The 144,179-nt window shown below is 41.5% G+C and overlaps 1 protein-coding gene across 2 annotated transcripts; it reads left to right on the top strand.

Annotated features, from left to right (window-relative positions):
• Nucleotides 1–42,960: 42,960 nt before the first annotated feature.
• LPAR1 (lysophosphatidic acid receptor 1) lies at nt 42,961–115,768 on the top strand. 2 transcript variants are annotated; one of them, XM_054652720.2, is made up of 4 exons: nt 42,961–43,211; nt 67,502–67,672; nt 79,077–79,824; nt 110,015–115,768. In XM_054652720.2, exons 2-4 carry the CDS (start codon nt 67,613–67,615, stop codon nt 110,314–110,316), a joined length of 1,110 nt encoding a protein of 369 aa, XP_054508695.1. In that variant the 5' UTR covers nt 42,961–43,211; nt 67,502–67,612; the 3' UTR covers nt 110,317–115,768. The 2 variants fall into 2 exon arrangements, with proteins under 2 accessions (XP_054508695.1, XP_077027637.1); XM_077171522.1 differs by lacking the exon at nt 42,961–43,211 and adding an exon at nt 43,693–43,817.
• Nucleotides 115,769–144,179: the final 28,411 nt, after the last annotated feature.

Genomic DNA, 144,179 nt, shown 5'->3' with positions numbered 1-144,179 from the left:
AAGATCTCTGTCTATATGTCTTACTGTCATGTATGTCTTTGCTGTTGCTCAGAACAAAAACCTGACTACATGCATGTAAAACATACGAATACAGAAATATTTAATCCTATTTCATTGTGAAATAATAGGAAGCATGCCACTCTTGTCCTTGGCAAGATGGTCAAACCTGCTGCCAGGAAGAGGAAATGCTTTATGTCTAGAAAGTGTAAGATATACTTAGGAGTAAATCTTGTAAGTCTGGGTGTATCTGAAATATGCACATTTCCAGGCAGATTTTGCTGTCACTGTGAACAGTAATAAAAGTTCTGTTAATAGGAACAGGAACAGGATCAGACAAACAGTGATATCTTAGTATTTTGAGATTTACAGTGTACAGGGTCTGAAAGAAAATAACTCTTCATTACTGCTGAGAATTTGTATATCATGCAGGTAACAAAGGCTGGAAAATACCTCTTGTGCCATCCTTTCATGTTCAAACACCGGTCAGAGGCTGTCACTCCAGACAAAATGCAGCCCTTTTAGGATAAGATTGGAGGGAATGGTTGTATTTAAAATTTGTCCTCTGGTCCCCAGAGGATTATTCTTAGAATGATTATGAACTTCAGGGTCTCCCAAAACTATCCAGAGAAAAGCTGATCATCACTTGCTTGGATCTGATAGCATTTGTTTGACACTGTATAAATTCTTGGGCAGCTGATAAAATGCCTGGCTCAAAATAGAAATCTGGCAGTCCAATGAGATGGTGTGTTCCCCTTAAGTTATTTTACAGGATAGTTCATGGGAACCACTGAGAAACCCACTGAAACCAATTAGTTGAACTGTGTACCCCTCCTAGAAACAGTGTACATTTATGACTCTGGGACATATTCAAATCACAATTCTCTTAGTAGGATGGCTACAAAACCAGAAAAACTGTCTTTGGAGAGATTCACATGACTTTCCAAGCCAGGTTTTCTGAAAATGCAGAATGATAATGCATGAAATATGCCTGTCCATTACTAAGCTCGTGTGTGACCTTTGATGTCCTCCAAAGGGAGAGCTGGATGTGGGTGTGTTTGCAGAGCTCAAACTGATCCATGCTCTGGGAAGGCTGTCAGGAGCCTCCCAAGGCATCTGGATCTTCCAGAAGGAAAATATCAAAGTTTTGTAAAGGATTTCTCAGCTGTTCTTTAGCTGATATGTGATCTTATAGCTTATTTATCACCTCCAAAGACAGAAATCTTTTTTTCCTGATTTTCTTATCTTAAAAATTCTCCTGCTATTTTTTCTCCTGTGTCACTTGGCAGTTTTTATGCCTGCAGGTAATTAAAATTTGTACATATGCACTTCTGTTCTGAAAATGAGAAATAATACTGGAAAAATGAACATGTAATGTAAAATAGCCATTACATTTTTTTCCATTTTTCAAATGATCTCTAAGGGAATTTTTAAACTCATCCAGTTTTGAATAAGTATTCCCTTTTCCTCTTCTTGTGGAATTGGAGAGCCTCCCTCTCCAAATTCAAACAAACCATTCATAATGTACCTTATATATGAAAGATCTTCATTTCCACATGTAAGGCAAAAGAAAATTACCACTCTTCCTTCTGGTTGTTCAGTACATTCCCACATATATTAAACATGTGTGGCATGTCCCACCAGCCAGCTGTCTTTCACATAATTGTGTGTGTGCTTGGAGACACTGCTGCTAAGTGGCTATGTGTTGTGCTATGTGTTATCTCTGTGGTATGTGTTACCTCTGTGCTATGTGTTACCTATGTGTTACCTCAGTGTTACCTCAGTGTTACCTCAGTGTTACCTCAGTGTGACTTTACTGATGGCTGTCAGTGCAAGGTTTACTGGGAGGGATGGCACCTCTTATTAGACAAGCACATCCACTACTGACCAAAAACCAGACCAGGTGACAGGCACACAAGCTTTCTCTATATGTCTGAAACCAAAACAACAGACTAGAAGCTAAACATGTGTGGAAATTAATGTTCCATTTTCATAATTAAAGACATTTTGTGTCTCTGGCACAGGGTAATGTCAACAAGGTTATAGAACTCTTAATGCCTGGGAGGGGACACAGAAAGAGAAGGGATTCATTGCCACCTCTAGGGAGTCATTTATGAAGTGGAGAAGAATGTAATTTTTTTATATTTTTAATACAGATTGGGGAAGGCTATAGAGGTGTAGCATACATTCTCCCTGAGTCAGTCCAGTGCCTTCTGTGCTCTGGAACACATTTTTTCAGACGGGAAGCTGAAACAGCACGAGCCGATCAGATAGTGTCTCCAGATAGATCATGTACATAGGAAATGGGCCATTAGTCACTATTATTCAATGATTTTTGCAGGAGACTCCTTTCTCTTCTTCACTAAGGCTCCAGGTTTTGTACAGCACATTCACTTCTGCACCATCCCGAGGTCGACATTCCTGCAGGGTAATTGGAACCAGCTGCTTACCTACAAAAAAGGCAGAAGGGAGAGGTCACAAAAGTTGAATTTTTCTAGCCAGAGACATCCCTTTGGAGATAAGGATGTCTTTGACGGTGATATTTACTGTCTATTTGTCATTATAACTACTGCATCATTTTCTTTTCCTGGACACCTACAAGGTCTAGTGGCCCTATTTCTGTGAAGAGTGAGTGCATTTAAACTCTGTTTGGGAAACTGCAATGACTTTTTTCCTCTCCATAAAAGCAAACCTGTGCAACTGCACTGTCAGTGCAGTTAAATGATTATATATGCAAGCATTTTCAGGAGAGGTTTAGAAGGTGTTAACAGTGAAAGAAGACACTTCAAACTAAAGAGATTCAGCTGGGGCACAAATCCCTTAAATTACTTGAAGCTCAGGAAGCCTTGGCAGGAATGTGCTTCCTCACTTTCTGACAGACAGAGACAAAGAAAAGCCACAAGAAAGTTTGAAAAACATTACCTGGCTTCTCCTGCAGATAATTAAGAGTGCTTAATTTAGAGAAGGTGCATTTGCACATAAACCTTCAAACAGGTTACAAATTATACAAACATCTGTTATTTTGTGCATGTGTTAATGAGCTGGGAAGAAATAATTTTCATTTTCATCCAAAACTGAGACATGAAGCCTGCCTAGGAGGTGGAAGAGGGGACCTAGCAAAGCTGATGGAATGGCTTTGAGAGGCATAGGAAGGAAATTGTGGTTTCATTGCTTTGTAGGGAAGCAACTGCAATGCCACTGCAGTATTTTCCCCCAGTGACTCCTTGGAAGTTGCAGGGTCTGCCACAAAGGGCCAGGATGTTTAGAGTGAGTGAAAGTGCAGTTAGCTGGGCTGAAACCTCCCATCTCAAAAAGCTGGGGAAAGATGTAGGATCTGAGTGAGGGGGGAAGAAATACCTGAGAGTGGATGAAATCTGAGCTGCAGCAGTAAAGCAAGAGAGGAGAGAGCTGTAGCCAATATTGTCTTGTTTGTACAGAGGAGTGCACAATGAGCCTCAAGCAGCTCTCAAACTCTGGGTTGGATCACTGTTGGTCAGGACTAGACTAGGAACCTATAGGCTCTCTCAGAGCTAGGAGTGGCGCTGGTCTACCTCTGAAGCAATGAAGTTTTGGTTAGCATCATGAAATGTATGCAGACGTCCACAGCATAAATCTGGAGGTTTTCCAGAGTTGGAGTGTTGCTGGGTTCCATCCTGTCAGGCACTCTGTGAAAGTGACTAGTCTCTTCAATCACCATGGTGGCATCCTTTTTATTTTAGCAGCTTACCTTATGTCCCTAAAGGGGACAAAACATTCCATGTTTTAATGAAGAAGAACCAGTAGTGTGCAGATTTCTTTAAAATTATATGATATTATCAGAGTCCTCAATGTTATGATATTTGTTCAGAAATCTCAGGAAACTTCTAGACAGAATTCAGTCATGAGGAATTATGATGTAACTGAATGCTGCTAAGAATGTCAAGAATCTCTGTCCTTGGCATTTTCAGCAAATTACAATCAGCAATTACTTCAGCCTTACAACCCTTACCTAGCCAGGATTTCTGAGATTCTCTGCAAACTCAGCTTTAGACAAGCAAAAAGTTCTATGGGAAAGTCAAGGAACCACCAAGCTTAACTTATTGTTTCTTCATCACAGCAATGCAAGCAACAACTTATGCTTTGAAAAGAGCATGAACTATGTCTCTAACAACAGGTCTGTGTTTGATCCACTTCAGATACTGCTTCTGAACTTCAGCAAAATATTCATCCATTTTTGATTTTGTGGTAGCTCAAACACAGGGTATTTTTGTATCTTCTCTACTTTTTTTCTTAAGCATTTCTTACTTAGCCAAACTTCATGTATCGGTATCACTCTGTAAATGAATTCTGCAATGTTTTAGAACCACTCTGTTGCCTTTGTGTGTTTTGCATGGAGAAACAACAACTGCACATGCCTTGGACCAAATAGTTCATATGTACGAAAAAGGCAGAAGATTATTCTGGTACAGAAGGGCAGAGGCCTGCAAATATTATCTGCAATCCAAGCAAGAAGTGAATCAAACCAAATACAACAGTTTATAGATATCCCAAGTATCTTTTCAGTATCACTGAGGTCTGCCCATAGCTGGCCTGCAACAGGTGATGAAACCATAGGCAATGACATGGAACTGGAGCAGACTTTGTAAAGCACTTACCTGTCAGGAGTGGGTTATTGGAAACAGAGGTCAATATGCCAAGGGATGCTGACACAGAACTTACATGTAATTACTGAGTTCATGATATTTTCCAGAAATGGAAGAGTAGACATGAGTAATGCCCACTGAAATCACTTAGAATAACTGTCAGGCTGACTGATGCAGGCTGTATCAATATATTTTCCGGGGTGCCTTGTAGCATGTCTCTTTCTTCGGAGAAAAATATGGGGATTGTGTGTTGACCTAAATGATCTATGCCAGAAGCATTTTGATACCGTATGTGTATGTTAATGAGAGGAAAAGTCTTCAGCCTGGTCTCAGCTCGATGACACATCCCAACATGGCAGATCCCTCGGGCACTTGCTGGTACTGCAGGTGTGCCCCAGCACAAGGACAGAACAAGCATGCTAACACACTCTCCTACCTTGAGAAATACCAAGACATTTTATTTACAGCAACTTCTAACTTAAAAGCCTGCCTGATAGCACTTGAGGAAGGAAACAATTAAATAAATAGTGTAAAATATTCAAAAGGGAAAGCACTAGACAGGAACTTCAGAAGTGGTTTAAAGCATTTTCCAGTTACAATGGAAGTTTTAGAAGGAAGTGAATGAAAATAACTACTCTAGCATTCTTTAGATAGTCTGCATTATTTAGAAAAAAAATACATTGAGCTATTTGTTTTATTTAAAAATAATAAGATTCCAGGGAAAGGAAAACCAAAACCAGTAGCATCAGCAAAGAAAAAAAAAAAAAAACAAACCAAAAAAAAACCAAGGAGCTGGATGTAAGCCTAGCTGAAGTTAAATAAACAGTATAACCTAGGCTTTGTTTGCAATCCTGGAAGACTGAACATAAGATAATGCAATGTGTGTAATAATCGTTAAAGAGTTTCGTAAAATAATGGGTTTGGAATAAAAAGATAATATAAGGGTAGAAGTATGATAAACCCATGGAGATCAATTAGCTCTGCACTTGAACTTTTGAATGCAATGAATACTTTATCAAATTTGGGACTGCACTGGATAACTCAAAATATTCCATATGTATTCATATGGAATACATATTCCATATGTATTCATATGTATTCCATATGTCTCTGTGCTATGTCATACTCCAAAAATCATTACTGTCTCTTTAAGGCCTGTCGGCTGGAAAGGGAATTGTGGCACTCGGAAATGCCAGGACCTTTTTTAAGGTCAGGGTAGCTCAGGCAGGAGCTCTCTTGCCTTTATCTTTCATTCTTGTCGGGAAGCTGGGATGGTGCAAGGCACAAGCCTGTTTTTCCTCCTTCTGGGCTCCCGAGCAGATTGCTTCGGGCAGATCTCCAAGCAGCAGCCCAAGAGGCCGAACTTTGCAATCCTGAACTCCTGAATCAGGCAGATTCCACAATCCCTGTCCACAGCCAGGAGCTGGGGCTGTTCGGGGCCAGGCCATCGTCCCTCAGTGCTCGGTGGGACCATTCCATTCCCCTGCAGAACACCAGCAGCTCGGAATCACTGCCAGCCAAGGAAGAGGCCTCAGAGAGGCTTGAACTGCACATTGGATGAGTTCTTCTGTTCCTGACTTCAAGACGTCAGAGCCTCTCTGTCAGTTCATCAACAGAGAGACTGGCAGACAACAGCCACCACCAGAGAGACTGAGGGGGCATTTCCCTGGTTTTGGACTCCAGCTTTTCTTTTTGTTTGGTCCTGGTTCCCTCTTGTTTGGGGGAAGTGGGAGTTTTTGTCATCACAGTGGTCTCTCCTTATTGGTAAAAAAGGGAATGGTTAAAAATAAAAGGGATGGTAACTCATTTTGGAGTGTCTTCCCCTTAAATTGTGTTAAACCCAGACAGGCATCCACTGTACCCTAAGAGCCCAGAAATATTTAACATATTTTCCATATTATTACCCACTTGAATCCCTGCAATGCTTTGTGGTGTTGTGTATGTTGGATGTTTAGACCATTGCTGCTGCTTCCTTGTGACTGGCAGAGAGGTCACTTCCAGATCCACAGGTGACACAGCTTCCACTTGCTCATCACCTTCTTGGAGGCAACATTTCATAAATGGATAATGGGGTGGTGGTTGTCTTCAGGGTTGGATCATGATCCTTACAAAGCCAACAGATGCTACACCACCCACCTGGGTATGAGATGTGATTTTGGGCTGTGTCTTGTACGTGAAACATCTGACAGTGGTTTTTTACATGGGTATTGGTAAATCCAGTGCAAAGAGAGAGGCTTTCTGCACTACATCACACAGAAGCCTTTGGTGTTTCTGGGGTTGCTTTTACTTTTCTGGCAAGCAGTGATACCAGTTGTGGGATCAGACTCCCCTGTGCTCAATTTCCTACTCAAGCAAAGACATTTTTGGCACTCTGACCAAAGGAAAGTCCCAGCCTGGGAGTACACACAACCAGAGATGGAAATGGAACAAGTCCTTGGCAAATTATGTTACCCATCTTGAAAAAACTAGGAATAAAAAAACCAACAAAACCAAAACTCCCCAAGAAGTCAACAGTTGCAACAGTTTCCAAGAAGCTGTGCCTCATTACTGCAGACAAGTGCTGGATCCTGAGGCTGTCAATCACATACTTTTTCTTGCAAAAGTCACTGCCATCAAGGCATGTTACCTGTTGTGGTGTCAGCATGACATCAGTCCAACACCACCACCATGGCCCCAAGTGCTAATGGTTACACCAATATTACGCCATTACTAATTAAATTGTGCAACAGGCCAGGAGCACACGCCTCACATCCTTCAAGAGAGGCTCATGTGGATGGGTGCCCTCCAGCCATTTCTGTACTGGAAGGGAATCAGTGGCCTCATGCAAAGGACTCTGTTGAGTGGCTACAGTCAGGGACACTAGAAGGCAAGTAAAGCAGATGCCAGTTGATCTGTTCCTTTGGTCTCCCCAGATCTTTCAGCTGTCACTCTATCCAACCTGCTGCAGCAGACATTATTCCAAAACACAAAATCCTGAAAAAAAAGCCTCAGGACACCTAGATTAGAAGAAAACATCCTCAACAACTTTTGGTACTATGTAGTGACTTCCCTTCTCTTTATTTTACAGTTGCTAACCCTGCAGCAATTGCTTTATTCACATTTTTAAGCTTTTTTTTTTACCACTGTGAATAGTGGAAACCTTGTAAAAAGGCATTTCCTGGGGCTTCATTCATGTTCGTTCATTCAGTGTAGCCTCAAGCAAACAGCTGCATGAGACAGAGGACAAACAAGGGAAATACAACTCAATTTGATTAAAAAAAACACACAGGAAAAAACCCAACAGTAATATAAAATACTTATTTTTCTTCTCATTTTCAATTTGAATTTTGGAGTACATTTATTAACCACTTTTTCCCACTGCTGCATATCGTTATGAAGGCTACAATGGCAGCAGCAATGCATAGTCTGTGAAGTTCAAGAAACAACTTCATGAGCAGAGATGGGCTCAGAGCTGTGTACAGTGCTCGAGAAAAGGTGCAAAATTTACCATTTGTGATGATGGGCAGTCAGCTCAGGATCATAGTACCACAGAGTTAGTCTGGTGAAATTACATCAATCTAACCAAATCCATTTCTTACTGTGTCAAAAGAGATATAACACCTTTGTCAGATATTTAACTTTTCTAAATGGATTTGGATCTAAAACAAGCCCTAAAAGACATGTAGTGTCAGTGGGGATTCTTTTTTTTTTTTTTATGTGATCTAGGAATTGCTGAATTTTCTGAAAATATTTCTTACCAACTCTGTAGAGTTTTTACCAAAAGCTGCAGGACTGAGATGACACTGACGTCTCCTGATTTTTAGGTGCCCCTATTAGTTTGTATTCAGTGTGAGACAGTCAGGATGTGAATCAATGAAGTGGTGTAGTTGCACTTGTGAAAAAAAGGACATTTTTTGAAATGTTGAATTTGGTGGTAAATTTTTCTAAAAGCTTAGGCTTACACAAGGACTGTCATGATTGTTTTATTACTCAATGCCAGGTTTGCTATTCCCTTTGTCCATTTGATCTTAATGAGACACACATTGCAAAACCTTCGTGCTGTCTCTAGGGAATACATACAACCTTGCATGTTTATTTAATGTCAGTTACTTCAAGACCACTTAGGATGAGGGGAAAGAAGAAGGCTTGATTCCTGCATGTGCAAAAGTAAAGGCATATACAAGCTGTGTTATGAGATTAAGGGAATACTTGGAATTAATTACTTTCTGCCTTACTTTGAGAATATTATATGCTGGTCTTGAGGAGTGCTGCTGATGTCATCTGCCATGAAAGCACAGCTGGAGCACAGCGTGAAGGCAGCAAATCCCTGAGACAGAATCACACTCTTGGTATTTCAGACACGGCCACGTGTGGTTTTCTGGCAACTGGGCTGTCTTACAGAAAGGAAGTTTGTTTGGAAGCAGAAACACAGATCTGCCTGTACAGGTAGGAGAGATTCCTGCCCAAAGGCAGGGTGGCCCTCAGAGCCAACGTGGCACAGCCATGCACTGGCTCTCACGCACTCAGTCAAGCCATGGCCTTTGGGGTCTGTCTGCACCTGCACGCTGACTGCAGCATAAAAAACAATGAACATTTCTCACTTCTGTGCTACAGAGATGTCTCTGTACCCAAGCAGGACAGAGGTACCAACATAGAACAATAGATTGAGAGCAGCAAAGAGGTGAGGAATGATGGTCCCAGTTTAGCAACAGGAAGGAAAGGTTTGGGCTGAAATGATATCACTCCAAGTCCTGCATGTTGCCTTGAACCTCAGGCTAGGAATCTGAGCTCTGAATGATGGTAAATTCCCCCCTTGGCATGTAAATCCTAAACCAAGAACCCTCTGTGCCAGGGTAGATCCTAACAAAGGCGTAGAGAGAAATACCTTGTTGAAATGAGGGCTAGCTGTACTCTGAATTTTCATGGTTTAAAACTTGGAAAAGGAAAGTCAGGCAGAGCTTAGTATAAATCAGAATGAATTAGGCTGTACATTTAATCAGGGCAAAATTACAAGTGTAAGTGCACAGCAGTTTTCTACAGTGCTGCCTCACATCTTGTTGATGAGCAGCATACACCCTTCCACTAGCTCCCTTTTCTTATGACACTGCTGTATCCTGAGTCACTGTCTTGAGTCCCATCTTCTTAAGACTGGACTTCCTCTAACCTCAGTGCAATAAAGAAACCTTTGCCTAGGAGTCTATTAGTAATGTAGCAGTCTTTTCAGAAGTGGAGGCCATTTCCTCCTGCTTCAGCCCTTTATCTTCTAGATCTTGGGCAAAGCATTCTCTATACTGTAATGTGAAATGCTGTTAAATTAATGATATTGCAGATATCTTTACTCATTTTGATAGAGTTATGCTTTCTCTTTCCCCATTACTTCATAAAAGAGCAGCATATCATCTGTATTGACAGCTCAGTAAAGGCAATGTCATCTTTCAATTGATATTTGGCTGCACTGTGAATTGTTCTGCTCTTTTCTCTTTCTTTTCCTGCACAGCTGGAAATTAATTCCTCTTCAGTCCTTTTTGGGATGAGGTGAAGAGTGGAGAGAGAAAAAAAAAACAAAACTGGCAAGGACAGCACTTGTTCTAGATAAAGTGGAATAAGCTGAAGTTAAACAAGGCAGTGTCTCCTCCTCAGGGTTAAGCTGACAGTTGGGTCAATGCTGGATTTGTGGAGCAGCAGATAAAGTGTGGGGAGCATAAACTAGAAATGTTCAGCAGTTTGGTGAGAAGGGGGTTGGCTGCTGACCAAAGGTTTGGGCATAGGGCTGTGAAGTGCCCACACGCCCTCCTTGGCCTAAAATGGAGGACAGAGAGAAACACCCTGGTGCTTCACACAAGCTGTGGCTGACCCCTCGTTTGCACTCACTGGAGGTGGTGAAGCCTGGGTGTAGTAATGCAGCCACCTCCCTCCCTCCCTCCCTGGGAACAGGGTAAAAATTACAGCTCGTAAAAGGCATTCGACACAACTGCAAAGGATGAGAACACAGACTTGAAGCGGAGCTGAGATGCACAGGGCTCCTCCTGAAGCACAGCTTGATGCGGCAGAGGAGCTCCGAGCGTGACTCAGAGCCGGCTCCTCCCCGTCAGGGCTGCGGGACGGCTCGGCAGGCCGCGATCGGCTGAGTCACCAGCTCCCCTGCCTTCATGAAGCTCCGAGGGGAAGAAATTATATCAGACCACGAATCCAGTGAGGTTTTATTGGGGTTTTGCTTTTGGAAAGTATGCTGTGGGTTTCTGTTGGGCCTGAAGTTTTTCCACAAGCCATCTCAGCAGCTTCCCTGCCTACCTCTCCAGCCCACTCATTCACATATACTAACTTGAATGTGTATTCTGCTACCAGCTCAGAAAACATAAAGCTTCCAATTAAGATTTTAAACTTACAAGCAGCAGAAGCAAAACCAGAAAAACAGAAGTACTGGCTTAATTACCCTGAAGCTATTTAGAGTAATGTTAAGTGACACCAGTTGTGAAGATTCCCAAAGGTTAACCACACACCTCCTAATTGCTTTGAAATTCTCCGCTGTTCTTGCAAGAGAATTCACAACTGCGAGGGCTGGTACAGAGAAGTCTGAGGAGCCACAAAGAATGAAAGGCAGGCTAACAAAATGGGGAAAACCTGTAGCTTGTTCAAGGCGGGACATAGTTATTAACAGGAAATCCCTAAGGTTCCATAAAACCCAAAAAATACTAACTCAAACTTTCAAATTAAAACCAATGCAATGTTTTCTTCCATTTGGCAGCATACAACATGCTAATTAGGACACATCCTCCTACATGTAAATACTCATAATATTCATTAGAAGTTAATAGGAAAATGCATTACAGCTCTTTGTTCTTTCAGCAGCTCCTTACATTGGGAGCATTTCATTGCAGTGAGTACTTGTTCTTGAATGCCAGTCTTGGTCTGTGTATGATGCTTCCTTAGGCTGATGTGTAGAAATGGCACAAAAAGAAAAGAAAAATAGCAGAATGTAAGCAAGACTCAAACACAGAGGCTGGGTTTTGCCCCATCTGCCCTGTCTGGGCTATTCCAAGCAGTGAAAGGAGAACTAGAAAGCTTAGAAGTAATACATTGTCCATTCTTCTTATTTACAGGGGTTCTATATTGATTTAATTGTTTAGGTATAAATACCCTCCAAGCAACACTGGCCCAGCATTCCACGTGGACAAAACATACAGAAAAGAGGGAGAAAGAGCCAGAAGTTACAGCTGCTAGTCTTTAGACTCACTTCAATGGTCAAAGAGAAGGGGTTGTCAGTGAAATCTTGAAAGGGACTGAGATTCTCACTTGAGTTGAACATATTGTACCATACAATGCTTTCTTGTCCTTTGATACAAGTTTTTTCTCTTTGTAATAGCTCCATTCATTCATATTTAACTTTACCATGTCATTCATAATTTCATCTATATTCTCACAATTGCTTTTTCCTGAACATGCTTACTTGCCCTTTTTTCCCAGAGCTCTCCAACAAGCCGCTGTCTTTCAAGCAGAACAACATATCAACAAGCCAATACAGCCATAAAATGATAGCCATAACTTAGAAGAAATCTGGCAGTCACTATTAAGCCTCTGATAGCTGTCCCCTAAATGTCAGTCTAGTAGGAAAGGATAGGTATTTGCTTCTGTGACCCATGCGTGACTGCCACATCACTTATTTAGGGCGTAAAGAAGAATATTGGCACTGCACTACTGAATGTAAAAATTACACAATGTGATGTTTTGGGTTTTTTTATTCTTCAAATCTTAAAATCCTCTCTGCATTTGCAAAAGTGCTTTGGACCTATGATTCCACAGCTATTTCAGTTCCTGTATCATCATCCAAAGTAGCAGTTTAACAGGTTAAACTGTTCAGCTGTCACAAAGCATAAAAAAGTGGCATCACCCATGTGTGTGTGCAAGAATATATTTTTCTATCACCAATGACATTTCCAGTTTGCTGTCACTGTGTGAGTGCCTCTGGATTCACTCCCAGTAGAGGGCAGAAATCAACATGAGGTTCACCAGGCACAAATTTGATATTATCAGGTTTTACCAGAGATGCTCAGCAGAGATGTGCCCAGCCCAAAATTTCGCATCCAAAGGAGATTTGAGAGAGTTTGGTGTCGCATGTGGTGCTAAATTCAATATTCACTGAAGTGGCAGTGCTCTCATGAAAAGTTCTTCATCCAAACATCACCAGCTTTTGAGCATTGTAGTTTGAACTTGATTCCTGTCATTCAGGTCTCTCTCAGCTGTAGAGTTCCTTGTTTCCAGAGAAGTGAAAAGCCTTTTTTTTTTAAGCACTTTTTGCAGGTAATGTATTTTTAAGCTCTTAGACATAATGCCATTATATGGTCCGTATAGCATACTGTTCAATGCTTCCTTTCAGGAGTATGGTACTTGTAGCATCTAGATCCTAACAAGTCAGAAAACAAAGAGGGAGTTACATTTCAGAAAATAGTGTCTGTGCAAAGCAAGTACTGCAGGGGCCCAAGCCTTTTTCATTCAAACTATACTTCCAGAAAGCAAAGTTAAAATACATATGTGAGAAACTCCAGATTGGGAATGACCTGTATTTCGAAGCCATTCTTCTTCCTTTCCTTTTCCCATGAGAACCATTCCCCATATATCTTGCTTTCATCTCCTGCCTACTGGTGGTGACCCTGTCACTCTTGCACCAGAAAAATATAAAAGGCCCTCAGAAGGTGTTATTTCTACCTCTGAGGACTACTGATGATCTCAGAGAGGCCCAAGATCCTCACAAGGCAGCAAATTCTCTCACCCTGTTCCCTGAAACATATTTCTTCTTTAATCTCGTTTAAAAATATGCACAAAAGGTAACACATAACTTGTATCCCCTCAAAAAAACCTGAGTCTGTAAGTAAATTATATTTCTAAAAATTATCACAATTTTCTAAATGTTTGGTTGTTATCCTTAATATTGCATAAAATCTAGAAAATCACTGTGGCTCTTGGTTTTACCTTTCTGTGATCTCAGTCTTGCAGGCTTCATTTCACAAGAACGCTCTCTTGTTTAGGCTTGGCAAAATATGAGATGAAAAATTAACCTCTGCATTTGCTCTGCAACACTAATTTGGTGAAATTCTTAACTGCATCTCTTTACCTGTGGTAATGGTGGCTGACGAAGAATACCAATAGCTGAATACCTTCAGCAGCTGAGGTAAGGAATGGTCTTCAAACAGGAAGGAAAAGAAAAAAAAAACCCCTAAAACATGTCTAAACTAAGAAGAGAAATGAACATTTTTCTGTTCTATATGATAAACTGGGTTCCTCAGTTAAAATGAGGAATAAAACACCCTTCAATAAAAATTCTTACTTCTTTATATTTTGCAATAGTTTTTTCTTATTTGCATGCAGCTAGTCACTCTGTATCAGATCAGCAGTCACAATCCTCACCTGTAAACTGTGCTTCAACAAGACATTTTGGAAGGAAAACAGGGAGAGAGGTTCTTCTTCAGTTCTGTTTCTATGTCTAAAAGCTTATTTCTGACAAGCTTGATTGGCAGTGGTGTTCAAGCTGAGAACTGACTCTTCTGAAATACTTTGCAGATGTGTTTCTGGGGGCAGCTGCCGTTTGGAAAGAGAGGCAGGGAAGTCACTGCTTGCTCACACCACACACCCTCCACCCTTATCAGTGTCTTATAGATCTCGGTGACTGTGTCTTCCAATTTTACCAGGAAAACCATAGTCAGAGGTGAGTGTGGAAGAACACTTTGCCCACATTGGCTCACCTGGTTTAGCCTGCCTGTCTGCACAGTTGAGAGCAAGGGTCCAAGGCTGCAGCTGAAAACATCTCTGCCCTGATATTAAAGGCCACAGAAACCTCACTGGCAGAGGAACTGATACCTAATGTGAGCTGAGCTGTTGATGTCTTAGATACACAAGACTTCCTTTTGTGGTGCAAAGACTCATGCTGCAATGCAGCTCTGTGTGTAGGGAGTGCACTGTGGCCCTGTAATTACCATAAGCAATTGCTTGGTCATACATCATTTTGCAAATAAAAGCCATTTTTGTTCTCCAGTGGCAGTAAGTTAATGAGATGGCAGGTGATTTACCAGATGATGCTATCGCATTTGGAAACTTGAAATGTCTTACAGAATCAGAGAAAATTTACCAGTTTCATGGAATGGTGCTGAAGGAGGGAGTTGTATGACATTATGTGTCTCTGTCCCTTCCTTCCTTCCTTCCTTCCTTCCTTCCTTCCTTCCTTCCTGCCTTCCTGCCTTCCTGCCTTCCTTCCTTCCGCCACTTCCGCCACTTTCTTCCGCCACTTCCTTCCTTCTGCCACTTTCTTCCGCCACTTCCTTCCGCCACTGCCTTCCACCACTTCCACCACTTCCTTCCTCTTGTTTAATATATGAGGTTTTATGTGCTTAATATTCTGCATAATTAAACTGGTCTGTCCAAACCCGCATGAGTTCTGCTGCCTGCTCCTCTTGCTTCTCTGCTCCTTCTGATGTATTTCACCCTTTAGGCTTTTTTCTGAACACAGGGCTGGACCCAAGGCAGCCTCCACTCAAGCAGGACTGCCTGCCAGGCTCTGGGAGCCTTCCATCAGGGGTTATTTGCAAAGGAGCAGCCTTTGTTCCATGGTGGAGGAGCAAGAGAGTGCCTGCCTCCTCAGGCAATCAGCATGGCAGTAATGACAGTTGTAAGAGTGAGCTTTTTACAGGGCTACAGAGATTTTTAGTAGGGACAGGCCTGATGACAGCAACCTCAAGATGTCTGAAATACCACAGGGATCCTCTAATGGGATACAGGAATGCCTTTATCCTCATTGACTGGCTACAACTGGAAAGACATATGATTTTAATTTTAGCTAGCTCTGCACCATTTCAGAGAGATATTTACAAGAGTATAAATAGACAGAATAGCTCTGCAGGCCAGCTCATTGAAGCACCCCAGAGCATAACCCCCTGCCCCCAGTGCCACAATACAGGACCTACAATAACACCTGATGGAATAGACAAAAACAACCACTGAATGGTTTCATGCTTAATACATGCAATTTCATTTATTTTTTCCTGTCTGAGTACATTTGTGCCCCTCCGCTGCACAGACAGGGGAAGATAAATGCTGGACTAGTCATCCACAAGGGGTCTTTTATTACAAAAGCATGTAAGCTGCCTTCCCCTCTAATAATTTTGTTGTATTCTATAATGGATATTTTGTTTGGTGGGGTTTTTTGTTTGTTTGTTTAATTATATATATATTTTTTAGCAGGTGTTCTTTTAGGGTTGGTATGGAATTGGAACACCATGATTATACTGAAGGAGATAGCTGAAAAGTATTCATGTTTCACGTGACAAAAAAATGATAGACTGTTTTGAGGAAGGTGGCCCTACTAGTGCAAACCTGAAGGTTTCTGAGTACAGTAATGACAGAAGAGAAACAGAAAGTAAGTCAGTAGCATTAAAAGGATCCAATTAGGAGCAGATTAGTCTTATTGCATTAGCAGAACAACTACAGAAGAGTGTCTGAAGGTCTAGAAAACCCCCCAGGGATAGTTTGTCATTGGTGTACCTCCTGATGTCCAGAGCAGAAAGGATGCCTTATGCTTTGTGAACTAGTCCTGCTAGCGAGAATCAAGGCACAGAAGGCAAAGCATCTAAGTCCCATGAGACATTTTTCAGACTTTTAAAAATTTTATTTTTTTAACTGGCTGTGTTTTGTCTATGTAGCTGAAATCTACAAAACCAATAAATACCATTTTTAAATAACATGTTGAAAGCACTGGTCAGCTCCCTCACTGTAGGACTTTCCGGTTTTTCAGTCATGGCTGATACATCTGATAGTGTAAATATGATATGACTTTCTTGATAGAAACTAAACACTCTTAAAAAAAAAAAAAAAAACAACTTTTTTTTTAAAATCTGACACTGGAGAAACCCAGAGCTTCGGGGAGAAGACAAGGCTCAGTCTGAAAGCTCACATTGGAGCTGGACACTAGGGAACTTTGCCTCTGGCTGATATGTTGCTGTTTGGAACGACATTTAATTGTCCTTAAATTTTATTATGAAAAATATCTTGAAACTGTGAGGGCAGAAAAAGAGCACAGCAGGAGGACATGTGGCTCATACATCCTCTCAGTAGTCTGGCGTTCTGCAAAAAAATGCAAGCAAACAAGGGATAAGAGGATTTTACTGGTCTTGAATTGCAAAGATCTCCTTTTATATCCCCCTAACCAGACTTGCCAGCACACTGTTCTACCTTTCCTTATCCTTCTTTTACTCCTTGTCTCTGGAAAGAAGAGTAAAAGAACCATCTATCAACCCTTTGATGCTTTTTCAGCAAAATGCCACCCCATCCCCAAGTTGGCCACTGCAGCAAAACTTGTCCTAATGCTGTTGGTCACTGCTTTCTGTTATATGAGGAGGTCCTGAGTCTCCATGCAGTACCTAGAGAGCATGACATGAAGATTGTACCTACTTTGCGGTCTTGTCTGGCAGGGCTCTTACCATCCAACATTCCCACTTTTGGTGGTGCAAGAGGGGCAGTTGTGCTGCTCCAGTGCAGGCAGGGTTGTGAGTTGAGTGACATTACAGGCATAAAAGTTCTCAGGCCCTGCAGTGAGAGAGGTCACAGTGCTTCAGACAGGTCAGCTAAGTTTAAAACCCTAAGGGAAATCTTACCTTGTAGAGACTGAGAGGGATAAATAATGAATGGCTGTAACTTACCTAGATACAGGTAGTGTGTAGTGTCATATCTGTCTGAACAAAGCAGGGAACAATACTTGTATTTATATATACTTGAACAATACAAAGCAGCAACATACTCTTTGGCATGTGATGTCATGTCTTAACTCAGAGTTGTAACCCTGTGGGAAGGATCTCTGTGGGAAGTTTGGTTATGCTTTTGTTTTGTTTGAACCTGGAGATTGTGCATGTGCTGCCTTGTGCACACTGGTACATATGTGTGCATTCAGAAGCACACTTGTGTTCCCAGGAATGCTGTAACTTGTCCACTAGAGCTGGGGAATCCCAGGCCACTCCCAGTAACCCCATTCAGCAGGCAACAAGTAAGTGCCCAAGTGATACCAGAGAATTTGCTTCCTGGAAGTACTGGGTTATTTTCACTTCACAACTAGTCAAATTTACCTTCCTGAAGCCCTACTGGAAAAGTCAACAGAGTGTCAGGGCTTTGTTAGCTTGCATTCTTCCAAAGGATTATTTGGCAAAGCACAGCACCAAGCTGGTAGCTGCCTCCCTGAGCCCATCAATATGGAATATCAAACAGGAAAAGATAACTGAGGTTGACTCAACACAGTGTTCTATTTGCCATATTAGTAATACTATAGTGAAGACAATATTCTGTCTCAACTGTTAAATTGCTTTATTATCTGAACACCAACCACTGCTAAAAACCCAATGACAAAGTCACTTTTGGCGTTGACCACTCAAAACTGTCAACTTTAGCCACTGCACTCCCATACAAAGGACACCCAGAAATAAGGTACAATCATCAAGATATCCAGAGAATATCTTTGCCTTTGTATCAGGTAATGGTTCCCTGGGTCCTGCAGAGTCCTGCAGTATTTAATGGTGGATTGCCAGAGGAAAGCACTGGGTAAAGAGCAACAAAATTATGAGGAGAAGTTGCTTTTGCATGATCCTTCCTCAGTGCCTGATCACAAAGCTACAGGGCCCTCAGAGTCCCTTCTGATGGCCATCCCTGAAAGCCATTCAAAGGAATTTAATTGTCCAAGACAGGAAGCACACAGATCTTGAAGACAGAGAACAATTACTTGCACTGGCAAAAATCTCCATTGAAACCATTGAAAAGTAACTCAGGAGTCAACACAGTGGTGCAGGGTCTCATAAGAATGTAAGAGAATAAACTCACCAGATAGTCAGGTGCTGAAGCAGTGGAAGCACAAAGAGGAGACCAGGAACAGCCATCACCCATGAGAACAATGCCACCAAAGTATGGCAGGTCTGGGTCAAAGCAAGGGGGGCAGCAGTAAATCCCAGTGTGGTTTTGGACACAGTAATTCCTGAAGATATTAAGAAGGAAAACCTGCTGTAGGGATGTACTATCTACACAAGAGCATTGTTTATAAATAAACAAGATATTTGCAGCTTAGTGAAGTAGAAGCTGTACAGTGAAAATTGGACTTCAGTTAGATAAGAGACCTTAGATGCACTGAGCACTGTACCCATGAGGTTTCTTAGGGAGAAAATGGGATTATTTTTTTCCATGGGCTATGTAGATAGCACCTAGTAGGCTGAGGCTTGGTGACAGAGCAACAAGAAGAGCTGCCCAGCTACCCAACTGACTACAGAATAAAACCATATTGGTGAGGATTAGCACAAACCAAAAACTGGGATAAACACAAACAGATTCTTCCTAGGAAAAAAAAAAAAGAGGAACTTATTAAATACAGTCACTTCTGACAACACAGATCAATAATAATAATGATGAGACAATGAAAAACCTCCTCTCATCTGGAAAAAATGTTCTTCTGACCTTAGGTTCACTGCATGCTGAACTTCTCACCAGTGGGTACACTGAGACCCCTGCTCCCCTTCAGAAAAAGAAAAAGATGCAATGGTAAATAGAATAGTCATCTTTCTTCATATTTTGAAGTTTCTAGGAATTTAATTACTAAGTTTCAAATCCTTTTGTATGTAAAATTGTATTTCCTGGCTATTTTTTCATTAAATATTAGTATTCAACAACTGTAATCATTCTGTTCTGTTCTCCAATTATCTTTTCCAGTAAAGATGTTTCAAAGTCAATTCCTTAGAAATTAATCATAGAGTATTTCTGGGACAACCAAAATTAGGTTTATCAGTGAAATAACAAAAGTGTCACTGCTTAAATTATGGCTGAAATTAAGATTAATTTGCAAGTTGTGAAGGTCAGGGCTGTACAGCAAAATTAAGCGTGCCACTGCAAAGCAGATCCACATTAAGTTTACAAGAGCAGACTTTTAGTCTTAGATTTTGCAATGAAAAATTAAAGATTTTGTATCTCTGTCTCTAGAGAAAGCATAAATTTAGGAAGAGAGTTCAGGCAGAAGCACTCAGCATGCCAGTCAATAGACTTCACAGAACAAGATCTTAGGTCTTACCATAACAAAATTAGGAACTAGAATAAGAACTCCATTTGAAAGGTATAGCATTAAGTTTATAGAAGAAGAGAGCCTGCCAAATAAACATAGTACAAAGCTGCATCATCTTAAGAGAAGAACTGCAGAAAATGAAGCAACCTATAAAGCAAATAGTAATATTTAAAGCAGAAAAGGCAAGGCAAGGGAAAGCAAAAAGAAAAAAAAGAAGAGAAGAGAAAAGAGAAGAGAAGAGAAGAGAAGAGAAGAGAAGAGAAGAGAAGAGAAGAGAAGAGAAGAGAAGAGAAGAGAAGAAGGAAAAAAAAAGAAGAAAAAGGAAGAAAAAGGAAAAAAGAAAAAAAGGGGGGGCAGGGGCTGGGGAGGGAGAAAAGCTTACAACCAGGCAGAGAGCTTTTAAAAAATAAGGAGTTAGAAGCCAAAGTAAAATCTGTACCATTGCTCCAAAATAAAACAAAGCAAAATAAACCCTTCATCGTTCACAGTCTGTAAGAGTTAAAAAGCTTTCAAAAGGAACACATTGCATTTAAAAAATGGAAAGGTTACTCAAGTGAAAACAACAGGAAAGTTTTGAAAAGGGATTGGGGCAAATTGACAAGTGACAAGTCTTTCAGTTGGCTCTATAGTGCATATGGAGGTGCTCCAGAACATCCCTACAAAAAGCAGATATGTTCCCACTCCTCTCCTCAAAAAATTTAGGACAGTAGATTTTTCCTCTAGCATCTCTGAGAAACTTCTCAGTCCTCTGTTTTTCAATCACATAAGGGTTAAGATAAAGGTTCTATTCAGTGAAGCTGAAGTAAAGGGATATTCATTCATGAAATCATTGTATTCTGCTCTGTCCTAACTCTCTCTACCCTTGTAAAAGCCCCTCTCCCTGTGTTTTATTGCCCCCTTTAAGTACTGGAAGGTGCTATAAGGTCTTCCTGGAGCCTTCTCATCTCCAGGCTAAACATCACTGACCCTCTGAATCTCTCCTCATAGCAGAGGTCCTCCATTTCTCTACTAACCTTGGTGACCTCCACTGAGCTCACTCAAACAGATCCATGTCCTCCCTGTGCTGGGACCCCAGAGCTGGATTCCAGGTGGGCTCTCACCAGAGCAGAGCAGAGCAGAGGGGCAAAATCCCCTCCCTCCCCTGCTGCCCACACTGCTCTGGATGCAGCCCAGGACACATTTGGCTTTCTGGGCTGGGAGTGCCCATGGCTGGGTCATGTCCAGCCTCTCATTCACAAGAATCCCCAAATGTTTCTTCACAGGGCTGCTCTCAATGAATTCTTGTCCTAGTTTGTACTTATGTCTCGGATTACCCTGAAGACAATCCTTCAAGTAGAAGAGGTAGAAACTTCATTCTACAGGATGCCACTTCAATTAATGCAATACTTAGCTTAAGATTTATTTTTTAATTTACTAGAGTGATATTAAAAGAACAATGGCAGCAATAAGGAGCAAGCAGGAAATCCATGACAGTAGATTCTGCTTCCAAAAGACAGAAATACAAATTTCATTAGGCATCACTGTGTTATGTCTGAGTCTATGTCTACTGTTAGTCCAGATACATTAAAGAACAATCAGAATTGCAACAGTAAAGATATCACGGGAAGCCAGCATCACAGGTTAAAAGTTTGGGCTGAACTGTATAAGTGATCTATAGAAAAAACTATGCCGAGCTCCTTTTGTTGACTAGTCCTCAAAGCACATTAAGATTAAATTGTTTTTTAGTATCATATGTTTAAATTTGCATTTCCATTTGAGTTATATAAAACAAAGAAGTTCTAAGAAAGCTACAAAAGTTAAGGTGTGGCAGTTTCCAAGATAGTGAATTTATGTCTGAGAAAGAGCTGTTTGCCATGTGAAATCCAGGAAAGTAAAAACTCACAAAGTGACAAAACTCTCTTTTTAAAACATATCTGGGACACATGGATTATTCCCATGGATTACTGTGGAGCACCAAATGGGAACACTGTGTGCTCCCCATAAAGAACTCCCTACACCACCTCTCTAGATCTTAAAGCAGTACTGCAGTCAGATGGCAATGTCTGCCTCAGTAAGGAGACAAAACTTGCTCTTGGTGAAGTATATCCTCAGTAGCAGAAAAAGCTACACAGCTTAATAATCAAAAAAAAGGGGAAAAATTCCCCAATGGGCTGGATCTAATGTTTGCCTCATGTTTCCTAAAGCTGTCTTCCGACTCCAAAGCAAACATGATTAAGATGGCTATGATGTGTCTGCATGCAATTGCAGAGCAAACTGCTCTTAGTTTGTTCTCTGCCAATCTGTGACTTCCAAAGGTTACCTTACATTATATTTAGCTAAGACATGGAAGCTCTGTTGCAACAGGATTTACATACTCTCAATGACTCTGCAAGCAATTATGTTCTTTGCCATGTGACACAGTAGGTTAAAAGCACAGGTTTTTCTTATTCCTGAAGCCCATTTTTTTCTCTCATAGCAAAAGGAAAAATTTTAACTCTTTATCAATTGAAGCTGATCCTTATTATATAACTAATGCCTTTATTAAGAAAAATACTTTTTTTTTTGTTAGTGTTGTTTATTCCCCTCTTAACATAGGAAATGTGGATTGAATCTTCAGAGTAATTTTTTCTGATACTGAGGGAAAACTTCCATCTAGGGATTAGAATGGAAGGGCTGTATATCCAATTTCATGCAGAGACCACTATTACAGTTTGCATCTAGTATCTGCTTGAGTCCAGACAACAACAAAAGGGGGTTTTTGCTGTAGAAGCTATTTCTGTTGAAAAGGTTTGTGCCATACACACAGGGAAGAGAATTTGGATGGAACATATTTTTATTTTCTGAAAACTACCACCCTTTTTCTTTTTTTCTTTTTTCTTTCACAAAAGCAACCACCCTTTTTTTTTTCTTTTTTCTTTCACAAAAGCATCCCATGTGACTGGAACTCTGGTTATGAGCTTTTAGGACTAAATGGGAAGCGGAGATATAGTCTAGAATATATTAGTCATGAAGCTGCTCAATTGTGGATTGTGAGTATTGCTGAAGTTGTTATTTCCATACTAACAGTCTTCTCAGCACTCTTTCTCTAAAGCATTTCTTAGATATAGGCTGCAGTTCTAAGGTACCTCAGACTGGGCAAGACTTTAAATTAATATTGGATGAAGAGGACACAGGGAGCTAGGGGGATTTGGACTTCTAACAGGAAGAAGAAACTAAATTTACTCAGAAACTTCCCATGTTGAAATTCTGGAATTCTCCTACAGTTTTCTTTATCTTTTGAGTGACTTCAAGATGGCGATATGAAGATAGAGAAGGGAATTGTTTCCATTAGACAGGAACAATTTGTGCTTCCAGACAGTTTAGTCTTATAGAAAAGCCCAATAAGGAAGGATTTGTTTTGTCCTAGCCCAATTGCAGAGACTAAGAGATTCTGTTAGGCATCCGTTTATTTAACTGCTTTTCCAAACAGATCTCAAATGTATTAAGGCTGCAGATTACTCCAGACCATATACAAATAGCTGCTGAAGTCAGATGGAAACTTGCTGCATTCACATGTTTGCAACTGCTCCATGTCCTCATGGAATGATGAAGCAGCAGGACATTAAATGGCATGAAAAGTATTTGTGGAACTGTGATTTGTTACACTTGTTACCTCTGACCTCCTCATAATTCATGCTGAAGGCACAGACCTCACTCTTACCCATGACCCTTTCCTGTGGTAAGAGTCTTTAACCTGTGTTGCACTTGGATGCATGACTTATTTTCCCAGTACATCAAAAATATTGTTGACCAGATGCAAAATATTGGAATATCACAGTTCCTGAACAGCATCACATCCTTTACTGAGGAATCTCTAATCCAGAGATTATGCCATTCTTTCCTTGCTTGGAATGTGTCTTTGCTCTGGAACATGAAAGAATGTCATCTCCATTCCTCCCTGCTGTATTCCTGGTCTGAATTTAGGCTCATGTCAGGATGCTTTAGTGTCAAAATTATTATTTTTCATTGGCTTTCATTCTATCCAGCACTCACAAGCCACCCAGGGTAACTGAGAAGGAGCTACCTTCTATTATTTTTTCTACTTTGCTGCACAATAGGTGCTCTGAGGAACATGCTGTTATTCTTAGTGCTGTGCAGGACTAAGAGTTGGGCCTGATGATCCTTGTGGGTCCCTTCCAATTCATGTTGGAATATATTCCAACATATTCTGTGACATTGTGATTTTGTTGCTTTGTTCATTAAATCAATCAAATTAATACCAAAGTGGCTGTATCATTGAGACAAACAATATCCAGAGACACAGACTTCTAAGTTCTTTGTGTGTGAAAGAGTTTGGGCTTGTTTTCATGTTACTGGTTCTGAGAATACTGAGAAAACTTTTGCTGATGCACATGCTCTAAAGATACTTACCATCTTAGCTGATGAAAGGAAAAAAAAGATGACTTCTTTGCTGGAGGAAAATTACTTATGTCGTAAAGGACATACAGCATTCTGCTGAGTGAAAAGCTTCTTTGTGCTAACAACTGGCAGCCTCTTCCTAACCTTCCCAGTCTTTGATCAACTAAAGAAAGTATTGCTAAGGCACATGAGCAGTTTTCATATTTTCCTAGTGTCTTGGAATCCTCTTTTAATTCATTGGTGGCACAAAGTTTCCTTGCAAATCTGTTGTGCAGAAGCTGCTGAGGTCATGCCAGTACATCAGAAACAGTTCTGCGTGCATGCAATAGGCAGAGCTTGGCTCTTTGGGCTGAAGATTGAGGCAGAAAGGAAGGAATGGCTTGTTTCTTCATGGGATGAGCCAGAGACATAAAATTACCCTGTGTACACATTATATTCAGTGCAGGGCCATGAGTGACAAAGAGGGGGCTCTTGTGGTGTTATTTGAATGAAGAACAAGCAGAAGGCTTCTTTATACGCATTCTGTTTTCAAACCATAAGGAGATTTTCCTTTAAGAATCTGGGTTCTGGAAGATACAAGCAGAGGCCGAAAAATTCAGACTATTTTCTGTTCTAAACAAGAGTTTCCTTCCGCTACTGACTGATTAAATACAATGGCAAAATACAGCAACCCAGCTGTTTGGAGTTCTAAGGATTGGAAGGATTTAATTAATTTTGGGATAGTCAGTTATACAAGTGCAACGTATAAGTGATAATTAGTTGGTGAAGCAGTGAAGCAAAGCAGGAGGAGTTGCCTTTCTTTCTCTCTCTGCTGATAATCTTCCACAAAATGAAAAGATTCAAGGCTGAGGAAATGTCCATTACAGAATGTGCTCACCTTTCCTTGCAATACTGTGTCCCACTAAAGCCAATTGGTGGTTTGGCAGTGTTTAAGTGTTGGAAATACAAATGCTTGCAATGGCAGCTCTGCCTGTTGCTTCAGCACAAGCAGAGCTTTCAGTCCTAGGTGCGACCCCATTTTTCCCTCAGGGTCTGCTGTCTGTATTACAAGCTGACAGAGGAAAAATATCCATCAAGCAGAACCACCTCCCACAGAAGTCCACATGTTCACCACATGTTTTCCTGCCTCACCCTTTGAAGACTCTGCTGGGAGCATCTGTAAATGTTTCCTCTCCATATCGGAGGAGGCAGTGAATTCTCACTTCCTTGAGTCAAACCCTGCAAACTCTGCAAGAATTTCAACCTGCTACTGACTTAGACCTCCAGTGTTAAGCAGCACCAGTGGAAGGGCTGTGATAACCTTTCTCCAAAACTATGGACCTTGTTACAAATACTAGTGTGTTAGTAAGGAGTTAGCTGACCTGGTGCACTGAAGTGATCACAAGATGAATATGAGAAGCTGACCATCATATCCTACACACGTTCACCTGTTCTGTGAATTTACAAAAAAACTGCTCAGAAATGCCACATTGCAAAATGGATGGGAAAAGGAGTGGGATGGATACAAAAGAGCTGCATCCATGACAAGAGTGCTCTATAGCCTAGCTGGCTGAAAGTCAGTGGAGGAGAGCCTTAGGAGCCGTCATGAAGTTATAGCAGCTCACCTGTCAGTGACTTGTGGCAAAGAAATCAGGAAGTGCATTTATGACAGTGTCCTCCAGGAGAATAAGCACTCTTCCATTGATTCCGGCAGAGGAATGCAGACAACATAGTCAACTAACTATAGCTGCAATTTAAGTCTTACTTGGATCTGATACTATTTTATAACCAGAAAATGAGTCTGTCATGTGAATGAGGAGGAGTTACAGGACTCCCCACAGTGACAGTAAATTGATGTGTGCTGCTGCCACAAGACAAATATTTCAGCCTACTGTCAGGTGCATAGATAAGAAGAGGACCTGAAGAAGTAGCTTGCATGTGTTATTCTGATGGTTGTCTGCCCTTTAGCTTTTCCCAGAGGCCCTTGAAAGCATTCAGGATCTTAGCTCTGGGTATGTGTAGCTCAGGCAACTTGAGGATGCATGAGGACCCCTTCAAGAAACTACTAGATGCTGACCACATGAAAAAGGTATGATCACAGGTCACAGCCATGGTATAACATCTGCCTTCCATCACTTGGCCAGAAACACTGGCAATTTGAGGGTGGTTAGTTTTGCATATATCCTACCAAAGAAACATCTATGTGGAATGCATGCACACAGGCAGCCATACAAACACAGGCTGCTGAGACCAGCTGAATGAATGAGTTCAACAAGGCCGAGTGCCAAGTCCTGGTCTTGGGTCACAACAACCCCCTACAGTGCTACAGGCTGGGGAAAGATTGGCTGGAAAGTGGCTCAGCAGAGGAGGACCAGGGGCTCCTGGTTGGCACATGAGCCAGCAGTGTGCCCAGGAGGCCAAGAAGGACAATGGCATCCTGGCCTGTACCAAGAACAGTGTGGCCAGCAGGAGCAGGGCAGTGACTGTCCCTCTGTAATTGACACCAGTGAGGTCACACCTTAAGTCTTGTCACCAGTTTTGGGCCCCTCACTACTGAAAAGACACTGAGGTGCTGGAGTGTGTCCAGTGAAGAGCAATGGAGATAAGAAAGGGTCTGGAGCACAGGTCTGATGAGAAGTGGCTGAGGGAGTTGGGGCTGTTTAACTTGGAGAAAAAGATGCTTGAAAGAGACCTTATCACCCTCTACAACCACCTGAACGGAGCACATCACCAGGTTGGTCTCTTCTCCCAGGTAACAAGTGACAGTGCAAGAGGAAATGGCTTCAAGTTACACCACATTTAGAATGGATGTTAGGAAAAATTTCTTCACTGAAAGAGTTGCAAGGCACCAGGTTGCCCAGGAAAATGGTGAAGTCACCATCCCTGGAAGTGTTTAAAAATGTGTGGTAATGGTGCTTGAGGACATGGTTTAGTGGTGAACATGATGGTGGTTCTACCTTTACAGCTGGATGATTTTAGAGATCTTTTCTCACCTTAATGATTCTATGACCTAGCCCTTCTTTTATGACCATTCCTGCAAAGTTGGGCACTGTGACACAATGTGACAATGAGTTGTACCTAGGGACATTTGTGCTGTCAAAAGTGCAGAGGCAGTTTCCATACTTACACAGGATTAGTATTGTCAGTGCACACTGACACTGTCCATCCATGACAGCAGGCAAACTTCTCTAGGACCAAAAGAGCCAATAACAAAGATTTCTTCAAGCTATTTTGGAAGCTTTGAAAGCCAGTGATTTGTTTTGCATGTATCTAAAGTGAGCTAAGTGGATGTATCTAGTCTGTACAGGGCTAAGCCTATATCCAAACTGTTCACAAAACTTTCCATCCATTGCTCCTTTTACTTCATGGAGTGCAGCATTTGCAGAAAACTTTTCAGATTAGATACAGTTCACGACTTGTTTCCAGACATCATGGTTCTTGCAATCCAAGTTTGGAGCATTTTGACAGTAATTTTATGTTTTCAGTATGTTAGAGGGATGTCTTTTTTTCCCTCAGGCATCATTGCTGAGCTCTGCCATAGTTTCTTTTAAGTTGTGGATGTCACATATCCTTAGCATTAGTGCTACAACTTTTTTGACTGCTGCTCTGTTGTTTTTCATCTTCTCAATGCAGCTTGTATTGCTGACATTTCTATTAGAGTGATATTAATGATATCTTGGCTAAGTTCCCACATTTCACTGGAAATTGTATTAAGGTGGAACTAACTCTGTTTGGAAGTCCCATGTCTTTTATTTTATTTTTTTTATGTGTTGTTCCACCTAAATCTGAAGATGTTTGCTTTCAGTTCAGCCATTTCTTCTCTTGCAGATTGTCACTTGGGAGAAGGCTCTGCATTTACCCACTTCACTGTAGTTTCTGCTTCAATCATTAGTTCTTCACTTACTTCTTTTGCTTTGCATTTGCCTTCTCTGTCTGCTTCCTCAGGCACCTCACTCCCCCACCTGGAATTTTCCAGTGAGCTTTGCAAGAGTTTTCATTGTGGTTTTTTTCTTTCCTGAGAAATTCTCCACATCTCTCTGTTTCTCCAGTTCTTGCTCACTAGATTGATATCCAGTTGTTCCACATACAGTTTGATGTCTGCTGTATCTGGATAATGTCAATTATTCTTCCAGTGTGCCTTTTCTCCTTTCTCTCAATCCATTCCTCAGTAAAGAAGGAGCTTCTTGCAGCACTGTCTTTCTTTTCCAGTACATGTTCTGTCTTATATTACTGCATCTACTCTGCATTTTCCATGATCTGACTTTTCTTTGCAGGAGCCTAGCTGCAGTGTTAGCTCAGCTCTCTCTAACATGCAACACTCCTTAAAATAAAATCATGTATTTCTGAGAACGGACTGTTCCTCTTACTGTGACTGTAGGAACAAAAGTGCAACATGATCTTCTTCGTCACAGAAATTATAATGCTTTCTGGCTGAAGGACAGGAGTTCTGTTTCTGCTTTGTGGGTCCTCCTGCCAGTGTTATTTGTGCTGAGTAGTGTCTTGCTCAGCTGATTCTGTTCTTGAAATCAAAACAGGAACCTCAGAATGAGGAAGAGCGAAGAGATTGGTCCTAGTGTTATACATTTATTACTAAAGATTTTGCTTGAAGTGCTGGACAATCTTCACAAACTTCAAAAAAAAAAAAAAAGACCAAAAACACTACCCCAGAACCAGAGCATTAGGAAACCGTTCCATTAGGAACTCAGCAGGAAGGTGAAAAGTTTAAACAAGTGAAAAACAGGGTAATAGACAGCCGTTGGAGATTGTGGTGTAGATGCATTTGTACAAAAATATTAATGAAGTACGTTGTCAAAGACATAATACCTCTAACTCAGCCATATGTAAACAGGCACAATTTCAGATGAGTAAACCAAACTTCACCCACTTAAACTCTGACTTCTTCCTCGTATGTGTCTGTACACAGAATCTGCATTTGAGAAAGGAGGGGTTTTACTGGTGCATGTTTTGATACATATCAATCATTTTTAAAGCAATTTTTATTTTCTGTAATCAGAGCTGGGCAAATTTTGGACAAGTCTAGTTTCTTCTTTCTGGCACTTGGGAGCTCCCCAAGTTTTCAATTGCTAACTCTGACAGCAATTACATGGACAGCTTTGAGCAAATCACTATATCCCTCATTCCTTAATGGATAATGCACCTCTTCCCTGTCTCCCACTCGCTGCTTATTTAGAGTGAAAGCTTTAGAAAGTATGAATATCTGTTCATATCTGGCACAAACAGCCCTGATCCCCTCGGGTGGAGCCTCAGAGGCAGGAGAGATGCTGCTGCAGTAGAAAGAGTTTCCAGATGCACCAGCAAAGGACTAAGATGCAGTGAAAGGTAAGCAAGCAGGTGAGCAAGAAACACAAGCACTTTAGTAGCCATGACTCACAGGAGCTTTCATGCTCACTCTTGCTCGCTAACAGCACAAGGCAAGAGCTACTCAGTCTAAGATTAAACAGAAGAGCTGAGATGTGTAATTCTTGGTAGGTTTGGGTTTTTGTTTTTTTCAACATAGACACAAGCTTTTTAACACTGCTATGGTTTGGTCTTGTTTACGTGTTTATAGCTATGGCTCCCCCACTCCTAATGATAAATGATCCCTTCTCCCAAGGTCAGTACTAGTGGCTTTTGTCAGAGCACACCTCTCAAAGACACAAGAAGGTGGTATTGTGTGTAAACAACACTGGAGGACTTTTATTACAAGAGATATTCAGCATGACAGAGGTGTTTATTAGACCTTACTTAGAAGTCTCTTTCATAGTAAACTGACTGGCAATTTGAAGTAGATGCAGATAAAGGGGGTCAGTGTACTTTGAAAGAAAAAGACCCAAATGAGAAGGAGGAATGTGTGTCCTTTGGCATGTACATTTCTGCTTCCAGCAGTTACCTCAGCCCTTGAAAGGCAGCCTACCTCTTCTCACTGAAATGTTCAGATACACAAACCATGTATTGATCAAATCTTAACATGAAATCTAAAATCAGTCATGCCTATAGGGCAAAACAAGTCTTTTACTGCTGGCAGGAGAGATTTATGGCATCACCAATGACTCCAGTTTTAACAAAAATGAAAGAGAAATATGCTTGCTTTTAAAACATTCTTCTTAGGTGAGGTGTTCAGATATGGTCTAAACTTATTTTTTAAAAAAGCACAAGTTATATGTTTTTCCCCCACACTGCTGTAGCATATAGATGACTGGAGAGCACCACAATTCTTGGACTAAATGGAAATTTTGATTGATAATGTTGTTTGCAAAAGGAAACAATAAAACATATGGGATAATATTGAAGACAAAAGGCATTTTACAGTTTATTATTATTATTATTATTATTATTATTATTATGCTATACATTTGGTTTTGCCAACTTCAGTTTTCTTGCTTTTTAATAAATTTTTGCTCTAGAATCTCAGAACATTACACAGCCTTCCAACATTTCTGCTCTATACCCAGTCTTTTTACTCCATGTGATTCAACAAAAGGCATCTCCTTAACACAGTTTTCCTTAATGGCAGCAGCACACTGGCAGTGGTGGAGTTAAAGAGGGTTTGATAGCCATGTTTGCATCTTTGGTGTTGTCCCCAGCACCAAGCTATCCATATGCCAAGTGCTTCATGGACCAGAGCAGGAGGAATGTTCAGAGTTAGCCTGCTTTCAGATTTGCTGCACAGTGGAAGGGGAACTTTATGGGTCACAGCTGTGCTTATTTGATGGTTTCCTGGCTTTTTATAGTTCTGCCACCTGTAAGCCACCAAGTCTGCCATTGCACAGTGGTGGGTGAAGCTTCTACAGAGTGGCTCCAAGCTGTGACATGAGCATTTTAAAATCCCAGCACAGGATTTGTTTTGCTCTTGGAGATCGGCTGGCTTTTGTCATGGAGGCCCCTGTTTTTCCCCCATGTTCTGTGTCCCTGCACCACACGTCCTGTGTTCTGTATCGCTGAGAGTCAGGCCTGCCATTTCCACTGCCAGCTGGCAAAGCAGGGCAGTCTGGTGGCTGTGATGTCATCAAGGAGCTCCAGTTCATGTCCCTTTTGTCATCATGGCAGTTTGCACAGAGCTGGAAGTGGGCAGCACAGACTGAGACCAGGACAATGTCCGTGTCAGTAAGAATGCGTAGCAAGACGTGGTAAGTAGTAAGACACTCTATGCCAATGTATCTTTTATGTTATTTAGAACTCCAAGCCAGGAGTCACATGCTTTCAACAGCTAAAGATGTATGGAGTGGCTGTGTACCAACTGCATTTTTGTTGTTTGCTTTAAACTATAGTACTTGTGGGTTCCACTTAAATTGATGTTTCACTCTTCTGGAGACTGTCAAAGCCGGGTTTCTGCCTTAAGGAGTTTACAAATCCCTAGAGTTACTTTGACCAAGTTTTGCATTGATGCATTTAAATGGAACATTTGAAATGAGAATATGTATTTTTTGACTGGAGTTACTAATTTCAGAGTTTTCAAGGCTCCCCTCTTTATTCCATATTCTGAGGGACTGCCCTCTTGAAACCTCTGACCCTGGCATGCTCCAAAAATCCTGGGAGCTGTTTAGGACTGCAGTAGGTGCCCAGCTTACAGATGGGTCCCAGAGCTGCACATGCCACCCTTCTCCTCCCTTCTCCTCTCTCCAGCCTAACCTCCACTACTCCATGTGGATGAGAATTTCTCAGGATGATGACGTTTTAGGAAACAGATATTTTTTTACAGGCAGCGATTCCCTATCCACCTCCAGATAAAATAATCCTCCTCCAGATAAAATCCATATGTGGGTAGAAGAGAAGCAGATTCACTGCTCTTGGTAGACTCTTGGAGGCAGAGTGGAAACTAGAATGGGATGGTACAGACACAGAGAGTTATGTTCTCATCATGCCAAGGATGCTGAAAGGAGCTTTTCCTGCTCTGCACAGGCAGCATATTTACTATGAGAGATAACCTATTTCTTGTACTCAGAGAGTATTTTGTACTTCCAGCAATGTAAAGCCAATAAATTTTTGGCGTAACAAAGCCCAAGCTCCTGACTCAGTAGGGAGCAGAACAGGGAAGTCCTGCTGCCTTTTATTCTCAGGCTTCATCCCAGGGAGCACGAGTATTTGTTCTGCTGAATGGGCAGTGTGAGGAGGTTTGCAATTTGAGGAGCAGCACTGTGCACAGTCCTCGCTTGAATGACTGACCAAAAGAGCATCTGGAAACCACCAGTCCTGAGTCACAAGAAGCACATAGCTTCAGGATTCCTGTGAATGTGCTAAAATACAAGGCCATATTCCTATTTTGAATATGAGGGATATTTTCTGGTCACACTCCTTTCAGGTACTAAGGGGACTCACAGGCCAAGCTACCTAGGTATACAGTGGTGTGGACACTTTCATATAAAAGCCCCTTAAATTACATTGGCCCTTTATTGACACTAAGACCTTGATTTTGACCCCAGACATTAACTCATCATTGCCTACATGACCTCTGTACTTTGTGGTAGTTACTGATTTCTGGAGTTCACACATGTTATGCATGTGGCTGTGTGAATGACTTCATGGTCTTCTTCTTATTAGGTACTACATCTCCAAAAAATGTAAACTTTCGCTTACTGCAGTAGGTAAAAGCTTGGCTAAATCATACTAGGCACAAAGAATGGGTCACAATTCAAAAAGGAAAAAGACAATAATAGGGTCCAGAACAGTTTTTCTGAGAATATATTCTTTAATGTGACAAATTTAAAAGCTATTCTCGCAAAGTCCAGGAAGGCATAATAAGCCATGGTACTCAAAAGGCTTACTTAGCACATTGTACAGATTGTTATTCAAAATTTAGAGAATGTACACAATGCCAGTTCTCTCAAAAATATTTTTTTAAATCATTTTGCATCCGGATTTTTCCGATCTCGCACACAATAGGTAACTTCTCTTATTCAGTGCTTACAGAATCACATAAGCTCACCTTATCTGAGTCGCAAGAAGATTCACTACCATGCAAGAGTGTTCACCCTTGTCTAGGAAGAGCCCAGAGAAGTGGATTTCACTTGACTCATCCAGCTGCTCATAGTCCTCAAACACTCCTTAAAGAGAAAAAAAGATAGATTCTTTGCAGTCAAATAAAGGGAATTCTTGTTTTTTGCCATTGCAATTTTTAAAGACATGTATTTTTTACTATGTGTCAGAAAGTAAGATGCATTTCTGGCATGATGGATCAGTGACTCAAAATGGTACCTGGGGGATTTTTTCTGAAAAGAAGGATTATTTCTGCTTTTTCTGTCTTATTTTTTCAGGCTATGAATCTTGTCCAATAGATGCCAGCCAAATGGAAAGAGGCACAGTGATATTGCTGTTTCCAGGGATTCAAACCTTACTCCACCTGAGTCAGAAATAATTTCTTTTACCAAGAGATTGGGTCAAATCCATGGCTTAATCGGTTCTTCCCAATTAGAACAAGTTCAACAGACAGCAGTTTGAACAGGGCAGATTTGTGAAGCCTCGATGTTACATAGCTCAAGAAAGTGGCCACAAGTGTGTGCAGTTCAGCAGTAAGGCTCCCAGAATATAGAGACAAACAAGCTTGCACCCTGACCCATTTCTTCCCGTTCAACCTCAACATTTTGCAACTTTTTTTTTTGAGAGGTTTCGCTGAGAAGGAAAAACTCCAAATTTCAATATATCTGTGTAACTGCTAAAGACCAAATTTCTGGTTGAGCAATTTAATAATGTGGAGTTTTAATCCACTTCCCTGTAGGGCAAATGCAGCACCCATTAACCTTCACAGGGCACATGCACCTACCTCAAAGAAAGAAAATGTCTTTGTTTTCAGATTTCATGCACAGCTTATGATCTGGAGACTGAATTTTGGCCCAGAATCTTCTGCGGACAGGTTCCAGAACAATTTGAAGATATCAGTCTCAGGTGGTATATTGAAGATTTCCTATTGCATTTGATTATTGCATCCACTTAACAATCATTCAAATGGTGCATGTTCTTCATTAATTATAAAATAATTATAAAATAATTTTTTAAACATCTTCATAAAAAAATACCATTATTCTGCTGATGTTAAGCTCAAATATTCAATTACAAGTTTGTCTCCTGACTCCTATGAGGAAAAAAATTAATGTCCATGTTAATCACTCACTGTTAACTTTCTGGTTGTTAATTCAATCCCAAAACTAGTGAATACCTTCATCTATTCTACTCTGTTGAATAGTAGTAGTGGGTAAAACCATACAGCATGGCCTGTTTCTAATTATCCTCTCATGTTTCCTCCTAATGAACAAAAAATCTCCATTTGGTACGTTGCCTGTTAACCTCTGCAGAGGTCAGTGCCTCATTCCTGTAATGCAGCACACTTTTTTCACTTCCATTTTGACACAGTTATTACTTTCTGGAAGGCAGGATGTTTCTTGTTCAGACTGATGCACAATCAAGCTGGCCCTTTTCACTCAATATATTACGTACTTGTGTACTTGAAGGCTCAGAGAAAAGTAATTAAGTCTGACCACAAGTGCAATAGCTGCCACAGAGGTTGCCTTAGCTACTCATCCTCTGTGTGCAAAACTGATGACTGATAAAACATGTTTTCTATAAAAATATATACATTCTCTTGGCTTGAAGATCTTAAGCCATGTTAAAACAAGGACTTGAAATCAAATATTGCTAATCCTGAACAACCTGATAGCCATTACTACCATCAACAAAACTATAGGTATCAGCAACCCATATTCTTCTGCCTACCAAACAGCTTCTGTCATGGTCTAAAAACCCCAGTTCTGTGACAGGAAATTTGAACCAATATACTCTATTGCCAATTAACAAGCTGTTAGTTACCAGCTGTGCACTGAGAAATAAATAAACGAACACATAGAGGAACATCTCAGCTCTGTGCCTGACATCTCTCCTCCTCCCTTTTTACTCCCTTCGTTACACTCAGCCCCTTCTGACATGTGAGTGATGACTCAGGGGACTTGGTTGTTGTTCCTTTACTTTTGCTTTTCTCGTTCCTGACTTCACTGCCCCAGTAGAGGGTCCTCACAGGCTGTATGCCCTCCTGAGCCTCCTCCCTGCCCCTCCTGGGTGACTCTTTGTTCTGTGCTGCTTGAGAGGCTCTTGAAGGGAAAAATTAAAAGCCAAAATCTGATGGGGCCCCAGGTTTGTTTTATGGCACAGAGCTGGAGCTATTTTTTGTTTCTCCCAGTGCTAAGGAGGTCACCATCAGGGCAAGTATGTCTCCGAAGAGTTACTATGGAAATTACCATGCACTTTGAACACCTTTTTCCTACTGAAAGAAAGGAGAGCTGTGCATCTAGAAATCTTGAGAAATCACAGTCCAAGCCAGACAAAATCTGTCAGCTGGTCAAAAAAGTAGATGTGCCACCAAGAAAGGTGTGCTCATCTTTTGAAAATATGGGGTTAGACTTCCATCAGGTTTAAAGTGGCTTTAGTTGATGAGGTCAGGGACTCTGTCCCGCTACTTTGCTGGCATTAAACAAATGGCTTTCTACTTGTTTTCCATTGAAGCCCTTACTCTGCCTGCCTGGTGAAAGAAACACAAAAGAACTACAAGAACAATTGCAAACAAATGCTGCAAATACTGCATGTGGGATTGTAAACACAAGCAGTGATTCAGCCCTAAATGGCAAAGGGAGTAGCAGGCAACCAGGCCTTCAATTATTAACTAACAAGGCTGGACTGACCCCAAGGTTCTCCTCTGTGCTGGTGAAGCAGAGCAGGGGCATTTCACCGAGTGCCCAGCACCAGCGTGATTGGGAAAGCAGTGCGGTGGCAGCCAGCCACTAGAGCACTCCTAAGGGTGCAGCAGCTGGATTACACAGGCTTTGCTCCTGGGGAGCTGAGAAAAACCTTCAGATATCTTGATCATCCTAGCTTGCTCTCTCTAGGTGGGGAACAGAATCCAAGCCTACACATCTCTTTCCATCTGTGGTGCCCCAGAGTGTCCTCTCCCTGTATTCCAGAAAGACACAGAAGGGCGTCCTGCAGCTTCCTTGTGTGCCAACACCTACAGGATGGGTGTTAGATAATCCTAACAGTGTCTGTGGAACAAGTAATAAGATGGTGTGAATACCATTCTTATAGCTGGAGATCATTTCCTGTCCTTTAGTGTCCCTGAGACATGATACTGAAGTTCAGAAGCAAACCTCACAGAGCATCTCAGGAAAAACCTGGGATGTTCTTCTTAGAGAAATGGAGTGCCTCCAAAAATGGGCTTCTGGCTCTATTATCTGGTATCCATGTCTCCTGCCTGCATGCTAGGGAGGGTTGACATGAGAATTTCCCCCTGCTACCTGACCTCTGCTTCTTTCTTGCTGTGGCCCTGCCCCAAAAAGCAGTATCAGAGATAACTAATCTCTACCAACACCATCAGGGGTTTGGAGGAGCTAGGGGAGCAGAGGAAGCAGAGGAGCCCCAGGGAAGAGAAGAACTTGCCTCTAAGGGTCTTGTGAGCAGTCTGCATCCACACTTGTCTACTTCCATTTTTTCCCTCCTGTTTGTTCTTCATTGTTTTTTGGGTTTTTATTCATTTTACTCTAATTTTAGCTTTCTTAATAAGTGCAACCACAAATGAATTGAAATGGAAGTAAAATGAGAGACCTGGGGTCACTTCTGATACTAGGGATTGGAGTCTTTCCAGCCTCTCAAAAACAGGTGTATAGCAAAAGCCCTGCTCTGACAGAAATCCTTTACTCACTGCTATATTCTAATATTCTAGATTTTTTTTTCTTTATGCCTTTTGGTCTGTTCAGACATGAGGATCAGCGATGAACCACAAAGGATAGAAATATGTTTGTCACCTAACTACACCAGGCCTTTTTGTGACAAAAAGTGTCTGCAGAGCCACAGTGAAGATAGAGCCAGTGTTGGAGTAGAGTATTGAAGTGGAAGGAAAGTTTACAGAGGAGCTGTGTAAGCCAGAAAAATTAAACTTCCTGTGGTAACATACACATGAAGTGGGCTCCTAGACTGTTCATTAATTAAGCTTGGAGACCGGAAAGATTATTGCAATAGGAATTATGTTTAATAAGGAGGCATCTGCTCAGGAGGAAAAGTGTATTTCCTAGTGCCTGACATTGTTCCTGTATTTGCACATATCTGGAAGGAATTTCTCCCAACATACCTACAGCTATGATTTTCTTTTGTCCTATATATCCATCACAGGATAACCCTGTTGACTATAATGGACTGTCACCTGGAATGCATTTTCCTGTGCCTTGGAAGAAAGAATATATTGTGCATGGATCCTGCATACATTATTTAAATTGAAGAACTACGAAAAACAGCATGAAATGTATTCATCAGCTTGACTGACAGAGGTGTTGCACACCTGCAGGTCAGTGGAAAGTGGGGACAGAGGCATCTCCTCTTTTGCATTCTGAGGAATTCTGAGGTTATTGAAGGTTTTTAATGGTGGTGCAATCAAATCATTATAAGCAAAAAGCTACAAAATCAAATTCAGAACAATGAATGCATCAGTTCATTAATGGAACAGTTCCAGCCATCTGGTATTCATATGTTCTACACTGGGGCTGCTATTGTGCAGACATAAATGACCCAATCTTACCTTCCAGCAAGAGCTTTCATTAACTAAATATATCCAAATTCTTTATTGTTCAGCTAGTATTACAGGTTCTATCCTGTGTTTTGGAAAGGCTGTGTTTTGGGGGATTTTGTTCAGTTTTGGTCAGTTAAATCTTCAGTCTCACACTATTTCCCCTTTGAGTTTGTGTGTGTGTTACCATCTCATTGTGCACATGGCAACTCTTGGAAAACTTTTAGTGACTTCTGCTGCTGAAGCTCTAGAAAAGACAGAAGGGGTCAATTATTATTTCAGTAAAAATAAAAACATTAAGAAACTAGTAAGAAATACTGTCTCTTGAAGGAAAAATTCTAATGTAGCACTGAGTTTTTCACTTGGCGTTATTTACTTTTTCAAATGATAGTTCCAGCAGCTTTTCAAAGCCCACAGAATCCCAGAATGGGTAAGATTGGAAAGAACCACAGCAGGTCATGTGGTGCAACCTCTTTGGTCAAGGAGAGTCATCCCAGAGCACATAACATGGGATTGTGTCCAGACACTTCTTGAATATCTCCAGTGAGGGAGAGCCCACAACTTCTCTGAGCAGGTTGCTTCAGTTCTCAGTCAGCTACAGAGTAAAGAAATTCTTCATGTTCAGGTGGAAATTCCTGAGCAACAGTTTCTGTACATTGCCTCTTGTCCTAGTCCTTGGTACCAGTGGCACCACCAAGAAGAGCCTGGCTCCCTCCTCTTGGCACTGTCCCTTCAGATATTTATAGATGTTGAAGAGGTCCCCTCTCAGTTGTCAGTCCTTGAGGCTGAACAGGCCCAGCTCCCTCATCATTTCCTTGTACAAGAGATGTTCCAGCCCCTTTGTTGTCCTCTGCTGGACTCATTCCAGGAGCTCCATATAAGACCTGGCATTTTACCAGACCAAACTGGTGTGCAAAGTTATATACAGTACAGAGGCATGGCACTCAATTTATTGGTGTAAAAATATCATCCAGTTCAAAATGAAAGGGCACGGACAGGATAAATTACGGATTTTAGATGCGTCTATTGACTAAGGATCGCTGTTGGAGTAGGATTTTATATTCATTGGACCTTGAGTTATAGCCAAAGGGGCAGGTGCTGGAGCAATGGACCCAACAACTGCTGCTGCACTTGCTGAAGGTAAAGCTTTCCTTGTTTTCCCTGTATCTGCATTTCCCTCCTCATTAGAAGAGGGATTTCAGCCATTTTGTGGCAGACCAGAGCCTTGTGCTTGATGAAAAGACAAATCAGAACATTCATTATCTAGTCATCCCTTAACACCCTACAAACAAAGGTTTTTTCAATAGCCTGGAAAGAGAAGGCCAAATGAGTAGCAGTGTTCGGGCAGCATAAATGCAGAGCTCCTCTGAAACAGCAGTGGTGACTCAGCCCCAGGCTCCAACACAGGAGTTCCATAGAGCTGAAGGACACGTGGAGGTGTCAGTGCTGCAGCCATCCCATGGGAGATGCCTGCCCAGCCTCCCCCCAGCTTCCCTCCATGGAGCCTGCAGCCATCCCTGAGCCCATGCTTACCACAAAGCCAAAGCTCTTCCTCATTGTCTCGCCTCCCTTACCACAGTGGAACCACAACCAACAGCTTCCCGGCCTCCTGGCACCCTTCTGCCCCCATGCATGACCCAGACAAACCCCATATTTGCTTCACACAGCCATCAGCTCTCCTTGATGCATCTCATGGCACGTGATCCGTAAGACTCCTAAGAGTAACACAGAGGTTTATGGTTCTCTATGAGTTGTTACTGGATCACTCACTAATGCACTGAACTCCTTTGCATCTCTGGCCATAACTACCTGAAGCATCTTGCAAACCCTAGTCCAGTCATCTCAAGGCAACATGGATGATGCAAGTGCCAGGACAAACCCAAACCTTCTTTCACGAAGAGCCCTGAGCCCTGGTCACTTGGACAGACACTGCTCTTATTTCTTGTGCAGGCATTGTCTAAACAGCCTGATCAGACCTAGATTTTGCCAGAGAGGCTATGACAATCAACCACCTCCTCTGCTTTTGTGGCTATATTCCTAATCCTCAACATGCTCAGGCACCTATGGGCATCCATTTTTCCTTCAATCCTGGCCTTGCAATCCTGCTGTTAGGGGTTGGGCATGGGCAGAAAGCCATGAAGAGCCAAAGCTTGGCTTCCAGGAGCACTATGATCACATTCACTTTTCAGCAATCTGCTACTCTTCAGAAGGATTAGGATATCCTCAGGTCCAGACAACAGGAGGCTGAACTGGGGAGAGACAGAGTTTCCATGGAAAAAGCTGCTCTTTTGCCTTGAGATTTAGAGGTTTTAGAGGAGTTTGTGGCTCATAGAATGTCATGCACTGCTGTTGCATCATAGCAGCAGCTCCGAGGAGACTGAACCAAGGCAGAAGCACTGCCACAGAACAAAGATGACATGGATAGGAATGCTTTCTTTCTGTGAGGCTTCTGATGTGTCTGAAGTATCTCTGGAAAACAGCATGTTTTCTAACTGTAGGTAATGTCATTTGCTCAGTTTTCTAGCTGTAGGTAATGTTATTTCCTCTTCATCCTGTTCTGAACAGAGATCCCCAGCATGTGAGCATTGGGCTTCAGAGAGTATGTACATAACAAATGAGCAAAAAGTCAAACTCCAGAGAGTGCTTTATTCTTTGTGAATTGTTGGAGCTGTTCTTTGTAATGTACACATGCTTTAGCAATCTGGGACTCCCACAAGTGGTGGGACTGTGACAAACAAAAGCTGATCAATAAAAAGTGACTATACTGTTCAAGTGTCTAGTTATTCCTATCTCAGACAAAGCTGAAGCATGCCATTTTTTTTTCCACAGGAATTAGTAGTGATCTCATCAAATGTTTTGTTCAAAGCACTGAAAATTGCACTGAAAATTTCAGCACATTCCCAATCCAAAATGAAATTATCCACTGCTATCCACACCAGAGTATGCTGCATAGAGAAGTGACAGAGTGAGAGAGATCTCAAGTGTAAATTCACAGAATTTTTTTTAAATTAAAAAGACCAGAGGTACTTTCCAGGCCCAGACCAAAGAGGAATTAGATGTTTAACTTTTCTGGGTTTGTATGACTAATCTTGCAGCCACTCAATTGAAACTTTATGAATGCTGAGAATGAAATATAAGTATATCAATGTCTGCACATGTTAAGCATACTTATGATTTGAATCAATTCACTAAATTGAGCACATGGAACTTACATGGTTTGTTCTGGAAACAGAAGTTTTTCCAGACTGAAGGATGTGAAAACTACTTCCCTATCTAATGCAATTCAGTACATCTGTGTGTGATTACATAAACACGTCTCAGACCACAGAGCGACACAGCCAAGTCTCATAGCAGTTACATTCATTAAACATCAGACCACGTGATCTTCCCTGGACCTTCAATATTTGCCTGTTTGTAAGATTTACTGAATATTCCCTATATCTTCTATTTAGACCAAGAGTGGCTGACTGAGAATTAATGATATTATCCTTGAATAAATGACAAGTCAATGTTTCAGGGCTGAGCAAGCATGCCTGAAGTCACTAACAGAAAACAAAATAACTGAAAAAACATTGCTGCTTTAACTACATCAGTTCGCTTTAACTGGACTCAAAAATAGTTTTCTATAAAATGTTTGCAATCATTTTACCTTCATGAAATTCCATCTCATGCTCATTTTCCCATGAGCTCGGGATGCTATTTTCTGCTATTTTCTTTCAGGGGTCAGTAGCTAGAGTTGCTGCAGAGGACATCCTAACCAGCACTTTTTGAGTAACCATAGGGATGCTAAGCAGTGGTGATTTCCAATGTGCAGATGTAGTAGCTCTTAGCAGCAAGTACTGTCCTACTGAAAAAGACTCCTGCATGCCTGAGGCTGGAAGTCCCACCCACAGAGATGGGTAAATCTTGTCAGATCACCCTTTGCTCAAAGCTTTGATTGCTTTCAAGTTAATCTTGGCTCTTATAGTGGTATCTGGGCAACTGGCTGAGGACAGGACAGATTCTGTAGACATGTACAGCCAGTTTGAGTCCCAAAATGATGAATAAATCTGGTTTATAATGAAGCTACAGCAGATACACTGCCACAAGACTGGAATAATCAATTCTGCATTCTGAAGACCTGCTTTCTAATCAGTGACTCATGTATGTCATCCTTTTTCTGCCATCAGGAGAGGACACATGCAGTTTAAGCACATTGTTTCATGACTGGAGTTGTCCAGCCCGGATGTGGCTTGTGCATAGGTGAGAAAACTACTAAGACCTGTCACCATAATTGGTGTATAGAGGCTAAACAATCTATTAGAGCTTGTAATAGAACATGATTTTTGGTCACCTCTTGCAAACACTTGGTAGCTTGCTTTGAACAGGTAGAAGATGAAATCTAGCGCATTCCAAAGTTAATAGCCTGCTGAGTACTTAACAAAACTTTTCAGCATGTTCAAGTCTAGTTTCAGAGCAAAATTACAATGCTGAGTACAAAAACAAGGTCTGTGTGGTGACAACTTCCTACAGAGAAAGCATCTCCCCAGCCATGACAGCAAGAGACCTGCTCTCACTGGTGCCAAAACCTTTGTTAATAACCATACCTGTGGTGCAGCAGATATTGCCAGTAGCTAGAGCAGACAGTGTCATCACTTTGTTGATGCCACACAAGCAAACATCAGAGAATTGTCTCTGCTGCTTTCTGGTTCCTTAAGAAATACAAGTGCTTTTAGTGGTCTTGGTGCTTCATGATAGGCTTTTGTGCTGCTGGAGGCACTGATGGCTTGCATAGCTGTAGGTAACCTCCCTAGAAATCTCACTACAGGGGTTAGAAATGCTTAGCCATTTCAGCTACTGAACTCTAAGTGTTGTGCAACATATGCCTTTTCACTTGATGCAAGTACATGCAAAAGTGGCCTCTAGAATGAATAAATCAAATGAAATCTGGCTATTGCACACTAAAAACTTATGGAGGGCAGGAGGTGAGGAAGAAGAAGCACTTTGAACTTGGTTTTGTATAATAAAATAGTTCTTCTTATTTGGAAAAGTATCTGTTGTGCAACCCTGTCCCTTTCCAAGGACGAGTGCTTGGTGAGCCTGTAAATTGACTATTCCTTGACTGGGGCTCCCAAACGCCTCTTGCCCACATCGGCAGGAGACTCGAAAGTTTCACAGGACGAGAACTGTGGCTGTTCCAGAAACACCTGCATTCCACCGCACGTGCCCGAGGCAGCCTCCGCGGCCGGCCGGGCTCTGTCGCGGACCGAGTGCGCAGGCCGGGCACGCGTGGGCTCCGCGGGCCGGGCCGGGCCGGGCCGGGCGGGGCGGGCACACCTGGGCCCCGCCCGCGGAGGCGCGCAGGCGGAGCGGGGGCGGAGGGAGGCCGTCCCGTCCCGTCCCGTCCCGTCCCCTCCCCTCCCCTCTCCGTCCCGTCCCGTCCCGTCCCTCTCCGCTCTGCTCTGTCCCGTCCCTCTCCGCTCCGCTCTCCTCTTCTCTGTCCCGTCCCTCCCCGTCCCTCTCCGCTCTCCTCTGCTCTGTCCCGTCCCTCCCCGTCCCACCCCTCATTCCTCCCTCCTTCTCTCCCCTCCTCCCTCCCTCCCTGCCTCCCTCTGTGTGCGCCGGCGGCGGCGGCGCCGCGCTCCCTCCAGCCGCGCCCGCGCAGCCCCCGCAGGTAAGCGCAGCGCAGCGCGGCGCGGCGCGGCGGGCCCGGGGGCGGAGCGGGGCGGGGGGTCCCACCATTCTCGCCCGCGGAAAGGTGCCCGCTTCCCATTCCCCGAGGGCTCTGTGCCCACGGCGCTCTTCGCCTGCTCTCTTTGCCTGTTTCGCTCGTGTTTCCGAACCTGCTCCCGTCCCGCGGCGCGCAGTGGCGTGCCGGGCGGCGGGACTTGTCGGGGTGCTCTCCGGCGAAGGGCTCCTCCGGGGTGGGCTCAAATGAGTTCGAGGCGTCGGGTCAGCCTGCTATTCCTGCTGGGCTAGCGTCTCCGGGGCTGGCGTGGAATAAGTGATGGGCACTTGTTTGATTAAGGAACACTAACAGGACTTACTTAGGGGCTGCCCTCATATTTTTCTTTTTTCCTTTTTTTTTTTTTTTCCTTTCCTTTCGTCACCCCTTCCACCCCGAAATCTCTTTGGATTTATTTATACAAAATTAAGGCAGTGGAAAAAGTCCTAGATAAAAAATGGTTGCCACCTCTCTCTCCTGACTTCAGTCCTTCGGACGAAGAGCCTGCTCAAGTCCGATGGGAGTAGTGTTGGTGTATCCGTGATGTTTACAAAGGTAAAGGACGGGGAGAAGATGAATGACAAGCACAAGGGTGTGATTTATTAGAGAAAGACCGGGAGCGGGGGGGAGCAGGAGGGAAGCTAGAGGACAAAAGCCGTTAGCAAACTGAAGTGAGAAGACAGAGGTGGAACCAGAGGGACCAAGTTTTTTCCTCTCACTTCTTTTCCTATGTTCTTTTAAAATAGCTCCACAGTGGGAACGATACCAAAAAACTGCTTCCTATGGAAATATGTGCAAAGTTTGCATTATCACAGAAATGTTGGAATGTCTAAATTTCATTTTCTTGGGGATATCTCTGTGAAACAAACTCACACCTTCACAGATTGCAGTTGTCTGTGAATGTTAGAAGCTGCCTAAATCCCCCCTTTCTTCTTTTTTTTTCCCCCATCCTTATTTGCTCCAGGTTTGGGTTGGTTTTCTGTACATCTTTTTCTTAATTGTTGTTGTTTGCTTGTTTGGTTGGGTTTTTGTTTGGTTGGGGTTTTTTTGAAGTTTCAAGGCAAAATAACTTGGGGGCGACCCTGTAGGCAACTTGTTTTCTCGAAGTGTGGGGGAATTGTTTTAGCAATGTTTAGCAAAATTGTTTTAGCAGCAATGCTTTTGCTGCTAAGAAGTGCCGCAACTCTTATCTTTTCAAAGAAAGTTTTTGCATGCTAGTTCAGGTTTGCAGTGTTGTACCATTTGGTCTAAAATGAATCACTTTCAGGTCTGAGAGTCATGTTTCAATTTGGCGGCCAGGGCTGTGTGCCGTGCAGCCTGTTACTCTTGTGTGAGGACGGCTATACAGCAGCACTAAAATAATATTTCTGGCAATTTCAGCAGTGGACTGAAGCAATACTGTTTGTGCACAGGCGTAAGTGAAGCTCTGCCCTGCAGCTTGCTATTACTGGCTCTAGGCGTGCCGCGTGTTTTTCCTTAACTGATATGGGCTCGGACTTACAAAGCAACTTGATAGGCCTGTGTTTTACTGTTGTTTTTATTAAATATTAACCACACAAAATTAAATGCTGTTCTGCTCCAGAATAGCTTGACGCTGTCTCATCCTGTACAATTGTTCATGAATGGTGATTGTTTTCCTTTTTCTATGGCAAATAACTAAGGAAATGTTGCTTAGGAATACTGGGAAGCACTACTGCATGATCAGTGTGGAACTGTCTCTATCACTCCCTATTACAGACTGCAGTAGTTAGACCCTTGGCTGTTATAAACCTTGTTCTGAGGACTCAGCAGTAGCGGTGCTGGTTGAAGAGAGGAAAACATTGGCTGGTGTCTGCTTTCTCTTCCTTTGCTCTTCAAAACAAATATTGAGGGTCAAAAGGTTAAACAGCTTTTGAGATGAACCACATGGAAAGTGCAAAATTAAAGTAATGCTACACTGCATACCCAGCTTTAATATGTGAACTCCACGTGTGAGTAACAGACAATCTTATCACTGTGAGCAAAAATACTTTATGGTCATGTGGTTTTCATCAGTAGCTCTGGAAGATTGTAGCTAAAATATAACTCCTTCTCTGCTTAAAAATGGGAAAAAATAAAAATCTGACTTTAACTTGGTCTTATAGTGTTACACAGTTAAACTATTTGGGGAATCCAGGAGAGGTTGATGAAGAAAGTGCTTTGCTCTGCTTTGTACTTGCATGGGATTCACTTTGATATCACTGTGATGAGCTCTTAATAACACGTTAATGAAGAGTTTGCTGTTTCTCAGTGGCCTATCCATATTGAGCTTGCTCTGTCTCATATTCAGAGGTTTAAATTAAAAGGCAAGTAATTCTTCTGAGCACTTTATTCCTTTGGGAGACCACCAAAGGAATACTCCCTTTGAATACCCAGCAGTTTGAGCACTCTCAGAGGTGAGCTGCCTTCTCCAGATGTCAGAAGAGCTGGCTTTGAGCACCTCTAGGTGGTGACCTGCCAGCACTTACTGAGCGCTCTTGCTGTGTATCTGGTTTTTTGTATCATATGGATGCAGAGAAAATTGAATGCAGCCCTTTTGCCATCAGGGCTGAGTGGGGTACCCTTCAGAGGCCATTACTTATGGTCTTGGTAATGCTCAAGGATATGTGGAAGAATTTGAGAGTGGTAACCAGTACTGTAGGGCAATTGTCCTTTTCACTGCTATTTCCGTCACAAAATTAGAATTTGCTACACAAATGCAATTTCCTCCCTTTCAGAAAGAAAAGTGCATGTAATTTAAGGGACACTTAAATTCAGCTTTAAATTCACTTAAATCCATCTAAGTGGGGTATTTGAAGAGCTCCTGCTACACATAATGCCAAGAGAAAGATGCATTCAACTGTTTTACTGAAAGAAGAATAGAGCAATCAATATTTGATCCTTCCAGCATCTTTAGTTACTGGATTAGTTCTTTATATGTTGTGCATTTCACTACTTCATCTTTCACAATGGGCTGTATTATTTTTTCTGTCAGTTTAGTAGGGTGAAAAGAAACCCAACTTTTGAGAAAAGAAAGTGTGTCTTTTCTTTTTCCATCTCCCCATGTCCTTTTCTTTAAGATTGCTTTCAGTTTAGGTATGGTCCTCATTTGTTGCCTTAGGAGTTTTGATAATTTGAAGGGAGAACACTGCTCTCCAGAAATGTTTGATCATGAGGGACTTGAGGCAGTAGTGGCTTCAGCTGGCAGGGGTTATGTAGCATCTGATGTGGTTTTGACTTTTCCAGTGTCACAAGGTGATACCGTAGAGATGTGGCACTCCTCAGCAGTGCTGCATGAGGGCTACACTTACACACTTCATGTTTTCTCCCCTGTGTTTTTCTTCATAGCTAAAGCAGAAGCTTAAGACTTCATCCGTGGCCCATAAATGTCAATGGTAAAATCTGTAGTGGCACTGAATTACTTTGGATCATGTGCAAGGCTGATGGGTTGCTTTGACAGAAATACAAAAGTATTCCCAGGGCAGAAGAAAGTTCTGTCAAGGAAATGAGAGCTGCTGTTCTACTTACATGTCAGGGAACTTGAATTTTGGTTTTCTCCATTTATGTTTTCAAGCTTAGTTCTTTTAACATGTAGAAGCATTGCCTGTGCTTTCTTGCACTTTCATAGATGTATTGTTATGGTGTTATGTGATGGTGAACATCTGAATGTCTGGTACCTTGGTTTGATTTTTGTTGAAAGTAGGGGAGAATTCTGAGAAGGGCCTGTCTTTGTGTACCCAGACCTCTCCTTCTCATCTCCATTGGTGTTTCTTGACTGCCTGACACACTTTCTGTACTCCCAAGCTGATTAACAGCACACCTGGATTGCAAAATCTTGGTAATTGCTTGGATGAATGTTGCATTCTAGGGTCAATTTTCATTTTTAAATGACTGGTGTCTCTAATTGTTGAAATACTGTTTCTATTTGTACAACATTGAGCAACCAGAAAAGAAAAGGGCTTATGTGCTGGTGCTGGTTTGGGTAGTACATGTGTGTCCCCATCTCACATGGCAACTCAGGTGACCGTGGTATTTCTCTTATAAACTCTTGACAAACAACTTTGAGGTTGTTAAGGCATTGTATTTCTCTACAGAGGAACAATAGCCTAGCTTGGATTAGTGCAAAGTGTCCAGAATTTCCCGATAGGCACAGCCTGGAATAGTTTGTGGATCATGTTTTTTTCAGTCCTGTCCTGCTTTCCTACTGGATCTGGGTCCTTCTTGACCCAGATACTGTAGGCAGTTAGGTTAGTGCACTTAAAGAGGAGAGCACTGGTGCCTTTTCCTCAGAAGTAAAGATGTATTTCTTCTTAAAAAGAAAGTGAATCTTCTCCCTTTGCTTCTGGCAGGCAAAAGCAGCCACAGACTTGCGGGGCTGCTGTGGTTCAAGGCGTCTGGGTAAGGCATGCCTGCCCCTGCCAGCAGCACAGCCAGAGAGGGGGAACCACATCCCTCCTCCTCAAGCCACTCCCAGGATAAATAGCCTGGACAGGGTTCTGGCCTGGGGTGTGTGCAGAATGTTTTGCTTTCCAAGTGCCTTGAAGATTTGTGCTCCTGGACTCTGATGGATAATGGCCTGGCTGCTGGGGAAACAGGAGCAAAGGGTTGTGCCTTACTGTTTCCCACTCATGCATTGCAATGTGGTCTGCTGCTGAAATGATGGTAGGCAGTGTGGATCAGTGGCACAAGAAATGCCTTCAGTTGCAGAAGTGGGGAGGCTGGGTCTCTTTTAGAAGGAAAAGTATTTTGGGAGTACAGATACTATGATGCAGAGAACTATATGTAGACTTCTGTGCCAACTGAATTACCTTTATTTTAGACTTACTTAACTTGAGAGGAATTGGAACTGCCTTTTTTTTTTTTTTTTTGGCTTCCATGTGATATACTCTAGATAAAATTCAGAGGTCCTCTTATTTTCTTTTTAAAAATACAAAGGTGATAAATATGAGAGACCAATATTATCTCTCTGGTTTTGCTTCTTAGTGTGACTAAGAGGCAAACACCTCCTGAAGTAGATTTTTGAAACTGCTGATAAAAATGTCTGTGAGTTTGATAGTCACGTATGATAATTCTTAGTTCAGTGTGGGCCTCATGTTGCCAAATTACAAACCATTCTGGCTTTTCTGTAGGAATTTACATGCCACAGTGACCTTTGGAGTAGGATGAATTTAACAGGCACTAAATGCAATACATCTATTTCTTTGCCAGCTAGAAAATGTATTGCACATTGCAGTGCTTGCAGGAGCAAGCCTGAAAGCATTGGATTGACATCAAAGGCAAGATCTTTCTGTACAGAATGCTGGAGATTGTGAGAGGGGTAAAAATCTGGCAAAGGAAATGCATACTGCTTTTCATTGCAAGCCCCTTTCCCTCCCTCCTCCATCTTTTTAGGGTGTGTATGGCAGATATGAAATGTTGCTGGTACATTATTTATGGGAGCAGAAGTTTTCCTTAGAAGTATTTTTGCCATTTGAGGAGGATTGTTTTCATCCTCCTCACCCAAAATATAGCTAAAGTAGTATCCATTTTTTATTAAGAAGAAGTTAGCTACAGCAATAAATGTTGGATGAATATTGAATGCTTGCAGCATAGAGAAACTTGTATCTTCTTTGAGTAAGTGGGTGATTATTTAATAGCAGTGAGCTGAACATGAGCTCTAGCAAAGACTTACTGGAATCCAAGCAGAGAAGAGAGATGCTGTACAGGTCACACCTGTTTTTAAGGTGGTAATACTTCAGGTTGGTGTTTGTAGGAAAGGAGAAAGGCTGATAAACTCTCAAGCTTTCATAGCTACACAGCTTTTGAGTGTGGCAAGTGTTGTTTTGTCTACTCTGAAGGGGTTTTGATAAAGGGACTGTAGCTGCTGGATTTCATTAAGTGTTTAGTCTTTGATAGTGCAGTCTGTTTCTGACCCGTTGTGGTTGTCAGATCTGCCAAACAATGTCCTTGAGCTGCTGCTGGTGACAGGGCAAGGGAGCTGGGATGGTATTGCAGAGCTGCAATGTGAGAAGGACAGCAAGCCTCACCCAGCCAGGATGTGGGTGTCAGGGTAGGTGTCACGCCTCACACAGCCACGGTGCTTGTGCAGAAGAAAACTCAAGTTTGCTGCTCAATTCTGAATCAGCGTTGCTGGTGTCAAGTGAGGTGGAAGGGCTGAAGGAGGGGTGGAAGGCTCTGGGGGTGCCACCAGTGCAACATTCACTGTCCCTTCAGCTCAAAGCACAGAAACCCAGGGGGTGTTGAGCACCCCTACCTTCCTGCTGCTTTGGATCAAGGACAAGCAAATTGTCAGTGGCACCTGCTGCTGCCAGCTGGATGGCTGGTGGCAGGAGACCTGTGGGGAGGAGTTCAGGTTAGGAGTTCATTCAAGCCAATGGCAGTGTCAGGAAAAGGTCACCTTGCCCCTAGATGTTGCCTTGCACTGGGAGGGACTGTGGTGGTCGTTATTGTGCTCTGTTTTTTTTTGGTTTGTGTGTCTACGTTAGGTGTTCACTGACTCTCTTGGTGTGATCTGTTTTCTCGTGGCTACTGTGTTTTTTTTTACAATCTCTTACTGCAACAGTTGTGTCGCTTCTTGGGCCCTGGAGCTTTCAAGGTTTTGTGGTTGTGTTACTATTTTCACAGTTACTTGTAACCAAATATGAAGAAGGAAGGGGTGGCAGTGTGTACGTGTGCCTGACTCCGGACACTTCGGAGCTCTTTCATTGATACTCCAGCTAATATAAGTCAATTGTGTGCTTTTGTGCATAATTAAGTTGTTGTTGCAATGCCTATTGTGATAGGTGTGTTTTCAGTGATTGTCTGTAGGGACTGGATCAGTATTTTACAAGATATGTCCAGTCCTCATATGAGTTGCAGTGGAAGGGGTTTCATGTGGTTGTGAAGCTGTAATGTAGAATGTAAAGTGGAAATTTGGCTACCTTGCCTAAGGTTGTGCTTATAGGAGTAAACTTCATAGCATGTTTCTGTACTTGCATGCTAACTTTGAATATATAAAACTAATTATTGAAGTAAAAAGCACTTGGGAAATTGGGAGGGGAATGTTAGATACAGAAGCATAAATTCAGACTGATAATGGTCAGTTTGTCAATCCCAAAGGAGAGTAAAGTGCAGCAAGGTCTGTATTGCTGCTCTGTTGCAAGTCAGTGACTATTGCACTTGGAAGGTGTCTTTGCAAAAGTGTACACAGCCCTGCTAAAGTGTTGTATGTTGTACTGGCAAATTATTAGTACAAGAGAATAACCTGAACATTTCCTGCTGTCTACAGGAATTTCTGTCTTGTCAGGATGAACCAGCCAACTAGTAAGAGCATGATGTCCTGTGTGCCTCAGTGACACTGGGATGTACTAGGAGTGGTGTTTGAGCATATGTTAACCATCCACATAAGCATTAGATTTGGTAGAGGAGCAAAGCCTGGGCTTTCACTGAAGAAGTCATTGGGATTTTCAGCTGTTTCTATCCACGTGTCTCCCTGTTTGTTGTTCCATTCCTGCAGACACAAGTCCAATGCATCAATAGGTCATTGCCCCTTCATTCCTCTTGCCAAGGAAATGGAATTCCCAAATTGTTTTCCTGAGATACTGCAGCAGGACAAACAACTTCAGGGAAATGGATGTGTGGATAGGTACCCAGCATTCAAGGAGTATCATCCTGAATGTGACTTGTACTTGAAATGTCTATATTATAAATGTCTGTTGAGTTTGTTGGTCTTTCTGTCTTTCCTTTTCCTTTCTATCCCACCCAAAGATGTGTCATATGTGGAGAGCAATTCTGTGGAAATGAGCCACGTATCTTTGAGCTGCCCTGGGCATGGTTTCTGCATAGGGCTTTGAGAGCTAGCAACATTTCAGGATTGTTTTGCTCCTCCTAAATATTTTGATGGAACTGCTGAAAACTTTACCTCAGAGCAGTGTATTTCCCTGTACAGAAGCCTTGCAAAAAAAAGAAGACTTTTCTGAATTAGTGTTTGCACCCCTGGTCTTTTAGCTTTCTTGTTTACAGTAGTTACAGTGTCCTATTTCCATGCTAGTGGGACTGGAAACTGACTGAGACTTCAGGGTATTATTAAAATCAGAATAATCCTGCTATTAATTAATGAAATAAAAATGGATCTTTAGAATGATTCAATTTTGCAAACAGTTTATAGGAATAGCATAGGTTAATGCCTGCTTCTCCAAGAAGTACAGTGTGTTTTTGTTTCCTGCCTTGGATTGCCTAAGTTTCACATGCAAAAGCATCCTAGGAGGTTCAGCCTAGAGGAAAAAAATTCAGTGGGAGATGTGCAAGCTGATGACAATCTGATGACAGGAGGGAATTATAAGATTTTAGAAAACATAAATGTCTTAAAAATAATGTGCCTGAGCAAAGGCTTATGCCATAGTCCTGCATATTTCCATCCCCAACATCTCTTCCACAAAGTTTCTTGCCATCAGTTGCACAGATTTTTATGACCAAGTTCTGTTTGAGAGACTTGCTTACAGCTTTTTCAGTTCTTCCTTCTAAATTGTTCCTAATATGCTATAAATATTAGGAGGGGATCTCTGTGGGGATCTTTGGTGTAATTTTTGTGTGAAAACAGTTACTTTTTCCCTCAGAAGAGCAGCACAAAAGTGCAGGAAGAGCTTTGGCAAAGAAGCCACACTGTGCTCCTTTGTGCTTCATGTGAGAAAGGGGGGAGGGAAATACTGAGTTTTCTTGGAGCTCCCAAGATGAGGTAACATTTCCTAACTGGTAGGAAACCCGAACGTGCACTCACCATGCATCTGCCTCTTGCAATTGCTCCAGTAGTCATTCTGTGCTCTGTGTATTCCTCTGACTGTTCCTCTTGTGGTTTGATTAACTTTCTTCCCAAGACCCTGCAAGTGTCATCTCCTGCTTGTATTAGCTGTGTCTCCACTAGAGGGGGGTGCCAGTGTTGCTGCAGTGGGAAATTTTGAGGATTTGGTAAGTTACAGTGCTTTACTCTTCCTTCTCACCTGGCAGTGTTGCCTGTTGGGTTAAGTGGAGTATTCTTGGAAGAAGGCTGCTGCAAGACTGAAGGCAGCAGCTGACTAAGTAGTAGATATTGGGCTACTCCAAAACACTGTACTGCCAGCATGCCATAGTGCATTTTTGTATAGAATTATAGAAGGATTTGGGTTGGAAGGGACCTTAAGGGTCAGGTAGGTCCCAGACCCCTGTCACAGATAGGAACAATTTCCACTAGACCAGGTTGCTCAAAGAGCTGTGCAGCATAACCTTGAACAGTTCCAGGGATTGAGGTATCCACAGCTTCTCTGGGCAGCCTGTTCCCGTGTCTCATTACTCTCACACTAAATAATTTATTCCAAATATTAATTTATACATACCCTCTTTCTTGTCAATTACCCCCTGTCCTATCACTACATACCCTTGTCCCTTTCCAGCTTTTTTAATGAGTCCTCTTTAGGTACTGGAAGGTGCTATAAGAGCCTTGACTTCTCCAGGCTGAACAACCCCACTCTCTCAGCATGTCTTCATAAGAGAGGTGCTTCAGCCTTCTCATCATTTCTATGGTCCTCTCTGAACTTGCTCTTTCTTCTGTTAAGAGATCCAGAGCTGGATGCAGCACTCCAGGCAGGATCTCCTGAGAGGGGAGTATAAGGTTGGCTGACCAAAGAGAGGCCACTCAGTAGTGGGAGGCTGAAAATCAGACCCAGCATGACTAAGTGTGTCAGGGATGAGAGTAGCTGTGCATGGGCCTCTGGCGTTGGTGTCATGGACACAGCTGGTGTGTGCAATTGTGGCATGCCTAAAAAGTCTGGTTTGTGGGTGGATTTCAGTACGTTCTCCTTTTGTGGCCTGGATCCCTTGAACTTCTTAGTTTATTTGTGTGGTCACAAAAAAAGTCTTAGTGGTTCCCAAGTAATGCTTTATGGCTTATGCTTTTGTTACAAGACTGTCTGAAGCAGGCTTTGAAGTGTGCATTGTTTAAAGTTTGTACCCATGCTAATGTGCACCAAGATCCAATGGAAGAGCTGGAGGCAAACTACTAGTTAGTTCTTATTTTCTTTTTTCTTTAAGAATAATCCATTGATATTCAGTTGTGCTTTTGTCCAATAGGATTGGGTTTTTTGCATTTCTTACTCTTTAACAAAGATGCAAAAGGAGTTTATCTAAAAAGTGGTGAGACAGACTAGATAGTGCTCGGCCACTAACCTTTCGGTCATCATATGTGTTAGAAGATAGGATTTTTTGGTTTTGTTCTGTTTTTACATCAACTCCATTCTGCCTCCTGGCTTTCTATTTTCACTTGAATTTGTGGCATCTCCCAAATATTCTGATTGAATATTTGTTGTTTCTGTTGGGCATTGTATATATTGAGGACTTAGTCAGAGAAGCAAAATAATCACTGAAGTATGGTGTGAATTTACAACAGCCTACTTAATTCATGTGACCTCTTGCAAGCACTAAGAGCCTGTCTGCTAAACACAACTCAGAGCTAATCCAAGTCAATTCTTAAAGTGAATTAGTCAAGCTGTGAGCTAATCCTCTGTATTTACCTGCTTGTTCAGATAGCCAGAAGCCTAAGTTGCTTTAAACTTCACTTGATAATGGAAAGGGGAAGGGTCAGAGGAAAGGTGGTGAAGTCTTGGTGTTTTCTTCGTAACTCTCCCTTCAGGGCATATTTCAATTGTGCTTTACATTTATAAATCTTGAATTCATAGAATGATCAGCATAAGCTACCCAAGGCCAAAACCCAGTACTCTGCTGCAGTTCTCTATTAAGCATCCCTGACAGAGCCTGCTGCTGCTCCCAGGGTATTTTGCGAAGTCTGTTACTTCTTGATCATCCATAAAAACTATTCCACAAAAAGCCCAACCAGTTAAGTTGGTATACTGTAAGCAGCAGGGACCATGATGCAGACTGTGAGGACTAGGAAGCCCTGTTGACCTCTGCCAAGAAATTAGTAACCAGCCCCAATTTTACAGCAGGGATTCACAAATTCTGGGTGTATTGTTCTGAGGACACCAGATACTTGCATGATGGACAAGAAGTAATTCCCTTTCATTTGTCAACATGAGGATTTTTGTTGTCTTGAGCTACTGGGTTTGCTCCCCCTCCATTTTGACAAGATCAAAGGTAAGATCTTATTTCTGGGTCATTGCTGTCTATCAGATAAGTTTGTTTGTGGCCTTGGGAAAGAGCAGTGACATGAGAATAGGGAATTTAAATCCTGTCATTAAGATAATTCTTTCTTATTGTTAATTCTAAGCTCTTTCAAATTTCATTCAGGTTAACTTTGCAAAATACAGCACTGCAGAAAGTGTCTGGAGAGCAGTCAGTTGAACCAATGCAGATGTTGCATAAATATTTCTGAAGGAGCATGACTGTTATTTCTGGTTTGAGGGGTTGATAAATAGTTTCTGTGTCTGCACTGGTGGTGGCCTGAACCATGTTAAGCTATTGCCTTAGAGTCTCTAATGTATTGTTGTGAGTGAGTGGAATAGTTGGCAAATTTCTGTTTCAGATAAACTAAATTAAACTCCTGTTTTTGTATCATTGGTCATGGCACATGTAGATCTATACTGAGGTGGTGCCTTTGTAATTTGGGATTTGAGGTTTGGCATGCTTAATTGTGAACTTCCTTGGCTTCAGCTTTTCCAAATTATTGTATTTTGTGGTGGTTTATTCTGCCTGAAGATTGAACATCTGTTTTGTGGATGTGGGGTAAAAAGGAAGTATTTGTTTTAAGGCTGGCCCCCCTCAAAGCTGCTTAGAGAATTGTGACACTTTGTTATCATCCAGATGGTTTTTTTTATCTAGCAAAAGGATATTGCCTGAATGTTTAAATACAAACTTGTTTCAGAAGAGTGCCAGCCTTCTGCTACTTTTCTGAGTTTAAAACAAAAGGTGGAGTTTACAAATGGAGTCTCTGTTGCTGATCCATGAAGTGTTGAATTTGTTATTTCTTCTTGGAAACAAATATTAAAATTCTTTTTAGAAGTTTTTAGGAGATTAAGTTCTTGTGCTTTTTCTGCTGAGAAGGGATAGTTTGGAGAAAAGTAGCCTGATTTCTGATATAGCTAGAATCATAATCATATAATGGCTTGGAAGGGACCTTAAAGATCATCTAGTTCCATGCCCTCTGCTATGGACAGGGGCACTTTCCCTAGACCAGGTTGCTCAAAGCCCCATCCATCCTGACCTTAAACACTTCCAGAGATGGAGCATCCACAGTTTCTATGTGCAACCTGTGCCAGTGTCTCACCACCCTCACAGTAGAGGATTTCTTCCTAATATATGAACTAAATATATGACTACTCTCTTTCAGTTGGAATCCATTCCCTCTCCTCCTGTCTCTACATGCTCTTCTAAAAAGTCCCTCTATCTTTCTTGAAGACTCTCTTCAGGTCCTTGTAGGCTGCGATTAGGTCACCCTGCAGCCTTCTCTTTTCCCAGCTGAACAATCCCAATTCCCTCAGCCTTTTCCTATAGGAGAGGTGCTCCATCCCTCTCACCATCTCCTCTGGACAGAGTCTATCAGGTCCATGTCCTCCCTGTGCTGGGACCCCAGAGCTGGATGCAGGGTTCCAGGTGGGCTCTCAGCAGAGCAGAGCAGAGGGGCAGAATCCCCTCCCTCCCCTGCTGCCCACGCTGCTCTGGATGCAGCCCAGGACACATTTGGCTTTCTGGGCTGGGAGTGCCCATGGCTGGGTCATGTCCAGCCTCTCACCCACCAGCATCCCCCAGTCCTGCTCACAGGGCTGCTCTCCATTCGTTCATCCCCCAGCCTGTGCTGATACTGGGAGTGTCCTGACCCAGGTGCAGCACCTGTTCTTGGTCTTGTTAAACCTCATGAGATCCCCATGACCCCACTTCTCAAACTTTTCCGGGTCCCTCTGGATGATATCTATCTGCAAATTTGCTGAGGGTGCACTCTATCCTTCTGGCTATGTCATTAATAAAGCTGATACAAAAGCCCACTTTGTCCACTGTTATATTCTTTAATTATATTAATTAATAAGCAAAATAATAATGACAATGTATTTTGAGATAAATTCTGTCCACTACCCTTGCAATTTCAGTGCTCAGAATAATTTTAATGAGCATCTCCTTACTCTGTCACTCTTTTTCGCCCTCTCTCTTTTTATTTTTTTTTTCTTTCTAATAACAGAAGAGACAGAAGAGGACAAAAGCATGCACCATACTTTCTTTTATACACACATGTGCACATAGTGCTGGCAACAGTTAATAATGTATCTTAGATTATGAACTATCTATGGTTACTTTGAACTTTTCTGCCTCTTCATTAACTAGTTCAAATTTCATGTCTGTCAGTAGAAATAAACAATTTCGAAAGAGTTTCAGAAACTGTTTTGAAATTACTTCTTTTAGGAGTACTTGGTACTATAGATGTCAGTATGATGAAAGTGTATATTTTGAAAATACAGTCACATGACAGCAACTTCATTGTGGTTGTGCTATGAGAGACCATCCATATTGTAGTGACTTGTTTTCATAAGCCTAAGCAGGCTGGCATTATTCTCCTGGAGTTGGTGTCTAGCTGTATTTTTCCTGTTTATTTTCTTGTGATTCTGGAAGTTTAAAGTAGTGAGATAATGTTGAAATCAGATGATTGCATGAATTATCACTCTGGAATCTTCCTAGTTCTTTAAGTCTCTTTTACTTGAAATGCAAAAATTAAAAATTCACTTTCAGGAATATCTTTCTGTTCTGGTATTTACCAAATAAAAAAAACACTGTGGAGCTGCTTCTTCATTTCTTGAAGATGGTGCTTTAAAGCAATTTTTGTATGTCTGTGTGTTTGGTGTGATTATTTTTACACTGACCTGTTCATTGTGTTGAAGAAGCTCCTAATACTTCCCAAGAGATGTGCATCTACCAGCCAGCATCCCTTGCATTAAGGCAGATGCTTACTTTTCCCCCAGAGAGTGGGAAGAGGTTCTCCAGCCTTAATGAGTGGCAAAGGAACAATCATCTCTAAGCAATTCCTAACAAGCAAACACTTATGGAAGTCATTAGGAGAAGCTAGATAATGACTGAAATAGTTCTAGGGGTGCTGGATAGTAATGGGAAGGCAGACTGATGTGTTGGCTTTAAAGGGCAAACTGCAGGAAAATGAGAAAACTGAGGAAGCCATACAGAACTATTTTTGAGTTCTCACACAGTTCTGCTTTTCAGAGAAGTACGAGGCTTCAATATAAGATGAGGTATCATTCTGGGTTGAAAAAACAGCAACAAAATGCTCCCCAAGAGATGGGTGTGGAATGGATACAATATGGAAATAATCAGGAAAGGAGGTTTAGCAAGTGAGAGAATTGCACAGAATGGTGCAAACTGACCTAGGTCAGGGAAGTATGGAAAGGATTCTGGAAAAGGACAACTTCATAAAATAAGTGAAAGTTTTGTGTGACTGCGAATGAGAATAAGTGCCTCAATCTGCAGCAGAGAAAAAGGTATCCTGTGTTCAGCAAGGAAAAGGCATATGATTCAGTTTTTGGGAGCACAGTCATGACAGTTCTAGCAAAAAAGAGTTGAGATGTTACACTCCTAATTTTCTGTTGTCTCATTTCCTTTATTTTGGTTAATTTCTCTTCATCAGAATGCAGAAAAAATTGGCTAATCTGCAGGACTGGCCTGCTGCTGATGTGAATCCAGTTTGTATCATTACTGGAATGACTTAGGGTGAATGTGTTCATGACTTCATATGTTACAATGCCATATCCTATGGGTTTGTCCTTTCAAAGGATGCTTTCTGTCACTTAATAAAATGTGACATTTTCTTTTCCCTCCAAAAACCCCAAAATAACAAAATACACAATACTAAGACAAAAACAATTCCTGAAAGAATTAACATCTTGTAATTTTGGGAGTAATCTACTCACTTAAGATCATCTGGAGGTCCTTTCTGGGGCGGGACCTCAGAGCACATAGAGGAGAAGGGTAGACATGTGTAGTTTAATTACAGACTCTTGAGCTGTCTGCCCTTTGGTGGAACCCCTGTCGTGATTGTGGTCAGTCTGCTTTTGTCATCCTCAGAAGGGGTATGAGGCAAATTAGAGTGGCATATGGAAAAGATTACCCTGCAAGGTAAAGGCTTGAGGATATTGTTCTATCTACTGGTTTGTTTGGTTATTTTCATTGAAAATCTGGGAAGAGAGGTTTCTGTCCTTTTATATATTCAGATTGCTCTTCTGCTTTTATTTGGGGATGTGGGCAGGCTCTCTAACCTTGCCCTGGTGGGGTCATTGTGAAGGTGCCTTTGCTGAACCACATTCTTTGTGACAGCAGATGATCTCTCTGAGGGAGTGCAACTGCATGATGATACTATTTTATTGTTGTAAACTAATTCAGTGCATGGTAAATTGTTAAGGTGATCGATCATCTCCCTAATCTTAGCATGGGGAAAGAGGACAGTTTCAGATCACATTCCCTCTACAGAGTTCATGAAACTAGCTTGGTTAAGGAGGCTCCACCTGGGACATCTTTGCTGAACTTGCAGGCTCTATTCTGTCATGGGAAGCCTTAGGAGCAATCTTGCAGTGCTTGTATTATTGAAGCCAGAACAATGATCTTCCCCAGATTAGCCACAGAGCTTCTATTCAAAAAGGTTTGAATGACATAATTATTTTTTTCTTGTTTGAAGCACAGACTGCACTGTGAATGCAAATGGATTCGATTTGAGAGGCTCTGTTGTAACCTTGTGTTGTGGAAGAGCCCACTGAATCTAAGGGCAGTTTTTAAAATTTGTATAGAAATAAATTTCTAGCCTCTAATCACTACTGAATTCTTCATCTTTTTTACTTACCTAAGAAAGGCCAACAGCCGTATTTTGAAAGTAAAGACTGAGGTAATGGAAACTGGAAATCTCTTTTAGCCCCAGGAAGTTTCCAGCATCCCTGCAGCAGCTTTTAAAAAGTCTAAAAGTCTTTGAGGTGTACAGTGTGATTTGGTGGAAGACAGAAGAGAAGATAGGAAACATGAGCTTCTTTTTTTCTTTTTTTTCTGGTTAGTAATACACTTTGGAACTTCTGCATTTTAGTTTGATCTTTAAGTGAGCTTTCATGTACGTTTTGGTTTGGGGTTTTTTGTCAGATGCTTTTCAGGTACCTGGGCATCTTGAAGTTAAATTTTCCAAGGTGTTGTCTTGGTTTGCTTAAATAAAAGCTGAGTGCTCTGGCCAGCTGATGCTGTTTCAGTGAAGCAATCTGCAAGCTGATAGACAGCTAAACATGCTGCTGTTCTGCTTTTAATGCTGTTCATGGCTAAAGAGGTGGTTGCACTTAATATTAAGATTAATGTATGCTTTGGGTGACAAATTGCAATCAAAGCAGGCATCATACCACACAAAAGCAGATGCATTCCTTATATGGAACCATAGCAGTAATAAAATCCTTGATTCTTTGTTGTATCACAGAATTACTTCCAAGACAATTGTTTAGGACACTGTTGTTCTGAAGGGGCAGCAGTGGTGTCGGCATTACCTGTTTTGACATGTTCAGTGATTAGGTTTCATCTGTAATTGGGAGAGATTTTTGTCCTGTTTTTCTGGTTGTCAAAGTCCTGAGTGCTCAGATTGCTGAAAACAAAGAAAAAGAATCCTACAAAACCACACACTCATACACAAAAAAAAAAAAAAAAAAAAAAAAAAAAAAACAGAAAAACAAGAAAAAACCAAACCAAACAAAAAAAAATCCCACACACCACAATTTATTTTTTTAATGACAGTGAAACATTCAAAACACTACATTATTCTTGTTGCAGGTCTTCTTCCCTCTCCTTCCCTCCATTTTAAGCCTCAATGATATTTTGTTTAGGCAGTTTCTGTGTTTTGTATTTATTATGTCAGTTGGAAAATGACAATTTTTAATAATTGCTCTGGGTATGTTTGTGCTCAAAAAGTACAATGCTTCATCAACACCATGAGTTCTGTGAGCAGAAGTGGCCTGGATAGAAATTGATGCTGTTGGATTCACATTCTCAGATTGCAAGAGAAAATTCTGGTCTCTTAAACAATATCTGCAAGGAATTTAGATTTAATGTCAAAGTGAATGAACTATTGACAACTGCAAAGAAATTACTGGGTCCCTAGAGGATTCCTCCACAGAGACAGGGATTTAATGGAAAAATGTTTCTAGATATAAATTGATTTCCTGTTGTGGTTTGGGTAAATATATGCACTGTGTTTTGGGGATGAGGTATTATTTATATAAGCATCTTTTATTCTGTGTAATTATTGCCTGTCTTTGGTGCATATGTAAGAGCTTTTGCTCCTATATAGCATGCTAGTCCAACAGTGAGTATCTCAGTTTCTTCTGCAGAAGTGAACAGATAAGCTCAGTTTTGTTGTAACTTCAGTCTGTCTTTGATCTTTAGTCTTAAACTTAAAAATCTGGCAAATTTCTTAGGGTTTATTGTAACTTTTGTTAATTTTGTAAGTTTTTGTAACTAATACCAAAAGTATCCCACTTTTAATGCTGGGAAATGGTAGAGTCAGGTATGTATTACTATCAGTTTTGGTTTTGTTTTGTTTTCATTTCAGTGTTTGCAAGGTAGAGATTTCCTATTGCTGTGTCTGAGCCTTTTCATATGTTAGCAAATTCCATTCTATTTTTCTAGACAGTGAAGTTGGAGTCAAGAAATGTCTGGCTTTACTGGCAGGGACTGTTTCCAGGAGGGTCTATGGTGCAGCCTAGCACAGGAAATGTGGTGAGCTTGTCCCTTGTTTTTGGAACTCCCCTTCCAGACTTCCACAACCCCTCAGCAATACATCACAAATCCATTTTCACAGTGAATTTATTCATTCTTATGAAGAGCTTCCAACTGGGTGAGAAGTTATAGCTCTGTAGTTTTTTCAAGCAGTTTGACCAGTGATTAGAAACAGCAGACAGGAAGGCTTGGGGGTGGACATATTTGTAGAACTGGTCTTCACTGGGATGATGGAGGCACTGAATGTGCTGTAAGAACAGGTGTAACCTGCGCATTTTGTTGGTAGTTGTACCAGTTTGATAGCGAACCAATGAGAGATTCCAAGTCAGAACTACAGTTTAAAAGGAAAATTGAAACAAAGGCAGAAAACACTGGCTTAAACTGACAGAGTCAGAATACAACCTGACACTCTGTTAGTCAGGGTGGTGATAGCAGTCCAGTTAAATGGTTCTGTTGAAGTGGTGATCCTGTAGTAAAGTCTCATCCTGCTCCAGTGGTGGTTGTGGAGTTCTTGAACTCTGGGAATCCAGCAGTAGATGCTCTGGTGTTCCAATCCTCAGATTATGTCCAGGTAGGAATGCTTGGTTCCTCCCTCTGGGCAGAGCATCTCACAAAGGGCTGATGTAATTTATGAGTCATGCAGTGACACCTTGATGTTCCATTAGCCGAAGATATCCCTCAGAGAGAGCTATCAGGGATGAGTCATGGAAGAGATAAAGAACACTCCACCACCTGGTTTTAAGAGCTTATGAAAATGGTGATAGAATACATACTTTTGGTTATATCTTACATAATAACCTAAGACAGTATTTGGTCTGAAGGTGTGCTGATTGTTGCAGTCACCACTATTGAACATGCTTAATCAATGCCATATACTAGATCTATTTCAGTACTTATTGCCATGGCAATAGATAGTGGATGTGATGACACTCTTTATCCTGCCTTCTGGAGAGGGGTGTCAGGTAATAGAGCCAGGCTGATACCAACCACTATGCAGAATTTGCTCTGTAAAATATGTGTATCCAAGCACACCCTATCACCAAAATTTGATGGGGACTGTTAATTTTGTGCTAGCTTCCAAACTGTTAGTGCATCTGCTGAGGCAAGAGAAACCATAGTCTCTTTGCTCAGACATCAGAAAGTGATGGGGAGATGGTAGAGAGTCTCATTAAATGGAAAAAAGTTGCTCACTGTTGTTCAGAAGAACTTTAGGGCAAGTGTACATCAATGGGCTTCACCATCTGTCTGGAAATCTTCTCTTTTATTTCTTTTCTGCTTCTTTTGCCCAACACTGAATCACAGCTGTTACCTTCTTGCAGCTCTTTTAAGTACTGAACAGAGTGCAGGGGGTTTTCCTCAGCTGCATATACAATATCCCATGGAAGAGAGAGAGGGGAGAATTAGGAGTAAATTGTAAAGATCATAACCCTTCCACTGAAGAATACACCAAATGCAGATAACTTGGCTTGCAATCTGCACACACCGAGCTATCTTCATTAAATAGATTCAAAACAACTTCAATTAGTTTGGCTTGTCCTTATGCTTTGGTGCTATCATGGTTTTTGGTGAAGTAAACTCAAGGGATCTGCCCAGGAAATTCAGTTTTTAGAAGTAAAATGACAAGATGGATGTTGTCAAATTAAACAATAGATTGTTCATGCAGTAGCCCTTGGGCCAGACAGGACGAGACAGGATGTAAAAAGTGTACTCTACACTGCAGCCAGGGAGAATGGACCATCCTGGAATCTCTTGCAAGTACCTGGAGAGACTCAAGGACTCAGAACCTGTGGGATTCTGAAGTCAGCAATACAAAGGATCCAAGGCATCCTACAGCCTGGCTGAAAAAGCATATCTGGCAGCTTATGGGAGGGATCAATCTGCTTCAGAAGTGATTGGCACCAAAGTATAGCTCCTCCTGGCACGCTGACTGCCCAGTGCTGGGCTGGATATTCAAAAGGAAAGTCCCTTCCACACTTCATGCCACTGATGCCATGTGGAATAAGTGGGGTGCGCTTGATCACACAGCAAAATCAAATAGGAAATCCAAATCACTGGAAGTAATCATGGACTGGTACAAAAGCAAAAATTTCAGATTATCATCAGAAGTGGAGGAGGAGGTAGTGGTGATGTACTGAGGAGACCTTACCATATTGTCAGCTACCTGAAAATGGGAAACTATTTACTCTTTCTTTACTGACAGTTTGTGCCATGTCTTATGGGTATGTCAAAAATGAAAAGCTTCTCTATGGAGTCCTGTATGGCAAGCTGCAAAGCTGTTGATGGAAAAGTTGGATCAAGTCAGGTTGCAGGGCTTAACGCCATCCAGCTGGCTTTGGATATCACTGAATGAGAGAAGTGGCCAGTGCTCTATCTCTGCACTGACTCATGGATGGTGGCAAATGCTCTGTGGGGATGGCTGGAATGATGGAAAAAAGACAGTTGGCAGCACAGAGGGAAACACATCTGGGCTTCTGAATTTTAGCAAGACATCTCTGCCTGGGTAGGGGAGGTGCTGTAAACGTGTGTGCTGTAGATGCACATGCACCCCAGAGTCAGGCTTGTGAAGAGCATTGAAACAGCAGACAGGTGGATGAGCTGCTATGGTTGAAGTGTCTTGGGTGGATCTGGACTGGCAACAGGAATTGCTTCTGGCTCAGTGGGCCCATAATGCTTCAGATCATCAGAGAAGAGATGCAACACACAGTTGGGCTTGTGATCTAGGAGTGGATCTAACCATGGCAGTACCTCCCAAGTTATCCATGACTGTGAGACCTGTGCTGTGATCAAGCAGGCCAAGCAAGTGAAGCCCCTGTGGTATGGTGGGCAATGGTCCAAGTACAAGTATGGGGAGGCCTGGCAGATAGACTACATAACAGTGCCCCAGACACGCCAAGGCAAGTGCTACATGCTGACCGTGGTGGAAGCCACGACTGAATGGTTGGAAACCTACCCTGTGCCTCACACCACTGCCTGGAACACCATCCTGGGCCTGGAAAAGCAAGTCCTGTGGAGGCATGGTACCCCGCAGAGAACGGAGTGTGACAACAGGAGTCATTTCAAAAATAGACAGCTGGCCTAGAAAGCAGAGGATTGAGTGGGTTTATCATAGTCCCTCCCTATCATGCACCAGTCTCTGTGAAATTTGAGCAATGCAATGGACTGCTAGAAACCACATTGAAAGCAATGGCTAGTGAGTGGGACCTTCAAACATTGGCATCTACATTTAGAGAAGGCCACCTGGTTAGTTGACACTAGAGCCTCTTGTATTGGAGCTCTACTGTTTGAGCTGGCCGTGCCCAATCCAAACCTCCACGTACTGTGGAAGGGGATAAAGTTGCTGTGGTGCATATGAGAAATGTGTAAGAGAAGACAATTTGGATTAGTGCTGCCTCAAGAAAGGCAAACCCCTCCATGGGATTGTTTTTGTTCAAGAACTGAATGCACTTGGCAGATAATGCAGAGGGATGGGGACACATGGTGTGTACCTCAAAAGGATTTGCTTTTTGGGTGAGAAGAGTTTGTAATGTTGGTTGCAGAATGACACTGCCACTATATTCCATAACTACCAAGGACAATGGGTATGGATGCTCCAGATACAGCAGTTGTGAGCTCCTCACAGAGCCCACAGTCAGGGACTAAATGAACACAACAAACATCTTGGAGGGACAGCCACTGACTATGGAATTGATACCTGTGTTTGTGTGTATCTGTATATGAATGTGTGTAAAGTTGGAAGGTGTAACACTGGGGCATGATGCAGATGGCATGGAGTAAGGAGTGGATAGTACTTGATTTTTGGCCAGGACAGAGTTAATTTTCTCACAGTAGCTGGGAGGGGTCAGAGCCCGGAGCCCTGTGGGCATGCCTAGGTGGTTGTTCTATGGCCCAGGTGACCACAGGGGGCTAGAAGTAAGGGAATCTTGCTTTCAAGAAATAGGAGAGGCTTGCAGTCAGGAGGAAAAACATGGGCACAGACAGTCTGTGCATGGTTCATCATCTTAGGGGCAGCATGGCACCAGGTTGGTCTTTGAGCACTTCTGCATGTATATCACCTTCTCGATGTATACTTATGTTATTAACAGTGTTGCTGTTACTGTTTGTATTCTTATCTCAATGCTGTTTCCAGTAAATTGTTCTTATCTCAACTTGAGACAGCAGAAAAACACCCGTTGTCCTACCTATCACTTCAACAAGTAGTAAAATGAAATTACAGGACAAGTCATTGCTGTTGCCCTTCCCTGGATGGCATTCACTTGTCCTTGTGACTGGTAAGGCTGCCATGGCGGGGTGATGTATTTATTTGTGAGCTGAATGAATTAATTGCAAGCAGGATTGTTTAGTGAAGGCTGCCAGAGGCAAGTGATGCCAAATGAATACTTTCAGATGGCAGAAATTCAAATGTGACATCTGGAAGTGTGACATTTGTGTGAGATCTTTTTCTTACTTTCTCACCTTTTTTTACATGGTGTTCAAATGTTTTATTTTCTTTGATGAGTTTACAGAACCTAACCATCTGGGATCAATTAGTGCTTTACACTATGAGCTGAACAGACTTCAGAATTTTTTTTCCTTAGTTTTTCACTTTTTTTCCTTTATGATGCTCCATAGTAAAAATGTTTGTTTTCTCTCCTTTTTGTTTGACAGACAGGATTCTAAGCATACCTTTGGTTTTGGTTCTGACATTTTTCTCTAAAGTCAGCTTTAACTGTAATTATTTCCCCCCCTTCATTATCCAAAAATGGCAGCATTTCGGAATTAAGAGAAAAATTTTAAAAGAAACTAACAATGACTGTTGTAAAGTAGGTGCATTGAAACTGCTGCTTTTAAGCATGCCATGGGAAGAATGGAAAAATTTCTTCTGAGATCATATTTAAGTTACAGTTGTAACAGTTCACAAGACATTGATGAGATATGTTGGTTGAGGATTTCAGGCTGTTGATAGAACTTTACTGTCAAGTTGCAGAAACTTTCCTAAGTCAGAATTCCAAGCTGATGCTATCTGTTTCCCTTATCTGTCCATAGAAAAATTAGTGGATTTCAGAAAATTCATTCAATTCTCATTTTTTAAATAAAACAGGAAGCCCGAAGGTTGTGTTTGTTCTTTTACTGTGTGGAGACTATCTTGGAGAGATGCTGCAGCTCCATTTTCTGCCCTCCCCATGAGTATAGGAGAAGAAATTTGGAGCAGGGAGTGGAAAGAATGAAAGGTTACTAGCCAGAATTGAGTAGGAAAGAATAGGGGTCACTGGAAAGCTATATAAAGATGGAAAAAGTGATCCTAGAGCTTGGAAGATGAGACAGCTACATGTGACGTAAGGCATGTGGGGATGTGTTGAAATGTGAAGCAGGCATTTCAAGATGATGCTTTTTAAGAAGGAGGAATAATTTCCACAGTGGCGTGCAAAGGCTGAGTTTAAATTAACAAGACCAAAAACAAAGACATAACTGAATCAGAAAAGCATGTGGAGCATAACTTTCCTACAGCACTTATCTGTTCTTTCTTGGCTTGGTAAGTGTTGCCTTTGAAAAAATGAGCTTATGGCAAGGAAAGTTACTGGCATTGTCTGTGTAACTATAGCATGTCCTCAGTTTGAAAAATACCACAGAAGTTTGGAGTAATTTTTGGTATGTTTATTGGATGCTGATTACACTTTGCATGAGTAGATTTCTGCAATGACTTGCAGAATAGGAAGTGACAGATGAAGACAGCAATATGTGTCTCTCCAAAATCCTTTCTGTGGTGACTAATTTGTGGGTTGTGTTGTATATGTCTGGTCTCACTAAGGGAAAAAGCCACCAGTTGTCTTAGTCTACTTTAATTTTTTACTTTACTTTAATATTTTTTTAATGGAATTATTATCTTGGACATTTACAGGGGTTTCCCCCTCTGCCTCTTTGTTAGTTTGTTTTCTGTGCACACAAGAGTAGAAAAAGAAAAGAACATATATATGGCAGCTAGACTGACCTTGATAAACATGATAGCTGTGGAGATAACTTCACTCTGTTAAATCAGCTTAGCAGATTTTACAGTTTGGTAAAATGTACTGCAAATCTGCGACTACCTGGGAAAAATGGCTGTCATATTTTTAAGTCATAATGTGTAAGCTGTTTTTCTTAACAAAGAAGAAAAGTTCATGTGATCACTTAACTGAGGGAATAAATGTCTCCTGAATTCCAGGGAGCAATTCTATGAGTACTCTTTTGTGGGGACTTTTTTTTCCCTTTGTTGTGGGGGAAAAAAAGTCAACACAGTTACAATGTTCTGTAGGTAACCATATTTCCTTGCAAAAGAAAAGCAGTCTGTGCGTTAGCCTTCTTGCTGATTTCAGTTTGTGTGAGTCTAGTTTGTGTTGCAAAGTGAATTTTTTTCCTGTTCTGGATCAAATTCCAGTATATCTATTGAGACTTCTGCAAATCTGTTGTGAGTGGTCATGTCAGCAAGTGGGGCTGTACAAACTCAGACTGGTTTTGCAGCAGCCCAGGATCTTAGGTGTTGATTGCCTACCCAGTTCTCTTGTTATTCTCAACAGGTTTTTTTTCTTTACTTTTAGGAGTAAATATCAGTATGACTAGAGTCTGAGGAAGGGCTTCTGTGTTCCTACCAAAAGCTTGCTGGTGCAGAGGAACAGGCAAAGAGAGCAGCAGGGGCATTTTGAGCTACCATGGATGTCCCCACCGATTTGGTGCCATCATCCATGATGTCCCAACCTGAGGTGATTGAGGTGAGTACACATGATGAAACTCTAGCAGGTGAACTGATTAAACCTCTTTTTTATTTCCTCATTGAATCCTAGCCTTTTCTCCTCTCTTATTTTGAGTACTCAGGGGACTTTTCTGGAAATACTGTATTAAAGACACTCAACGCTTACTAAGACTGTTGTTATACTTTGAGACATGACATTGCTGTGTTATAGTACTATTTTTAGCTTTTATATCTGAGCTGACATCAAATGCCATGGGATATAGCTTTGGTCAGTTTGGGTCAGCTGGCCTGGTTGTGTCCCCTCCCAGGATCTTGCCCACCCCCAGCCCCCTTGATGGAGGCTGTGGAGGCTGTGCCAGTGCTGCTCAGCAATAGCCAAAACAGCGGTGTGTTATCAGCACCTTTCCAATTATCAGTGCAAAGTGCAGCAGTGCTGTTAAAGGGGAAATGAGCTCCTGCTCAGCCAGACCCATTATAATCTCCACCCCTTATTCCATACCATTTATGTCACACTCAGATCCCACATAATTAATGTATCTTCTGACTGTTCCTTTGTATTTATTTCTCATTACTGGAGCCCCTTCTTACCCACACATACAACTTAAACTACATCCTTAAACCATCTCTCTACCAAACATACATTTTCATTAACTACTGCTCTTTGGCAGATAGATATTATTATTTTCCTGTTTCACGGGCTTCTTTCATCCCTCCAGATCTCCAGTGCATCGGGATGAGTGGTCAGGACAGGACCCAATGGTATACTTGATCATTGAACACCAACACCATCCTGGCCTGGGTTGTCATTGCATTCTCCTTGCTCCTCACAAAATTCATTCTTCATCAGTTCGTGTCACTCCTGCTACTTTACTTCCTGCAACATACAACTTACACCACAGAATGTTTTCTCCACCAGGATTAAATCTCCTTGAGGCACACACCATGTCCTTCCACATTATCCACCAATCATTACCCACCAAGTACACCTAGGTCCTTGGGTAAAGACAATCCCACAAATGGGTTTGCTTTAGTGGGAGGAGAAACCCACTCTGACTTCCCCAGCCACTTCCCTGTGTATTGCAGGGACTATATCTCTTCCCACAGTGTGAAGGGATTTTGTAGCAGATCCCCTAGTGTTTACCAGCCAAATGGCTTCTGCTAAATTTGCATCCCAGAGCTACCATGCCCGATTCCCTAATGCTCTTAATATGGTCTTCAGCAGTCCATTATACCTCTGAATCTTCCCAGAGGCTCCTGGGCTATAAGGAATATGATATATCCATTCAATGCTGTGTTTCTTTGCCCAAGACTTTCTGAGGTTGTTTTGGAAATGAGTCCCATTGTCTGATTCGATTCCCTCTGGTGTACCATGTCACTACAAAATCTGTCCCTCAAGGCCTCAGATGGCATTCCAAGGAGTGGCAATGGTTTACAGGGCATGCTTACAGCCAGACAGTTGTTGCCTCTACCATGGTGAATATGCAGCTCTTGCTTTGGTGCGTTTGTGGCAGTGGCACAATGTAGTCATTTTGCCAACCCTCACCATTTTGGAAACCCAGCCACCACCCTCTATTCCGAGGAGATTTCACTCATATAGTTTGCTCGATTGCAGCGTGTTTCATATTTGTGTGCATCTAAGGATTGTTGTTCAAGACCAATGCCTTCTCAAAAGGAGAATAAGAGCAGCTGTAGTGTGAGAATGAGCAGAAGGAAAGCTATCACTTGTAAGGGACTTGATGATCAGCATGGTCACCTTTCTGTTGTGTTGTATAAATGCACATATCCTGGGTCTACAGAGAGTTTTCACTCAATAAATCTGCCTGGACTTAGATCACTAGGCCAAAGACTAGAAATAAATAGGCTCATTGATTAGTAATAGAGAGGTCTCTCTCCACACTCAAGGTTTAGGAACTCTGCTTCAATGAGGTTTGACTTGGGAGCCAAAAATAAATGACAACAAGAAGCAGAGGAAAGACTGGTATCTCAGTGTAGGAGATTATGGTAGAAGAAGTACCATTCTCTCATCCTTAAGTTGCAAAAGTAGGCTCAAAATTGGTGTCTGTACAAGAAGACAATGTTTACATGAATTCCCACAGATTTCAGTAAATCGTTGTGGATATGACAGTTTATAAAAGTCTTCAATCATATATAAATATCTTCAAGCATCTCCAGACAATATGCTGGGAGCCATCTATATGTTTCTGAGAATAAGGAAGACCTTTTAAACACACAAGGACGGACATATGAGATACATATGTAAAGAGACAATTACTAGATTAAATATTGAAGTAAAGCACTTCTTATACTTCGCTGCATGGGCAGCTTTTGCCTTTCATGTTTGGAATGAATTTTTGGATACAGTTTAGAAAACAACATTGACTAAATTTTTATTTTTTTTTTTCCCCCAGAAGACATTATTTTGCTTTTTGAAATTGAGGTGCCATGGTGTGCTGCAGAAGTAATTTAGAGACTAGTGTTTTAAGGAAGGATTTTTTTAAACTTGGAAATAACCTTGCATGCCTTTTGCATGAGCTAGACAGCATCTTAGTTGCAAAAGAAGAGTTTTGCGACTTTACTTTTAATTTTCTTTTTTTTTTTTTAAATCCTTGTCTTTAAACTTTCCTTTGGCATTGCCAGCATAGTTGGCTTCCTTCACATTTGGTCAATTTAGACTCAGAAGTAAATACTACCTATTTTGCATACCTTCATATGTATATGCATACATGTTTACACATTGCAGTAAAAAATACTCCACTACTTATCATCAGTCCTTTAACTCCACCAGGCAAACAAATTTATTTCCCTGGGAGAGATTCTCAGAGACCTCAGCAAGACCTTTTTTTTAAGCCAGAGCTCCTTCTGATAGATTTTTGCTTGGACTTCAGTCTTACAGCTGCTCATTGTGGCACCACAATAAGAGAAGTTGCTGTTAATTTAGCGGCAAATGGCATTTTCCCAAGATTTGTGTCCTCTGAGTCAGGTAACAAAAGGCTCACATTTTATAAAAGTTTTTGAAAGTCACTCCTGGGTACCAGATGTACTGCAATGTGAAATTGCTAATACTGTCTTAAATATTCTTACAGCTAGTGTGTCAACATAGGGCCTGCTTCTGGTGCTGCTCTACAACCCTCTATTGAAGCAATGCATTTGCCACAGTCATGTTTCTTCATACCCTCTCACCACACTAATTTATTCAAATCCCCCCTCTTCTTTTCCACCCCCAGAATCTTCTTACCAGACACAAGTAATGGTAAGAGCAGAGGCATCCTGGTCATGTGTAAAGGTGAAGGATAAGTAAAGTTTCAAGGTAGTTTACCTGTCTATAGCTGTGATCTGAAACAGAAAATAGTTAGGGGACAGCATTCACAAAATGTCAAAGAAGTCAATGAAACAAAAAATTTCCTATATATGCTTTGAGCTTTTTGCCACAGGATGTCATTGTAAGGCAAAATGATGTCAAGTTAATCACAATAGACCACAATCTAGTGACTTCTGATTAGATGAGCTGTTCTGTTCTTAAAGAGAAATAAAATGTAACAGAAATTTATGATTTTTAATTTGGAGATATTTTTATACATGTTATGACTTCATACCTCAAATATGGATAAGTAAAATGATCTCATAGAAACCTGACTAGTCTGATAATGCATTAAACAAAGTTAAATAATTCTGTAATAATTATTTAGCATCCCAGAGGGCTTTGCTGTTTGCAAAAAAAAGAAACATCACAAGTAGTGACCAATACTGATTAAAGTATTCTCTGAAGTAATTAGTATTTTCTCTTTGTGAATGGCATGAGATGAATTCTGCAGTAAAAGCTTTGAAGAAGTAATGATTTGAGCTCCAGTTACTTAATGAACCAGGGACTTCCAACAGTGCCTCAGAAATGCTTAAAACAAGAAAACAACAAAAATTCATCATTCTCTCTTTGCTTTTGCCAGCAGTGGATCCTACCAGCCAAATACTAGAAGCAAATGAGTACTGCCTTAAATAACTGCCTTGCAGCTGTTCCAAAGAGAAATCCAGAGCAGTTTCCATTAGAATGGCCTTTCATGGCCAGAGCCAAAAACCACTTCTCCCACTCTGTGCCATTGAACACAACATCTCTATTTTCTCCTCACTTTGTTTGAACTGGGGGGGGGAAGAGATTTAAGCTATCATTGCCACAGAGTGGTTATCCTTCTTATAATATGCTTGAGAATTCTCTGCCGTGAGCTGGCACAGCTTTCCCCAACGAAGTGCAACAAAATTTGCATTTTGGATTTGGTGCCCAAGTTTCTGCAGTCAACAAGTGTGTGGATTTTTTTGTCCCCCTTGAGCTGAATAAACAAATTAGCCTTGTTACCAAAACAGACCTCTTGTGGTGGTAAAACAGCAAACAGGAGAACAAAAGGAAATGGTGGGGCTGGAAGAAACAATTTATGATTAGCTGTATATCCATCCAGTTACAGACATCATAGGAAAAACTAAAATACCAGTACACTTTTTTCAAAAATTATTTTACTAGATGAGATTACTGGAGGTTCAAAATGCATCTCCATTTTGTTTAAAGTAGACCAATACTGCCTTAAAGGCAACTGCTCATTAAAGTGTGTACAAGTTAGTTATAGAGACCACCTTGTTTCTAAAGTTTTGAGACAAAGATTTTTTCTATATTCTGTTTATATATTTCACAAATATCTCAATATATCAAAGCAAAAGAAACCCAAATTGTCTAGCATATATTTCATTAAATAAATGTACTTGTTTTACTGTATCATAAACACAGAACAGTCTTCTTATTTCCATCTGTAAATCTCTATTTTAAGTCCCAAAATGAAATTTGCTATGTATTTTGCTTGTAGGTTAAACTCTCCCAAGTGCTCACTTTGCTGGTTTGCTTGGTGAGGGGTAATGGGAGGTGTGCCCTGGGGGTGGAAGCAGCCCCAGTGTAGCCCATAGCATTTTTCAGCATAAAATTGCTATCTTTGAGCTGCTGTAGCCAATAATTAACTCCCAGCTTGGTTTACTAACTGGGCTTAAAGGATGCACATTGTAAATAATGAAATTATGTATGCATGAAAACTCATTTGGGATGTTATAGGTGCAGACTTTTTTCCCCTCCGTCTGCTTTCACTCTGGCTTTCGCAGTGCACAGATAGGACTCTGTGCTGCACCTCTCTCCAGAAAATCCGTCCCAAGGTGGGGGTCTCCAATAAAGGTCTGTCCTGCACTGCACTCATCCTCACAGCAGCATTCAGGGACACACTGTTGTTTCCAACAGGGCAACAGGGGGTGAGCTGGGCAAAAAAGTGGAGCAGCCCAATCAGCATCATGGCAAAGACATTTTCTGAAGGCATAAGAGGTGGAATATTTCAGTCGCTGAATGAGATGATGAAATATAATTGTCTTCCTGTGTCTCCCACAAAGCCGCGAAATGTTGAGCCTGTGCCCATGTTTGGCTAGTTTTTGTGAAGCTCAGCTTGTCATGAAAACTACCCCAAAGGAAAAAAAGTTTTAAGGGCTTTGCAGAAGCCCTTTCTGTACTTTGGAGCATTTGGACTTAAGTACCCAATTTGGGCTCAATATGCTCTACCTGCACCACAGCCAATTACTTTTTTTTTTGCAAATATCTCCACATTACAGTGAGGATCTCCCTTTGAGCTGGGATGACAGATAAGGGATGGCAGAGAAAAAATAAATCCTTAGTAATCAACATATATAAGCCATTCTAGGAATGTAAGTGAGGGTGTGATATGTAGAACTATGCCCTGATTCAAACAGGCTTCATTTCCTCCTCTCCTGGAAAACTTCTCTATGAACATTTATGTAGTACTTGGGAGGGACACAGCTCATGAAAATGAAAATGCTGGATCTGTGGAAAAGGAGCAGCAATACAACAGTGTGTGAATTGCTGGCTAAGTTGTGGCTGGATAAGGCCACTCTGTCTTTTCTTTTTCAATTCTTCTTTTTAATTAATTCTAGCTTTTAATTTCTTAAATCTCCTCTTACTTGCAGAATTTTGGAAGGTCAACAACCTCACTGGTTTTTTAGCCAATCTGTATAATCATAGTTAATCAATGGGATCTGTTTCACTTGTGAATTATACCTTCCAAGAGTAAAACTGCCTGTTTTCTCACTGTTGCTGGGGGCTGGGTCTCTTTAATACCCTGAGTGCCTAGAATGTTAAGCTGCATTTTCAGGTATAAACTGTAGGATACAGAGAAATTCTCAGTTCAATTTCAAGTAGTTGTCAGCTTGACAATTTGTCAGCTCTGAGACTCTGTAGTAATACAGTCTGCTACGAAAGCATCCTAAAAATTACTGGATGTACTAGCTGTTGCCACACAATCCTTAAGTAACTTTATGCTTTAGGATGTTTTAATAGCATTAAAGGGATCCCCTTTAGAGATTAAGAGAGAGATTAATTTGCTCCTGTCTTGTCACCTTTGTGAAGGCCAAAATGAATCTAGTGAAATGAAGTAACCTGCTGTGACAGACCCACCCCATCTTTTTATACAGATTTATCTTTAAGCCTGTTGAATGGTTATGTTGCGAAATGCAATTTTGAAGAGGAGGAGCCATTCTGTGTTGGTGACAGGGTTTCCTACTTCCATTGTGCAGATGAAAAATATGTCTGTGCATAAGGCTATAATGAATCAGAACCCTTGTCTTGTGACTTCATGTTGGTTTTTTTTTTTACTTCTACTTTTATCTTTGAAGGAAACACATCTTTTCTGCCTTATTTTAAATCTTTTCTTTCATGTTCTGCAGTTTGAAAAGTAGTCTATGTTTCTCATTAGGTAATGGACAACTGTTTTTGCAAATTGGATTTTTTTTCCTCATCTGTTGCAACTTTACTTTCATAAACCCCATGTTTAGCAGTTGTGGGTTGATGAAGTATTTACATATTGATTCAATTATGCCTATACTTACTTGCTTGTCCTTATTTTAAAGACATTCTTATTTATACCCTTCTTTGGGGATTTTGAAGTTGGTAGTTCCCTGAAGATTTTCAGCTTGACCCCTTTCAATATGTTGGTAACCTTAAGATATTTACGTAAGCTGAAAGCAGGGATACTGATTTCCATTCACTGCTTCTCAAAAAGTAAAGATATAAGAGAGTTATTGTGGTTTTTTAGTCTTAGTTTACCACAACAATATTAGAAAAATTGTTTTTCATCTCCTCTGTGTTCTGGGTTCAGAATTCAGCAAAAGACAAAAAAGAGAGGAGCAGAGTGTGTTTGGAGGGTCTAGGGTTAAGATATTTTTAAGAGATTTCCTGGATATGGATTCTTTATTGGTGGTTTACAAGTTTGAAAAGTGCTGTAAAAGTCATACCTTAGTATTCTAAGAATGTTCCACTCTGCTTCTCTCAACAAGAAATAGGTGCACCCATGGGTACTGGGGGTGGGGAGACAGTAACCTGCCTTTTTTTGTTTTGTGGATCAAGGAACTCTCAACCTCTGAGACTGCAGAGGGGTTTGTAAACTGATCATCTTCCCCTCCGGCACCTCATGCTAATTAATGCTTTTTTTAGGCAGGATCAGTCAATGGTATTTGAAAACTTTTTGATGTTTGTTTTCCACCCCAAGCATCTCTCCATACACCTTACCAGGTGAGCAGCCCTCACTAGGTGAGCTGTCACTCACCATGGAGCTGGCAGGATGCAGAGATCCCTCTCCCCTTCTGCTCCAGGCAGGCTGTGTGTTCTCCACTGCTGTCTCCGCCCCAGGAGGCGCAGGTAGTAATGGGCTGCTCTCCCAAGGACATCCAGTGGTCAGGCTATTGTGGATCCTAATCCTCGTCCTGTTCTTTGGGGTGTGATGCAGAGGTGGCACAGAAGCAAGATGAATCAGGCACAAAACATGGGAAAGCTGACATGGGCTCTTCTTCCCAGTGTTCCCACTGTCACCCCTGTGGTGTGATACCATATAACCAGAGGAGAGAAGACATCCAGGCAAATAATGCCTGAAAAGGCCAGTGCCAAGGTGAATTGAATGACTCATTGCTGAAAAAGAGTGACTTTTACTTATTAAGTCCTGGTGCCAAATTCCCTGGTTTGTGTGCACTGTGCTGTGGTTATAACTATGTCTCATGATATTAAGAGATTGAATTCCATTTTCCAAAAAAAAAAGTACATTTTCTTCTTCTTTGATTTGGGACAAATGTGTCTTGGGTCATTTTCATACAGCGAGAGGAGACTTTGCTTTTAGCCTGCTTTTACTCTATTTTTCTTTATCTGTCTTGTTGGTTTATAACTCAATGTTTACTTCTTCCACACAGATTCATCCTAGAGGTTTAGTTAACATGGACAATTTGCAGCTCAGTTTGTTTTAAACTTCTGTTGAGATATACTGAATGGATGAGGTAAATCTCCGGGCACCACACATCTGGCTTACACAGGCAGTGAAACACACTGAGTGAAACTTCAGGAAATTAAAATATAAACTTCCCTGCCCCTTTTCCTGCAGGGGCAGGAGAGGAGATGGGGTCTGCCTGCTTGGATATGCCTTTGTGGTATGTTAACACTTTGAGTACTGAGGGATATAGTGCATTTCTCTCCTGCTTGAGCCTTTCCAGTCAGTATCACAGCTAAATGTGATGCCTTGGGATTTTTATGTTTGTGACCTGAGAGGTCAAAACCTTCCTTTAAGATATACAGTGGCATCCAAGAAAGCTGATAATCTGGAAGTCCCCTGCTGGAATTTTTGCCAGCAAACTGTCTCATCTTCTTCTCTTCTTCCCCTTGGGGGGGTGGGGGGGTGCAGGGCACAAAAAGATTACTTTTACAGGAGATCCTAGATTTTAGATTAGAATGCCTTAAAAACAAAGCTTCTCCAAAATCCCTTACATGAACACAGCATTTTGTTTTTCTGTCTTCAAAATGAGAGCAGCAGCAAGTGAGCCTCATGCTAACTTCTCTGAGATTGCTCAAGCGCTGTCATAGTTTTAAATTGAACAAGTCTGGCTCTGTAGCATTTTACATACCCTTATGTGTCCATGTTCATTCCACCTTGGCTTGGCATTTCATGATTAAGTCATATTTTTTGTCATACTTTGTTTCAGATTTCAAACTAAAAGGTAGGGGAGAACATTGCACAATCAGGGAATAATTCACATTTTAAGCCCATGTGCAAAACAAAACTACAAAGAAAAAAAGAAGGAAAAAGAAAATAAAAAGCATAATACTGGCCACATTTTAAATTTCTGAATTAAAAATTCATGTTTTTTCAGGTGTAGCACGCCTCTTTCCATAGGAGCAACAGTGAAGCAGGAATCATTACATATGGGCAGCAGACATCTGAAAGAAAAAAACAGAGTGACAAATACACAGGCAAAGAGAATTTATTCAAGATCACAAGTGTCCACTAGATCCTGCATCCAGATATCCCTACAGAGACTAAAAATCCTGTGCATTACATAATTAATGCAGATGTTGGCAAGCTTTTATAAGGGCCACTAATTCATTCATATTACTTCCTCTCTCCCTCAAGGGTTCTTATACTTGACCTGTTATTACTACAAGGTCTTTAACCAAAGAATTAAAGCCAGATGTCTTGTAGCTAGGTCTCCTTTTGTTAAACGTCCCTTATAATAATTTTTTTTTATATGCAACAGATCCTACATGAGAACTTTCAAAATTTCTTAAATAATTAAGGCTAAAAGGCTTCAAACCCAAGGGTTGATGTATCCTAGAGGAGCAATAAAGGTATTATACTCACTGTGCTGAGAAATACTATTTACTCTAACTTTTTATTATCCTGGGACTGCAAATGTTTCTGGTCAATGTTTAGGCTGGAGGTAAAATCTTTCTTAAAAGACCTTTTTTCTTTAACATAAATTTAAATGTCATGTAGTCCATTTGGGATATAGGTGGAAAGTTTTGTATATTGCTTTATTGGAATTGGCTTAATTGCATTGACAAATGTAGAAATGAAAAGAAATAGAAACAGTTTTGGGTAATTCTAAGGAGATCTTTATCAGATACTATTTTCACTTCAGTCAAGCTATGAATTCTGTTTCCCAGTTCTGTATGTTTTTGTTTTCAACAAGAAGGTTAGGTTGGCTGTAAGACTTCCTGCAGGGTAACTGGAGCTGTCCAAAACCTATGGTTAACTTTGTATGTTTTAATGGGAAGAAATTGCCGTCTTTTAGTGTTGTTGATCTGTTCCTTGATTTGGCTTCTTACCTGCATTACTAAAACTGGTCCTGTTTTTGTAAAAATTCAAGTTTAGTCAATAGAGTTCCAGAGCAATAAAAGCAGAGAGGCAAAGGCAGATCGTATATAGAAAAAGACTTTTTTGACATGTGTTTCTTGGTTTGATTTTTTTTTAATTATTATTTTTACATATTTGCTGTTTACCCATGCTAAACAAGAAACCAGATTTTATTCAGAGGGGTTTCTTTTCCTAAGGTTTGCCTTTTGGGAATTGCACCTTGAGAAATTAAATGCAACTGGAAAAGGAAACTCATTAGACATTTCTTATAAGCCAACAGTTTTATCCAAAACTTCCACATTCCAGTGTGGAATATGGGCTGGTTTGTTGTCCCCCTTGCCGTTCTCAGCAGAGTACTCTGCAAAAAAAATTAATCATGTGTTCTCTGACATAGCCACAACAATAGTTATTGCAGGAAATAAGGGTGAATGCTTTTAACACTAGTTAAGCCAAATATTACTTTTCTTATTTCTTGGCATACTCCTATTTCAAATTGGAATAAGTCAGTTCTGGTGGGTTATATTTAAAAGCATTGTGTATTTCAAACCATTTCTAGAAACGTGGCTGGTGCTCATAGAAATGCTATGTCATGCTTCCTTTATTGTTCATAAAAGCACTTTTTACGGACATACATTATGCCTTGTAATTCACGGTCTCAGAACATACTGACAATCGTTATTTAGGGTGCTCTTCCCACATTTTAAGATGGGACAAGAAGGAATACCCATGATGGAAAATGGAATGAGTTAAAACCTACTTGGGAACGTAATGCACATTTCCTCCTCTTTGAAGAACTATTCTTCCACTACAATCAAACAACAGTTCTGTGCACTGATAACATAAATAAGGTGTTTAGCAGAGTTAATTTTTCTGAATTATGAATTGCATGCCTTTAACTGAATCTCTCAGCAGAACTGCTGGGCCAGAAGCTCTTTTTCTATGCAATTTACAACTACATCAGAAATCATGCTGGCTCCCAGAGCAGATGGAGCCATTTCTGGTTGTTTCTAATCTGGTTGCTGTTACTAGATTCCTCAGAGCAATTGTTTGTGAGTTGTGGAATACCATGTAGTCTGCAACAATTTATTTGTTCTGAGGCATGTTCCTTTCCTGTCCCCCTCCCAGCTCTTTGTGTATGTCTTAGCCATGAAGGCAATCATGTTTTCAGTTCTGATGTCATTCTGGATTTTTTTTTCTCTCTCTTTTTTTTCTCTCTTCTTTCAGTCCACAGCCATGAGTGAACCACAGTGCTACTACAATGAAACCATTGCCTTCTTTTATAACCGAAGTGGAAAATATCTAGCCACTGAATGGAACACTGTCAGCAAGCTTGTAATGGGACTGGGGATTACCGTCTGCATCTTCATAATGCTGGCCAACCTCTTGGTTATGGTGGCTATTTATGTCAATCGCCGATTCCACTTTCCTATTTATTACTTAATGGCCAACTTAGCTGCTGCGGACTTTTTTGCAGGGCTGGCCTACTTTTACTTAATGTTCAACACAGGACCCAACACTAGAAGACTGACTGTAAGCACCTGGCTTCTCCGTCAGGGTCTCATTGATACCAGTCTGACAGCCTCTGTAGCCAACTTGTTGGCCATTGCCATTGAGCGGCACATTACGGTTTTCCGAATGCAGCTGCACACTCGGATGAGCAACCGCCGGGTGGTCGTTGTCATTGTTGTTATCTGGACTATGGCCATCGTCATGGGGGCCATCCCGAGTGTCGGATGGAACTGCATTTGTGATATCACCCACTGCTCCAACATGGCACCGCTCTATAGTGACTCCTACCTGGTCTTCTGGGCTATTTTCAACCTGGTCACTTTTGTGGTCATGGTGGTCCTATATGCTCACATCTTTGGGTACGTTCGCCAAAGGACTATGAGAATGTCCAGGCACAGTTCTGGACCCCGCAGGAATCGGGACACCATGATGAGCCTCCTGAAGACTGTGGTCATTGTGCTTGGTAAGTGCCTACTTTGCCCACCCTGTTCTCCCTGCTCTGTTTCTTAACAGGTGATTTCAGTAATGCATGCTCAGCTCCTGGGGGTCAGCAGAATTTGGAAGACGCTGGAAGAGGTGCAGACAATAAGGACACCCAGAGTTCGCTACTGTGACCACTGGGACTATCAAGCTTATTTATGGAAGTTGATGTGACATGGTCACTCAGCCCTGTAACATGAAACCAGTGAAAATGTAATGTGGTGTTTTTTTGCAGCAGCACATGTTTAAAATCTTTTGTAGCAACCTATTACATAATGTTTGTCCTTTTGCCTTTGAAGATACCAAATGGCTTCCAACTTAAAATAGTACAGGGAAGGCTTGGTATTCCACTGAAATATCTGTTGTCTCCTTTTTGCCACCAAAAAAGGTGTTGTGTGTATTCATGTGAAATTCCAGTATATGGAACACCTGAGGAGCTACAGGCTATTCACAAAAAGATTGTGTGTTAAGCAGGACTGCATGTACCCAGTCCTATAGTGTTTGGTGCATCTGCTAATACAGGAAGGTAGCATGTGAGATACTGGTGTTCAGCACACTGCTCAGGAGGTGCGTAGGCTTCAGTGTTTGGCATGAGGGAAATACCATAACATATTTTGGATTCAGGAGGTTATTGTAATTTTGTGTATAGTTTTACTAGGGTTTTGTCTGGGGCTCCCAGTTTCCTTATGCAGAAGCACAGTCTAAAGGCTGAGTACCATTTCCTGTTGCTCTTTGCTGTTTGTTCTGTTCTTTGTTCCTGCAGATGATAGTGATGGTGCAGGTTGTCTCCTTGTCCCAATATGTGTTCTCACCTATTAGGTCTCCCAGTACAGTACATGTGTCTCCAAGTATCCCAGTAGCCTGTTGCATCAGATGGTTGCCCTAACAGTTCATAAATGCAAATGTTATGCAGTCCACAAAGCCCAAAACTTAGCCCCATTTCTCTCCTTGACATTATGGTTCTCATAGGTTTATGCTTGATCTTTCTATCACAAACGTAGCAGAAGGGTGGCAGAGATTGGGTGTGAGTCACTGTGTCAACTCACTTTTTAGTTTAAGAATTTACATGTTGTACTCTGACCTAGTAATTTGCTTTCTAACCATAATATGAATTGTGCAGTTAACTAACCTGCTAAACCATTGATAAGATGTATTCCTTCATGTCCTGCTCTTCTCTTCAAGGAAGGAACTTATATGAGTTTTCCAAGGGAGACTGTAGTGGTTGGTGAAACCTCTCCTGACCTCCAGTTGGTTCAAAAATCTGTCCTTTCCCATCTCCATGATTCTTATGGCAGAACAAAAGATGAGCTTAAGAATACCAAGAAAATTTGGAGTTTGCAGTCCTCTTTTAGGAAATAGCTCTTTGTTTTCCTTCCTGAAGACATTATTGTTCATACAGTATTTCCTATGAGGTGAAAGACTAGCTCAGACTTAAAAAAAAAAAAAATAAGGCAAAAGACCCCCAAAACACCTACTAAAAAAGGTGGATGGAAAATAGAAGGCATTTCTATCAATGCAATGTGGAGTTGTAGCAATAAGCAGTCACTGAATGAATGGCAAATGTCAGCTAATCCCAAGCATGTATGGTACTAGACTTATTATTTTATTAAATAACTTATTATTTTATTAAGTAACTTACTATTTTATTGAATCTGTTCAAAGGAAACAAAAGTGCTTGTAGACACTCTTTATCATTTTTGCAGCTCCCACCTTGGTATTATTTTGCAAAGAGTTTGGGGTTTGGTTCAGTTTGGTTTTTTCCCTAAACAATGTGGTTTCTAGAGGAAAGCTAGAGGAGGTCAATCATAGGCCTGTAGTGTAAAGAAGCAGCAGTGCTTTCACCTCCTTACCACCTGGGAGGCACAGTTGCAAAATAAAGATGGTTGGGAAACAGCTGTGGGTTTGCTGTGTAAATTCTTTTAATTTAAGAAAGAAATAAATAAAGAATAGACTGAAGTCAAGAGTTAGGCTTTGGGGTAACCACAGAGACTTTGAGGGAGTTAAATATTTGTGCATCAAGGTGTTACCAGACTGCTGTACACCATGAGAAATTTTCATTAGTTACCATCAGCTGGGAGTATCATCCCATATTGCTGAATTTGCACTTCATGGGGAGGATTGTTTTGTGGTTCTAAAGAAGAAAAGCTAAGCTTCACTTCAAAGGACTTCTGGGCAACAGATATCACAGATATCAGCAGGTATCTCTCAAGCAAATAGTGTGGTCAGCATGTTGATCAGGCAGGTCTGGTGATGCTCTATCACTGTTTACAGTCTACTTGTAAGTCTGGCTTAAAGTTTTCTTAAGCAGAAGATTTAATTTCAAGGGTCATACATCCTGAGTGCCTTCTTGAAAAGGTAGTGCTTCATGTTTATCTACTGGAGCTTTGGGAAGGGCAGAAAAGGTGAGTGTGTTAGTCTGCATGGAGCAATTTGCTGAACATTTATCTCATGTTATCTGGCTTTTTCTACATCAGTGAACCTCAAAAACATGCAGGAAAAGAATCCCTGCCTTTCTTAACGGTGCAGATCAGAGTAATAATATATTGCTCAATACATTGAGCAATGAGGTTTGAGGCAGAAACCAACTTTTTGCAGGAAGTGAAGCTGGGAAGGAGAGTAGTTTATTCTGAAGATGCTCCTCCCTCCTCTCCTTCCCCACAGTTGAGTGGGGAAGGGAGCTGGTTTGTGTCAGCCTGCTTTACACAGGAGAAGACAATTCATTCTGGAGGAGAGGGAGGGTGCCCTGGGATTGAAAGGAAAACAGAACTGGGGCTCTGGGTAACCCTGTGAGCATTGGCAGAGGGAGGCAAACCATTACTCATTTTAGAATCTTTGTTAAAATGCTGCTCAGCCATAAGTAACCCCATTGTGAATTGGGCAGCAGTGAACTGTTCATTTGACTTTTAAACTTCCATAAACGGGTGTCCTGGACTTGTCCTGCTGGCTTACTCCCAGGCAAAGCCATGCTGCTGCTGCTGCTGCTGCAAGCAGAAGAGCATCTTTTCCCCTGCCTGCATTCTCACTGCGTTTGGGAGGCAGGAGGGGGAGGGAACAACACAAGAGCTTCTTGTTTGTTAGCTGCCTAACACGGCCTGCCCTCTTCATGCCTTGCTGCCTTGCTCCAACAGGAGAAGAGCTGCCCCAAAGGGGTGCAGTCCTCCAGGCAGTGATGCTGTCAGCATGTGCAGGGAGGGTGCCAGCTGCCTCTGACAAGAGGGTGATTGTGTGGGGAGGGCTATGGCCGCTTGACGCACTGACTGGAGCGGTCGGGATCTGGCACACTGCGTCATCCCACAGAGCGGGTGGGATGCTGAGTCCTAGCAACAAGTCAAAAGCAGAGAACAGATTTTTATTTTTTTTTCATGCCCTCTTGTTTTTTTCCTTGAGTGAAATAGTTTAAACAGAAGGAAGTGATTTCATAGCTGAGCTCTTTTTTCTTTTAACAAGGCTGCTTTTGAAATCTTTCAAAAGTAACAAGGAACATAAAGCTCTTTCTCTAAACCATGCCTTTCCTTTGCATTGGAACTAAGGAAGAACTGATCTGTGTACTGCACACAGCCATAAAATCATGTCTGGTTTGGCTTGCAGCTCAGTGACACTTTGCCTTTCACCACCACCATGTGTTCCCTTTAAATGAGCAATCAGGGAACTGGCAGAAACTGAGCAGATACATCAGCTGAAACTTGGCATCCTCTCTTCTGTTCTCCACTTTTTCTCATGTTACATTTAAAGACAAAGCTAAACTGTTTTTCTGCTGGGGATCATAGTTAGACTCTGAAAGCATTTGTCAGGGCCAGTTTGGCCCAAAAATGGATGACAATATCTAACTATTGTTTTAAGAAATAGTGAAAGCACCAACTTAAGGATTTCAGAGCCCAGGCCTAGATAAACTAGCTCTGGTCTGGATTTCCTTGGCTTTGAATCAGTCATGAAAGGCTAGGGTCTTTCTGAAATTTTCAGGTGCATACCTGCATTTCTAGAGAAGTAGTGGCTTAGAATGTTGCTGTTGAAAAGTTAGTCTTTATTTCTCCTCCCTAAATGCTGATTAAATATCCATCCTAATTTGTCACCTCTCATTTTTACAGTGTGGATAACTCTGCCATATACCTCCATATGCATCTTTGGGCATTTGTCTCTATTTAGAATTTAGACTGTGAGATTGTGATACTGAGGGTTTATAACTGAATTTCAAATAAGCACGATACCAACAATCCTTATTTGTATTTTACTAATCCTGATGATTAACTTTCTATGTTGGGTGAGCTCTCAATGTTGTTTGGCCAAAATTAGGCATGCCTGTTGAGCCAAGAACCACAGCTAACCCCCAGGATGTAGGGAGACCAAACAATGAAATCAGAATTGTTTACCCTTTATGTTCCTGGGAAGTAAAAAGACACTTAGGACCTTCCTGCCTGTAGAATCATCCCCTTTGTTTGCAGAAATGTGGTTTACTCTGTAATATTGGGAACTAATGTGGGTACAGATAAAAAAGCTGAAGGTTCTTTTTGTATAAACTCTGAGTTTGTATAAATTTTGATTTAAAGGAGTCTCACAGTGTTTGAAGACAGTCCTTTACTTATTATAATGAAGAAATAAATGTAAGAAAAACATCTGGTAGTTCAGTATAAACATCTGGAAGGGTAGAACTGCTCAGCAACAGCTTTTTTCCTGCTCTCTCTGCGGCAGTTATGAATTGCATGAGACTTATTTTTGAACTTTTCTAGCTTTTCTTTCACATCTAGGTACCAAATGGGAGTGGAAAACAACAAAAAAACCCAAACCTGTTAATTCACATGAGTGTTCACATATACTGTAGCTACACCATTGAAGAAAATAAAGTACATTATTGATAACTTTACTTTTCTGAATGGTTGTTTTGACAGGCAGTCTGCATTTTCACTTCCTTTTCCTTCTCATGCACTAAAAGCACTTGATTATCAGTAAAATATAAAAGACTATGAAATAATGCTACAACCTGACTGAGAGCACATGGTGTCTTGACAGAGGCATGTCTTTGTTTCCATATCCCTCATGCAGCCTCAGTCAAGTAATTAACTGGAATGGCTTATCTTTGTTGGCCTTAAGGCTTGAACAATATGAAATACATTTCATCAGTTACCAAGGCTGTGGTCCTGGACTGAGATGAAGATGATCATATCTGGACAGAGCTTGGTTATGGCATCTCTCAAACTTTGACAGACCCTCCCGCCTGTAGAACATTATTCCTGTGGGCCACAGGAAGCATCAGCCCTCTTTGCACAGTGCAGCTTAAAAGATGATCTTTTGGAGAAGCCAGGGTTTAACTCTGAGCCCAGTGACTGTAAGAAGACAACTTCACCTATTTACCTCCTCCTTGAGGAGTCCTGCTGCTGTTGGGAGAGATGAGCTTTGCAGCAGCATTTTTCCTGAGATGACTGAAATTGAGGATGTTGTCGTAGCTAGGAGATGTCCTTCCACCAGGTAGCAGTGGCCTCGTGGGGAGAAGAGCAGCATCCAGTCAGGTGTTTTTCTTTGTAATTATTACATTTTTCATAGAGAGTTGGGCTGGGCAGTAACATCATGCTGAAGTTCAGACGAGAGCAGCATTTTTCACGGGTTCTTGTCTGGAAGTGGTGCAATGTGAAGCCATAAATACTGTGTTACCCTGTGGTCTGCACAGGGGGCCAGTTCAGAGTCACCAACCCTGCCTGACCCCTGCACCACAGAAATGTCACTTGTGTATTGATTTAATCCTGACAGAAAAACAGGGCAATAAACTCTGTAGTTGGTGCAGACAAAGCAAGTCTAAGCATCAATGAATTTCTGTTCTAGCATAGAGGTTGCAGTTATGTGCAGTCCCAGTGTTTTTAGATCAGTATATTTTAAATGTGCATATACTGTGAGTTTAACCCTACAGTCAAGTAACCTGGGAAATTGTTGCCGATGACTGTAGCCTAAATGGAGAGCTCATAAGTTTAAAGGATAAAATCTTGTTTCATAGTATGGAGAGCAAAGGTTTGTAACATGCTTTCAGAGATGCAGTGTGACAGCAGTACTTTCAAGCTGTATCATCAAATATTTGCATGAAAAAGTAAAATCTTGATTAAAATTATTATTTTAGCACACCTTATCTATCCTACTGGATTTTGGATGACTTGGATTTTTCACTCTTCCCCCTCTTCTCCCTCTTCTCCCTCTGGCCTTAGGAATAGTTCTGATTGCTGCTCAAAAGCCTCCTTGAGGGAAAAAACATGCAGTTTAGAGAATCCATGGTTTCCAGGCCTTGCCATTTCACTTACTGTGAATTATGTATTATCTTTTTGGTTTTGTTGTTGTATTTTTTTATTTCCCCTGTGCATCTTAATGACATTTTAGTATTGACTTAAGTAACAGTGTACTTACAATTTGCCAATAGATGAAGGGGAATAAAATGTATTCATTCATATTTGTTAGAAGGTTTAATTGTGAAATCATTGTGATTTGATAACAAGAACTTTAACTCTTAGTCAGTGATTCATAACAAGTGTACTAATATTTTTATGTTTGTAAATGTAAATATCTGTTTTCTATTTTCTTGATAAATACAGCTTGATCACTATATTAGACAGGTCTAGCACTATTTTCTAACAGGAAGAGAAATTTTCACAAAGAATTGTTAAAAATGCATCAGGTTTCCTTTTTCCAGTTAAAATGGTGGAGGCATGAAAACTTGCCAAGGATCTATGTACGTGGTTACACAGGGATTGTAGTGTGTTTTAAATTTAACACCCTTTGTAGGATTTTTCTTGATTGCTTGATATATTTCATGCTGCTGGTAGAAGCAGTACAGAAGTGTGTGCACTGTCTCAAAATCTCAGTCACTAATCATTTTTATTGTCATTTATAGTCCAGCAAATGAATTCTGGTGGATCTTCTTGAATTTTTTCTAGTAGTCCCAGGCCAAACTCTTCCTGTTACTGGCTGGCTGGTGAGAATGCTGAAAGGAAAAATAATAAGGAAGCACAGGATCTGGAAATTAGAGTGAGGTCAGTTTGTTTGTGTGAGAAACTTCATAAGTAGCTTTCTTTTCCAAAACAAACCCATGCAAGCTCCACTTGATGAAGCAGAAGTTACTGATGCCTTCTATTCAGGCAACTTTCACCGAACCCAGAGTATGGCTGGATGTGTAGGAAGTCTCATTGTAAATGTTTTGTTTTATTTCTTCACTGACTCTCTCAGTTAAAGCTGATATATCCCTGGTGAATGTCTTTTCTCTAAAGTATTCCAGGTATCCCCACAGCATTCAATGCTTCGCCCTGGGGAGTCCATTTAGAAGTTTTCTCCTTCTTTCCCCTTTCAGCTAAGAATCAGAATTATTTATTTTCATTCAAAATCCTTTGAAAATGCACTTTGAGGACCCTCCATCATTTCCCAAGACAGGAATGTGGTTTTATTTTATTTTATTCTTGAGAGGGAAAAATGTCTCTAGTAAATACATTCTTTTAAGTATGATGAAAATGAGGCCTTGTTTAACAAAAGTCTTTCCCCTGACTTCAGTATAATTTATTACCTTTTCAGGGAAAAAATAAATTTAAAGGGCAGATGAAAGATCTCTTCATTTTTCCAGGAATGGCCAGAAAGGAGTAAGCCTTAAGTAGTTCTTACACTTCACATTTTGATTTTAAAAAAATTATAAACAAAAAACTGATTCTTCTTGCTTGCATAGGTTTTGACCTTTACCAAGAAGCTTCTAAAAAATAATTGCAATGGCAAAAGTAGGTATATTTCTCAACAAGCCCTGAGAATTGATTTGTATTTTCCTTTAATTTGATAATAGGATTTGGAAATCACACCTTGATCTTGAAAAGTAGAATCCAAGATTTTTCACTTGGATCCAGGTAAAATAACAAAATGCTGACTAAGGAGTGATATTCACTTACTGAAAATCCACACCAAAATCAAAAATTAATTGGTAACCTATCTTGCTCTGATATCAGACTCCACTTAGCAGTGCTCCATCCATGAGTAAGGAATCATCAACCTGGGCTTCTGCAAAACAATGCAGATGGGCATGTTTTGTGGGACATTTGCCCTAAAACAGAGGCCTTGGTAAACTTTGCTGAATACCCAGGTCAGAAATTGTTACCAAGAATTTTGAAAATCAGCATGTACAAGAAGGCTTACAGTGAAATGCCAGCACATGGCCAAGTCCTGCTGATCTCTCAAAATTTGAGAATTTTGAATTTATTGGAAGAGAAGATGGGAACCCGTCCTTTCTTTAGAAAAGGCAACAATAGTGCTTTTAAAAAATGGCTGCTCACAAAATAACATTTTTGTCCTCTAGAAAGCACATGGTTGCATGGAAAATTTGCTTCTAAATGTTTTGCTTATTTTGTTCATGGACCTTCCAGATTATATTTCTTGCCCCCTCAGCTAAAACTGATATATCTTTGGCAACTCCTAAAGGAAAGCATTTGCAGTCTGAAGGTATGGGGTAAGGTCCTTGTCCACCCACTGGCTTCTGTTTTCACCTTTGTGATACCATTTGTCTTTCCCGTGGTTCAGCACACCACCCAAGTGCTAAGTGCTAATTTACAGCTAGACCTCAGCTTCAGAAATTTTGTGAACAAAAATGCCAGCTGTTAACTAGTCTCATTGTAAAACTGCATTCAATGAGGCACTGAACTCTTGTTTGTTTCCACCAGTGGAAAGAAAGCACTGACAACAACAGACTGTTTTGTGCAAGAGAAGCAGTGGTCCTCCTTCTGCATTGCTTCATTGCATATGAGCAGTATGATTAAGTATTCTAGGCTTGTTTTTTCTGGGATTATCTGTGAAAACAGAAGAAAAACAATTTTCAATATCAAATTTCAATTTTCAATATTACTTTTGCCTTTAGAGTTTCAGTGAAACTATGGCTCTTAACATCAAATCACAGAGTTACTGCTGCTGACAAAACTTGCTGAGACATTTGAGGTACAGCAGCCAGTCAGTGCAGTGGGAAATGGTCAGCAGTGATTGATAGCTTTCAGACAGCAGCCATGGTTCTATCCTTCTAGCCTCAGCATAAAAAATGTTTATCAAAAAGGCTTAGTTTCTGCATTTTTTTAAATGAAAGATATTTAGAATCTGAATATGGAAGGAATATATGATTGAGTTGTTCTGGTGGCAGCAGAACAGCTTCCTCTTTGCATGTTTCCTGCTCATGGGGATGCTGTCACTGAGCTCATTGATGGGCTACTTTTACTTTCTTTTTTTTCTTTCAAATATATTTTTAGGATTTTTTCCTTCCTTTTTTTTTTTTTTTCCCAGCTGGTCCACCATAAGTTTCTCTCAAACACTTACATATTTGGTACCCTTCTTTAAAGCTGGAAGCAACAATCACAGCAGAAGATCCCCATCCTTTCTGTAGTTCTTGTTTGGGAAAACTTTGTGTCACACTTCTACTTTCCTCAGCATAAGATAATGTCTCTGAAGTTCATTTTCCTCTATCCATGTGGACAAATGCTGATATTATGTCCAAGCGTGCTGCTTGTGTAGTGTGACAGGTCCGCTGCTGGACACATATCCTCTCCCATCAATGCCTAGAGGACAGCAAGGGGTCAGAGTTTATATGGAAGGTGATGAGACTTTGGAAGCTATGACATCATTTGTAAATCTGAGGTATTTAATTTGCATGCTCTGGTGTTGTCCATCCATCTGCGCTACTTAGTGACGTACTGGAGCAAAGGGAATTGCTCTAAGTGAAAATCCTTTATTTCCAAACCCACTAGCAAACAGGAGGAATTTGAACAGGGATGAGCGCTTTGAAGTTTGTGGATAGGGTGATGTAAAGTTTTGCAACTGGGAAAGTGAGAACTTGGTCTGTAAAACTGCCCCAGACATATCTGCCATGGGGGTGGCCATCTGCTGCTGGCAGGAGAGTAGCCTCTTGTGTGCTGCAGAGGTTGAAGTAATTCATTCCTTGATGTTGGCATTAAAAGACTGTGAGGTTACTATAAAGAAAAAAGGTTGAGACGTGTTTGAGAGAAGTGAGAGAGTAATTCTGTTGCATTTTTTGTGTTTGAGTAAGAGCTATCTGCCTGGGTCTTTCTGTTTTAATAAAGTACTTGGTATCTGATTACAAGTTTGTTAATATAACCATAGATATGCGAGAACAGTTAAGATTTTTGAAATACCTTCTTTCATTAAAGAAGTCATCTCCTGAAGAAAAGGGAGGGGATTTAGCTGTTAAAAGGAGGAAAAGCTGCCAAGCTCTCCTGGATTCAGTACTTTTCTTGTTCTTTTAAAAGCAGTTTTAAAGGAACTGTTTCACATCTTCTGGTATTGATATAACCTTAGAAAGAACTTGTTCTGACACATGGCATTGATAATTCTCATCTTCCTTGTTTTAAGTTGCTTTAAGGTGCTCATTTTTTACTTTTCTAGAAAAGTACAGAGAGTAATTTATAGATGAATTTTCTAAGCAAAAGTTTAGTATATAGAGAGTAAAAAAATATTGTGTAAAACTATTGTGGTTTTGTAGAATGGTTGGTACTTTTTCTGTAGACTAAAATTGAAAATGGATAGATGCCATGTTGGGAGACATAGCTGTAAAGGTGCTGGGTGCCCAGGGATCATTGCTAGCAGCCTGCTTGCTGTCTGATACTCAGCCTTGTGAGCACATCTGGCCTTCCAGTTGCATTTTGTATTTACCCTCCTTCAGCAAGGAGAGTGCAATATCTGAGTATATTGTAGCATAACTTCTTTCCTATTGTTGTTACCCACACACACAGAAAGAAAAGGTGAAGTGAATGCATATTGGTTAATAGACTGTAATGCCCCTGTAAACCATAGGGGCTGAAAATGGTCCTTCATTGAGGGTGATCTGCACCTGATCCTTGCCTATTTAACTAGAGTTCTGCACAAGATGAATTGTGTGGGTATCTGTCTTTCCAGCAGAAAAGCTTGGCTTGGTTCACTCTTTGGGGAGGAGGGATCAATTTAAGTAAGCAAAGTACTTAGTTTGAAATAAGTAATAAGTAAATAAGTAGCATTCTTTAGAAGACCTTTCAGCCAATTCAGCCATCAAATACCTGAGTGCTGCACTCACCATGTGTAGTCCTGTGATAAAGCAGAAGGCATTCAGGTACACTGGCCTGGCCCCAGCAAGGAGGGCGAGAGGTGTGGATAAAGCCATATGCACTCCAGAAATACTAGCTTTTAAGCACATTCCAGAGAACACAGTACTGATTGATGCCGTTTCCCATGAGATTTTCCTTTTATTTGTTTTTTTTTATTATTATTCACCCTCCTGCCTCTCCTTTCCCTCTGTTCCCATCTCTTCTGCTCTCTTTATTTCTCAGCGTTGCCTTGCCCCTGTTTGGCTGGCAGGCAGGAGCAGCACCTCTGACAGCCAGCTTAACTGCCAGGGTAATTTGTGGGAGCCTGAGCTGTCAAAGGATGTTCTGGGGCCTTCACAGTAGAGACCACCCTGTCCTGGAGAAGTGGTGCCCCATATCACATGCCTCAGAGCTGGACTGGGCTGCCAGACTGTCCTGGCTTGTGGCATGGCATAGAAAAGCAATTCCAGGCCTATTTCCAGAAAACAAAATGTAGCCACCTTCCTGCAAACCACTATCGTAGGCATAAATATCCCATATATAGAGATTTACCCTTAGAAGAAAGAACAAATGGTTTTTTTCCTGAATTATTGGAACCAGGTTGTGCAGGCCCATCTGTTCCATTTTTACCCTGGCAGTTCACCATTTAGGCCTCTGATTGATTTATCTCTCTGATTGTAGGAGAGAAGTACCTCAGTGGGAGGAGTACTGAGTGCTTTGCCTGCTGGGTAGGCAGCCATTTGCTTCCCAGCTTCCCTGACTATGCTGATCCAAGACAGGGGGGCACCAGGATGCAAAAGAGCCTGCTGTCTTTGGCCACTGGCCAGGCACAGGTCAATTTACTACTGCTGCTGAGATTTTGGGGGTATAGGGGTTGGGATTTTTCCTTAGCTAGCTCCCTCTGCATCCCACAGGAGTTCAGAGAAACCAGCTGGGGCTGAGACACATCCTCTGGTTAAAGGTGTACAGGATACATGACTTTCCAGGGCTATAACTTCTCCTCAGTGCCCTGGGAAACCCAACATCAAAAAGATACTATTTCTTTTCTTTTCTTTTCTTTTCTTTTCTTTTCTTTTCTTTTCTTTTCTTTTCTTTTCTTTTCTTTTCTTTTCTTTTCTTTTCTTTTCTTTTCTTTTCTTTTCTTTTCTTTATTTTTTCATTTTATTTTATTTCATTTCATTTTTGTAGTTGTCTTGTACTTTCAGTTCCTAAGTCCAGGACTTCATTGATCATCAGTAATTCAAAAAGTAGATTGCCCAGAAATAATAGCCAGTTAAGGTTTGATTCATAAGGAAATTGCATCTGGGAGGCATGTGCACCCAGAGATGCAGCAATTTTCTAGCATGCAATGCCTACAACAGTGCCTCAAATTCCAAAATCTCCTGCATTTAAAATGAGCTGAGAGAGCTGGCTGAAGCACAAGTTCTGCATTTGTCTGTATAAACACATGGATTTCTCCACGTGTACTGTTGAAATCTTAGCAGGGACATGAACCAGATTTCAAACCTGGCCTTGACCTTGAAAGCAGTGATGAAACACATTAAAACCTTGACCACAAAGTGTTCATAAGCTTTGTACTTTATGCACTTAACTTTAAAACAATTCACCCCAGAGTTTGCAGAGTGTCTCCTGCATCCAGAGGCTACCAAGAATTACCCTTGACTCCTACAGTAGAGGGAATCTTGCAAAGTGTCTCTTATGGGATGTCTTCATGGCATATTGCACTGTTGAATGCAGATTTCCCTCAAAATAACAAAGAAAATGATATATTTGCCTTTATTAGAGAAGCTTGACATGCTTTTCATTTGAAATTTAGGTTCACTGCCTCTTTTTGCTGCAGTTGCTTTCAAACAGAAGAGATAAATGTCTAACAGATGCAGCAGTTTCACTGAGCGTTTCCTCAGATGTGTGTAAGAAAGCAGAAAGCACAAGTAAAAATACCAGCCCAAGCAGAAAGCTTCTGATGTAAAGAGTTAAGTTGGATTTTTTTAACAAGAAGTACTGTTAGTACAGTGCACAGCCTCTAGTCTTCTAGTACCCTGATAGAATTGCCTAAATATCTGCATGTAGGTAATTTTGAAGGCAGCATTTTGCAGCAGCTTGTTATGGTAGGGCTTCTGTGTGTGCTGACGTCTTTGATAGTAAGAGATGTTTGTTGCCACATCTTGAAACAATATCCTCCACTTCTGTGACACAGACTGACCGCTTTCAAAAAAACGAGAGAAGTCCACATACTTAGAAGATGGGTAGTGTACTTTTTTGTTGTTTAAACACCTCTATTTCTCATGCCTCAGAAAAATGAAACACAGAGTTATTGGAAACACAAGGCACATTACCAGCTTTTTTAAGACCTGTGAAAAGAGTTATTAGGCTAGCTGTGGGTTTGGAAATTTGATGAACCAACATGAGAGGTATCAGTAAGAGAAATATCTGGAAATATTTAATGATTCAGTAGCTCAGTTCATGTATGAATTGTTCTTTAATTTAGATGGAGGACTTGTGTTAGAATATTTTCACCCTTTTTGATTAAAGGGTGTCTGGGCATATTGCAGTTTGTGCCCTTGGTATGAGGGTTTTCCAGGAGACCCCTTATTGCTGTGACCACAACTGCCCTCTTCATGGCAGTGTCTTCTGGCTCTAGGACTTGCTTGGAGTTCAAAACACTCAAGAGCTGATAAAGACACTTCTATGGTGCTGTCACATTAAGAGTAAGGCAAACCTTTCTGACACATGAAGAGTAAAGAAATTTAACAGGGAAATAAACGCCTTTGTGTTCCAGCTGGTCCTCAGATGTCAAAGGGGCTGGTGGTGGCCGGGCTTAGATTCTGGGTCATAGACAAGTCCACACTAAGTAACAGAAATGCAGAGGCAATGCAGCACTCTAAATCCAGCAATGTCCAATAAGCACTACTTCTATTGCAGACTCACAGGTAGAACAATACCATGCAATACACTGTAAGCCTAGTCATGCCCAGTGAACCCTCACAGCCAGAACAAAAAGGTCTGGTGGCATTCAATAGCACTCACCACCAGGTACAAAACAGTACCATTTCCTGAGCAACAGAGATGTGAGTTCTTCTTGGATTGCTTATAATCAATACACTCTCTGTGAAAGCATGCTTGAATACTTAACATACAAATAATGCAGGTGACAAAAAATGCATTAAGTTGTGAGATAAGTATATGTGCTAGAAGTGTGATGACAACATAAGCTAGCTTTCTGAATTTCCCCTTAGTATAACACTTAGTATAGCCGAGTCTGACCCAATAGGTGTTCCTGTGGGTGAGGAGATGTGTACAGCCCATTGACCATGCCTGGATACATTGAGAAAGGACAGCTAGGGTTAAAGATGGAGAGGTGGCAAGTTAGAAATGGCTCTCTTCTGCCATAAAATAACTCTTGGGTTTTTCTCTTTCCATCTGGCTGACACAACACAACATTTCTCTGGAAAAGACTGAGTTTTTGTTGTGTCCATAAACTTTTACATGTGTCTGTTGCAGTGATATGCATTGTTCTTGCTGGCATTGCCACCTCTGCCTCTCCCTTTCTCTGTGCTCTTGGACAGTGCTCAGATGGTGACCCCTGTATATGATCATCTCACTGCTTATCTCAAAGCCTCCTGACAATGTCTACTGCAATCAGCTAACCAACTCATTTCTTTACTTATTGATGATTTTGCTCTTGCCTGTGCACTGCATCGTCTACTCTGAACATGTGAATTTTCCACTGAGAAAAAGCTTGCATTGCAGCAACATTCGAGCTCAGACTTCACAGCTAGCAGCCGTGTTTTACAGCCACAAGTGAACCTTGGGAGATCTCTGCATTAAGCCCTTTCCCATCAGCCTGCACAAAGTAACCCTTATGGATATGGGAATTAGTCTGTCATGCAGAATAAGGAAGAGATGAAGGCTGTGGGTCAGTTACAGGTGCCTTTTTTGTTGGTTTTTTGTTTGTTTCTTTTATGAATGAAACATACAGCCGTATCTGCAGTAACATGCTGCCATAATTGCATAAACATGGAACACATCAAAGCCAGTGAACATCCAAAAGGTGAATTTCAACAGTTGCAGTTTTAATCTGTAGGGAGCTCCCCTGGCCCACAGAGAAAATATGAGATCCAGTACCATTTGAGACAGTAACACTGTTTATAACTTACTGGAACAAAACTCTCCTGTCTGGGGAGGGTAAGAGGGGTCCAGCAGTAGTGCTTCTCCCCATTCTCGTTCATTCCCTCCCCCAGTCACACACACTCGGGTTTTACAAAACCCCATGGTTCAGGGACTGATGCAAGCTTCTCCAACCATGGGTCAGGTGGGAGGAGAGCAAAGTTCACCTAAAAGCCATGTCAGTAAGGGGGAAAGGTGGCTGGACTGTAACCAGGATGATATCTTGTGCACTGGGGCATGGAACTCACCAACCCAAGAGACTCCTGTGGCATCCCAACACTGCAGGCTTTGCAGAGTGCTCAGCCAGCTTCGCACATGAGCTCCACAAAAAGTGGATTAAAGTGTCAGGGAGTGAAAACTGTCCTGCACGGACCATGTTACTTGCCCCATACCTGTAACTTAGCCACTGATGCTGCACTCTTAAAGGACTTCCAGGTGGTGAAACTTGAATGAGTCTTCTCTAATAAATGCAATTAAAAACAAGAGGACACACAACAAAAAATATAATTAGTGAATGCTTGTTTTCAGAAAAATATGTACTGGAAATACTGTGAAATCAACAAATTTGCAGTAGGTCAGACTGTTCATGGCTATGTATTCTCATGCTCATAGATAATTAATGAGCAGGATTACAATATCAGGGTTTGGATAGCATACAATAGCAAGAACACCAATGACAATAAAATGCTTGTGGTGTCACAGGATGCCTAAGGAAACTGAGTGCTCGTTCTTTTGAAGGGCAAATAAGTGGGCTCATACCTTGCTGCTTGTCTCTCCTAGAAAACACCAGGGACAAAGAAATCTCTGCTCCTTTTCTCCCCTTGTAGCTTGCAGAACAGTTAGAGCCCAGCAGATAAAAAGCTTGCAGTGGTGTTTGGTTTAGCTCCTTATTATTTAAGGCACAGCTGTGATCGATCTCCAGGCCATAAAGTTTATAAGAAGGAGCTGGAAGCATGGGCTTTTCCTACAGCACTGAAATGGCCCCTCTGCCTTGCATTTGTCTCTCATTTAGCTAGCCTGACTTTGGTGTGGCCGCTGCTCTGAACTCTGTAGAAAAATGAGGAGAAGCCAGCAAGTATCACCAGGAACTTCAAATGAAGTCCAGCAAAAGCTGATCTGAGTTTGCCTCAGGGCTTTTTCTTTATGCATCTTCCATACACACTGCGGCTTTGTTGGAGTTTACCTCAGTGTTGCTTGAATATTCCATTGTTAAAACATTTTAAAAGAAAATAAAGTCATTCCTGAGTGGTGCCCTTCAGCACATTGCTGAGTAGTTAGGAGAATTTTAATCTTTTCTGAGAAAGAAAAACTTTGTATTTCATTTAGAACAGCAGAGGTACTTCTTAGAAGCAATTAAGTTGCTGAATAGAAGGATTTTGCAAGCGATTTTCTTTCAATGTACTAATTGCTTGTTTATCTCTTTTATTTTAAACCCAAAAATTCCTCAGTGGAGGGCCTTTTTGCCTGGAAGGTCTCATTTTATCTCATGCAGTTTCCTGTTTACTTTAGGCGCAAGCCTACAAGTATCTGCTAAAACAAAATAAAAAACCACAATCCTGGAGAAGCCTTTCAGATTCATATATCAGCATGTCTGTCCGAAAATAATCTGACTTGAACTACTGTGGGCAATGATAAACTAAAACATCAACGTGAACTAAAACTAAGAATGATCTCACAGGTAGTAATTTGGGGGGGGGGGGGGGGAGTATTGGAGGAGGAGTATTCAGTGGAAGAGCTTTGATTAGTTAGAATTGCAATAAAACATATTTCCTGTGTCCCCAGGTTCTACCTCCTGGGCATGTGCTGGTAATACTGAGCAGTGCTGGTGGGCACAGCCTTTCTGCTTGGTGTGGTGCTTTTTTTTTTAACATGGAGCAATACAAAAGCTGGGAGCAGGGATTTGAAGAGGTGTCTTTTTTTTGATCCTCTCAAAATGCTTTTAGATCCAGTTTCACCCCTTCTGCTACTCTGTCAGTTTACGTCTCCTCAGCCCCTTAGGTGGGCTGCAGCTGAATGTGCAGCTGCTGAATGTAATGCAAGTGGAAATGGTCTTTGTGGTTTGGTAGCAGTCTTGGTCCTTTACTTCCTCTTCCATCAGGCAACAACTGACGTGTGCTAGTTCGGTTTTCTATTTCACAATCCTGCATCCACTGTATTGTTTAAAGCGGGACACAATACAGTAGATAGCCTATGCATACTAAGACCTTCTTTTGAGGACTGATAACTATGCCAAAACTTCTTGTGGGTTTCCACAGAGTGTGGAGGAGCCTTTTGTTTTCCTTTCAGAGGCTAGCTTTCAATGCAGCTGTGGTGATTGCAGTTGTTTGTTTTTGCAATTGCTTGTGGGAGTTAGTGGAGTGCAGTATCTTTGATGGCTGACTCCCTGCTTGTATGCTGTCCCCTCCCTTGAAGCCAACATCCCAGCCCTGCACCTAGAGCCTGTTCACACGGAGGGTCAGGGCAGAATGCTCCACAGACGTGCCTGGAGATGGCACAGGATCAGCCGGAGGGGATTAGACAGCTATAAGGGCCATCAGATCAGACAGAACATATTAGGCTTGCTTTCTGGATGCTTCATCACTGTCTGCACAAAGTCTCAGGCATTCCAAGTGTGAAGCGAATGTTTTCACAAGTATTTTCTGTCTCTAGCAGCCATGGTGTGATCTGCATTGTATGTCATTATCTGCCACATCTGATGGAACTGTTATTAGTGGTTATTTTTAAAAGTAGAGTTCTACCCTGCTGTACATAATGGTGGTCTGCTTTTTTACCAGGTCAGCTTGGTCTGCATCTTAAAGAGTTGTTTAAACTGTCTTTTCTGTTTTGAAAAATTCTATATTGTTTAATTTTCAGCTGGCAAAGATTTTACTTTGGATGGCATATAAATCCCTCATCACTTGAGGACTGAAGTCCATGGCAAACAGACTGCTAAAAGGGAAGAGTGTTCAAGTTCTTGCCCTGCAGAAGCAGCACATTCACTGGCAGATCCATGGGGAGCAGCCCATGTGTGAGCATAGCCATGAGCTCTGCCCTGGCAGCAGCATCTCTTCTCTGTGTCACTGTGAGAAACAAGTTTGCATTGCCCTTGGGCTGAAGACAGGTGACAGAAGAGAACGATTACTGTTGTCTTTGACAGCCTCATTAGAGAGGCCAAGAGTTCAGTGGGAACTCCTGCTCATGCCCAGCAGCAGAAAACCCAGGACAAAGCCAAGCAGCAAGGAAGGCATGCTGCAGAGAAAGCACCAGTGTTAACACTTCTGTTTTCCTTGCATGGTAGAGAGGGGCTGGATCTAAATGACCTTTGTCTGGCACTTCTCATGAACACCCCTGAAAGAGATGAAGGTGGCTGGGAGTCAGCCCACTTTTAGCACAGACAGTTATTTCAGTTTTTTGTTGCTATTCAATTGCTCTTTCATAAGAGGGTGGGAGTAAGGGAACTGAAAGTTAAGAGACTTAGCACCTTTTTTTTTAAACTTCATCATTGTTGTCCGCTGTTATATATAGCCAAAATGTACAGTTTTTTATAGGGACACTGGAGCAAACTCTGCAAGAGGTCAAAGGAGTCACATCCTCAGAAATATGCAGACTGAGTAACCTTCAAAAAAGCATGATAATGTGCTTTTTTGTGGTTTCAGAGGCTATTTATATGGCAATCTTTAAGCCAAGCAACCAAGGATGTGGTGCTAGCACAGTCCAAGCACTACTCTTGGGTACTTTTAGATGCCATACTTTTCTTAGCAGAGGTTAAATTTAGAACAGGAGAGCAGACTGCCAAAGGTAGAAGACTGTTCCTGCAAGCCAATGGAAACACAAGGATCTGTTCTGTAAGCCAAATCAAGCTCACTTCTCCAACAAATGCAGTGATTTTGGGGAAGCTTAGTTGTAGGGGAAAGGGAGAAGGCATAGGGGGAAAACACATCCCTTGTCTAACCCAGGAGCAGTTTTAGTGACTAATCCTCTAAGTGGATGAGACTGGGATGCCCTCATTTGTAGTCATGAGGGTGTAGCCACATACCCAGGGTTTTACACCAGTGTGTACTGCTGAGAGAAGGAGCTAGCTGAAGATACACCCTTTTCCCCCCAGATAATGCGTGGCAGTGTGATTCTTGATGATATGACATGAAAGAAAGGCTAGGTTTTATTAGAGCTCTCTTCTGTATTTGTCTGAAAATTTTAAATCTATCTAGATTCTGATATGGTAAATTATTAAAGAAGCATCAGAGAAGCTGCCCCTGGAATCCATCAGCAGCAGTTAAACATTTCCAGTCCTATTCACTGAATTTCTCATTTGAAGTATGGAAAATACTGTTGTTACCACACTGAAATTATGCAGCAAGAATCCTAATGGGGAATCCAGAGAAATCTGTGAGAGCCAAAAGGTAGCTGCATCCCTTTAAACAATGTCTTATCTTCACATTGTGGAAATGCAGAACAAAACCTATATTTTCTGCCCTAGATACCAGCTTCATCCAGATAATTTTTAAAAGGTACATGTAGAATTAAGTGCCAAAACCTAGAATTTACCCTTTTGATAATCTGTAAGTATATACTTCCCACAATCAAAACACAGGTGGTTCTCTACTCAGTGCTTCTCCTGTGATATGCAATGCCACATCTGTCTGCTCCCCTCCGTTTTAGCAGTGCCATTTGTAGGTGCCTCCCTGATAGTCTGATAGCCTGAATAGTGTCTGCATTACCTTAATGCAGCTTGGATGGTGATGTGTGCAGACAACTCAGGTGATAGTGCCATTCATGTGCAGTCTGTCCAAGGCTGCTTTTGCTTTAAGGCAGTAGTTTGATTTGTTATAGTCAGGTGAGGACTAGAAAGGCTTTTCTAACTTGTCCAAAGGCAGACAGATTTTCCCGAGCAGGTTTATCCTAGAGTGGCATTCCCTTATCCTTAGGGGCTTACCCTGTTGCCTATTTCACTTTGGAGTTGTACTCTTCATTTTCTGAGAAGCACAGCTGTCAGCATGGATTCGCTTCTTAAAATCACTTTGTGTGACTGATCTTAATTCAGTTCCCTCAAAGGATGTCTACCACAGCTTAACCAGATAGCTATAATCAGGTAAATGTTAGTATGGCTATATAAATTAAAAGCACACACAGTTTTCTTGCAGTTCAGGTAGAGCTGGTAACACTTGGTAACATTTTCTTCTACTCAGAGTCTGGTATTAGCATGTTAAATAAAATAAGTTTTATTCCTATTAAGCGAACCAACAGAGGCTAATATTTTTCTTCTTGTATTATCAGTTTAATCTTATGTAGGAATCAAGGCAGTCCTTTACATATTAAATTGCATCCACCCAGGCTTCATTTGGAATCTTGTGTTGCAACTGGAGCTTATCCAAACATAATACCAGTAACACTTAATGTCCTTAACAACAAAGGAAAATACAATTAAACAATCTCACATAGCAAAGTTGTTTGATATCTGCTAAATATGCTGTATTGTTTGAGCGTAGCATTCTGACTGTGTAGCAGAGTACCACAGAAGTTATATGGATTTCTGTAGGAAAAGTGGGCAGAACAGGGCTTTTACAACATGGCTGTGAATTATTTTTCTGTGATTGGAAACTGCAGCTGCTAAAAAAGCAGTGAAACACCCAAGTCCCAAGCACACTAAATGTACCTTGCAGAATCAGGCAGAGGACAGTCCAGCCTGCGAGCCCTGCTTGCATGTTCCAGCTGTCCTGCCCTGGCCTCACACCACCTCTTGCAGTGAGCCTTCACTTCTGCAGAAGCGTCTTCACGTTTTAGGAGACCTGGTGACCTCCAGCTGCCCCGCATATGGGGCCTGAAAGCCTCACCCAGACCCTTCAGACAGGGTCCTCTTGCTGTGCAGGGAGAGGTCTCTCCCCCACCGGAAGTCCCAAGTCATTCCTATGAGCAATCAGGGCCCCCAAAGAGAATCCTAACCGAGTTTGGACTAGGGAGTGGAAACAGGTTGCCAGGTATAAGCTAAAGGTTGTTTATTGGACCCATTAGAGCAGATTCAGAGAAGGGCCAAGATGATCAGAGGGCTGGAGCAGAGGCTGAGAGCATTGGGCTTGTTCAGCCTGAAGAAGAAAAGGCTCTGAGAAGAGCCTATAGCAGCTCTCAATACCAGAAAGGGGCCTTCAAGAACACTGAAAAGGGACTTTTTACAAGAGCATGGAGTGATAGAACAAGTGGGAATGGCTTTAAATAGAAAAGGAGTCGATTAAGATTAGAAATTAGGATTAAATTCTTTACTATGAGGGTGATGAGGCACTGGAAAGTTTGCCCAGAGAAATTGTGACTATCCCATTACTGGAAGGGTTGGTGGACAGGGCTCTGAGCAACCTGATGAAATGCATGGCATCCCTTCTCATGGTGGGAGGTTAGAATTAGATGTTTAAGGTCCTTTCCAACCCAATCTTTCTGGGATTCTATGGTTCTTGCTTCTAGTTTTCCCCAGACATCTCTTGCCTGCTTTTCTTTTTCCTGCGACCCAGGGAGACCAGTACCAGGAGCCTGTTATCAGCTGGGCTTACGTGTTCATTTTCCAGCCAAGCTACCAGCAATGATTTGGGACTGTAGGAGTATGTTTTCAAGTTAGAGCATAAAGACTTGTCTAGAACACCAGAAAATTGAAAGAGACACCAAAATTTCCTCTGTGTGTCAGGTTTTTTGGCAACAGATAAACTCCATGAGGACTACTGTTTTTCTTTACACAGAGATAAATAATCAGATTGCTTTGGCAACAGCCAAGCTTTTATTCAGACATGAGCTTCACATATCTTTATGAATTTAGAAATCAGTTGAAATGCTGACCACTAGCATTTAATGACTTCCTGTTTTTGTTTAAAATGCTTTCTATAGATAAAAGCCTTAGTTTCTCCCTTTTAAGAGGGGCAGTGCACCATCTCTCTCCTGCACTTACTAGGTCAGGAACAAATTCCATTTTTCTTGTGTTGAGGGATTCAAATGGATACAGATAAATCGCAGCAGGATTAAGCTTTTGCTTTTATTTTTAGAATACGTTTTGCACATTCCTCTGTGCAAGTTGTTCTTTAAAACCATTACAAGTATGTTCTACAAGAGGGCTATTCAGACACCTTTGGTTTGCAGATGTCAATTGAGAAACCCTCCTGGTCTCCTCCATTTGCATTAGCATTGGAGTTCTCCTTCAGAGATGTCAGCTGCGGAATACTTGAGGGCAGCTGGATCAGCTGGCCAAAAACCAGTACACCATTTGCAAGACTGCAAGCATCAGGTGGGGAATTACGTCAGGTGTTAACCTGGGCTAGAGTTTGGCAAGTACCCATGAAATAAGCAGATCACTTCTGGTGGGTTGCTACTGCCCAGTTTCATTTTCTCTTCAGTTAGTTTTATTCTGTTATTGGTCCTCCCCAGTCTTTTCTGTCTTTTTGCTGTTTCACACTGTCAAAGCTTCAGATGCTACAGGGATACCACAGTGCTTGGAGACCGTGCAGTATTGGAAACATCCACATCTGGTACCAGGCTCTGTGGAAGGACCACCTGGTGGTGTCCAGGTGGGAAGCCATGCAGCAGGTAGGATCTCCAGAAGGAAAGCCAGGAGTCTGAATGTCAGCATACCCTGCCTCCAGCACATGCCAGTGAGCACTCGGGGCAGTAAGCACAAGGTGCTGCAGAGAGCAAGGTCACAAAGATTCCCACAGCTGCCACTTGGGAGTCTGGCTGAGGGGAAATCTGCTCTTCATCACCTCTGGTCTGGATTTGCAAAGTGAAGCAGGGAGAGAAGATGAAAGATGTTGGCTCACTCTGAGATAAGGGAAGGTATGATCACTGTAGATGCTGCCCTACTGACCACAGGCATTTTGTGTCTGTGTGTCTCCATGCTGCTCAGAGATGGTGGCCATGCAGCTAGCAATGCCAGTGGGATTATTGGCTAATGGTTGTTGTCAGCTCCCTGTGTAACACCATAATAGGTCAGATGTTTCTTCAGTTAACCCTTTGTGTAGCAGGTATAAGTGCCAAAGTGTGTCTGGTTTAAAAGAAAGACTTTGACCTAAAGATTTCGCCAAGATATTTATGTGTTTTCCAATAGGGGCAATGTGATGATGTGAGTGCTGGAAGACAGCAGGTAGAGCAGAGGCCAGCCTGTAGCAAAGGAGTCTAGGTGCCAGCAGAAGTATCATTGGTAGTCAAGAGAAAGAGTTTTTTACTTACTTTTATTTTAAATGAAAGAAGGTGATGAGGATTGGATGGATGAAAAGACACACATGAAATACTAAATATTAAGGCCCAGAAAGAAGTGATGGTAATATACACAGGATTTAACTCTTTGGGTTTGAGGCTTGCTGGTCCTCCCAGCTCAGCCAGAGCACAGGCAGAGCCCCAAGGCTGCTTTCATGTTAAGTCATTAACATGTTTTAAACCAGACAAAATGTGTGAAGATGGAAGCAGATGGGTTCTTCAGAGGAGGGATGGTTTGTTGACAAAGATAGCCATGCCTTAAACACCAAAAAATTATGTGCACCTTCAAAGGTGAAAACAAATGTTTGAAGCAGACACATTCTGAATTCCTGCTGAGAAGAGGAAACACATTTTTGAGCAGGACATGATTTCTCTATTCCTACACAATCCTGCCATTATTTTATACAAAGTCTGGCCAAACTTGCTAGCTGAAATTCCCAAAACAAGATTCAGCAAGGGGTTGGACTGAGCATGTGCATGTAGCTGTGGAAAAGTAGGGAATCAGGGATCTGATGCAATACTAGCATAACCGGTTTATTCCAAAATCTCTTTACAAACCATGGGTACAGTAGACTGAAAAATCTCCCAGACCTGACAGTTACAGAATTCATGCAGAGTTAAGATATTTGATAAAGCTGAGGATAGGGTTTTATCTATAACTTGCACATTTAGAGCTGCTCAGCTCCCAGGAGACTAGAACACAGATCCCTAGGGACGGGGCATAGATACTGTCATGAAAGACAAGATAGTGGCTTGTATCGCCCAGCTCCTTTCATATGGTCTCTAGTTGTGTATTTTCTCTTATGTGCTCACATCCTCCTGCTTCAAATCATCTTAGAAAAGTATATGTAAGACAGCGTTGCATGAATATTAATGTAGTTTTTTTTATGTTTGCATTGTTTCTCATTTCCTGTTTTACACTGTTTTACATCTTTCTTTCTGGAGATATTTCCTCTTTCTTTCACACACAGCCTCACAAGATGAACGTTTGGCTTGAAACACAAAGGCACCCATAGTGTTAAAGTCTCACATAGGCACGTCAGAGAAGGCAGCATTTTACAATCAATCAAAAACTGCAGGAGTGTGCTATGAATCTCTCACTCTTTCATAATTCATACAGTTTTCTTCAATAAAGACAATAAATAATAATATAAAATAAAAATAAACAGCTTCAATAAATGAAGCTGTTCTGATAGCACCTTTTTCAGCATGGCCATCCTTACCTCTACCCTGTAGGCAGCTCTCCCCCACCAGGGGTATTTTTCAAGGACTTTCCTTCACTGTCATCCTTCTCAAGTCTTTTGGAGTCTGTGGATTGAGAGGCAAGCCTTTCATATATCAAGTTCTTCATAATTTTTCAAGTTTAGCACACAATTAAATCTATTAATCTAATCAAAATGTGGTAGTCACATTTTATCTCTTCACATGAAAATTCCATGGGTCAAAGCAAACATTACCTCTAGGTTAATTATTTCCAGCAAAAAATACAAAAAACAACAGTGTTTTCATCTACCAAGAACTATTAGCATATATTGTAATAGTGTTGTGTCAAAATTGGGAAAAATTAGGTCAGACTAGAATTAGAAGAATCGCTTCTACACTCTGTATGTTTAGAGCATGATAAATGCTCTTCGTGATCTTTGGCATCTATAATCATTCATTCATTTTAGATTTCATGCTGTCATGTTTGTGTCAGGGGAAAACAGTACACAGCTGTAAACAGGCACTATTGCAGTACTTGCAGTACTTATCTCTCTCTGTTCAAGCCATGCACAAGAGAATGCTCAGTGTGATAAGAAGGACTATTAATACAGTTTACAGATGGCTAGGACATGAAGAAGTGCAGTTGTGTTGCAGCTGATGAGCTTGCACCTCAGCTAGCATAGCAAGTGGCTTTCCCTGATGAGGGTGGGATTGAATCAGAATGTCGAAAATGCCAGGCACTTCTACAGCCCTTTTTGGCTATGGTTTTGTTAATTAAAACAAATCATTCTCCCAGGGCATTGCATTTAGCCTGCACCAAGTGCAGAAGGACTCTTCTCCCTGCTGGTAGCTGTGATAACAGTGACGTTCAATGCCCTTTCCTCTCTCAGTCGCTGTTGTCCCAGAGGAAGAGGGGGTGCAGCTGCCTGCCACAAGTACCACTCTGAGGGCAGGAGGGGATTTGGAGAGGACAGCAGATGGACAAGAGTAGAAGGGCAACAGCAGCAGATTATAAATGTTCCTGCAGTTCAGCTGGAATGGATCTTTTTTGCTTTTCTGTCTTTGATATGCTAGTTCTTTATCCTATTCCTGTAATCCTTAAAAAACTGCAAATACAGGAGAGATTTTTTTTCTTCTCTCACTCCCTAAAAGAGGCCCTTTCAGTATTTTTCCTCTCCACACAGACTGAGGAATTTGCAGGCTGAGTGTGAGCCCATGCCAGATATCAGGGTTAACACACAAGATGAATAGAAGAGAGCACATGAAAGGGACACAGTGTGGTTAAGGCAGAGAAGAAGGGTGTTTCAGAATAGGTGCGCATTGACAAGAGCTACATCCCTCTGGAGCCTCTGAAGGACAGCAGTGTATGACTTGGCAGAAGCAGAAGTGCTTCTTTTATTTTGCTTTTTTGAGTTAGAGGAAAACAAATGTTCACAGAATAAACACAGACATAGACTCTCCAAGGCAAAAGACAAAAAAAAACAAAAAACAAAAAAGAGTGCTGCTTAGGAAACACTTTGCCTGCTAACACAAGAAGCTTCATGAGTAGCCATCCAGTCTGGTATCCTAGTAATGAGTGACTAGCTCATCAGTGTTTATTCTTGTGTAGTTTATTTCTTTTCTGCTGCTGGTTTTTGGAGTTGTTTTCTCTTTTGTTCTTGCTCTCACTGATTTTTGTGTGATTTATCATGGCTGGTTTCATATGCCTACTGCCTACAATAGTTTTTAGTCTCTTGCAATCAAACCTAGCTATGAGGCCTTGTCTCATTTACCCAAGGGTTTCCAACATCCAGCTACCATGGAAACATAATCTGCACTGATGCACCAGACAAAGGCTCGAGACAGATGAGATGTAGTCATATCACGGACACTGGAAAGCCTCCAGTGGACTTCTACCACAGCTCTGCAAGACAGACAATGCACAAAGAGTCAGAGTTTCATTTCTTATTGTGACGAGAGGTATCACACCTCAGCAGAAAATTAGATTAGGTCATAAGTGCTTTTTTGTAACTCATTCCTGCTGTAAAACATGCTTCTCAGTCCATAGGGATCCTTCACTCTTTTAAGATGTGCTATTTTTCTGGTTCCCTCAAGTTTTCCTGTCTAATGGCTAGCCATTCACCCCTGATGGGCATTCAGCCTGATTGGCATTCCTTCTTCACCCAGCCCTCTGTGGCCTGACCCACAGGACAGACCTTGGCCATGCTCCATGGGAACGTTCTTCTGCTTCAACTGAAGAGCTCATTTAGCTTCTTGCAGTGCCATCACCTTTGAAGGACTGCCAGGGCTGGAGGTAATATCCCAAGGTGCTCTCTGTCCAGGGCTCTTCAGCCACCCAAAGACATAAAGTCTGCACGTTTTTTCAAGTGTGTTGGGCTCTCCTAGTGCCAAAGACATAAATTTGGTACAACTCTGGCATATCCACAAAGGTTCAAGTAACTGAATGCAACAGATCTTCTTTGTATGTTATTGTAATTTAGGGTTTGTAAAAGTTTGTAAAATGTTAAGATGCACCTGGAAATTACTAATACTGTACTTTAGACTGCTCTTAGTTCTGATTCTGAGCAGAAAAACATCAATATTTTGGTGTATGATTAAGGCTTTCCAGTATATGGCAGCAGGAAGCTTTTGGATGTCTCTGTTTTATTAAATGTGGTATTTTTAGATCTTCATTCTTGGTGAAGTCAATTCACAACAGATTTCTGGGAGGGGAAGAATTTAATTTCACTTCCAGCTTACTTCAACAAATATTCTAAGTAAGAGGGGGAAAAAAAATCAATCCTTGTTTTCCTTTTTCATGCAGAAAAAGAATTCCATGTTTAACCAGATGAAGTTTCCTAAATCTGAAGTATTAAGAGCCTGACATGTATGTTTTCCTCTGTACCTAATTCAAACACATCCTTACCTGAGTGATGCTTCTCCGTATTTTCCAGTGTACCAACAGTTAAATAAAGCAAAGCTGAGGCATTTTTGTGTCACCATTTACAAGCACTTAATAAGTTGCCAGAGCCATTAGCATGGGGGGATGTTTTGCTAGGAGCAGAAGAGTGACAACTTGCACAATGGTGACTTCCTTCCAGAGCTGGGTGGGAACACAACTTTTGTTTTTATCATTTTTCAGTGTAGCCTGAGCTGCACAGAGCAAGTAGTTGGTTGTCAACCACAGTCCACTTTTTCTTGAGTGCAGCCAAGCAAGCCTCAGCACATAGGTTATCAGACCTGTCTGAGATACTGAGGAGCCCAGAGAGGCTCAGGAGCTCCATCTGAGACAAGTGTTCAGTGCAGTGCAGTGCAGTGCATGTGGATTTTTCTGGATGACTTTGGGACTTTCTCAGGAGCAAATTCCTATCTGCCTCACCATAGAGCTTTTTGTTGCTGTTTCTAACATATCAAAAATTATGCCAACAGAGCGTTCTGTTATTCTTTAGCAACAGATTAAAAAAAAAATGGAAAATTGGAAGCCTTCAATTGCAACTTTGAACAATGCTATGAGAGCTTTCCTGCTAGTTCCATTGTTTCCACATTGGACTTTCCTGCTACAGGCCTGGTGAGGATGCTGTCATTGTCTTTTGTCCTTCACTGTAGATCCTATGACTTGCAGTGTTCCCATCTCTGATGTTGTTCTCCCAAGGCAGCCTGTAGTGAAGAAAATACATGCTTAAACTAAAACAAAGTGCACTGCTGCCTTACTAGCTAGGAGGCTGAACACAACATGCACAAGTTCAACAGTGACTTGTTGAATTTGAATTAATGACTTTGTTTCTGCAAAAAGCAGCTCAGCAGAGCTTTTCTGTGCAGGGCAAATTCTATCAGCATGGACAATGCTGCAAATAAAGAAATGCAGTTTTCTACTCTTATGGCAACGGGCAAAAGGAAGGGACAAAAGCCTCTAGTCCTTTGCATGGGTTTCAAGTACTCTTTTCTAGGACTGCTGGAATCCAAAAGAGCTGCAAAAAGACAAAAGCTATGAAGCGGGTTCATGTGTTTGATGCCACCTCAGACTGGGAGAGTTTCATCCCCATGCTGTCAAATTGCTGCCAGGGACCCTAACAAAGTCATTTGGTGAAAGAGCTCAATGCTTTGACCTGGCAGCTGGCAATTCATCCCCCAGCTTCTTTCCATTGATGAGCTTTGTTGGTCAGCAAAGCGATAGGCATTGAATGGCACCATTAGTTGCAAGCAACCTCAGTTTAGGGATGCTTTTTGGCGTGTAAAAAGCCTGTGTATGTGGTTTTCTGGCTGGTAATCAGTGTCTGTCCCCTGGCATATATTGCAGGCTTGCAGACCCTTTGGAAAATCTTCTTCTATTCGATCTACCTGGGTTTGCTGTCCAAACTGCACAGTTTACAGTTGTCACTGCCCAAGCTGGAAATTGCTGGCACCTTCTTGGCAGGCATGGCAAAGTCTGCCTAGGTGTGGGAATTGACTTAGGTGCTAGTACTGCAAGAGGCCATCACTGTAATAAAAAAGGGAGCAGTATATAAACAAATAAATACCACAGTGACGGGAGAACCAGTTTGAAAACAGCGCTCTCAGCGTAGTGCTGGGAAGTCCTTATTGCTGCTACCCGTGCTAATCCTGCTCAGTGTTGATAAGACTTTGGTTTCCACCTCAGTAAAGCAGCCTGGAAAATCTCAGGAGCCCTGTCTTTGTTCTGACATGACTGGTGTGTAAGGGCTTCCCCAGCAGAGCTTATATTTAAAGTCTCTCTAACCTCCTGTAACTCCTGCAAGGAGTTACAATCTTCCTTTAATTCAGTACTCCCAGTAAAGTACAAAGCATTTGACTTAATTTCTGCATTGAGCTCTGAATTTTGTTCTGGGCTTTGTTCTCCTCAGAGCTTTGGAAAACAGAGAAAGGAGGGGGGAAGCATTTTAATCTGGGTAAGACTCTGTGGCTTTGACACTATTGAAGCCTGATGAGCCTCTGAATTTTGATTGAATAGACCCATAAGAAAAGAAGTAGATCCGTTGAAGGATGGCATTTCAGTGCAAGAAGGATGTGTGTTTAGGACTTGCCATTACATAATGGGGCTGAAATGGGTTAACAAGAACCAGGCTTTCTTTTTCTTGAGAATTGCTGCCTGCACCACTCTTTTTCTTTTTCTTTCTCTTTTTCTTTTTCAGCACTCACAGAAAGGTTTTCTTTGTTGTTATAAGTTTGAGAAGTAAATTGCAGTATTATTTCTTCTGATTGAGAGATTGATTAGTCAGAGGTCTCTAGCTGAAGGGAAAAAATGTTCCTTATTATCAACTTTAAATGTAAATGTATTTGCTAAGCAGAGTTTCAGATGGTGGGGGGCTGGGACTGGGGTTTGGGGGTGTGTCTTGCTCTTTTGATGTGCTGCCCATAACCATTTACAGATCTTTGAAAGGCATCCCTCTCATTGGGTCAGTGAAAAGAGAGTGTGGGAACAATGGTCCTGAAAGAGAAAATTAACCATTGCTGCTTCTGTCTGGATGGTTCTTGTGAATTTTGACAAGTAATAGTGTATTAGTATATTTGTAGACTTTGTGTTTTGTCCATTCTTTCTCTTTCTAGGTGCTTTCATAATCTGCTGGACCCCAGGATTAGTCTTGCTGCTCCTCGACGTTTGCTGTCCCCAGTGCAATGTCCTGGCCTATGAAAAATTCTTCCTGCTCCTGGCAGAGTTCAACTCTGCCATGAACCCCATCATCTACTCCTACCGGGACAAGGAGATGAGCGCGACGTTCAAGCAGATCCTGTGCTGCCAGCGCAGCGAGAGCGCCAATGGCCCCACCGAAGGCTCGGACCGCTCGGCCTCCTCCCTGAACCACACCATCCTGGCTGGCGTCCACAGCAACGACCACTCCGTGGTGTGACACCACGGCCTGCCCCTGGCCCACACAGAGCAGCAGGCGTGGCCCCAGGGAAGGTAACCCACTCACGTTTTCTCAAACACTAATGGACTACAAGTGCATCTTTTCCAGGGGGCCTGGCAAACCAGCGCAGATTGCCCTGTCCACAGGATTGGCCATGCTGCAAAGCCTTTGATTTCTGCTTTGAAAAAGTAGAAAGTAGTTGCTTTGCAGAAGAGGCCATCAGTGACCCGCAAAAGCCTTGCTGAGACTTTGTTGGACTTTGCTGCATCTTGGTGCCAGTCTGAATCAACTCTGATTAATTAAGCTTATACCTGCTTCACTGCATTTACATGTAGCCACTTAGTATTTTTAAAAAGGGAGTAAAGGGGATAAAAATATGCCTATCATTTAATAGACATGTAATATGTATCACCATCAGCATGCTTGTGATGAACATTTTCTGTGCAGGGAGTAAAACTGTGCTCTAGTCTTTGTATCCTTAGCCACACTGTCATAACTACAGTAAAAAGAAAAGTATTTTTTTCTAACACAGGCAACAGGAAGATGAGGGAAACTGACTCTTCTTACCTTCATTACTGGTGTTAGAGAATGCATGTTCTGTGTGTATGCAGATTGTTTTAATTATGAAAAAAAAAATCTCTTTGTAAAGTCTGCCAGAAAGTAGAAAAACATAGACTGTATTCCAGTGTTTGTTTAGATTATGAAATAAACAGTACATTAGTCACAATGTATATAAGGTTCTTCTTTGAAGTACAGTATGAAATTTGTAACATGTGAGGGGTACCAAGTTTTTTATGGGTAAGTTCTTAAAGTAGGACACATCCCTAAGGCTCTTAAAGGGCTACAGTCAGGTTGGTAGATGAGAAAAATTGTATTTATGGCATATTCTTGGAATGCTTTTCTTGTTCATGGCAAAAAGCATATGCATTTTTAATGGCAAAAAAGAAAAGGTATGTTTTTATGGAACCTTTCTTATAATTGAAAACAAAACACCTTCTGCATTTTTGCACTGAGAAATATTGTAGGGTACCATTCAAATGATGCCTCCTTCATTTCAGAAGCAGTGGGCTACTAAGAACCATGGCACAATTTTATGTTGTGAAGTCAACACTTTATAAGATAGTCATCCAATGCAAATGACTAGACCATATTACAGATAATAGCCACACATGTACACTGTTATAAATACCTAAGCTAACAGGTGTGTTTTTTCCATATGAGACTGTTTTGAAGAGAAATGTCACTCATGTGAATATCAGTTACCAAGAATCACTGATAGTAAACAAAACTCATCAAGAGGGATACATGTGAGCAAAGGTGGGATCTTGCTGATAAAAATCTTGGGACCTCTTTCCAGGAAACTCTGTGTTATCCTAACAATGTAAAATATATCAACAGTAAATTCCTGGTGCTGTTCTCGTCATTGTAATTTGTCTCTATAACGAAAAGAAAAAAAAAGGGGGGGGAACAAACAAACAAACAAACAAAAACAAACAATAAACAAACAAAAAACCAACAAAAAATCCAAGGGAAAAAAGACCACACTCACAAAAAAATAACCCTTCAAAACAAAACAAAAAAACCCAGAGATATATATCCTTCATTGTACCATACTGGAATGTAACTTAAGGGATGATATTCTCCCATTTGGGCAGGGAAAAAATGGAGGGTGGAGGGTCAGCTCAGCAAAATCCAGTGTTTTCAGCATTTCTTGCTTTGAGGAGATGCTTGGATTTTGTGCTTCCAAGCAAAAAATTGCTTGGAATAGGCAGTTCCTTGCTTAGAGAGGGAAGAGAAACAAGTGAACAAATCCTGCCTCCACGGAATGAAGTGAGAGTTATGACACTGCTTTCAGTAAAACTGAAATCCACCTGAACAGTCAAGCTAGTTTTTTGTGGACACTGTGGAAGGTGGAGTAGGCAGAGAGAACAAACATTACATTGTCTGCCAGTTGACCAAAGTTTTGAATATATCCACTGGCTTTGAACAAAACCAGTCTTTTTTCTGACTGTATTTGAGAGCAAGTGAATGTACAGATGGATTTGGTTTTATTTGCAGAACTGTACTGAGAAACAGAAAAGCAGGCTGCATTAACTTTTTCATTTGAAAGCATCTGCTTGCTAATCCACTCATATTTTTTCCTTAGTGCCTGCTTGATACTTGAACTAGTGCAGGTAAGCAGAAGAAAGGAGAGAGTAAGACTGCCTCCAAAGACAGATATCTGAGTAAAAAAAAAAAATTCTTTTTCTCAAGAGTGCTTGGAGTTCCTTTCTTCCTTGGATCCAGCAAGAGCATTTTTTCCTGTCCCTAACATCCCCACGAAAGTAGAAGATCATAGACACTTTAGGCTAAGGTTTGGAGGTTTTTGAGCTGAGGGTTGTCCTTTCCAAGTGTTCTTTTCACTGCTATTTGCATGCTTTTATTGAATCTCATCTGGATAGGGTGGGAGGATGATGTTACAAAATAGCAGCAAATCATTCACCCTAGTTTAACCTGCTGGAAGTCTGGTGGGTTTTGAGAAGCCATGGGTGAATAACTTGAAAACAGGAGGGGTGTGGTTGTTTGAACATGGGTGGATCCAAAGGCCTCTTGTGAAGACAGATGCCCAGGGAGGTTTTCTGTCGTCACTGTGATTGTGACAGAGGGCAGTTACTGTCCAGGTACATAGTTCAACCCAAGGAGTCACTCAACAATTCAAGAAGGTGAACCTTTTGAACTCTTAGCAGCAGTTAAATTCCGTTGTCAGGTAGATTAATCCAGGAGCATGTCTGACAGCAGGTGGCTTTTCTTCTAAAAGGTGAAGTGTGATGTTTCAGATCAAATGCAGCAGGAGGAATATTGCTTGTACAATTCTGCTAGAGGAGCTCACCGAGCCTATGGCTGCTGTATAACAATTTGATTAGTGCTTTGTGTTGTTGACATGTTGTTCCTATATCCTTAAGAAATCTGATCTGTGAATTGAGTAGTTCTTTGCAAGCTAATGAAATTAAAGCTCCAGTGAGCAAAAAGAATAAAAATCAGAGCCTGGAATGGAAGGACCCATTTCCTGTGTTCCTTAGAATGGTTCCCAGCCATTTGTTGTCATCTCAGAATTTTTTTAAGTTTTGATCTTCTATTCAGTTTTTCCAGCCACATTGTGCAGTTGTAGAGCTCACTTCTGCCATGTGAAAACATGGTGCAAAGTACTTAGGGAAAAAGATTGCCCCACTTATTTTTACTTATCTCAAATTCTTCAAAAGGTTTTAGAAGACTTCTTAAAATACCAACGATCCTCCCACAGTCATTAAAATTCTTTTGTTGCTGATTGCTTCTGGTCCAAGTAAATCCTCTTGAAGTTCAAATGTAATGGTGTTCATGTCAGCAATTGTAGTGGTGGGAAGTTGTGTAATAAAAGGAATATGCAGATCAAGGAAAATGTGTTTTTCTACTTCATGTATTTTCAGTGGCAGTATAAATCTGAAAACTAATTAAAAAGATGGCCTTTGAATTTTAATTCCCTGTTGCTGTGATATATACAGAAGCTAGGTAACCCATCGGTCAGAAAAAGCACAATTTTTTCTATAAAAGATTGAAAATATATTCTATGTATGTTTGACACATTGATTTTCTTGTCAGCACCTTTTTTTTGTTCTGAGTTTTCTGGGATCCCTTGGCAGCTTGAGGCTGGCTTCTGTCTGAGCAGAAAAGCTAAGCATACTAAAAGCTGAGCAGATAGAAGAGAGGGCAGACCGAAAAAAGGCTTTTGCACTGATTCCTAAATCAGTGCACCAGTAATGTCCATAGTGCACCAGTAATGGAGTTTTTTTAAATAGTTGCTGCATTGTTTTTTTTAACTCTGCCTTTACCAAAGAGTCACAGCTGTAGCAGCATTTAAACAATCATGCAGCAAAGGCTTGGAGTAAGCCACTCGGTGAAAAGGAAAGGGCAGGCCTGCTATCTTCATGGGGCAAACTACACCTGGGTAACTTGGATGTCAAAGAGTAAAGGACATGTCTTACATCCAGTGTTTTAGTTCTCCTTCCTCTGCTATGTAACTTCTGAATATCAACATAAATTTGTCCCAGTATAGGATTGCACTGAAATTAAACTTTTCAGGTCACAGCATGGGCTATCTTTTGATCTGTACTGGTGTGGTGGGCAGGGGTTTAACCATGGCCAGCCTGGATTCCAGGAGCAGTGTGTCAGGGGAAACTGAAGTGGGCTCTGCTTCTGAAGCAGGTTTTGTAGCTTTTTCTGACCTTTGTGTTGCTCCAGTAGCATACTATCAGATACCATATTTTACTGTAAAGCCATCTAGGGTTTCTGTCTGTGACACTGCTGCAGTGGGTCTGTCTGCAGTGGGTATCCTCAGACAAAAAACATGCAGATTTTTCTGTGAAAGAAATAAAAGTCCACCATGCAGATTGGTCTTACCAGGTGGAATTAGAAAGAAGACCACCAATGAAGAGGCTTTGATGCAAACACCTCTGGCCTGTCTTTCAGTCTGTGTGAATCGAGGTGATGCAAAGCAGAGTGGGCAAAGGCATTTCTCTAGGGCATTGTCCCCACTCTGTGCAGGAGGCATGACCCCGTCCCTGGTGTTCCTGTCATTGTCTCTTCTGACTTCAAGACTGGATGTAGCTGGCAGAGGTCAGTCTTAGCAAACTGGCAGATTTTTTCCACTCACTGCAGAGGTAAATACAGGCTTTTCCTTTTTCTGGTCCTGTTAAGGGCTTTCCTGTTATTGCAAGTGTACCTGTCGTGTCCTTTCAAACCAGTTCTTGCTGTGAGGCATGAGTCTGTGCTGTACTCTGATGTCTGTAAGGAGGGGATTTGCAACTGCAATCTCATTTGTTCAGACAAATTGCTTGGCTTTTCCATTTTATTGGAAAGGCCACTTCCAATAGAGAGTTAGCTTTACTGGCATCCACACCTGTCCAGCCACAGCTCCTTAAGAAAATGTGCCCTTATCTTTCCTTCCATTTTCCTCTCTTAGAGGATTTTCTAAGAAGCTATTGACCCAGCTTCTCTTTTCTAAATCTATCAAGAAGACAAAAGAGAGGTTTATGTTTAAAGAAAACAAACAAAACAGCCAAACCAAAACAAAACAATTACAACAAAAACCTCACAAAACAAACTAAAAAAACCACAAGAAAAACACAGAGCACATGGATGTTAAACTATGCTGCTCTCTTCTGCAGTACATGGAAATCAACACACTGATAACTGCCAGCATTTTAACAAGAGCCTCCATGAAGTGTTCCCTTTTGCCTGTGATAAAATTCTGATAACCAGAAGTGTATGTGGGAGACTCAGGAATCTGTTAATTTTTCCTGTTTAAATAAAGCCATGTTTGTAATTCAAAAGTATTGAGAGAGCCAATGAGCTTTGGAAAACAATTTTGTTACTAAGTGCACTTACTGTAAATGTTTAGAGGTTGTATCTAGTACAATAAAGTATTTGGCATGTGTAATATGGAGCGTGAAAGAAATACCCTTTTTCGGGAGAGCTGGTATTTTTGAATGTGGAGGGGAATTAATCAAAAGCTGTAACAAGACACAGGCTTGTCTCTTCCAGGAGATAGCATAGGGCTAAAACACAGGGGCAGCAAAGGGACAGGTCATTTCCAGTAAATCACTTAATCCACACTGTGATTCTTATATGCCCACCTTCCTTTCTTTGAAGTCCATATTTGCACTATTTTAACCTCAGACCTCATCTTGTTGCTATAGAGAAAACATTTCCTGCACAGAGAAAACAAACTTACTGCTTCTTTTCCCTCTTCCTATTCCCTCCTTCCTCCCTCTGCTTTCTTCCTTTTCCTTTTGCTCTTCACCTTCCTTTCCTTTTTTTTTTTTTTTTGGTGCATGGACATTTTTGTCCTACAATGCGTCCCCAGTTTGGATTTAACCACAGAAGGTTAACTGAACCAAATCTGGTTGGCTTATGTATAGAAATGGATGTGTGCACACATAGATCTGCATAGCCATAAGAAGAGGGCAGAAGTGAAATAAAATTATTCTTGCAATGCTGTTTGAGTATAGGTCTTTATGACTCTATTTTTCTGCTAAATCCTATTTCACATTTTGAAGAAAAGAGGATTTATGTAAAGGGTTCATTAGCCCCCTGCCTTTTGCTAGAGAAGCCAATCACTTACACACTGATGGGAGCCAAGTGTCTGCTTCAGCAAAATGACAGAAAAAGAAGTTGGTGTTCCTAATCACTCTAAGCATTATTACGTACAAAAATAAAAAATGAGAAGAGTTCAAGTTTTTTCATCTCCCCAGATCCTGGTGATTCATGACTAATGCCTTGGTGCTGGGCTTTCCATAGCATGGCATGTGTAATGTAAAGAAGCCGCATAGAGCTTGATTACTGGACATAATGAGCAGAAAGCCAAAACATACAATTCCAAAATAAATCACGTCTCATGAAAATGCACTGCAATACCTCTGGGATTTTCTGCTTGAGCCCTGGATCACCATTTGCTGGGAAAGCCAGACTGTTTATATGGCTATCTGTTAACAATAAATACACAACACGTGCAGTGTTGCAGCTCTCAGCCTCGGCGCACAGTAGGAGACGCGCAGAGCTGGATCTCTGAGAGCAGAGATCCAGAGCACATTTGAGATCACAGTGCCCAGAGCCCGCAGTGCACTTCCCTGCATCGCCTGGGCCAACACTCCCTTCCTGCTTTGTGCCTTTTTGTGCCCCTTCAGAATAGGTGTGTCTGGGTTGGCAGCACTGCCTCTCACGAGCTGGACCCAGCAGGAGCAAATGCAAGTCAGCCTCTTTCATGTTAATCAAAGCCCTTCTCTCCTTAGCTGCTTAGACTTCACATGGTTACAGATCTGCTACTCACTCCTCCAGTCTTTGCATGCCCAACATCTTGCTGAACATTTTTGTCCACCCTTCAGAGTCCTTCCAGTTCCTCATTTGTGTTGCCTTTCTCTGTGCCTCCTCTAGAAAGCCTAAACCATCTTTGTGGCAAGATTCAAGGTGACAGCCAGGCATTTTACACCACAGATGCAGTTCCTTTGTAATTCCCTGGAGGACAAGGTGGAAATGGAGTTAAAGTCAGTAGGCAGCCTGTCTCAAGTGGTGTTCCCCAGGGCCCAGTTTTGGGGCCAGTTTGGTTTAATATCTTTATCTATGATGCCTGAAGGGTGTCACTAATCCTGGAGATATTTAAAAGATGTGTTGATGTGGCACTTAGGAGCATGGATTGCTGCTGGGCCTGACACTGATAGTCAGTGGTCTTAAAGATCTTTTATAACCAAAACCATTCTATGTTTAATGGGAAATAAATAAATACAATATATAGAGAAAAAGGAAGTGAAAAATTGTGAGAAGGAAGAGACAATGCAGAAGATACTCCCCTACCTTCTGTGCAGAAGCCTTTCAAAGGCTTTCTGGCAAGTTCAGGAAAGAATTCTTGGTTGTTGCTTTTGTTCAAAAGGAAAGAATAATGTCCCTTCCATGGCATTACTTTTTTTGTTTCTGATGAAAAACTTTGTTGGTTTAGGTGTATCTAATTTATTAAGAGATCAAAAGGCCAACTGAAACAAGTAGAAGCCTTCCCATTTACCACCCACACTGAGTACAAAATTAAACTGTTTTTATATAAAGGGTGTTTACCACTCAAAAGATTGAAGGATGCTTCAAGGATCACTGATATAGGTTGGGGTTTCTCTATTTCTCTGTCTTTCCAGAGTTCATGACATCTGGATATTTTGTTGCTTATTCTGCGACAGATTTTTAAGTTTGTACATTCTTCTTGTCCTCAAGTGTCTCTTTGCAATCCTGCTTTTCAAAATATGTAAACACTCCTTAGTTCAAGGGAGTTACTCAAAAATGTGCCTGATTTGAGCTAGTCCAGCTGCTACTGCCTTCCATACCCCTCTCCTGTCTGATCACAGTGAGGTCTGATTTTGAGCCACAAATATATGCTAACAAGTGACAATTATTTTGTTTGTGTCAGGGCAAATGTCAGTATCATAGATATGTCTCTACAGCTAATGCAATGTTCTTCGGGCAGGCTGGCTGCCCATGTGGTGTTTCTTAAAGAGACTCATCAGGAAAACAGACTTTCCTGAGCTGGACGGGGTTAAGAATTTGATAAAGGTGACCAACCTTTCTTTCATTTTTGAAACATCATTCCTACATCTTTGCATGAACATGCTTAGAGGTGAGCTGTTGTTTAGTCTCCAGATCATCTGTCCTTTTTCCTGCTGTTCAGACATATGCACATTCCTATTTGTGCTCCTGAAAAAGCCTGCATATTTTCTATAAAGTGGAAAACCTGATTTTCAGTCCACATGCTTAAAAGCACAAGGCATTCACACCTGATCTACCAGAGAGAGAGTGCACAGCAGAGTGGGAAGTGTGAGACCTTGACTGTCAGACCTCTTTACTTGACAGCTGGTCACATGCACAGTCTGTGTTTTGAGGTCTCCTTTGGTCTGAGAACACCAGACGTGTTTAATGACTTATTCTAAGGGCACACATAAAACACAATTGTGACACAGGCAATTATTTTGTTTAGCCAAACTCCATGAAAACTTGCAGGACTGGAAAACTTTCAGGGAAAACTTGAAGGGTATACTTTTTTATTTCTATTTTTTACTTCTGTGCAGAAAACTGGATAACAGTGGGCAGCATTACTTTTTTTTTTTTTTTCTTAGTCAAGAACATACCCTGAATCTAAGTAAGAGTTCCAAAATCCTGGGAAAGCACAAACAACAAGACTGAAAGGAGAAACTACTTTTTTCTTTTTTTAATTGCAATCCATGGATGACAACTTCCTTTTTCAAACAAACCATGTCTAACCTAGCTGCTGTAGGAAGATCACTGTGCTTGAAAACTGCTGCCAGCTTCTGAACCTGCCCTGCCCCCTGTGAGCTCAGGGAAGGGGAAGCAGTCAGGGAGGTTTTGCTCACCCCCCTGCCATGGCTGCATGGTGTAGCGGGCAGCAGGGACCAAACGGGCTGTGGAGTGGGGGGTCACTTGTTTCTCTGAGGTGTGAAATCAGCCCAGGTGGGCAGCTGTGCCAGAGCAGCCCGGCCAGGTGAGGCAGCCACAAACGAGCCACAGGGCCATGTTGCAAGAGGGACATATCAAAAAATGTTTGAAAGGAGTTATAGGAAATGGAGACAAGCTGGACTACCCTCTTGTCTGCCTCTAGCACTTTACAAAGAGGTGGAATCTCTGTAGAGATACAGCAGAACACCACTAAATTGGGATTGAAGGACTATATGGTTATAATGAACCCATAAAATGGATTGTAAAGATTCAAGACCCAGCCCAGAGAGCAAGGATATAAATTTTGTATGGGATGAGACTTGAGAAGGAGGAGGTATCAGAGTGCTCCGCTATGAACTCAGGATGGGATCCTCTGCACTGTCCCTAAATCATGCTTTAAAAGCCAAAAAGGACAGGCGAAATAATGTTGCAGCGCTCGTCCAACCACCAGTGATCTCTGACCCGGCTGGAGATGGGCTGGCACCAACACCCTGAGGGATCTTCAGCGCGTGCAGGAAAACTCTGGTTCTGGGAGCTCAACAGTGGTGTGGTCATGGGAAACAAGGAAGGGACGGGTACAACTAAAGTGCCAAAACTGAAGATATTTTTTAAATAAATAAAAGGACACAAACAAGGGTGAAAAACAAAACATAAAAAGGGGATAAAAAGGCTGCTTCAGAAGACCCTGATGTGAGGCTGACACATACACACACAAACACACACACATATATATGTGTGTGTATATATATATATGCATGTATATATATATGTGTGTGTATATATATATATATATATATATATATGTGTGTGTGTGTGTGTGTGTGTATATATATATATAGAGAGAGAGAGAGAGAGAGAGAGAGAGAGAGAGAGAGAGTCTCTCATAGAATGTTCTAGAAGCCTTCTGGGCTGTTGATTTGCATGGCCACCCCCAGCTGGTCCCAGAGTCCTTGGTGAGTCCTTTGCTCCTCATCATGAGCTGTCTGGATGTCATCAGTTGTGGCTTCTTATTTCTTGAGGCTCACTGTTTCTTGTCTGTGATGTGGCTGTGTGGCCAGTATCTGGCCTGTGCCCTCCTGGGTAAGCTCCAAAAAAATAACATATATGGCTTTGAAAATGTGAGAGGCTTCTTCCAGGGGTGTGTTAAAAATGACAGCCTGCTGGCCCCTCTGCCTCTGCAGTGTGTACTGCACAGAGGAACAACTCTGGCTTGCTTTGCCTGCCCCAAAGGCTGCACTACAGCAGCAGAATCCATCCCACAGCAGGTACTGCCAGAAGGATGCATGTATCCTGCACATAGAAGCACAATGTGGGAGGTTTTTTTCTGTCTAGCATTTGAGTAACATTTTAAAAGTTTATTGCAGTACAGTAACAGCCGAGGTAGACATTTTATTAATTATTAATTATTTAATTATTACTGTTTAATTATTAATTAGTGAGCACCAGACAGTGGTGAAAGAAAAAACATCTAAGTCATCTCTGCAAAAGTCAAATTCTTGCTTTTTCTACTCATGTTCTAATGAACAGTGGTATAAAAGGAAGCCTTTATAGCATTGTTTTTTCCCTAATGTCTGTGTTCTGTTCTTTTACTTGCAAGGCTAGCATTTTCAAAAAGCATTTGCATAGCTGAAGAAGCATCAAGTTTTATTAGAGTAATTTGGCTCTTAAAAAATTCAAAAACAGTTTTCTTCACAACTGCCTTAAATGTGCACAAAGGTGACTGCATTCATTTTACTGAGTTTGATAGAAGAGACACAACTCAGTTTGTGTCAAGGTATCCATGTTAGTCTCCTATTGCTTGTGCCAGTCCAGGTTAATCTGGTTCAGGAACTAAAAGAAACTGCACTAGTAAAAGGACCTTTTGTTCCAGTGTCTTGTACTTCTATCTGAAGGTATAAGCATTGAAGAAAAAACATCACATCCAGTCCAACATGTGCCAGTGAAATTTTTCTCGTGTAAGCCATGGACTCCTAAGTAGCTCAGACACTTTTGAAAATATTGCTCTTCATCCAAATAAAGTAAAAGAGCGGCCAATATTCAGAGTAAGTGGCTTTACTAGTAATGTTGCTTAAAGCAACCTCCCACATGCTTCACCTTCAGTGAGTAACTCCATAACTGAAATGCCTGGAGATGGTCCAAACAAAACAGTGTGTTTTCCATTAAGAGTGAAAAAAAAATTACACAGCGTATAAATTTACAATGAAGCCATGTTGTTTGCTATGAACTAGCAGTGACATACATTTGATTTTAGTAAGAAACCCTATAATTTCATTAGTTAACACTGTCTGCAAGTCAAGCATACAGTGAAAAACAAAGCAGATCCAGTCATTCATCAAAGAATTGTCCATCAATAAGCTCCTAAGCCTTTGCAATCCCACCACCGGTCTGGGTGGGCTTCTGCCTCCTCCCCCTCCTCCTTCTTCCCTAATCATGACCAGCCCATTCCTGGCTGGATTTGCCCCCACAGTCAGCAGTGAAGCACCACACTGAGGAGAGCTGTGGTTCTAGTCCCAGTGCTTGCCCCTCTCCTGGAGCTCAGTGCCAAAGCACAAGGCTACCACATGATACGATGCAGAAGTCCAGACACTGTGCCACCCCGTGCCTTACCTTCTGGTCTGCCTCTAGTCCAGACACTCAGGACAAAGTCAACAAATGCAAGGAATAATCAAAAGAAAGAGGAAATACAGCCAGATTAATAAAATATTGTGCCAAGAATCCGAACGCAGAAATTACGCCTGGCTCTGCCACATGTTATATACAACTAGGCAATTAGCCTTCAGTATTTAAGTTTTCCATTTCAGTAAGGGGTATTAGGTTTATGCCCTCTGCTCCCTTTCCACCATGAGTTCTACAGTACGGGAAATACCTCTTTGTAATGTGTTTTTGCAGAACCCAGAGCAATAAATGAATGTGTTCATGGGAAAACATTTCCAACAGCAGATGAGGCCATTTCTACATCAGGACTCGAGTCACTCTGTTAAACAGCTCTGTCACCCCACTGACTCACTGTCAACTTGGGCGTGAGCTGGTTGGTAATCTTTTTACCTCATTCTTGGAGGAGAGTTTGGACGAGAGAGAATTACATAAGAATCAGTTGGACACCAAGAAGTAGTAACGAAGGAAGAAAGCAAAATAAATGTTCAGGGATTATAAACTAAAAGGAAAATTGTAGAAAAAAATAATGGATTAAATGTAAAGGTGAGAAACTCCTTGCAATTAAGCTTTGCTGAACCACAGACAGGAAACTAATGGGCTGCTAAGCTTGATTTTCTGCAGGCCTGGAAATGAGGAAGCCATCAAAGGACTTGCTGAAAAGTAGGATGCTGAAGTAGAGTCCACCAGGAAATGGCTGTTTCCTGAAAACCTGGAAGGATTGAGTTACTCAGCAGGTTTATCATTTAAACAAACCCCTTACAGCTGCTGAGGAAGGTTATGGAAAATCAATGGGACCATGTAGGCCTGTGGAGTGGTGTTGAAGGGGGAACCTGTGGAGCTTGGGAGGAGAGAAATAAAGGAATGGGCTTTGCCTGAAAAACAGGGAGCAGAGACATTCAGCTCCAAAATATGACTAAAGCACAGAGCAGCATCTGTTAGAGCAGACGTAGTTAACAAGAGATCCATTATGGAGGATCTTGGCTGGAGCCTACAGCATCAAACTCACCAGCGGCTGAGATGGCTGCTGGATGGGAGCATGAATCCACAACACTCTATGAAAAAACATGACCTGAATTTTCCCTGGTTCTCTCCCCTCGGGTTATGGTCCTTTCAGGCTTGGTGATTCCTCAGGGGCAACCAAGAATTTTCATTCATAAATCCTAAGATGAAATGGGATAAAAAGGGCTCTGGTGACCATGTCAAACTGACCCTCTGTGTGCCAGCTGCAAGCTCACTGGGACTGATTTCCACCACACTCTTTGCAGGATGGAGGCCAAGCCATCCAGCTGCCAGCCCCAGTTTCCTGTTGTGTTTAGTTCAGTTGGACTTATTTCTTTCCTCCCCTTTCTGATGGCTGGAAACATATTCCTTGCTTCTCACACCAGAGCCAAGGCCATGGCCAAGGCAATGTTTTGCTGAAACAATCAACCTGACAGTCTCTTGCTAAATTTTGTTGTAACAATTAAATTCAGAAGCAAGGTAGTACATTTGCTCAAAATAAGCCTTAGGACAGAGTGTTTATGTCTCTCTGTAGAGACAGACCAAAAGGCAGAAAGGATTTTCCCCTGCAAGTGCAAACATAACTGAATGTGAATGAGGCATCCAAGACAGACAAGGTTGGTGCTATTGGAAGGGATTTCCTTCTAGCATAACTGAAAGTATGAAATTCTAATGGTGTCGTGCCACATGAAAGCCTTCTCATTTAAGTTGTTTTGCAAGATCATTGAGTTCAGAGGTCTGTAATCTCCTCCCAGGACACTAAAGGTGATGCAATGAAAGTCTTGCTGATTTCAGGGACTTTTGGGTGGGAATATCCCTGCCGTGGAAGGAAGCAGGAGTTTCACCAATGGCTCCAGGGGCTGAAGCTAGCACAGAGCTTCCCATATTGCCCAGCATCTAGCATCTGTATGGGATGTTCAGGATGCTCAGGATGTCAGTACCCACTCAGCCCTTGGACATCTCCCTGGAAGCAGAAAAGAAGGTAGCACACCAGGGGTTTAACTGGAATGCACAACACCAGCCATTCATGTCTACTTTATAAGCACATTTTTCTGTTAGGTAAAACAAGTGCCCTTCAGGCAAGCCAGTGGCCCTTTTTAGGAAGAAAAATAGTATCCCTTTTTTATCAATTCTCCACCAAATTTGCTGCAATGTTCAGTGCACAGGTGGGAACTACTTCTGCAATAAGATCATTAACTTGTTTGCACAGTTTTGCAGATAGCATACCCTGGAAAAATCAATTGTCACAGGTTTAAATTCCTACTAAAATAGATCTTTTAAGCTGTTTACAGAACCTCATAGGATGAAATACAGGAAGTGGTGTTACTATCTCCCAAACAGTCATGGTCTTATCTCATTTCTCTGGAAATGCTAGATGATCCTATTGCAATCAGAAGATCAAATCCAGGTGTGCTCTAAGACCATGATCAAAACCTGGGCACTGCCTTCTATACTTTTTTAAATAGGAGTTATACCTGTCTTTGACATAATCTCTGAAAACTCATGAAAATAAAAACAAAGGCCAAAGTCCATACCAATATTCAGGACAAGAGCAAAGGTTCCCTGTACCAAGGACTGGAATTAGGACTCTGAGGTGTGTCTGTGACAGCAAGTGATCAGGCTGTGGATGGCATAAGCATGGCTGTGGGTCACTCACAGTAGCTGGGTGAGTGTTGACCTGGATCCTAGATTTCCTACTGTCCTAATCATTATCCTCATAATATTTTGGGGGTTTTTTAAAAGTGAAGATGAAGTTTGTAATTTGAAATTATACCGATGCAATGGCTGAGATTTCCAAAGAAAACCTTTCCACATTATTTTAGATGGAATTAGTGCTAACCTTGTCACAACCAGTGAGAATCTTAAACCAACAGTGCAAATGAGTTTCAGAGAAACATTTCCACCCTACCTCACAGTCTCCTACAAAACTGCCACTACAATGTGTGGGCCATTCATAGCAGACATATTTTGGAGAATTTTCAGTCAGGAGTGGTTGTCAAAAAGCTGGAGCTCTGAAATCAGGTAGTGATCAACATCCAGTGGAGATAATGCCTGTTCCCTGGTGCATTATCCTCTTTGGGGAGGCAAGCATGTGTTTGGAGACCCAGTGACACGGTGGCACCCTTGGCAAGAGACAGAGGCACTGCCAATATTATCAAAGGTAGGTTTTAGAGTAAGTGGAACAACCTGCTTTTCCTGTAGTTGTTTTTATATATTGTAGGCATTTAAAACCTTGTATTCATAGAACCTGAACACAGAAATGTATTTACTTTTCAATTTTTCAATTGAAGTGTTTGTCTACCCACTGTTCTTCTAGAAATCTAAAGAATAGCTGAGAACAACACTATTTCCCATTTAGTTTGATATTCACTGTTTTTATCTGCTACATAGTCAGATAGCCACCTACAATAAATTTTTCACTGGTATACAGTGACTTTCTGTAAGGTACTTATTTTTCAGCAAATAAATTGGCATCCAAAAGTAAACTGAAAAGAAGGATGAGCAGAAATACAGGTGCAGTGTTTGGCATATAAGTTCCTTCTTCACCTCAGTTTGACCCTGTGGTGAGCTGTTCCCAGAAGGCATTTCCTGAGTTTGTTCATCTGCTGAGGGGCAACTCACTCCCTCGTGCGAAAATCCTCATGGTGTTGTGATGTTTATTATAAACAGAGGTCATGGGGTGGTCTGGAGAGAGGAAAGCTTAGGGAATGTATAGGAGACTGGCTGAAGGATACTTTTGGTGTATGCTTTATTGGCCAAAAGGATGATCTTAATCAGCTGAAGAATGCTCACAGTTTCAGGCATAAAGATGGGCCATCTTTAGAAAATACCTAGAATATCTGGCCTCCAAGAATTATTTTTGGGAGTTAGAAGGTTGGTTCCAGTATCTCACCAGCCCTAGTAAATCCCAGAATGTGCCTCTCCCATCTCCAGCTGCAGCAGAAGGGCTGAGGGGCCAGAGCTGCTCTGTAATGACTTGTCTTCAGCAAACTCTGAAGCACAAGACAGCAAACTCTGACAGAGTAAACAGAAATAATGCAGTTGAATAAGGACGGGCTGCTGGAGGTCTTTCCAGAAATGATCCATCATACATTAGCATGGACATGTCAGGATTGCTGACTTCATTTCCTATTATTTTGTGAATGAGCACTTGTAGTTATTGTGGTAGGGAGAGAACTTAGCTGAATGATGACTCTAGGAAAGGGATGTCACAACAACATTCACAGTATGCAGAGGTGTTAACAGCAGGAAGGGAGAAATTTTTGGAAAAAGGAAGTGTGGGACCCACAAAGAGGAAATGGAAACTGAAAGCACAGCCTTCATAAATAGAGGATTTTCTCTCTAACCCAGGCAGCGGTGTCACTACAAAGTAGTTTGAGAATTACTGCTTTGGATATTCCAATCCAATGCACACAGTTGTTCACCCAGGAAAATGTCTCTTTCATGTAGTTGTTTAAAACAACTTCCTCATTATTTCAGAGGTGTCTTTTTCCGTAAGATTTAACACTACCCTGTTTCTGAAATTGCTGCTACAATGCCACTACAGGGAGGAAAACAGCAAAAACCAGTACAAAATATTTGTCTGTTTAGAGTATCATTCATCAACTACTATGAGATGGAAATAAGTATGGAAATGCTGACACAACCCAAACACCAGGAAATGCTTGTGAACCCAGCTGAAATCTGAGCTACCAGCAGACCTGAGAAGGGGAAAGGCAGGCAGGCAGGCATCTGTCCTGAGGCACCTGAGAGGAAAAAAGAAACATTGATGCAGCAAGTAGAAAATGTCACCATCTTCCACCAAGAAGTTCATGCATGCCAGAGGGCCCCAAAGCACTTTACAGAATGTCTGTATTGATGCTAGCCCCCAGGATGACCGTGGGCCTTGGGAGAAACAGATCAAACTTTGTGTTGGCACAGGAGGATCTCTTCATCCACAGCTGTTGTCTTTCTGTAGTGAAACAAGAATATGGAAATACATTGTCATTGCATACCTTAGCTCTGCATCCAGAACAGGCAGATTAATCATCTAGTCTGTCTTCTAAATTATCTTAAAGTGAATCAAAACATGTGCTTCTGAAGAAACTGCACAAAGAGCCATAATCATGTGAGATGTGCTGTAAAAAACTATCCCAGTACTTAGGGCTGCTCATATTGACAAGTCTCTTCCTGCAGCTGGAAAATACATATTTCAGCAATGTGATGGCCAAGGGATTAATGGAAATTCTTGTGGAATGGATTCTTGCAAGAAAGGGTGTTATTAAGTGACCTTTCTCCTATAAAAATCTAGAGGTGGTCTGGAAAAATCCGACTGCTTGTAATAACTCCAAGCTGCTAAAACTTAGTTTGACCACTGCAGAAGCAAACTGTCTTCCTTAAAAACAAAGGAGAATTCCTAATTTTCCACTAGCTGGGATGTTGATTGCTTCAGCTCTGTTGCCACATACCAGGGCTCTTCCCTCTTCACCTCTCCATTTCTCCATTTTTCTTTGACCATGCTCCTCATCTTCCAAGTGCTTCCTGACTCAGTGATGCTCTGACAGTTTACTCCCTGTTGATTATTTGCTTTGACCACAGCTTCTTCACATACTTTCCATAAAAATTTCTTCTATTTCTGGGTCACACCCTCTGCAAGAGCAGAACATGAAGATGAACTCAATCTTTCTATCTTTCAGAACATTCAGTTAAGGTACACATCTCTCTGGTTTAAGCTCAACTCTTAGTCTCATGAAAAAACCTTTCATCAGTAGCTCTGGCTGTCCCAAGCACAATTCTTCAGGAATATTCAATCTCAGCATTTCTTTGTGTCCAAGTGCTGTAAGAAAAGCAAAAGCAGTTTACACAAACTAGGAAGAAACACAGCTCCAGAAGGTGGTCTTACAATGAAAGCTCTCAACAAATTAGCTGCACTTGTCTATCTGAAAATATGCTTTTTTTTTTTTTTACCTCACTCTCTCCTCTTTCTCTCCCTGCCCTCTCGTTTCCCCCATCTGTTGCATGTTTTCATAAATATAGGACAATTTTTTTTCTATTTCCTGAATGCTTCTGCATCACCTAGCACCATAAAGTCCTAACTCTTTACAGAGAGCCCTTGGATACCACCAAGATTTTTGCAGCAAATTTAGACCCTTTAAGTTAGAGTCAAAGGATATGTTTTGAGGATTTGTTCCAGCAGGAAGAAATAAAAGGTTTGGCATTTTATACATGCAATGATCATTACAAAATTATACTGGTTTTTATCCCAAATGAGCCCGCCCTACAGAAAGAAGTATCTGGGAGGTTCTTTTCTGCCCATCCTTGCATGTTAAAGCAAGATAGAGTTTGTGCTGTCAGAGAAATGGCATGCTAAACTCATAAGCTGCATACTTGGTAGTGTGGAGTGTCACATGTGAGATTCTGTCTCACTCTGTTGCTAAGCCCTTTAAAATGCTTTCGAACAAATAGACAGTTACTCCTCCAAGGACTGATTCAATTGTAAAACTGTCTTTTGGATCGGTGAAGATATGAAGCAGGCAAGAGATTTTCTGATGCTCTCTGGATTCCACAAGTTGAAATAATCTTGCTGGAGAAAACAAAGTCAGTTCTTTGGGGAGTAGTTAACATGATTTTGGAAAGATACAGGATAGATTTGCATTTCCTGGCCATTTTTCCCCTTTTTTCACAGTACTTTGTTCTCTTCTTTTGTATGCATTAGAATTTCTCCCTTTTGTATTGCATATGCATTCCTTTTCTGTATCTGTATGCTATTAACAAAGATGCTGCAGCAGGAATAAAAATAGATGCATAAATGGTAATATCTTCCCATTTATTAGACCCATTGATCTGTGACCCCCAGTTGTACTGATTTTAGTGGGAGTGAAGGAACAGTTAACCGTGACTTGGGCAAGGAGTCCCAGCTTGTCCCTGTTGCAGGTATGGGGTCATTCCTGTAGTCACAGGGAGAAGATGAGTGGCTGCGTGCACTTGAACAGAGACTGTTCAAGTCATAGGGAAAGTCTGAGGATTACTTCATACAACTCATTCAAGACTATTCCCAGCCCAGTTCCTATCAGCAGTCTGGTTAATGAATCAAAATTCTTTGAGCTGGCAACTGTTTTTCATGAAACTGTCCTGGGATGAATTTTTGGCTAGTCACAGAGGCCTGTTAGTAAGAAATAAATTTTCTGAGCAAAGAACTGGTCTGGGAATTTTATCATGTTGCAGTGATACAAACATATGCAAAGATGAAAAATTATTCCCAAAGCCATTCTAAAGAAGAGAAAAAATAAAATTACCTCATACCAAATCTCTTCTCATAGTCGCATGCCTTGAAATTAAAGCTATAGGAAATCATTAGCAGGTTTGGTAATAACTCCCATTACTTTTAATGAAAAACTGCTACAGAACTGCAAAAACAATTCCTATTAATCAACACAGCCCCATCAAAGTCACTCTTCAGCTTCTGAAACCTAAAGTTTTATCCTGAAAAAGATTACAGGAAAGGCAAGTCATCCTAGTAGTATGGATCTATTCTACAGGATTCTAAATATCCACCCACTAGACAGGAAGGGCATCATGCATTGCAGAGCAACCTCAGTTCTAACTTGGATGGAAATTATATTGGAAAAGATTTATAATAGGTTAATGTAAGATTTCAAATGTTTCATGTTTAATGTGTGTCATGAAGGATTTCCAGTAACTCTGAAATAAGTAAATGCTACAGGAAACTCACTGCCCTTTGGACTCCTTAAAAATTGTTACCAGTCACTAAGGCAATCTAATAAGCATCTATTAATAAATTTTTTAAAGCCATTTTAATAAGAGCCTTCATGAAAACTATGATCTATGTTTAATTTCTAATCCTTCTTCATCCACAAAAGTCCCTGTTTTGCAATAAATAATCAATGCCTCTACTTCACTGGAGGTCATGACCAGATTCACCATTTCAAAGGAGATGTTCTGCAAGTAAACTTATACTGATTAAAGAAGGCAGAATAGATCTCACACCCCCTGTTATTCTAAAAGTGGAATTTTTTTCCATAAAGAAGAAGAAAAATGTCTGCAGATTCATGGAGGGATAGCAAGTATGAGATGTTTTCAGACAGTTGCAATGCAGAAGTCAGAGCCAGGATGGGTGAGGCCCTATGCCTGCCAGGCACATAGGAGCAGCAGATAATACATTCCTCCAGATGACAAAACCACCTGCCCTGGCCCTGGCAAATTGTATCTGTACTCTGACTAACTTGTTAAACTTACCCTGCCTTGTCCTTACTGTTCTGCAGTAAAGCAAAAACCATCTGTTTGCTTTAACAGAAGGAAAGAGCATAAAAGAAGGCAACAAGGTGGTTTTAATAGCTTGGCTCACAAAGCTAGGAAAAACTTCATCACACAATTAGAAAGTCAGATCTTCTGCACACCAGTTCACATTATTAGAAAACGTTCTGTAGAAACCTCACTAAGAGGTGCTCGGGGTGAATTGGTTTCCACTTTTTTCTCTGTAAAGCTGGGTGGAGTTTTTAAGGACTAATTATGAATTAGCACAGCAGAGTACTAAGGACACATGATGGAAAGGGAGGACCTTCAGAGACTCACTTTGGAGAGGGAGAGGTTAACAGCAAAGGTTGGTCACAAGGGCTGAAATTTGGAAGATGTGTGCTTGGTGCTCTTAGGAGAGCATGAAAGGGAAGCTTTTTTCCTCCAACTTGCCTTGTGTTCAGCTGTAGGGTAAAGAGAGGAGCGCCTGTTTTACTATCTTCTTTTCCCAGATAAAATTTCCCTTGAGAAAGGAATTGGGTTTTCTTCCCTTCCTGCTTCCTTCTCCTTTATTAACAGTCCTCTTATGAAAGCCCAGGAGCACTACATGAGTGCATGGCTGCGGAAAGGTCCTGCACAGCATGCTTTTTCTCTAGTTTTGCATGCTTTTCTGCTTGTTTTTCAGCTGAATCCCCTCTCTGCTCCAGACCCCTCCACTGTGTGTCACTCATGATCCATAGCTGGGCCATCTGTACATAGAGACCTTGAAAAATGAGCCCCTGACATGTTGGCTTCACATTGTCCCTGGCACTTCCCACAGCCCCAGCTGGTCACGTACCACCCTATAGTCTTCATGGGCTTTTAATGGATCAGTACCTGGAAGTCATGGGGATACATGATACCGTGTTGGATTTTGCTATTTTGGTTGCATTTGGGTTTTTTTTTGTATTTGTAAAAAAATTTGGTAAATTTTTCTTAGTATAGTATTTCAGAGCTTGGAGAACTCAGAAATAGTGCCTTCTCCCTTCTCTCCTTTCACCATAGATGCTGTTCCTTTCACCATAGATGCTGTTCCTTTCACATCAGCAGGAAAATGAGGCAGATTAGTGTGATTTATATCTTGAGAAAGCTGGTATTTTGCCAACAATCCACTTTCTAAGTCTTTTGGGTGGAGAGCCCGCTTGCACCATGATTAAATGCCATGTGCTAGCTTGTTTCCTCTTGCAGTCAGAAACTGAACACCAGCAAAAGCAAAAGGAGGAAGCCTGAAGAAGAGTATAAAGATATTTTTTCAAAAAAAAGACCAAAAAGCAGGAATCAGCAGGATGCCCAGGATAAATGATCCAGCCCTTACATGTGATCTGCTTGTAATAAAATAATAAAAATCCTGAGCCATTTGCCATGTTTACAGTGCCCAGTGGAACAGGACAGCCCTGCTATTTGCTCCTTCAGAGTCTTTTTGTTCCATGTATTTTCAATATGTTGCCTGTCTGTACTTTTATCTCTGAATTTCACTTTTCTCCTCTTGTTTCATTTTTGTGTTGTGCAGGAGAAGCACAGTGCAAAGCAAAGGGAGTAGAAGAGTGGCTGTGGCTCATTCCGATGCTGACTTGCTGCAATGCAGACAGGTGGCAATAAAGCTGCTGGCTTTCATGAAGATGTGTACCTTTTTTTTTTTTCCTTTGAAAACATATGATGAGTACCTGTGTGAAGTTTGCCAGTTCTGAATTTTCTCGAGGTGTTTAATACATTAATTTGATTATTTTGCAACAAAGTCTTCAAAACCTGTCCCTGGTTGGCTTATCTTTTAAGTCAGACCATCTGAATAAAGATGTCTGTGGGTTTTGTCACTGTAAGATAGCAGGAATCCACTTGTTAGTTGGACCATTGAATTATTTTGGCCTTAGGCAAAAGGCAGAGAAGGAAAAAAAGAAGATATTAATTTGATACGTGCACACAGACTTTCAGCCATTTTCCATTTTCACATTGTCCTTTTTCACTTCTCTTTTCTCTTGGCTCTCCTGCCATGAAGTTACTTGTTTGCCCTTGACAAATATTGGACACTTTCTTTCTAATTGGCAACAGGTTTGGGCCCAAAGACCTTAAAGCCAGGCCTTCGCCAGTCCCTTTTGCTGAAATAAGGACCCTTCTGACACTGCACCCACATTTTCAGCATCTCTAGATCTTCATTACACTCAGGATAAAAAATAGTCAGCTTCTTTTCTATCATTTTTTTTTAATTGATGGAATGAACTAAACTGAAACAGTAGGTCTCTGTGAAATTCCTAGCTTGCATGAAGCCACAAATGACACATACCAGAGATCAAGCACACTCATTTCTGTACCATTCTGGAATGAACAAAGTTTCAGCCCTTCAGTGTTTTCTGCAGTAGCCCTAAGGATTTCTTTCATACTTTCTGCTTTTTACTTTTGTTTCGTTTTAACACAATCATTGCTATATAAATCCAGCAATTCAAGTCACCTTTGAGCATGTGACCTTGTTATCTCTTTTAAAATCGTGTATAATATTAAATTTTGACATTGACTTAATATCATTTCTGATTCACTTAATCATCTGATAAGAAAATAAATGCATGCATAAGTGTTTTTTCTGTTCTGTCACAAAGTAGCTATGTCACCTCTTTTTTTTTTGGATCTTTGGCAGCCTCTTTCTTCAGCCTTTTGTAATTTCATATGGATGGCTGTTTTGACATAATTCTTCATGTGTAATGAATTATTGTGTAACAGTATACTCAAACCATGAGATCAACTGAAGGAATATATGGAGACATTAAAAATCTGTGGTGTGAAGTGCAGCATTAAAACCATACAGTGTACAGCTACATCTCTGGTTACGTCAGAGGTGTAATGGAGAGCACAACGTCTGAGAAACTAAGACAATGCTTTTTACATATTGTTTGAAAACCCATGAATGTATGCATTGCTTTGGTACCAAAGCCTAGCAATAACCCTAAAATCAAACATCCAAAAGTTGTGGCATTGCATTAGAAGCTATTTATAGTTTAAAACAATGCCTTTAGGGCAATTTTGCTTGTCTCTCCTCTTCTCTAGAATTTTTCCAGCATATTACTATCAGCTACAGAAAAGTTCAGAGCATATGTGCAGACTCAGATTTAAAACCAGCATTTGCAGAATTTGTTATCTTAAATTGAATAAACAGGGATGCTTGCATTTGAAACTAGATGGGGAGGTTACTTTGTGTTACTCTTTCACCTGCTTTTTGCCCTACCCCAATTAATCTCTGGTCACTCAGGTTCCCCCTAGCTTGAAGACAACTGAATGGCCAGGTTTCACAAGCTGCCTTAAAAGACCCAATCTCTGGTTTTAAATCGTCTTTTTTGCACTTTCCTGCATCAATGGCACCTCTGTGGTAGCCTGCAGTGTCAGATAGAAGTCTCCCTGACACAACTCGTACCTTTGCAGACTTGTTTTTGGACAGACTGTCTTTGCCCTCATATTGAGGGAATTTGCAATGGAGTAGCAGAGAGTTTTCCTGAAGTACTGGCTTGGGGCAGTCTCTACAGCTTGCAGAGAGGGCATTTACTACTTTTGTTTTTTTTAAAGTAATGACAGCAAAGTTTTGAAATTTGTAGCTAGCAGCATTGCCAAAGTTTCCTCTCCTCCCTTTGGAGGCATGCCCATAACTTGCAGTAGTGTGTGGTCCAAAACACTGTGAGAGGTGAAGAGGTGTCTACTACTTTTGTAGAATCTTTTCTGACCTCTGGTCTCAGAGAATGCTTTCTTCAGGACTTTGACACTAAAGCACAAACAATACAGGAGTGGATAATCTGAAGGAAACTCTTCTTTGGAATGGAGGTTGCTGACTTATTGCTGTCCCTTGGGATTTACTTTGGCTCAGCTCAAGTTCAATCCTCCAAAGTCCTGAACATCTCCTGCCAGGGACTGGGCCTTGTTTTGTTTTCAACTGACCACAGTGATTTATGGAACTCCTGGAAAATTCCCCCAACAATATTGTTTAATTGTTTGTTCATAAGTCTGCTTTGGCTAAGGAGCTGAGGAAGGGCGTCCAGAGCTGCAAACATGAGCACCTCCACTACCAAAGCTCTGTAACAGCTTCCATGTTTTATGATGTGAAACACGGTATGTGCTCCCCTCTGGGAGATGTACATTGCCCCATTGTTTGAGGCACGTAATGTGACAGAGGCTGTGACCCTTCTCTTGCATGACAGCCACCACTTGGCCACAGATGGGACCTGCTGAGCAAGGACTGGAAGACCTTGTTCTTCTCACAGTGCTGACTGCAGGAGCTCCAGTGCTTTACGCCCTAGATAGGGACAGGCACCTTTTTTTGCCCTGAATAATGCAGGAAGATCACATCTTTAGGGGAGAGTTTCTCTCCCACCTGTAGCAGGACCTCAGCCAGAAATTTATGTGGCATCTTCACTGAATAAAAGGAGTTGGAAAGAACTTGACAAGGTACATGTGAATAAAAGGGTAGGCAGGGCATATGTATCCTCCTGAGTTTGGCCTGCTGACAAAATGGGAGACTTTAAAAATTACATACACACACCTGTAATGAAAACATTTCAGAAATCCAGCACAGACCTTTGTAGATTATATTTCTGAAAAAATTCTTAAAATGTCTCTGCACTCTGTAGCATTAATTAGGAGAAAGCACTGGCTGAAGACCAGTTTATTCTGGATTTTGTTGTTGTTGTTGTTCTGATTCAGTGCACATTACTGTCACAGAATGAAGACATAAGGCTTGAGTGACAACAGGTTTTCCTCTAAGAACCCATATCTCTACCCATTCTCTCTTAAGTTCTTTAATAAAAAGTAACCTGTTACCAATACAGCCTTAAATATCTTGCAACACCTGATGCTCGCTGTTTCCTGTAAAAGTTTTACATTCCCCCTACAGCATGCGTTCCTCCTCCTGACAATTGGGCAAGGGAGCAATTGCAAAGCCCAGGGATGTAGTATCACCATGAGGTCCATGGACCTACAGCTTTGCTGAGGGAAAAGAAGATGTAGCAAAGGATACACCAAAAGGATACAAAAAAGCTTCCTGGGAATGCTCCGGAGTGAAATGGGCAGAGAGCCACATTTCAGCTCCCATTTTCTATTAAAGAGAATAGCTTGACCCCTCACATACAGAGAGATTCCCATGGGGTAATTGAGCAAATTCCTAGCTCTGCAAAAGCCTGTGGGGTAAGATTTGCCAGTTTCCCCAGTACTGGGGTCCACAGCAGCCCCTGCAAAGGTCAGCTTCTACTATGAGGAAGGTCTGTACTGCTCCAGCAAAGCATCTGAGCACATGGTTGGAATTAAACATTTACTTATTTGTTTTGCTGAGTAGAGGAAAGGAGTAGAATTGAGGCCAGTGATAAGGAAAAGGTGATACTTTGAAGTATGATATAAAGGCAGAGTTAACTCATTGAGTTATGCACCTTTTGCAGCCTGTAGAATAGCATTTAGAGAAATTATTTTCTGTGTCTTGAAGAAAGTGCATATCTTGCTTCCAGATCCTTCTTATTTTTGGAAAATATCTGTTGCATTTACTGTGGCTTTTCCTCAGACATCTTGTTTTATCCTTCACATGTATTATATTTCTCTGCCACTGCAAAAAAATTGCAAATGAAGTAAACTCTGGATAGAGACCTCATCTCTACCCAGAAAAAAAATCCTACAATGCCTCTATCTCTATTTCAGAAGACTGAGTTCCACCAAAACTGGAGGTATTTTTTCTTCTGCTCCTCAGCAAGGAAGGAGTAGCACTCTCTTGAGTCTTTTCATACTGTGGCATTGATTTTTGCAAAATATTTCAGGTTTTTTTTATCATAACAATTTTCCATCATTTATTCCTCTTGTAAATTTATCTCCAAAATCTCTTCTCAAATTTATGGTCTTGGTACCCCACCATTTGTATAGTATAAGGCAGATCAAGAGATGTGAAAAGAACATGCTGGAGTCTGTTTCATTATTCAGCATCTTCATGGAACCTCCTGACCACACACAGAACAGTCATGAGTAGTCTCTATACCACGAGATCAGAGTATGCAGAGTGTGCACACAGCTTTGAAACTGAAGATTTCAGTGGAGATGCCAGACTGTCATGCTCTCAGGACTCACATCCAGGGCGGAGGCTTTGATACCAGGGTAGACAGGCAACTGCATGCCATTACTTCAGCTGTTACAAATTAGCCCTGTAGATCTTCAGTTCTGCAGCATCTGGTAGGATAACAGAGCTGCCAGTGTCATGCTTTTTGAGCATAGCCTCAGAAGTAGACAGCATGGGCAGCATCAGGTACACTATTCATCTTTGGCAAAAATCTGAGATTGGCTGTCCATTCCTGTTGTGTGAAAGGCTCTGGAAACACCTGGCCTGTCTCTCATCTTGTTTCATCTCACTGGACATCAGTGTCTCATGTGGTCACTGGTGAAACAAATATGTGTGTTGTTCTCTCACAACAGGTTCAAGATAGGAAGTGTAGTGAGGTTTGAAAAATTCCCCAGAGTGGATATGGCAGAAAAAATTAAGCAGGACTCATGATTTTCAGCCTCTACTAGCATGGTCCTTTCGTTCCCAGTACACCTTAAAAGATGTCCAACACCTTGAATTTCTGTGCCTTTCAAGAGCCATGGAAAAATTCACAAAATAGCATCTTTTCCCACCTTTTCATGTATCCACAAAGAGAGTTGAGAGCCAAACCAACCAGCAAAAGTGTGGAATTTCAGAATCTTTCCATAAAGATCCAATGATGTGCAGAAGTACTTACCAAAAAACACCTTGAACATGAGCCATGGCTTAAGACACATAATTACTTTACTGAGTGTCTAGTGGATAAAATATGCCAAAACGCTGCTGCTCTCATGCCATTGCTTCTTGATTCCCATTCCCAGACTCCAGTGGGGTCACAGATACATGAAGCTGACTGCTGGAATAACACAAAATAAGAGGCAGGTTCTCTCCAAAAAAACTTGCCTTTAAGACCTAATCTCTAAGTTAAATCTATGTGGATAGATCTTTTATCCTATTTCCAGCCAGGACTTTTGCAGTAGCCAAAAGGAGGCAGGGATACAACCTGGAGATTATTCTATACCACCTCATGTCATTGCCAGGCAAAAGGGTTTGGGGATCTGTTCCCAGGAGAAGGGGTCCCTGCCAGGTTGGCATACTGTGGTGCAGGGAGTGGTTTGGTATCGTTGAGAGGTTTCCCTGTGAATTGTTTGCCTCTTTCTTGCACCCGCTGTAATTAGTATTGTTGCCATTGTGGTTCATTGTCCTACCTCATTGCAGTTTCCAGTAAATTGTTCTTATCTCAACCTGTAAACTTTACCTTTTGTGCCTCCTGTTCTCAATTCCAGCCACCTGTAGAGAGAGGGAGAAGGGGAGGGATAACAAGCCAGCAGCTCGAGGTTTGGAGAGTCTCAGTGAGAGTGTTTACTTGGGGAATACCACTGCTAAAGCATGATAGCCTTCTGTGCTCCTGGGATGCACTTGGAGCATTGCCCTCCAGTCTGCCAGTTAGAACAGGACCTAGGCCATGATCCCACTGGGCCAAAAGGAAAAAGCAGAAGAGAAGGAAAAAGCAGAAGAGAAGGAAGAACCAGAAGAGAAGGAAGAAGCAGAAGAGAAATAACTGGAAATGGAGCAATATACTTTCTCTCTGTGCACTATAGATAGGCTTCAGGCTTTTCCTTGTCTCACAATACTATGGACTTCTCACCAAACTAGAAGCTCCAAGTTTCATTCAATCTCTGTTGCTGAGCTTTTTGCAGGCAATCTGGTCCATACTCCCAGACCATTTGGGTTCTGTTTGTGCCTCATGTGATTTGGATCAGGAATAAAATTATCAGCTGTATCAGCCCTCTCATTTCCTCATTTGCTACAGTCTCACACCTATCCACTGTGGCTCATCTTTTTCTTTCTATCCCCTGGTGGTGAACTGTTGTTCAAAACACTGTGCTAAGCCTTCAGCTCTTCTACCATGGTCAGTTTAAAAATCAATAAACTAGCCAAAAAAACACCCAAACACCAACAGCTTCCTATTTATCAACACTATACTACTACTAAAAAATCCCTGACCTCTTAAAAAAAACTATTTAAATTTTTAGGAAGACATTATATTTTCCAAGAGACTGTCTTCCAAGAGTGTCAGTTGGTTCCTTCTGACAAGGATGGCTCCCAGTTTGCAGCAACAAATTTCTGTTTTGGCAAATATGAGCATAGCCTTCAGAGGTTTGGTTTAGTGCCTGCAGATGTGGTCTGACTGCAGGAGCTCCAAGGCAGATTAGGACCAAGCCTTCCTCCACAGGCAGAGGCATCTTGCTGGTACATCCCTGGACCTCACTGCCAAGAGAAGGTTGAGAGCAGCACGTATCCTTGCAGGAGACCCTAGACATGGCTGAGTCTTCTCATTAGGAAGCAGGAAACTGAGTGAGGTGGGACACTGGGGTGACATTTAGCTCTCTCCTGTTGGCACTGGCTTAAATGGGGCCAGGACTGTGTGAACTGGGACTCTGGGTCATGATCAATTTGATGCATTCAGGCTTGGTTTCCAACAACATGTGAGATTATGGGGAGAAGTTATATAGTGTCTCTAAAAAAAAAAAAAAAAAGGTATACTTACTTATGGATTAAAAACTACAGCCTCAAGGGACATGTTTTGAGCAGTACTGGATTTGCAGCCATCCTGCAGTGCACGCTCTTACTTTGTTTGTGAGGCAGGGGGAGGAAAACTGCTTTCCTTGTGGTCAAAAATTTTTTGCTGGGCAACTACCAGACTAGATTAGTCAGGCATGCTGAAGCCCATCTCTCCTACTCTGATCAGAGCTGTCTTGCTAATAGTTGTGTAACTGACAGCCTTGTAAATATTTATGAGCTAATTCCCTGCCCTGAAATGCAACGGCTGTTGTTTCTAAGAGTCCATAGATGCTGTGTGTGGCCTGAGACTGCTTGAGTTGACAGGCATTGCCACAAGTTTGAGAGCACACACAAAGACACTCGAAATGTGCAGGCAAAGAGAACTGTGGTCCAGAAACAAAGCATGAAACAAAACCTGTAAACCTTTTCTGTCCCCCTCCTGGAAGCAATATCAGCTAGCCAAGAGTCAGTTTGATCTCCCTCACAGGGCATGCAAGGAGAACTGAACTGAAGGAGCTGTTAAATGACTTTCAGCCAGCTCTTCCTCATGACTTTTGCTTTTCATGGAATTCTGATTTGGAAGGGACTCACAAGGATCATCAAGTCCAAGTCCTGGCCCAGCACCTGCACCCAAGAGTCACACAATGTACCCAAGTGCATTGTCCAAATGCCACTGTGACCACATCCCTGGAGAGCCTGTTCCAGTGTCCAACCACCCTCTGGGGAGAGATTTTTTTTCTAATATCCAACCTAAACCTTCCCTCACAGATGCTCCCTCAGGTCCTGTCACTGTCACCACAGAGAAGAGATCAGTGTCTGCCCCTCCTCTTCCCCTCACAAAGGGAGTTGTAACTGCAGTGAGGTCTGCCCTCAGTCTCCTCCAGGCTGAACTTACCAAGTGACTTCAGCCACTCCTCAAACAGCTTCACCTCCAGACCCTTCATCACCTTTGTTGCCCTCCACTGGACACTCTCTAACAGCTCAATGTGGTTTTTATGTTGTGTCACCCAGAACTGCCCCCAGCACTCAAGGTGAGGCTGCCCCAGAGCAGAGCACAGCAGGACAATCCCCTCCCTTGCCTGGCTGTGATGCTGTGCCTGATGCCCCCCAGGACACGGGGGCCCTCCTGGCTGTCAGGGCACTGCTGACACATGTTCAACTTGACATTGACCAGGATACCCAAGTCCCTTTCTGGAACACTCTCCAGCCTCTCATTCCCTGTCCTGTCTGTACATCCGGGGTTGCCCCCTCACAGATGCAGAATGTAGCACTGTCCCCTGTTGAACTTCATACAATTGGTGATTGCCCAGTCCTCTCATTTCTCAAGGTTTCTCTGCATGGCCTCCCTGCTTTGAAGGAAGTCAACAGATTTTCTGATTTCATTCTCCTCCCAAAAAAATATTCTCTGCTATTGTCTCCATTGTGGCAGCATATTCTGTGGGTGTGATTTGAGTGTGCATCATATTTTGGCAGTCCAGCATCCCCTAAAAAATAGACACATACCTTCTACAAAGCATCTGAACACCAGAAACCTGTTGTCACTTTCTCAGCCCTTTACTCTCTACATCTGTATAGCTTGCTTTTGTTTGACCCTCCTCCACACCACAGCACAAGCCACGCAACTCAGGGGCAGTTATAGCTCCTCTTGGGGTTTTTTTTGGAGGGAGAAACTTACTTCTTCCTGAAATTTCTTAATTCTGTTTAGATAGAAAACTGCAGGTGATTTTTATTTGGGCTCTTTTTTCTCATCCATGAGTTTCTAACTTTCTGTATTTCCATTTGATGAAGATGCAACCTGTAGCTTTTTAGGCAGCCAAGAACTACTCACTACTCATGTCTCACCCTCTACAAACCTCAACGCCACTGAGTGCAATGCTTATCCTTATCTTGTCCTCCATTTGCTCTTTTATTGAGAGGGAGGAGAGTAAAGCAGCCTGACTTGAAGAGTCATGTGAGTTACTGCCCCGTGTTCTCAGGATCAGAAAGGAGGACGGAGGGAAGGTCTCCATTCACGGTCAGGACTGTGTAAATTCTGGGCAATCACTGTGAGAGCTGATCCCTCCAGCTCTTCTCTTTCTTTTGCACAACTAATACTGAAACTGAGACAGCATAAAGGTACCCATCCAGGACCACTGTTAGTGATGATGAAGCCTGTGTGATCCAAACCATTTCCAACTCTGCAGCAGTTATAATTTTTTCCATTAATGCTTTGTGTCCCAGAACAGCTGCAGAAATTTGTCACTGCTTTGTCAAAGAAAGTCAGGGAACAGCCATTAAATGTTATATTTAAGCCGTTATATGTTAGAATGAAAGAAAGTTATTAATATCTTCACCCTCTGCCTCAGTTTCCCAAATACTGTTTTAGGAGTTTCAGTTTAACTGATTTATAAATATCTTTCTTGAAGAAGTTATGTTCTGTGCTGGAAAAAGTAGCCCATGAAAGGGCTTTCTAAGAGCCTGGGTTTTTTTGAAAAATAAATTCTCAAATAAAGGTTTAGGTACGTCTGTCTTCTTGAACCCACAGGGATGCCGATATGAGGGAAAAAGAGCCATTGCAGCACTCCTTATTGCTTTTGGAATGTTCAGATTTGTGTTTAACTTAACTGCAGTTGGTCACGAATTGTAGCTCCTAAATGAGGTCAATGGAAATTGTTCAACTGTCTTCAATGAGAGCTGGATCAGACCCTATTATGCCAAACGTAACAGTTGTAATGATACATAACATATTTTTGTCTGTACTTTACCCAAAGCAGGGTGAAGAACATGGCTGAGCCTGTTTCAGAGAACTACACTGTTTGGCAATAAGGTTTTGGTTCCTAGTCAGATGTTTACAGCCAAGTCTCTTGTCAAATACTGAACTTCTGTCCTCAGAAAGGGATAAACTGCACACACCCTTAGGGCAAGCTTGCTTAAGTATTCTCACCTATTGACTTCACAGCAGCTCTCAGTAGCTCATAAAAAATACACAACAGGGATTAATTACTATCTTGATCTCAATCCATTCACAATAGGAGCAGAAAATCTCTCCTTGCTCACCAACAGGCAGACTATCTCATTTTGTATGAGCCTCAAATAATGAGCTGGATGTGGTGGGTCTCACAAAATTTTCATTATGCTACTGTTGGTGTACATTTGATGCCTTTGTTTGGACAGAATTATGAAAATGATTTCTGGACAAAAGCATGTTTCAGTGAACATTGCTGAGCAACTCACCATGACTCTAAGGCCACACATTTGTTTGTCCAGGAATGTAAGTAAAACCAAGAGTAAAGTAAGGGGGACTCGATGATCTTAGAGGTCTTTTCCAACCTTGATGATTCTGTGATCTCAATGGCCACAGTACCTATTGTCTCTATGGGGTCTCCCATGGGGCTGGCACCATACTTCTGGCTACCCTTGGACTGGCCTTCAGTTAGGTCCTGGGGCTGATGGTTTGCCTGATTGAAGCCACAAGTTACAGCATTCCCCTTCCCACCATGCAGGTTTAGGTAACAACTTTGGAATCTAGCCAGATGTTTTATGTCTCCTTGTTTTTCCCTCTTGCTCTGCTGCATTGATCAAGACTGTGTTGCAAGCGTTAGGAGGCAGAGGACTTCCAGTGCCCTCCTGTCATTTTGACTTGGGAGACTCACAGCATGAAGTTGTACTGGTGTAGGTGGCAAACTTCCACATTTTGGCATTATTGAAACATGCATTTAATTTTTAAAAAAGACAAATCTTATAGGAAGGGCAGGAAGGGCACTTCCCCAGAGCTTGCTGTAACCTATTAATTCAGATAGGCAGGGACTACCAGAAGGCTCTTCTTTATGAAAGAACTTCTGAAGCAAGGGGAAAGAGGAAAGAGGGAGAGAGGAAATTTTCCTTGTCTGTCTGCCACCAAAATTGTACATCTGGAAGATGTGCCTAAGGCAGCATCAGGCTATTTGGATACTCAACTTCCCAGAAATATCTATATCTGGAATTTGCTAAACTGTTTGGATCCAATCATAAATTTGTCACCAGAAGATTTCTAATTGTGTGAGAAACTGCCAGAGGAGGTCAAGTACAGGTCATTCTTATATAATTCTAGCATGAATTTGCATCAACTCAAAAAACTGTGTTCTGTCCGTATTTACAGCAGCATAGGTGTTATAAATCTTTGTCTTGCGTAACTGTTGATATTACAAAAACTTTGCTGTCAACAGCGAGGCTGGCATTTTCAAGCATGTTCTGAGCAAAGCCAATTTCTCCTCATAGGAAGTTCAAGGGCCAGCAAGCTGCACTAACAATGCAGGGGAGAGTGAAGGATGAGTCTCATACTTCTGCCCCACTTTTTCTGCCCCAGGAAATGGAGCAGATCAGGAAATCATCCCTACTGTATCCCACCATGTCTGTTACTTGGTAACAGCATCAACACACTTGCTGCTGCTTGGCTAGGACAAATTGTGTTCCTCAGAAGGACAGAAAAGCCATCCCAAAAGTAGTCACACCCATCCTGGGTTGCCTTGTGGATGTTGTCCTGCAGTATCACAGTGTCTCTGCAACACAAATTCCCACCATGGTGTGTCCCACAAGTCTTTCTCCTTCCTACCCAGCCAAGCATTGAGATTGAAACAAACAGCAAGAAGTTTCTGAAAATGCAGAGAGGTCCATGCCAGCCCTGGGTTCACATCCTTGCTGGGGCAGCAAGCACTGGGATTGTCAGGTTTTTTGGCTGTGGGTGGAGCTGCCTGCTGATTCAGGGAGCCATCTGCAGATGAATCACGGGTTTCTTTGTAAAAAGACTGCCCCAGGAGACACAAGGCAGCCAGCTGCTTAGGTCAATGGTTTCAGGGTTTGGAAGTGATAGAACTGCATTTGGCTGCAATCATTTAAAGCTGAGGACTGAGGGCTGCTAGTGACTAGATGGAAAAAGTACTTGTAAGAAGTACTGCTGCTGATACTGTGGTGGTGTTTTACAAGTTATGGCATTGCCAAATCTGCAGGAAGACTCTTAGATGATCCTGTGATGTGTGTGACCAAATCAATTCAGTGCAGGGGTTACTTTAGGGACACAGATGGACTTCAGAATCCAGTGGAGTGTGCATCCACCTGTCAGAACACATTTCCCTATGGCTTGCTCAGAGACAAGAGCTCCAAACACAGGTGTTTGTGATTTTAACTTGGAAAAAGCCTGTGTGCAATCCCATCTGCCACAGTGGAATCACAGGGTTAGAGCTCCCAGCTGAAGTGTAGGTATTGAGTGCAGCTGTAGGGGCATCAGTCCCTAGAAACTTCCTCTGCAGATGGGCTTGGCTTCTTACTCTATATCATGTAGTCTATTTTTCCTTATGCCTTTCAGTTATTTCCCTTCAATGTTTAATACTGT

The sequence above is a fragment of the Agelaius phoeniceus genome, chromosome Z (genome assembly GCF_051311805.1).
Source record: "Agelaius phoeniceus isolate bAgePho1 chromosome Z, bAgePho1.hap1, whole genome shotgun sequence".
Lineage (NCBI taxonomy): Eukaryota > Metazoa > Chordata > Aves > Passeriformes > Icteridae > Agelaius > Agelaius phoeniceus.
The sequence above is the reverse complement of the archived record's forward strand: the minus strand, read 5'-3'. Positions and strand labels throughout refer to the sequence as shown.

Excerpts from the sequence above, each read along its gene's own strand:
- LPAR1 (XM_054652720.2), top strand. The coding sequence starts at position 67,613 with ATGGATGTCCCCACCGATTTGGTGCCATCATCCATGATGTCCCAACCT. Across the intron at positions 67,673-79,076 it reads CCCAACCTGAGGTGATTGAG|TCCACAGCCATGAGTGAACC; the intron begins GTGAGTACACAT and ends CTCTTCTTTCAG. Across the intron at positions 79,825-110,014 it reads GACTGTGGTCATTGTGCTTG|GTGCTTTCATAATCTGCTGG; the intron begins GTAAGTGCCTAC and ends TTCTCTTTCTAG.